General features: G+C 38.2%; 15 protein-coding genes and 1 long non-coding RNA gene across 31 annotated transcripts; 11 read left to right on the forward strand and 5 right to left on the reverse strand.

Annotated features, from left to right (window-relative positions):
- The first annotated feature begins 3,276 nt into the window (after positions 1–3,276).
- On the forward strand, positions 3,277–7,020 carry LOC131332051 (pentatricopeptide repeat-containing protein At2g37310-like). 2 transcript variants are annotated; one of them, XR_009201578.1, is made up of 3 exons: positions 3,277–3,756; positions 4,481–6,403; positions 6,985–7,020. XR_009201578.1 is itself a non-coding variant. In XM_058366088.1 (2 exons), the coding sequence occupies exons 1-2, from the start codon at positions 3,440–3,442 to the stop codon at positions 6,156–6,158; spliced, it is 1,995 nt and encodes a 664-aa protein (XP_058222071.1). In that variant the 5' UTR covers positions 3,277–3,439; the 3' UTR covers positions 6,159–6,569. The 2 variants fall into 2 exon arrangements, 1 of the variants encoding a protein (XP_058222071.1); XM_058366088.1 differs by lacking the exon at positions 6,985–7,020 and having other exon boundaries at positions 4,481–6,569.
- A 1,365-nt stretch (positions 7,021–8,385) lies between these two features.
- LOC131332054 (protein MODIFIER OF SNC1 11-like) lies at positions 8,386–13,372 on the reverse strand. 4 transcript variants are annotated; one of them, XR_009201586.1, is made up of 7 exons: positions 12,845–13,372; positions 10,206–10,298; positions 9,954–10,079; positions 9,747–9,810; positions 9,586–9,647; positions 9,447–9,489; positions 8,386–9,357 (listed from the first exon to the last, which is right to left on the reverse strand). XR_009201586.1 is itself a non-coding variant. In XM_058366091.1 (7 exons), exons 2-6 carry the CDS (start codon positions 13,156–13,158, stop codon positions 9,609–9,611), a joined length of 636 nt encoding a protein of 211 aa, XP_058222074.1. In that variant the 5' UTR covers positions 13,159–13,167; positions 13,236–13,345; the 3' UTR covers positions 8,386–9,357; positions 9,586–9,608. The 4 variants fall into 4 exon arrangements, 2 of the variants coding, with proteins under 2 accessions (XP_058222074.1, XP_058222072.1); XR_009201585.1 differs by having other exon boundaries at positions 9,442–9,489; XM_058366091.1 differs by lacking the exon at positions 9,447–9,489 and having other exon boundaries at positions 12,845–13,167; positions 13,236–13,345.
- A 2,127-nt stretch (positions 13,373–15,499) lies between these two features.
- Positions 15,500–60,204, forward strand: LOC131332044 (uncharacterized). Of its 10 annotated transcripts, none has more exons than XM_058366068.1 (22): positions 15,500–15,807; positions 19,781–20,136; positions 23,373–23,465; positions 25,854–26,203; positions 26,324–26,408; positions 26,523–26,600; positions 26,685–26,744; positions 26,857–26,961; positions 27,541–27,648; positions 28,931–28,972; positions 29,136–29,246; positions 29,396–29,505; positions 34,579–34,868; positions 34,936–35,078; positions 35,721–35,763; positions 35,880–35,971; positions 38,968–39,016; positions 42,712–42,782; positions 42,908–43,027; positions 53,925–54,031; positions 58,316–58,361; positions 59,984–60,204. In XM_058366068.1, the coding sequence occupies exons 2-22, from the start codon at positions 19,939–19,941 to the stop codon at positions 60,038–60,040; spliced, it is 2,358 nt and encodes a 785-aa protein (XP_058222051.1). In that variant the 5' UTR covers positions 15,500–15,807; positions 19,781–19,938; the 3' UTR covers positions 60,041–60,204. The 10 variants fall into 10 exon arrangements, with proteins under 10 accessions (XP_058222051.1, XP_058222055.1, XP_058222057.1 ...); XM_058366072.1 differs by having other exon boundaries at positions 23,373–23,435; XM_058366074.1 differs by having other exon boundaries at positions 23,373–23,435; positions 25,857–26,203.
- Positions 60,205–64,398: 4,194 nt separating this feature from the next.
- On the forward strand, positions 64,399–65,726 carry LOC131333434 (probable carbohydrate esterase At4g34215). Its single transcript, XM_058367954.1, has 2 exons — positions 64,399–65,013; positions 65,410–65,726. Exons 1-2 carry the CDS (start codon positions 64,441–64,443, stop codon positions 65,617–65,619), a joined length of 783 nt encoding a protein of 260 aa, XP_058223937.1. The 5' UTR covers positions 64,399–64,440; the 3' UTR covers positions 65,620–65,726.
- A 5,091-nt stretch (positions 65,727–70,817) lies between these two features.
- Positions 70,818–73,104, forward strand: LOC131333590 (probable carbohydrate esterase At4g34215). Of its 2 annotated transcripts, none has more exons than XM_058368189.1 (2): positions 70,818–71,512; positions 72,768–73,104. In XM_058368189.1, exons 1-2 carry the CDS (start codon positions 70,943–70,945, stop codon positions 73,020–73,022), a joined length of 825 nt encoding a protein of 274 aa, XP_058224172.1. In that variant the 5' UTR covers positions 70,818–70,942; the 3' UTR covers positions 73,023–73,104. The 2 variants fall into 2 exon arrangements, with proteins under 2 accessions (XP_058224172.1, XP_058224173.1); XM_058368190.1 differs by having other exon boundaries at positions 70,845–71,512; positions 72,755–73,000.
- Positions 73,105–73,131: 27 nt separating this feature from the next.
- Positions 73,132–76,345, forward strand: LOC131333589 (probable carbohydrate esterase At4g34215). Its single transcript, XM_058368188.1, has 2 exons — positions 73,132–74,392; positions 75,978–76,345. Exons 1-2 carry the CDS (start codon positions 73,814–73,816, stop codon positions 76,230–76,232), a joined length of 834 nt encoding a protein of 277 aa, XP_058224171.1. The 5' UTR covers positions 73,132–73,813; the 3' UTR covers positions 76,233–76,345.
- Positions 76,346–78,610: 2,265 nt separating this feature from the next.
- Positions 78,611–80,592, forward strand: LOC131334896 (probable carbohydrate esterase At4g34215). Its single transcript, XM_058370204.1, has 2 exons — positions 78,611–79,400; positions 80,240–80,592. Exons 1-2 carry the CDS (start codon positions 78,813–78,815, stop codon positions 80,435–80,437), a joined length of 786 nt encoding a protein of 261 aa, XP_058226187.1. The 5' UTR covers positions 78,611–78,812; the 3' UTR covers positions 80,438–80,592.
- Positions 80,593–83,358: 2,766 nt separating this feature from the next.
- On the forward strand, positions 83,359–85,327 carry LOC131334897 (probable carbohydrate esterase At4g34215). The gene is made up of 2 exons (XM_058370205.1): positions 83,359–84,066; positions 84,914–85,327. The coding sequence occupies exons 1-2, from the start codon at positions 83,479–83,481 to the stop codon at positions 85,109–85,111; spliced, it is 786 nt and encodes a 261-aa protein (XP_058226188.1). The 5' UTR covers positions 83,359–83,478; the 3' UTR covers positions 85,112–85,327.
- A 952-nt stretch (positions 85,328–86,279) lies between these two features.
- Positions 86,280–87,879, forward strand: LOC131334898 (probable carbohydrate esterase At4g34215). Its single transcript, XM_058370206.1, has 2 exons — positions 86,280–87,069; positions 87,502–87,879. Exons 1-2 carry the CDS (start codon positions 86,491–86,493, stop codon positions 87,688–87,690), a joined length of 768 nt encoding a protein of 255 aa, XP_058226189.1. The 5' UTR covers positions 86,280–86,490; the 3' UTR covers positions 87,691–87,879.
- Positions 87,880–91,253: 3,374 nt separating this feature from the next.
- LOC131334899 (uncharacterized) lies at positions 91,254–92,704 on the forward strand. Its single transcript, XM_058370207.1, has 2 exons — positions 91,254–91,443; positions 92,238–92,704. Exons 1-2 carry the CDS (start codon positions 91,429–91,431, stop codon positions 92,565–92,567), a joined length of 345 nt encoding a protein of 114 aa, XP_058226190.1. The 5' UTR covers positions 91,254–91,428; the 3' UTR covers positions 92,568–92,704.
- Positions 92,627–94,769, reverse strand: LOC131334900 (uncharacterized). The gene is made up of 2 exons (XR_009202312.1): positions 93,784–94,769; positions 92,627–93,540 (listed from the first exon to the last, which is right to left on the reverse strand). It is a non-coding gene; the product is annotated as an uncharacterized LOC131334900 (long non-coding RNA).
- A 35-nt stretch (positions 94,770–94,804) lies between these two features.
- Positions 94,805–96,891, reverse strand: LOC131332997 (uncharacterized). The gene is made up of 3 exons (XM_058367297.1): positions 96,763–96,891; positions 95,988–96,352; positions 94,805–94,987 (listed from the first exon to the last, which is right to left on the reverse strand). Exons 1-3 carry the CDS (start codon positions 96,889–96,891, stop codon positions 94,828–94,830), a joined length of 654 nt encoding a protein of 217 aa, XP_058223280.1. The 3' UTR covers positions 94,805–94,827.
- On the forward strand, positions 96,803–99,847 carry LOC131332535 (protein WHAT'S THIS FACTOR 9, mitochondrial). Of its 2 annotated transcripts, none has more exons than XM_058366841.1 (2): positions 96,803–96,920; positions 97,933–99,847. In XM_058366841.1, exon 2 carries the CDS (start codon positions 98,123–98,125, stop codon positions 99,383–99,385), a length of 1,263 nt encoding a protein of 420 aa, XP_058222824.1. In that variant the 5' UTR covers positions 96,803–96,920; positions 97,933–98,122; the 3' UTR covers positions 99,386–99,847. The 2 variants fall into 2 exon arrangements, with proteins under 2 accessions (XP_058222824.1, XP_058222825.1); XM_058366842.1 differs by lacking the exon at positions 96,803–96,920 and adding an exon at positions 97,666–97,807.
- A 1,839-nt stretch (positions 99,848–101,686) lies between these two features.
- Positions 101,687–103,964, reverse strand: LOC131332536 (two-pore potassium channel 3-like). Its single transcript, XM_058366843.1, has 2 exons — positions 102,786–103,964; positions 101,687–102,194 (listed from the first exon to the last, which is right to left on the reverse strand). The coding sequence occupies exons 1-2, from the start codon at positions 103,841–103,843 to the stop codon at positions 102,044–102,046; spliced, it is 1,209 nt and encodes a 402-aa protein (XP_058222826.1). The 5' UTR covers positions 103,844–103,964; the 3' UTR covers positions 101,687–102,043.
- Positions 103,965–117,292: 13,328 nt separating this feature from the next.
- On the forward strand, positions 117,293–123,017 carry LOC131333988 (transcription factor MYC1-like). Its single transcript, XM_058368852.1, has 2 exons — positions 117,293–118,596; positions 120,963–123,017. The coding sequence occupies exons 1-2, from the start codon at positions 117,471–117,473 to the stop codon at positions 121,406–121,408; spliced, it is 1,572 nt and encodes a 523-aa protein (XP_058224835.1). The 5' UTR covers positions 117,293–117,470; the 3' UTR covers positions 121,409–123,017.
- On the reverse strand, positions 119,090–123,075 carry LOC131333989 (uncharacterized). The gene is made up of 2 exons (XM_058368853.1): positions 122,808–123,075; positions 119,090–119,364 (listed from the first exon to the last, which is right to left on the reverse strand). The coding sequence occupies exons 1-2, from the start codon at positions 123,073–123,075 to the stop codon at positions 119,183–119,185; spliced, it is 450 nt and encodes a 149-aa protein (XP_058224836.1). The 3' UTR covers positions 119,090–119,182.
- Between the last annotated feature and the right edge of the window lie 4,788 nt (positions 123,076–127,863).

Raw genomic sequence — 127,863 nt, forward strand, 5'->3', positions numbered from 1 at the left:
TCCGTCTCATGAGCATTATGTTCAAACTCATGTTAGATAAAAAGAAGATTTGCAAACCCAATATCTATTCAAAAAAATCATATTAACATAAACATTCATCTAATACTTCAAACAAAAAATTGGGTTTCCATCTTCTAATCCTATCATGTTCATTAAACAAGATTAATTAAACCCACTTTTGTGAAAGTAGTTGATAAAAAAAAAAAAATTTCCCTCCACCACATTTCGTTTGGATCCCTTCATATTAGAAGTGTTTGCTTAAATGAAAAAGTATTATTAGTTCATCTTGCTAAGAGGAATTGAAAATTTTAAAATTATGATTGGAACTCAAAAATTTTTGAAAAAACACAAAATAAAGCAAAGAAAACAGTTTAACAAACACGAAAGATTCGCAAATAGGAAATTGATAATGCCAAAATAATTATAGACAAGCAAAACAAAGTATTTTCTCCCAAACTAAAAAAGATAAGTAGGGAGTGATTTTCTCCCGAGCCGTTCTACTAGCATTAAAATCAATTTTCTCTATCACACACACTTCGGGTAGGTTTGAATTAAAAAGTAGGGAGTGATTTTTTTTCACCTTTATTCAATTTTTTTTGCATTTGTTAGTTTTGCGTCAAATTTTTGTGATTTATTGGTTCATCTTGATGAGAGTAACAAAAAAATTATAATTTTTTTATCAGAACCCAATTTTTTTTGAAAAAGAGAAAAAAATAAGTCAAAGAGATGTCTTTTTGACTTATTTTTGTCTTTTAAAAAAAAATATGAGTTTCGATCAAATTTTTTTATTTTTTCAGTTCCTCTCATGGAGATGAACCAGTAAGTCAAAAAAGTGTGACGCAAAACTACCAAATGCAAAAAAAAATATTGAATTAAGATGAAAAAAAATCACTCCCTACTTTTTAATTCAAACCTACCCGAAGTGTGTGTGTGATAGAGAGAATTGATTTTAATGCTAGTAGAACGGCTTGGGTGTGAGATGATTTGTGTTTTCACGAAAATGGAGAGAGACAATTTCTGGTTTAGCTAGGTTTTGTTTTTGGAGGAGTCACTGAAGGTGAGTGGACGGGTTTGGGCAGGTTCAAAAATATGGGTTGGGATTACCACCTCTAGTTATAATTAAAGATAAGAAGGTAAGAAAAAAAAATCTGAAGAAGTGGTTATAAATGAAGATAAGAAAATGAGAAGAAAATCTGAATGAGGGGTTATAATTGAAAATAAAAAAGAAAAATTATTCTTATAAACGTAAAAGATAAAATAATTTATAAATTAAATAAATAAAATATTAGTTTAAAGGGAGGGGGTTGACGGGGGTAACAGGGGGACGGGAGGGGGGACCGAGGGTAATAAGGGAAATTGGGCTTTGGGGTGTGAGGGGGAATAGCAATTTGCCCGTTTTAATAAGGTTCTTCTTTTTTAAATTATTTATTTTTCGTTTTATGAGATCGGTCATTGTCTCAAATACATCACAAAATAAGTACTTATTTGAATTTAGTTAGGAGAAAAAGAACCGTTTCAATTATAAGTTTTAATTACAAGGAATAACGAAATCTAGCTCTTAAGGTGTATTCAACATTTACATAGACTTAAGGCTCCCTTCTTCCTTCTTCTTTTTTTTTTGTCAATTTTTTTTTCCGGTATTCTTTTAGTTTTTCCAACTTTTTTATTAGTTTTCATCATAATTTTAAGGTTAATCATTCTTCTCGACAAGTGTCAAAATGTGGACCGATATTAAAAGAAGTTCATATAAGACAACATTTTAAAAAAACAGACAGTTGTTTGGTATTTTTTTTATGCCTTTCGTAAACTTTTTCTTGCTTTTGGTCATAGATTCTTAATTTTTAGACTTTTCTCGTCGCGAATCTAACAAAAATTTAGAAAAGACGAACAAAGTACACATAACCAAAAAGACTAAAAACTTACAAAGAATGAAGCCTTAAATAACTAATGAGCGTCCATTTTAATTAATTGCCATCGTGTCAAGCATTGACTCATATTTTTCTTTCATAAAATCGCATGTTCAAATTCCATGGGAGGCAAACATGTTCGAATTCTACTAGAAGGTTTACTCGATTGTTAACTTGAGAACCCTCGAATCAATCAAAGTGTACGTAAACTAAGTACTAACTCAAACATCCACAACCTTACAAGGGTGGCACTAGGAATTTTAGCGAGGCATTAAGAAATTTGGAATTTATTATTTGCAGTGATTCTGCTCTAGTTTCTAGATTTTAAATTTTATTGCTATATAGATTCTGCTGTGGCGAACGGATTAATGGATTTATGATTAAGATGTAGTAAAAGCTGATCGTTTTTACGGCAAAAGTTGAAAATTAGCTTCCAAAATACTTTGAATTTAAAATCTGATCTGAAATCACCTCAACCGAGCTTCTCTAGATTCATATTTTATGTCTATTGGGACTTCATAGAGACTTCATAGATGCTCAAAACCTATTGAATCACCTTTGTTGGTTGTCAGTTTTGAGATTAAAAAAAATAAATCTATAAGTTTGTGTATTTTTTTTGTTTAAGTCATTTCGTTAGCCATTGATAATGTCATTTCCTAAATTTATAATGTCACCCTCAAGAGAGTGGCAAATTCAATTCCATATCGGGATTGAATAAGATTGATAATGTCACCCTCCAATTTGGGATTGGCACTACAAATTCCCCTTTTTAAATATTTTAACAACTTCTTTTACTTTTTAAATAGAAGTACACTATATATATTCAAAAGAGATTAAATTCTTTACACCGCCGGTGCAAAAATATTTGTTTCATCCAAATCAATTACATTGGGCCAAATCACAATGTTCTATTCATTGGGACCATTGTTTTGATGACATGGCGCAATGCAATTGATTTGGAGAAAATAAATGTTTACACCGCCGGTGTGTATAATTTATTCTCTATTCAAAAAGTAAAAAGAAAAGAAAAGAATTTGATAAAAAAATCATTACAGACGAACAAACACGAATGGCGAAATTGTCAAATATTTTGAAGAGTATTTACGAGAGAAAAAACCAAACAAAATTCACAAGGGCAACTTTTTAAAAACTAAAATCTCAAAATCTCTCTGTTCCTTTTTAATATTTTAATAATTTCTTTTACTTTTTAAATTAAATAGAAGTACACTATATATATTTAAAAAAAGAATTTGATAAAAAAATCATTAAAAACGAACAAACACGAATGGCAAAATTGTCAAATATCTTGAAGAGAACGGCGAAATTGTCAAATATTTTGAAGAGAATATTTATGAGAGAAAAAAAAATCAAACAAAATTTACAAGAACAACTTTTTAAAAACTAAAATCTCAAAATCTCCCTGAACCTACTTTATTAGCCAAGCAAATCCGATCGGTCTCACAAGGGAAGTTCAAAGGCCAAAGCTTGCACATAGAATGGTGGGAGCACATTGTTCGTACTTGCGCAAATGAATGAAGTTAGCGAAGTCCCTTCTGTGCCAAACACCAACCATCACCAACGGCTACATTCGCCAAACCCTCCAGGGAGCCAATGGACTCAACTACGCCGCCTACGGCCGCCTCATCCAACGCTGCACCGACCGCCGCCTCCTCCGCCAAGGCAAGCAGCTCCACGCTCGCCTCCTGCTCTCCTCCGTCGTCCTCGACAACTTCCTCGCTTCGAAGCTCATCACGTTCTACTCCAAGTCAGGTCACCTACCCGAAGCCCACAGGGTGTTCGACGAAATTCCCCACAGGAACACGTTCTCTTGGAACGCATTGCTCGCTGGGTATTGTTTGTTACGTCTTTTATTTGTGGAGTTTTAAACCCTTTTGGGTTAGTAACGAATTGGAATTCGTTTTTATCAATCAACCATGTTCATGTTCTTTAATTTATGTGATGTTGATCACTTAGGCTTCGTTTTGGATATCTTAAAAACTACACCATTTTTGCTGAACCAATAAGTCAAGCCAAAAAAACTAAATTGGTCTGAAATCAATTTTTTTGGGCGTTTGCCTTTTTTTTTGATAACTCAGGTGTCCGGACTAGCTTACGCACATCTCAACTAATCTTGGAGACCAATCCCACCGTTCACTTGTGGGGTCCTGATTAAAGTCAGAGCAAAGCTCTATATTGACTGGCCCCAAAGGAGTTGATAGTTTGGCTATATTTATTGAATCTATTTACTGTTTTCTAAGAAGCACGCGTATGGATACTAGTTCAGATGATATAGGTATGTCGGTATAGCGAAACTTAAAAGAACTAGGGTGTGGCTACAGCTGGGGTACGGCTATAAGCCTATAACAAAATGTGTTTATATTTAGGGCAATGTATAATCAATCGTTTGGGATTCTGAAATCAAGTTCTTTGGCTTTGGGGCTGTATTTGTCGTAATGGTTTTTCTGTTTTATAGAAATTTTATTTGGATGTCCTAATTCTGTTGTGTGATGCATCTATGGGATAATGACTTGGAAGCTGGAAGTATGAATACTTACAATCTATATGTCTAACAGGTATTCCTTCAACGACATGCATGTCGAAACACTTAAGTTGTTTTCCAACAGGTTATCTTCTCCTTCAGGATTCACAAAACCAGATAATTTTACAATAACGTCAGTGTTAAAGGCGTTGTCGTCATTGTTTCCGGACTTAAAACTGGCTAAAATGTTCCATGCTTTTGTCGTGCAAAATGGGTTTGATTCGGATGTCTTCACTATGAATCCTTTGGTTACGTACTACTCGAGGTGTGATGATGTTGCTTCAGCAAGGAAATTGTTTGATGCAATGCCAGAGAAAGATATTGTGACATGGAATTCGATGATTGCTGCATATTCACAAGAAGGGTATTATGAAGATTGCAAGAGATTGTACAGAGAAATATTGGATTTGGAAGGTTTAAGGCCAAATGGGGTTACAGTGCTCAGTGTTTTGCAGGCTTGCGGGCAGTCAAATGATCTTTTGTTTGGAATGGATGTTCATCAATTCATCGTCGCTAATGACATTGAAATGGACCTTTCAATTTGCAATTCGCTTATTGCATTGTATGCCAAATGTGGTAGCTTGGATTATGCAAGAGAACTTCTTGAAAACATGAGTGAGAAGAATGAAGTTACGTATGGTGCCATTATCTCTGGGTACATGGTTCATGGATTTGTAGAGCAAGCTTTGGATCTTTTCCAAGAAATGAAAAGCCCAGCATTGAGTGTGTGGAATGCTGTTATTTCTGGTCTGGTACAGAACAATCGACCTGAGGGAGCTCTAGAATTATTTCGAGAGATGCCATCCTCCGAACTAAGGCCAAACTCGGTTACACTTTCAAGCATTCTTCTTTCTGTATCCCATTTTTCTAATCTGAAAGGTGGGAAAGAAATACATGCATATGCCATTAGAAACAGCTTTTACAGGAATGTTTACGTCACCACTGCAATTATCGATACCTATGCAAAATTGGGGTTCCTTTACGGGGCACAAAGAGTGTTTGATCAATCAAAAGATAGGAGTGTGATTGTTTGGACAGCTATAATCTCAGCACATGCAGCACACGGTGATGCGAATGCGGCATTGGATCTGCATGAAAAGATGCTGAATAATGGGACTCAACCAGATCCCGTCACATTTACAGCAGTATTGACAGCTTGTTCCCATTCTGGGGTGGTTGATGAAGCTTGGAAGAACTTTGATGCAATGCTTGTGAAATACAGGATTCAGCCCACAGTGGAGCACTATGCTTGTATGGTAGGAGTTTTAAGTAGAGCTGGAAAGCTCTCTGAGGCGGTGGAATTCATTTCTAAAATGCCAATTGAGCCAAGTGCTAAGGTTTGGGGTGCTTTGCTTAATGGGGCTTCGGTTTTTGGTGATGTTGAACTTGGGATGTTTGTTTGTGACCGTTTGTTTGAGATCGAGCCAGAAAATACAGGGAATTACATTATTATGGCTAATTTATTTTCGAGAGCTGGAAGATGGGAAGAGGCTGAAAAGGTAAGGGAAAAGATGAAAAATCTTGGGTTGAAGAAGATACCTGGTAGTAGTTGGATTGAAACAAGTGGTGGGTTACAGACCTTTATTGCCAAAGATGTTACAAATGAAAGAACTGAAGAAATTTATGCAATGTTAGACAGATTGCTTTATTTTATGAGAGACCAAGGATATGTTTTGATGGATGAATTTGATGAGGAAGCTCTTTGTAATTGAGCTCCAAGAACCTACTTTGGTGAATGGCTAGCTCGATATTGCCAATCCCTTTGTTGATTGATTTGGTGGATCCTGTCAATTGAGAATGATAAGTTAATGAACAGTTCTTGAGCCTCCATCCAGTAGCTAGAATACAACATCCATATCTTGGGTCATTTGGGAAGAGGAAGAAGGAAAATATATCAGCTCTTTTATTCCAATGGGCAAGGGGAGCCTTTCGATTGCCAGTGGTGAGAAGTTTTCCAGTATACATTGACTCTGGTCTTCTGCATGTTAAGATTTTCCAGTATTTAGGTGAAAAGACAATGTCAAACTTATCTCAATTTGTGTTTGTTGCACTACATTTTGGTTAGAAAGCAAATGCACGAGAGTAGCTATTCAAATTTATTTTACCGTTACTGATTGGTAAAAGGAATTAGGATTTGAAACTCCCTCCATACCATAATGATTATCCAGTCCCCGAGAACTTACAAATAATGTTCCTTTATCAGTAAATTCCAAAATTTCTTGCATAAATTGAAATAACTCATTGATATCTAGTAACTTGTGAATTTTTAAAAAAAAAATTCTTGATAAAAATGTATTTTTTTAAGTTCTCGTTTTGCGGACTAAACGATGTTTTTGGAACGGAGGTAGTATTAATCAAAATTTAACCATGAGCACTGGCATGCTCATTGGCATGTTTAGCTTGTAACATCGCTTTGAAACAAAATATAAAGTTCCAAGCCCTACTTTTCTTCTTTATTCTATTCCAAAAGATCTTTACATAGATTTAAGGCTTCCTCTAAGTGAGTGAGGATTCCCATGTCTCCTTTTGTTCTTGTAGGTCTATGCCATTGAATCTTGGATCAACACAAGAAGAATTAGTTGGCAGATGACTCCTTTCATTGCTGCAAGACTGTAAACTATGAATCGACCTCCATCTCATATTCGTCTGTGCATTATCCACATGAATTTTAGCAACAGAGCACAAATAGAGGAAACTGTAAGTGCTCGTACGAGGATTCTATAATTTCTATGCACTTACAAGGATTCTATAATTTCTATTCTTGTGTGGAGTTCAGGCTCATTACATCCCAGTCGTCTAGTTTTTCTTGGAATCACCACTATGCCAAGAGATGCAAGAATAGACCGGAAACCCTTTATTATCTTCTGCTTGTCCTGATCTCCTTCTTGTTGAAACAGATACGATGGAAAGAAAAAGAAGTGCCAGATCATGGGTTCGAACCTAGCCTCTCCCTCCCTTTCCCACCTTGTAATAGGTTCTTACGAATGTTAAAATAACTTTGAAACCCTATAAACCCTAGGGTGCTACTCCTTGTTTATACTTCCTAGCAATTCTACTTCCACTTAAAAAGGCTTTTAGTCATTTTGTAAAGATGACAGAGGCGAGGGTGGCAAATCGCTTGTAGACTCCCCAAAAGCTTCTAAGCCTGGTAGCTCAAATCTTACAACTGGTTTGCTTTTTTTGAATGCTTCTGATAGAATGAATTGAATAAAAAACAATATGTTATAGATCATTCTACTTACACGGGGTGAAAATAAATTAAACGAGATGCTATTTTTTTTTAATAAGTAAATAATTATATATATAAAGGGATTGCCACCCAAATACAAAAAGAGGCCACAAGACAAAAAGGCCCTATACACTCTCCAAAGAGTGGAAAAGCTCAAACCAGTCTAAAAATTGATCAAGCGATGGATTACAATCTCTCTTGTCCCAACTATACAAAACCGAGATGCTGTTGATGCCATTTCTTTCTTTTTTTTCTTTTTTTTCAAGAGAGTCAGTGAAGATGCTATTGATACCATGAGCCATGACTCTTCTTCAACTTATTGGTTACTCTTTTCAAGCAAAGGAGCGATGAAACTTCCAAAAGTGAGGGAACAAGAACTAGGAACGTTTGACAAAATAGGAACATCAGAGAAACATAACAGACAAGACTAGGAAATTCAGAAATTTATACCACATAAGAAACCGAAAAACAAACAATGACTAGGAAATTCAGAAATCAGGGACCTTTCTATTTTTCTAAAAGTTCCAAAATTGAACTTGCGAAATTCTTCAATTCATTGTTACAAATCCGATTGAATAGCCAGGCAATTCAACAATTGAGATCAAGGTTAACCAACAAACACCTCCTAAGCATCAATTCAATTCCATTGACAAAGAAAGAATACCATAAGTTCTGAAATTATAGCTGTGGGAAATTTTTGTGAGAGCCAAGGACAAGAATGAGTTCAAATTCTATCCTCTGACAACTTTACCCTCAAACTTTCCCCAAATCCCCCTCATATCTGCGTGCTCAAGTATGAAAACAGCAGTAAAATAATTTTGACCCAATTGAAAAATGCAAGGTTACTATCATCTGATCCACGAATCCAAAAGTCAACATGTTCACACCATGTGCCACAAAATGTGACACACGAAGTGAACTTGTAAGCACACAAGCTCAGCACATAAAAACAAATAATGCATTACATAAACTCGACCTAAGCATCAATAACACTGGCAATATGCATGGTTCCAAAAATCAACGGCACCTTCCTAAAAGCTGTCAATCTAGAGTTAGAAAGCAAAACAAAACCAGTTGCTTTATGTTTTGCTCCAAAAACTGTTACATATTTCTGGCTATCTATAGCCTTGAATCTTACAAATCCAAAAGATTGCAGTTCTCTAAAAATAGAGACGGAAAGAAAAAAAGGAAAAAAGAAAAGACCACAGTTGTATGCTTTGTGATTTCTGGTAATAGGATTGTTCTACAAGTATGGAACTGACTATGCAGCAAATTTGACGCTCAAATTCTTGGATCAGATGATGTTAGACTCACAAAGTTAAATGTTATTGCAGATACCAAGCGAACCCACGGTATATGACATCACTACGCGTAGATATGAGGGGTTGCTCACGTGCTAATAATAGAGGAAGAAAATAAGGATAGTTGTACAGAACCAAAATTAGGAGTCAGTGCTTTCTGAAGAGTCTCAGTTCTATATCTGAAACTGAGAGCAGAAATTTTTCCCACGCCTATAATTTCAGAATTTTGATACTTTTTGTCAGTCATTAAAATAGGTTAACACTAAGGAGAAGTAGGTGTTGAGTATCCTGGCCTCACCAGGTGAACAGATACATCTGAGAAAAAAAAAAAGCTCCGTCATGCTGCCATACACCTTGAGAGGGTGTCTGATAATGGAAGATCTGCATCCAAGAATTCATAGTCAGAAAGTAGACATAACCATAGATAAGCCATGGGGAGTCAACATGCCAAAACACAAAACTCGCCATGCCATATGAGACGGCAAATTAATTAAGACAGCTCACCAAAGAAACCTATTCATTCCATGGAGAAAGCATGACAATTTAACGAAGCATGACAATAATTGATAATTCTGATCACTAAAGATAACCTCTTCACACAGATCTTACCATGAACAGAAAAACAAAGGCATTTAGGTCTCCCCGCCAGCCTTGCCCGTGATAGCTGTTTTCTGAAGTTCAAAAGCAGAAAATTACTACTCGAGGCAACAAACTAATAGGGGTACATTGGCATCAAGAGCTCTTTAAACTAGCAATTCACAAGGACTTAAAGTTTCAATATCATATGCTTTGCCATTTACTTGTGATGGACAGCCAGACGGAGCTTGTGAAAACCTGGAAACCAATGTTTAACGCATCATTAAATGTATACCAGAAATAACAACCATCAAAATTGCATCACATAGACTTATAGAAACACCGTAACAAACCCCTAACATAGTATGTGGGGAAGCCAATATTGTTGCATTGATGCTGACCTTAATGCCCTTGCTTTCTTTTTTTCCTCTTCCAAAGGATCTATCGGGGCAGCTGCTGTAAACCTGGAAAGCCTGGCTTTCTTCTTCGCCTCCTCATCAGCAGAAACAGACTGCACGGACCCAAACCTAAAATGAAAATATGACCGATCAAAAACTATTTGAACAAACAAAGAGAAAAGTGATTAGAGGTTGTAACAAATTCAATGACAAGGTACTTCTTCATCAAATAATTAAGGATGCAGATAATCAAACCTCTCCCCTCTAGCCTTTCTCTTTTGTTCTTCTGATTTCATCAATGCATCTGATCCATGCACACCGGACTCAGACCCAGACCCAGTCCCAAACCTGCAACGAGTCAGACCCGCATTTTAACAAGCTCAACTGTACACAGAAGTAGAATTGGAACTGATTCTTAAAAGGCAGAATTATAATACAGAAAATTCCTTTAGCAGTGGATAGCAGCTGCCAAATAAAAATGACAATGGCTTGGACTAGAAGAAAATCACTGCCATAGGTGCATTTCACAACACTGAAACTTGTCATCAAATTACCAATGACAAGCAAAACTTGAGGCATTTAGTCAACCAACCAATGTCTAAACTTTAACATACAATTAAAACCCTTCAGCATCTACCTTCTTGATTTCTATACGATCAAAATCCTTAAGCTTTAATTGATACCGTACAGGCGTACACGCATCTAAAACTAGCACCAAAATCAGTTAACTATACTGTACACACATCACACTTCTTCAATACCGTAAATACCATACACAATCCATACCCTACACACCTCATTATCATCTTCTTCTGCAAAACTAGCCATGTCTGGATGCATTTGGGCGAATCCCTTGTGTATCCGAGACCCGTACCCATGTCGCGTTGTGTCGACACCCATACTTCCCACAAAATCAGGGATCTATGTAACAAAGGTTTGAACATGGACAAAACAAAACATTGCCAATTGACATTCTAATGATGATGTCATAACTATCAGTGAACATCCCTGCCACCACAAATATTTTAAGTAACTTGAATATATATGGGAAACGTCAAGACGAGTGATTTCACTACTAAGAGCATCTACAACTAAGGATGTCAAAGTGGACATGGCATGCCAAGTGGATGAATTGGCATTTGAGCCAACTCCAACCAAGATGTCAATTGTCAAGGTATCGTTTGATATCTCCTCTCTCATGACAAATTTGACATCTGATGTCAAATGTTTCTTGGATTATTTTACTCCCCAAAACTTAAAATTAATGTGAAAACTTGCCTGAATAAGAAATCTGGCATAGTGATTGGAGTGGGTATTTTAGAGATGCCCAATTCAAAAATGTCAAATTGCCACTTGGGCCTTCAAAAAAGTTTGGAATCCCCACATTCGAAGCTAAGGTTGGAGATGCTCTAAGGAAACGTTTTTTGAGATCACTTTAGCATGTTCGATTCATTGGCTTGGAATGAATAAGTACCATGTTTCGAGAGTAACCTTCCGATGCATAAAGTTCTAGGGTATAACAAACAATGAGATAAGTCGGTTACGTTGGCTGTATGTGTATCTTTTGAACTTCCCCCAGAGTTTAAGAACCATAAAAAGCCTATGGAAAGACAAGACATTCATTATATGAGAAGATTAGATAAATGAGCTATAGAAGCTGTAAATTGTCTATCAAGATAAACACCATGACTAATGAAAGTAAAAATTTAGTGACAGAATGGGGTAATACACAGGGTCTACACTGAGGGCATCCTAGCCCTTATTCAAATCTCCACAAACTCCAAATTGGGTGAAAAAAAACTCCTCAAAACTGCATCCTCCTTGACTCAAACCCACATCAAATTGAGTTTTACAAAAATCAAGGGAGCCAATCCTTACTCAAACTTTTCAAGGTCATTGTGCCTTCGATATTCGCAAGTATCCCATAAGCCATAATGATGCTTTTTCTGAAAAGACTGAAATTCATGAATACATTTGAGTTTTCACATTGGGGTGGTTCACATCAAATAAAGTTTTTACTCAACTTTTTACTTCATTCAAATAAAGTTTGAGTCAAGGAAAGAATATGTGGTCTTATTAGTAACAGTTACTCAAAATGTGCTGATATTAAAAGAAACTGGATAGATGTACTAAAACAAGAAAAACTCATAAGCTAGACTTTCATCTTGGATGTAATCTCTGCCTTGGGGAAAATAAATCCCACTCCCATCTTTTCTTGTCCTAGAGTGAAATGGGATTACCAATGATCCAGTGGATCTGTCTGGGATTTTGAGTTGGGCAAGGCAATTCAGAGGTGGTAACTCGATGGCTCACATTGTCCTTGGAGCAACAATTTACTGGCTTTGGAAGGAAAGAAACGGGAGGGTTTTTCAGCACCAGATTATGGACTGTCTTCTTTGCAGTGCCTTCTCAAGGAGGACATTTGGGTATGCATGATTCTCGGAGAGGGAATAAAGCCTCTTCCCGCAATCTATCCATTTCTGCAGCCGGGAGAATTCATAGGAACCTCTTTCTCTTTTCCTAGATGTTGTGGGGTTAGTAGCTGTTTTTGGTGTTAATTTCTCCACGAAGTGCTCTGGTTTGTGAGACTGCGCAAGGACTAGTTCCTTTTGTTCGTGGATTAAGCCCAAACCCAAACCCTAATCCTATCAATTGAAACAGAATAACAGAACACAAACCCAATCCCATAACCGTACCTTAAGATAATTACGGGGGGTTTCTGCTAAACTTAATGGACTAAAACCAATGTTTTTACAGATTTCTGGGCAGGTCATTCTCCTCGCATAATCAACTAAAATACCATTTAGCAGAAACAACTTAAACTATTGTCATTAGCCAGCAGCCCAATAATATAGCGGAACTGCACCTCCAACAAAGGGAGAAAATTATTATACCTTTCTGCTCGAGTATTCCGCTTCTCTTCCTCCGAGATCTGCACAGGCACTCCGAACCGCTCCGCTCTTCGCATCTTCTTCTGGGTATAGGAAACTGTAACGTCGTCGTTGTTGGCGCCGTTGTTTTTCACGGCCATTGGATCAGCCGCCGCGTCTCCGGTCGTTGGAGAGTCTCCGAGGCTCTTCGGTTCGTCGATTTCCTCGGGAGACGAGTCCGTGGCAGCAGTGAGAGGTGGTGGTAGTTGAGGAGCCGGTGAAGCGTCGTTGGTGGTGGTGGTGGAGTTTTCCTCTTTCGGCGCGGTCGATGTAGCCATTGATGGAGCAGAGAGAGAGAGAGAGAGAGAGAGAGAGAGAGTTGATGTGCTGCTGTGTATCCCAGAGAGAGAGAGAGAGAGAGAGAGAGAGAGTTGATGTGCTGCTGTGTATCCCTAGTTCTAGTTGGACAACCAGAGCGAGAAGCGTGATAATGGAATTGCAGATGGAGAGTTCACGCCCTGTTTGGTACCTATGCAATGGAAAGGAAAGGAAAGGAAAGTTAAGTATAGGAAAGGTTGAGGAAAATCTAGGAGGAAAATATTTGTTCATAAGTACTTCATTTGTTTGATTTTTTCTTCTCTTTTTCTTCTTTTTTTCCTCAAATCAAACAAAGGAAGAGGACATTAAATTATTTTTCCTTTTCTTTTACTAGTATTTCTTTTTTATAGGTACCAAACAAACCCAGTTTTTCTCGTAATCACAAACTAGGCCTAATCGGACTAGGGTTTATTTTTAGAAAATAAAATAAACCACGGGTCACTAGTTACAGATCTTAGAAAATTATAATCATTCTAAATTATTAATTTTGTGAACGTCTAATAAAATGTTAATTTGCAAATACGTGAAGATTAGGTATAAATTTGTGAAATTTTTTGACATATAATCAAAATTTTTATATTATGATGTTGTATTTTTTTTTAAAATCATATTGCTCGTTTCTAGAAGGTAATTTACAATGTGTGCACTATGTACAGTGTATATATGGCTGGAAAAATATCATACTCCCTCCGTTTTTAAATGAAAGTTCAATACGAAAAGACATGTAATATTTGAATAAAGAATTAAGTATTTTAGTGCTTAAATTCTTTTATTTCTTGACGCTAAACTAAATATCTCAATAATTTTGAAAACTTACTATGTAATTAGCTATGGTGTAATTAAACTTATCCACGCATCTCACACATCATTCTCTCTAATATATTTTCTCTCTTTATTATATTTTTTAATTGTATTTTTTGACTCTATACAAAAAATAATAATGTAGATTTATTGAACTGTTAAAAAAACTGTTCAAATCAAACCCTTTCTGGTCATTTTTTTGTTGATTTCTCGTGGGTAATCTTAATATCACGTTTTGATCATATTGAGCGATTCAGATCATCAAAATTCGATCGGAAAATAAGAGAAATGAGGAGGTCCGCACTTAAGATTCTCACAAAAAAAATTTCTGTATGTAAGGATATGATATGTCTTAAACTTTTAAATACAATAAGAACATAAAAAGGTATAAATTAGTCTAACCTCTTCTTCTTTCTAAAGATTAAACAAAATGACTTTCAAATTGCGTTATCAAAATTTAAATATACCATTGTGAACCTTTATGTAAATAAATAAATAAAGATAGTCTCTTTTTTGTCCATCCTATGCGGATGAATGCTTGTACTATTGAAATTAGAAACTTCAAAATTAGAAACTTCAAATATGTTCTTTTTTCAAGAGAATTCAGGTACTTTGCTTCTCTAAAGTTCACAATTTTGAACTTTTACGTATATCGCAAATTTTGCCCAATTTTTGGTGTCTAGCTAAGTGGTTCAAATTGCTCGAACTTGTAAGATTTTCTTAAAAAATTGTTCATATGAAAGGAATCTTAAAATATGGGCTACCTCAATTTTTGCGACAATTCAGTAAAAACAAACTAAGAAAAACGTCAAAATACAAAGTACGTGAACTACATTTATATAAGTGTGGCCCACATTGCAACACAATACGATCTACATAATATATTTGATTTTTTTTATATTAGTTTTATAGGTACTCCATATTTTTTAGAATTTGATATCCAAATAATAAGAGTAACACTACAGGTACAGAAATTTTGGGACCGAATCCGGACCGACGGCCGCCGGCGAGCCATCTCCGGCCACCGGACGGCCGATCCGAGCCGTCCAAAAATTCTAAAAAAAAAAACCGAGGGGCCCCACGCGGGAATCAACGTCATCCGAGGTGTGTAGGGTGCTTGATCGGAGCACCCCTTTTCGTATGTGTATATGTTTGGACGGCTCGGATCGGCCGTCCGGTGGCCGGAGATGGCTCGCCGGCGGCCGTCGGTCCGGATTCGGTCCCAAAATTTCTGTACCTGTATCATTTTTGAAATAATAATTACTGCATTGTTACATGATTACCTTTAATTGTTGCTTTTTTTTATGTTGCTTTTTTTTATATTAGTTTTATAGGTACTCCATATTTTTTAGAATTTGATATCCAAATAATAATTACTGCATTGTTACATGATTACCTTTAATTGTTACTTTATACTGTTGTCCTCATGAATTGACTAAACCTTAAGCAAGGTCAAAACGGTCAACAATCTTAAAACTTCCAGCGACGGTATTTTTGGGTTGTTTTGTTGACTTGGACGATTTTGATAGGAGTATTTCCCACTTCAAAGTTTCTTTGAACAACCCTACCGCCGGGCAACGAAGTAAAATTCCTAGCGGCACTCGATTCACAGACACGATGGGGAACGTTGATTCGTAGGGGGCGGAGAGAGAGAGAGAGAGAGAGAGAGAGAGAGAGAGATCTGCGAAGAAGACAGGTGATTATTCGTCTCTCGATCATCGAACTTTCAAGCCTCGATTCAGCATCTCCATCGTCAATCTAATCACCATTTTTCCAGACCCATCCTCGACCTAGTACCATCGATTCAGGTAAACACATGAACAGAACCTTGATTCGGCCGTACCCATGGTTTTCCGACACCGTTCCTTAATACTCCATCGTACCCGGCACGTCTTTTGCTGTACGGATGCGATGGTTTCACTTGTAGTTTTCTGTGTATTTATCTCCGTGGATAAATTGTTTCTTCATTGCTGAAAATAAGTACACTATTAGCATGACCTATTTTATTTTATGATGTTCTATTATCTATGCTTTTTATCATCCATGTCGTGCTGTTTTTACTTAATTAGCTCTTTTTTCTTTAACCAAAATACATTTTATCTACGGGATAAATAGTTACTTCATTACTAAAAATCAGTGTTCTAAAAATTGTTAGGTGCTAGTCGGGCGGAAGAGGGGCGCCTAACGCCTAGCAGCTGACAAATCGCACGCGCCTAGGTTGATTTTAATCTATGCATTGGACCCCCACCTAGACCAACTTTTAGAACACTGCTAAAACTTACTAGCACACTATTAGCATGACCCATTTTATGATGTTCTATTACCTATGCTTTTATCATCTATGTCATGCTGTTTTTACTTAATTATCTCTTTATTCTTTAACCAAAATACTTGTTATCTACGGGATGACGGGGAACATAGCATCTACCTTGATTTGGGAGAACTTGATTCCGAGATAAAGGTTAACCGTTAGGACATCTCCAATCTGTAGCGGGTGCTTTCTTTGGTTAACTAGATTCGTTCTCTTTCCTTAATCAGCGATCGTTAACTGCCATCACGCTTCAATTCCTAGGGCAGTTTGTAAATTGCCAAGGTACTAGGGTCAAAGCTAATTTAGTATTGTCTGAAGGTGACAATGTTTGAAGATTTTTGACGGGGTAGTGACTCTAAAGCGTTGATCGGAACCAGGTTGTAGGGCATGGGGGAAGTTTGGTTCATGTTGGTTGCATCTTTAGTGATGATTAGGTGTGGAGAGCTGGTGGTACCAGAAGAGATATCACCGGCCAGAAGAGATAGGTAGATTGTTAGGATTGAATGCTATGGAACATACTTCAGTTTGTACACTTGTGACTTTTCGCTTAAAGTAGTTATCGAAATTTTCGGATTCCTTGTGAGGAGTTTGAAGAGGAGGCATCGATGCTGGAATGGTAATTGGAGCAAAAAAAGAGGCCGAAGAGAGGTGTTATGCAGGTTATGTGGGAGAAGCAAAGATTGATTGCGAGTGAGTTAAAAAGTGGTTAGTGAAAAAAATGTTGGATAAGAGGGGTAAGTGGAGGGGATTTATGTTGGCTGCCCTTGGGGTTGATTAGAGTATTGGATTGGCTAGCATTTTTTTTGTTTCTTTATTGGTATTTTGGCCTTTATGATGTTTGAGATGTTGTAGAGATTCACTTCTCTCTTTGTACTATTTTATGCTGCTTTTGTCCTTGGCTGTTGCCCCCTTACACCTCTCTTACTGTTATCTCTAGTAGTACCCAATCATATTGTTTTAAAGTCATGCCCTGTTCGTTTGCCCACGCTCCCCTATAAGAAGAAAATAAAGAGAAAAATTATATGATGGTGTAATTTTAATGATGTATGAAATGCTCCTTCGTTTTCATCCTTTCCTACTTATGTCAGGTCAACATATGCACCTTTGTCTTTTCCCAAGCTTAATTGCAATCTATGCTGCATACACGTACTTTGCCGCCTCTAGCCAAACGTCCCTTAAAACCTGCAGGAGGTGAAGGTCATTGGCTTGACCGTGAACTGTGGTATCTGGTGGGACTATGGCCTCCCTCCCACTATGGCTTGTTCTACCTTCCTTTATCTATAGGCTTAAGAGTGCATCCCATATCATTGCTGTCAAGGAAGCTTGATGGAGTTGCATATGAGGATATTGCATTCTATTAGCATGACCCATTTTTTGATGTTCCATTACCTATGCTTTTATCATCCATGTCGTACTATTTTCACTTAATTATCTCTTTATTCTTTAACCAAAATACTTATTATCTAGGGGATGACAGGGAACATAGTATCTACCTTGACTTAGGAGAACTTGTTTCCAAGATAACGGTTAACCGTTAGGACGTCTCCAATCTGTAGCGGGTGTTTTCTTTCGTTAACTAGAATTGATTTATTTGCTCAATCGGCGATCGTTAACTGCCATCACGCTTCAATATTCCTAGGATAGTTTGTAAATTGCCTGGGTACTAGGGTCAAAGCTAATTTAGTATTGTCTGAAGGTGACAATGTTTGGAGAATTTTGACTGGGCAATGACTCTAAAACTTTGATAGGAACCAGGTTGTAGGGCATGGGGGAAGTTTGGTTCATGTCGGTTTCATCTTTAGTGATGATTTGGTGTGGAGAGCTGGTGGTACCAGAAGACAAATCACCAGCTAGAGGAGATAGTTAGATTGGTAGGGTTGAATCTTATAGAACATACTTCAGTTTGTACACTTGTGACCTTAGAAGCACGGACACGGCACGACATGGACACGCAGATACATAATTTCTCTGAAAATTAGGACACGGATGGGTTGGGATATGTAGAATAAAATACTCATAGATAATTTTAATATATTTTATATAAATAAATATATGTTATACAAAATTTTAATTTTTTATATCTTTTTCTTTCAACAGTTAGTTCTTTTTTGTTTTGACATAGAAAGCCTTAATAAAAGAAGTTCTGATCCAATTTAACTAATAAAGATGGCCAAAGTCTAAACCATATAATAAAAGAATAGAGCCCATAAGAGATAGAAGGAGAGTGGCCCAACCCAAGAATAGATGCCCCAACCTATCAGCCCTAGACCTGATACTAAAACAAACAGTAGCATCAGCAGAGCAGTGATCGCTGCTGGACAGATTCTCATCGTCGGCGCATCAGCTTTCTCTCTCTCTCTCTCTCTCTATCTCTCTCTCTCTCTCTCTCTCTCTCTCGATCTTGCTCTCTCTCTCTGTCTCCGTCTCCGTCTCCCCTCTCCTCTCTCCCTCCTCCCTCCTCCTTTGTGTCAGAGAATTCTCACCGGCGTGTCCCTCACGTGTCCTGAAAAAAAGTTAAAATAATGGGACACGGTCAACGACACACCATTTGTCACCAGACACAGTCAAAGGCGTTCGGGACACATGTCTGGGATGTGTCCGGACATATCTATGTCCCCGACGTCCTGGATACTGGTACCTGAGGCTGATATGCGTGTTGCTCCTTAGCTTGTGACTTGAGTGATGGAACTAAGGCGTACTGGTGTAATTGTTTAATTTAGTTACCGAAATTTTCGGATTCCTTGTGAGGAGTTTGAGAAGGAGGCATTGAAGCTGTAATGGTAATTGAGCAAAAAAATAGGCCAAAGAGAGGTGTTATGCAGGCTATGTGGAAGAAGCAAAGATCGATTGTGAGTGAGTTAGAAAGTGGTTAGTGAAAAAAAGGGTTGGATAAGAGTGGGGTAAGCGGAGGGGATTTATGTTGGCTGCCCTTGGGGTTGATTAGAGTATTGGATTGGCAAGCATTTTTTTTTTGTTTATTTATTGGTATTTTAGCCTTTATGAGGGTTGAGATGTTGTAGAGATTCACTTCTCTTTTTGTACTATTTTATGCTGCTTTTGTCCTTGGCTGGTGCCCACTGGCACCTCTGTTACTATTATCTCTAGGATGTGGAATGCTCCTTCATTTTCATCCTTTCCTACTTATGTCAGTCTCCATATGCACCTTTGGTTTTTCCCAAGCATAATTGCCATCTATGCTGCATACACGTAATTCGCCACCTCTAGCCAAATGCCCCTTAAAAGTTGCACGAACTTATAATTTGGGTTAAGTATTTGTCATACTTCAAATCATTATGTATTCTTCCGTTAATTTTTACAACTTTTAATGGTGTATAGTCACAATGTTCATTTTCACTATTGTTGTATACGTAGGAGAAGTACATTTTCATCTTAATTCGTATCTCTCTGTAGGTTTTGTAGGTGTTCTACAGCAAATCCCAACATTTATGTGTATGTCTTCGATTCTGCAGATGGTAGCTTGGGGAAAAGAGTTGATCGATAATCGTCACCCCCATCTTTTTCATTTCATTTCTGGCTACACGGGAGGACTGTGACTCACCATCGATTATCATCTCGTCATTGACGTAGTGGTTCAGGATCAAAATCCCTGGAAACCTGGACAGCAAAGATGGATGGCAATGGTGGCATGGACGGAGGAGCTAATTTGGCACATAAATTTGGTGGTTTAGCTTTGAGTAGTTGTAACAACGGTCCTCCCAACTCCAACTTAACCTACAGCAATGACAACGGCAACAACAACAACAATGATGGCTTGTTTCAGGTCATTAAAGCTGTCGAAGCTGCTGAGGTCACTATCAAACAACAGGTCGTACATCATTTTCTTACCTTTTTCTGTTATATTTGACAAATAATCTGAATATACGCGCACTGCTTGTTCTCAAGTTAGTTTCCAGTGGGTGGTCGTTCTTAACACACTGGAATATCTACCGTGTATTATTGGTGGGGTTTAACTTCTAAATTTCTTCTCAATTTCCCATATATTGTGTTTAAGGATGGTGGCTTGAAACTATTTGAAATCTAGGTTTGGAATTGGTTAAATATTTCCCCCGGTGTATTGGATGATATTGTAGTGATGTTCATAGAACTCTTTTGCCTGCTTGGATTGAATACGGTTATTGGTAGGTATAATGGGTTGATATTTTTGTCAAGAGTTTCAATTTTCTGGCTGGACTTTAGCCAAGAAAAAGTATTGAACAACTTTCTTAGATCCAATCCTTGCACTTGTGATGAGAGGAAAGCATAGAATATCCGGTATATGTGATCATATACCTCCTCCATGTTCACATTCCTTGAAATGCTAACTATTGGCCCCTTTTTGCCTCGAGTCAGTATTATCTCCTGTAATAATTGCTCATCCTGGATTTTAATTGTTGCGGATTCTGAGTTTTCCACTACGTTGGTATGCATTTTGAAGAGTAACCATTGTCCGAACTGATGAACCAAGTTATCTGTTAAGAGAGCTTTGCAGAAAATTGCTGTTACTCTTTTATTTTTTGATAGATTAGTTAAGGAACACCCGCAACCCCCCCCCCCCCCCCCCGGCAGGTAAATTTTTGTATAAAACAATATATATCTATTACCTCAAAATATCCGGGAGAAAAGCATTAAATTTTATTTTCGAAGATCATCAGTGTTCAACAATTTTTTGGGCCTCGCTTAGTTTTGGTCCTATAGATACTCATGCAAAGTTCTTTGAGGTAGGATTGGTTAGAAACTTGGCTCTATCTTCAATGCACTTGGGTGCGGGTGTTGTGTTGGTACATATCTAAGTGTTGGATTCACATACATAGACACGACAGAAGATGCATATTTCATGATTTTATTTTATTTAAATGGTAGGTGTTCACAGTTGTGTCATTGTTAGTTTCACGCCATCATCTCCTTATCCATTCAAATTTCAATGGCACCTCCAGAAAATCAACTTGTATTCGGTCAACCTCATAAGAAATCCTTAACAAAGATGAACGTGATATAGTAATATTATGGTTTGGACAACAAATGGCAAAGACATAAATGTTTATAATTATGTTTGGCGAGTTATTGAATTTTTAATTGTGGTGCACGTATGCCACTTTCAATTTCGTAACATGACAATTATTTCATTGATCTCCCATTTAGTGCCGCATTGGTTGCAAAAAGGGGAAAGAACCTTGTTGCCTTCTATTTAATTAATAAGAGTATAGGCATTCAAGCAGGATGAATTGGCAAGTGTATTACCTAATTAGAGAATAATACAAAGGGTTCCAAGATAATTGTTTGTGGGTACAATGGATTGAGCTGAAGTTAATTTGGTATTTGGAGTAACGAAGTGGTTTCAGATATTAATTTATCATTTGAGTTCCAGTATTGAAGTATTAGATTGCTCATTGTTTTTCAGGTTAGTCAATATATATGTATGACCACAAATATGAAACTGCTATATCATGTTTTCCTAGTGTTACTTTCCAGTTGAGGATGTTCAAGTGAACACTTCCATCATATGTCCATGGGGAGTTTTAGAACTTCTTTGTTGGAGAGGGACTACGGTTTGGAGGAGAAGGAGAAGAATTTGGGCTATGATTCCTTTGATTGATGTGGCTTATTTGGCGCAAAAGGAGTCTGCGCCATTGGATGGCTTGGAGGTCCTTTGATAGACTTTTAAAGTTTGCCTATTATTTGTTTGCTTATGGATATCATTCCGTTAATACCTCTTTCTTCAATATATTTCAAGATTAAAAAACTAATGGAACATGTTTGGATGCTTGCTAGACATTGATCGATATTGATTGTACACCTTCTTAGAAGTGTCTGTGCTTCTTAGTGTGATGCAGATACCCGAATTTTACTTGTTTTTGATAAGTGATCAATCTTTTATCTTATGTGGATTCTGTTATAGCATATAGTGATGTAGCAATATAAACACCATGGAAATCAGCTTTTACACCCCAAGTTTGACTTGCTGGTTGCTGTAGTCCGATTCCTAAGTGCTGCTTGTTTGCGGTTAAGTGCCCTGTTTGTGGGTAGGTTTATATGTTTAGGGGCTGTTTACTGGCATTTAGTGTATAAATAAGTCATGTAAGCACAGTTTAATTCCTTCTAGTTGAAAGACCATAGAATATTGCTTAGAGCAAAGTGGTTTTCTTTGTCCTCCTGTTCTCTTAACCTTAATGAAGAAAAAAAGCATTTGCAATTGAGTCCAAGACATGTTTTGTTGTGTGATCAACAAAAGAAGTGCTCTGATCCTATCTTTCATTGAGAGGAATTTAGGTGCGCGGACCACTTGAAGTGGAACAATTTGTTAGCTGAATAAGGCTAAAAACTACTCCCGCCATCCCACTTTAAATGTCCCCTACAGGAATCCGTGCATTTTCAAACCCCCCCCAAAAATATTTCTACGAATTATTATTTTTTATTTTCTTACACCAAATTAAGGTACTCAATGAGTACTTTAATTTGGTATTGAGTACCTTAATTTGGTGTAAGAAAATAAGAAATAATAATATGTAAAAATAAATTGCACGGATTTCCGTAAGGGACATTTAAAGTGGGACGGGGGGAGTAAATAGTAAACCGTGAGTACGTGAAGCTTTTATTACATGATACTTTTTGAGGGCAGCAATATTATTTCCTGGTTGAAGTCAGAAACTACATATGTTAACTGTCTTTTCTTCTTCCTCTGATGCATGCACTTGACATTCCCATCATGCTTCCATGGCTGAATTTAGTGTTTGTGTATGCGTCTTCCCCTGAATGGTTCTTCTCCACGAGTTTCACTCTGTTAGAAAACATTTATTTAGTTAAATTAACTGCTGTTGATTAGACCATTCCTCGCACATCTCGTCTAGATTTACCTCTCTCTGACTTGGGAGTATGGTAGAGAGATGTCCAAGTTAACTGACTGCTACATTATATGCATGTTAATGGGCCAACTATGTTTCTATTTGTTGTTTATCTGTAATGATATATGGTATTGTCAGTGGCTTGAATATGTATGCGTCAATATGATTAAAAATACCATGTGTTAAGACAGAGTGCTCATTTTGTCTCGTGTGGCTTTTCCAGGCGGAGGAGAATGCTATTTTAAGGACTGAACATCAGATATTGCGTCAGGAACTTGAGAAATATGTATGTTGTAACATCCTTTCCAGAAAAGATGTATGCCTTGTTTCAGTTCCATGAACTTCAAAAGCAAACTCTATGTCATCATTAATTTTGTTTTGCGAACTAGAGTGTACATTTCTGTACATGCACATATTTACCGGTATGCATATTGATGGGTCTTCTAGTAGTGTACGTAGAATTGCTTTCATTGAGATTGATCCAATCAATACTTCCTTAGAATATGACAACCTTGGTGGCAGCTTATGCAACAATATGTGGAACACTCTGATTCAGAAGACATAGGTTTTCTCTCATGGCTTTAAGAGTTTGTCATGATTTGTTTAGTTGTTCCCATCAAATAGCTGAAATGTTTTCCATTTCGTAGGAGACATATGAAACACTAGTATTTTTCTTTCATACCAAAATTTCCATCAAGACAGACCACAACATAGCGAGTGCGCCAAAACTCGCGTTACCACGTATTTTGAAATAATACATAGAATGATTTGCCTCAGGTTGGGCTGCCTGATATAGCTTATTAGTTTGCTAGATGGGGGCCAAGCAAGATAAATAGCTAAACAATAACATATAGTACTATGCGTGTTGGTCTTATCTGAATTGACCTCTTCGAGATTTTTTGATTTAGTGTTCCCAAAATCCTCCAGCTGGGTTTTACTTTGAAGGCTCTCCATGCACCCCCATCAGTAGAACCTGAATAACACAATGATGTAAGACTTGACACCTTAATTGTTTGTCATATGATCAAAATTTCAGTTCTTGTCCTTGTCTATCCTAAAGGCTTTGTTTGATCTTATCAGTTAGGAATTACATAACCCAGAGTGCCTTTGCACTCTTGTTGAATATAAATTGAAATATCAGGAGTTTCAAAGGAAGTTAAACATAACTCAGAATCCACCGCCTCCGTAGGACGTCAAAGCATTTCCTGTCTGAATTCTTCAAGTGAGCAATCAACTTAATCATAAACCTTTTGGAAGTCCCATCTGGAGATGGTACATTCATTCCAACTGTTACTAACAATTGTTGATTAGCAAGAATTGGAACACCCTGAATCTCTCCTCTTTGGGAGGGGGCGCACTGCAAGTCTTCTAACATATGGTGAGGGAACTGTGGCAAATTTTCTCTTTGTTACTAGAGACGAGTAGTCAAACTAGCAGGTCTCATGAGCTTCATTTTTTATCTTCTCAATGGGAAGTCAGCAACATAGGGAAGGTTTTCAGTGTAACTCCCAATAACTTCCATAACTTGTCCGTCCTTGCGTGTCCTAAGAATCTTGACACAAGGCCATTCATAAACCTTGGGTCCGCAGACCTTATACCTAACCAAGCTGGAAGTGACGTTTAGTATTTGCTGTCTCCTTCGCTTTAAAGCCATATCCGTTTTCTGTAGTCATTGCAAATCAATCTGCACCTGTTACAAATTATTGCAAGCATAGTCACTTGCATAGAGTCTGGATTGCATCATCAATTTCCCTATACAAAGCCTGCAGCTGTGGTGCGATCTCAGAGCTTGGATATGATAACATTATTGTCGTTCAAACCTCGGAGTTTTGTGGCTTTACAAGGCTTAACTTGATTTGGGTATTAATTTATAGGAATATAATCGAACAGCAAACCTTGTATGCTAGGGGATGTCCAAGGCCAAGTTACAAGGTGTCACTTAATGAGAGTTATGTCAGAAATCTGCCGAGGAAAAGATGACAGTAACTTTGACCCACTAATTTTTGCATTGAAGACATCTTCTACTTCCCTTCGTACTTGGCACATTGAGATCACCAGGCCTAACTCCTTGCTGCACCGTACTTATTATATTAGTCACTTTGCTTAATTTAGGGCAAATTAAGGTTTCCTATTGCATGTTGTAAATTTCTAAATTTGAAATGTCAATTCTGCTCATTCCGGTAATTTTACACTTTGTTTGGAACTTGTGGAAAAGAGGGGAAAAGAAGAGAGAAGAAAAAAATCTCTTCCATTGTTTGGTTTGAGGAGAAAGAGAGGAGAAAATCACAAGATGCAGTTTTGGGCACGCATAGATTTTTGCCAATGTTTGACGATTCCCTTTATAATTATTTTTCTTTCTCTTGTTAAATTCTCACTTCAAGTCAATCCCTACAATTCTTTCGGTCTTATTATTTTAAAGCCCAACTACATTGCATGTTCGCGACTTCTGTAAACCAGCCATCGTAGTGTCCTACCTAATGTTTGGAAAGTTTCTTACGGTGAAGCCGAGCAAAAGAAAAAGTTTCTTACAGTGAATATGGTGTCAGAAGTGGGCTTTGTGTTCCCAATGTAGTAAAGGATTAATGCTGTACAATAATGCCAATGTTGGTTCTTGTCTCTGTTTGACATGTACCTTTGAAAATTAGGCCTTTGCATATGCAACTAACCATTTGTTACTCAATATCTGAAAATCTGAACTTTCTAGCAGAAAGCTGATAACTCAACAGGCCGAAGACCTAGTCTAATTGATCATTTGGATGGGCATTTTCAAGGGCCACACAGGGGTCATCTAGTAGACTCTGCTGTGGTAAATGAAGGAGGTGGGGTTGGAGGCACTGGCGACACTTTTCTAAATGATCATTCTGAGGCCTCGGTTCAACAACATATAAGGCAAAATAATGAGAATCGGTCCATACAAGCTCGTTCTGAAAGCCACTTAAATAGTAGAAACATCGATGGGACTGTGAAAGTGCTGTCTGGTGGTCAGAGAACGGTAGATAGTGCTGGATTATCTCAATTTTCTTCACCATCTACGACACCCTTTTCCCCCAGCACGTATGTAGCATCTTATGTAGAAAACATACTCAAATAAAATGGACTGTGAGTTGAATTTTCGGTGATTATTGCAGCGGGTAGTGTATGAAACTGCAAATGACATTGTAGTTATGTTTTTAGGCATCAGCTGAATCCACAGTTAAATTTATCTGGACATGGGCTGATGCCCATGGCTGAAGTTGACAATTCTAGCCTTTGGAAGCAGGTACTCTCTGGGAATTTTTTAATTTGTCATACTGATTGAGGTTTATTTTAGTGAACGTAATTCTATCTTTATGAACTTCATGCCTCTTTTTGATGAATATAAATATGCTTCTAGGATCTTTTTGATAAGATACGGGAACATGAAGAAGAGATTTTGCAGTTGCGAAGACATCTTGGCGACTATTCAATCAAGGTGAAAGGCTCTGATCTTCACACGTTGTCAACTTCGTTCCTTGTCTGTTCTTACTTCCACTTCTAAAATGACAACTGTTTACAGGAGGCACAAATAAGGAACGAGAAATATATTCTCGAAAAGCGCATTGCTTATATGCGTATGGTATGCAGTATTATCGGCATGCTCCTTTCTATAATACATTTTACAACTTCCTCCTTTCCTCTCTCTACATGCCTTTTCGTACAACTAATGGAAATCTTAAATGAACCATTAGGCATTTGATCAGCAGCAGCAAGACCTTGTTGATGCGGCATCTAAAGCCATCTCCTACAGACAAGACATAATTGAGGAGAATATCCGTCTGACATATGCCTTGCAGGTATCTTTTGCCAGATCTAGTTTATGTTTCCCTGCTCATGTAATTTTGCCTCTTCTTTGAAACCGAAAGTGGTCGATTTTCATCTGACATGTTGACAGAACTGTTTCAGGTTTTAAACTTCCTTGAGTTCACTAGTGTTGAGTTAGTCATGCAAAATGATATGTGAGGGTATTGGTAATTTGATGTAGCTATCTTTGGATTATGCTATCAAGTTGTCAAGATATGAGAGATGATGCACCTATATTTTCAATTCATCCTTCCCCTTATGCTCCTTCAGTTCTTTTATGAATTATTTCGGCTCGTCAATGTTAAGCACATATACATTGTCCTTATAACCATCTCATCAATTTCATCAATGCCATTTCCATGAACACCCCACCTCAAAATGAAAAGGACTATTAAAAGAGGAGAATTCCTAGAATATGTTATGGGCTAAGCTAAACTTGCATTATTCCAAATAGAAACATTGTAGTGGCATGGTGTGAAGTGTGAACGGTGTTAAGAGAACAAATTAGACTTGTGCTTTTCATTTTCTTATATTGCTGAATGATGTTTGAGGATGGCCTTCGCTTCTTTTAGGCTGCAGAAGAAGAAAGATCAGTTTTTGTGTCATCTGTGCTGCCTCTTCTCGCAGAGTATAATCTGCCACCAGTTGCGGATACCAAATCTATTGTTGGTAGTCTCAAGGTCTGTAAGAGCTGTTTTAAGTTACAAAATAACTGAACTTTTTTAATCTTCTGTAGTTATTAGCGTTTCGCTCCGAGAACTTTTGTTGAAGCATTCAGCTTGATCCCATGTTTACGGTTGGCTGTTGCAATCATCGTCAGGGCTGCGTATAAGAGATTTGTTCCCTGTTAAATGTTACCTAATAGCACGTGTACATTTCCGAGCCATCAAGGTTGGAAAACAATTGTAGCAGGATTTGAAGCTAGTTTTTCTGCATTTTGGTAGACTATCAATGGGAGAACTATATGACATTAAGTTTGCTTGCCTAGGATAGCTCGGTTTACATGTTGGCGTTGGTTTCTATTAGATCTTGTTCCACATTGGTTAATTATAACCTCCAAAACTAGTATATGAGCCTGGGTGGCCACTCTACTTATAGCCAATTGGTTTTGAGTTGGATGCTTTAACATGGTATTAGAGCCGGGCTTTCAGAGGCTTTTGGGACTTTTTTAATTGATTGTCCTGTTGTTTGTGCCTTAAGTGCACTCGTTGTTCGTTGTGATCCCTCTGTTATGGACCCATTGTCTATCTCTACACGTGCGAGTCAGGGGTCGCACGTGTGGGGGAGTGTTAGAACTTGTTCCACCTGGGTTAGTTATAATCTCCAAAACCAGTATATGAGCCTGGGTGCCACTCCTTATAGCCAATTGGTTTTGAGTTGGATGCTTTAACAGTTTTCTTGTACACTTCCTGTATGCAAACTTACACACCCTTGAAGGCGCCTTTCAGCATGAAATTTAGTTCTCAAAAATTTAATCTTCTGCGGGGATTAGATTATCATCTATCATCTCAGGATGTTTTTAGTTTAAAACCTCTCGAGGATATGCTCTCTTTCACTGAGGAGCTGTTTAAGACATGGTGAGAGAGGTTTATGGTTTTGTAGTGACCTCAACTTGAAGAGTGTCCATTTGAAAATGCATAGTATGGGGAGGGCATTGAGAGCTTGTAAGTATATTGTATACAACTGGTGTATTAAGGATTTAATTAGGTGTGCTGTATTTTTATCGTTTACTAGATTCTTATTATATATCTGCAAGTAGCTGAAAATGAAAGAAGCCTTAGCTAGTTACCTTTTACTACAATTTTCTGTGACTTCAAAGAAAAGCCGCGAATATATGATGTGTGAATCACCCCCCTTAAGTTTTGACTTTTGAGTATTGTGTTTAAAGTCTTAAACCGAACTTTGTTTCCACTTAGTAGACTTGTATTATGACTCTGACTACAAGGAACTTTGTTCTTGCAGGTCCTCTTTAAACATTTGCAGGAGAAACTTATTATTACAGAGGTATACCACATAGATGTGATAGAAATATGAACTTGTGGCATCTCTTCATCCGTTATTCCCAGCAAAATATTGTTATCAAATTTGGACGTACACATGTCATATCTTATTTCATCTTCAACCCATTATATTTCCTGACTTGGAACCATGGCATTCTGATTGTCAGTCAAAGCTGAAGGAATCTCATTATCAATTGACACCTTGGCGTACTGATGTGAACACCTCAAATTTTCCTCTACAATCACCTTCTCATCCTAGTGGTTTAGAATTGACCATGGTATGCGTATATATATGCTTAAAGCTCTTCTGGGAAATTCATGTTGAGTCTCTGGAAAATTTATGTTCACAGAATGAAAATGGGTTCGAACTGGTGCCTCAGCCAGCTTTTTCTAAGAAAACACTCTTATTAGTACTTTTGACCAACAGACAACTGCAGATTGGAACACACGGGGACAACAGAACAGTGGTTTAGGTGATGGGCTTGCACAAAGTCTGGAGCCTGATGATATGGTGAGGTATTCACCTCTTGCGAGCAGGTGAGCCTGGTCAATGACCAAATGGAGACTGCTATTGAGAACTGATTGTACCACTACAACACATCAGCTTTTGTTGGTGCGTTTTGTTGTTATTCCATTTTCCTGTTGGTGTATCATGTGGGTCTGAAATGCTCTGCAAAAATGTGTGGGCATGTATAGATCAATGGTCAAAAATGACAAATAACCAGTTTTTTCTGACCAGGTTATCTGAAATTTCACCTGAATTACTCTTTTTTACTTATTCTAAACTTCAATGCTTGAAATCGGATGACTAATTAAGCTATTTGAGTTAATTGTGGTGTGTCTTTTTATTTGAAAATATGCGCTTTTAGCTATGGTCTATGCATTTTTGTTACCAATGGGTGCTACTTCCCTCCTGGAAGTTGATGCATTGACATTTACTCCAATTTGCATCTAGGTGGATTTAACGTAGCTTCTTTCTTCTTTAATTCTACTAGCTGCAAATGCTCCACATGTTCCTCCATTGTGAAGCTAATATCACATAATCATGAAGGTACACAACCAGTGTTCTAAATGGCGGCCGCCCAGGCCGCCTAGGCCCCGCCTGGGCGCTTGGAGGTGCCCTGCCGCCACGCCAATAGCCCTTGGCGTTTGATTTGGTGCCCAGGGAGGTTTGGCGGTGTTTGGCGGCTGCCTAGGCAGCCTTGGCGGGCTTGGCGGCCACCTTGGCTGTCTTGGCGGGCTTGGCGGCCACCTTGGCTGTCTTGGCAGCCTTGGCGGCGGCGGCGGCGTCTTTGGAGGCCTTTAGCGGCCTTAAAAAAAAATATAAAAAAAATAATACGAGGGAGGTGAGCGAAGCCCTGCTACTTATTGTCTTATTCAACTTATTTGCTAGTTGCTACTACTTAATTTCATTTGGGTTTGTACTTTGAAGTTTGAACTTGCATTATGGATACATGAAATATAGTTTGATTGGATAATGGTTTGTTAAAAAAAAAAAAAAAATCCACCGAATTGCTTGGCGCCGCCTTGGCGCTTGGAGGTGGGTCTCCGCCCGACTACCGCCAAGCGCTATTTAGAACATTGTACACAACCAATGGGGTGCAAAACATTGAATTGGTAAGGCCTAATGCCATGACAAGTTAATTGAATGATCCAATTAAAAGTTGTAATGTCTTCTTCAAGTTACTCCTCTCCATGATTTGAACTTGGTGGTTGGCACTAACTCGACCTTAAGTCAAACTTTGTAAAGTACCTCAACTTTCCTGACTGGCCTGTTAAGTTAGTGCTGTGGGGAATTGGATACTCGTTCTCGATGGTAATCTTGTTGAGAGTCCTCTTAGACTCCCAATTTCATGCTTGAAAGGGCAGAAATGCCCCATATGATGCTTCATAAGGCCTGATAAACCCTGCATCAATCAACTTTGTAATCTCTTCAACTCTTGCACCTCTGGAAGGATCTTGTATTGAGGACCCATTGGTGGCTTAGTGCTCTGCACTTAACTGAATCACATGGTCCCTGACTATCGTGGACGGGTGATGCTTAGGGAGCTCCTTAAGCATCATACCATTGAACTCCTTAAAGACCTTTTTTTGGGGTAAGTAACTCCTTAAAGACCTTCTTGATTGGCTTTTTGGTTAGCCTGACTTAGTCACTATCTTCTATGAGTGCCATTGCTTCACCTCCTCCACGTTGCTGGTTACCCTATACCGGATTCACGCTTACATTCCTAGAGGGCTTGATGACTACCTCACTGGCCAATCATTTGCCTACTACATTGACTTTTATGATGTGTGGCGTAGAATCTTGAAGTTGTTAGAATCTTGTACAAAAAATGGGTTATTAAACAATAATGTTTAGAATGATGGGTAATGTTTGAATAAAAGATTGGTAAGACTTGGGTGCTGTTAAAGTATCCAACTCAAAACCCTTTGTCAATGAGCGGAGAGGCCGCCCTGGCTCATATACTATTTTTAGAGGTTTTAATCAACCAATGTGGGACAAGCTCTAACACTCCCCGCATGTGCGACCCCTGACCCGCATGTGGAGAGGTAAGGCGGTGTTCCACTTTCTCAAAATAAGTACTTATTTGGGAATAAGTACTTATTTTGAGAATTAAAGGTGATGTGTTGTGAGAGAATGACCTGTCTCATAAAGCGGAATAAGTACTTATTTTTTAAGAAGCGAATCTGGAACGGGGTAAGGATGTGATGCAGATTAGATTTTGGAAAAAAATAAAAGTTTATTAGTTTTTATTTTTCTATTTTAGTTTTAGTATTTTGTTGAGAATCTTATAATTTCGGATTACTAACATAGAGTTATTTAGTTTCTTAATTTAGATTGAGTCAATTTCCTATTCTATATTTTCTTGTTTTACAAGATTTAGGATTGTTTCCGAATATTTTTGTTTCCTTTTAAGCTCTAGGATTTCTACTACTATATAATAAGTTTGTAAGCCTTAGGGCTATGGAGTTTTTGATGATTAATGAAATTATAAAGAGTGTTATCTTTTATGCCAAATTCTTTGGTATTCTACGGAATCAACAAAGTGTTTGATGCCTTTATTCCTGGGTATTCTTTGACTAAACAGGTTTAGAGAAGGATTTCGATTTCTGGGTATTCGTTACGAATCAACGGATTCGGACTCAATTTAGTAGTTCTGTGTTTCAATTGGCCCGATCTCCTTTTTCAACACGCCTCCCTGCATCAGTTGGTATCAGAGCCTGCGCTCGATTCCGGATCATGGTGCGACAAGAAGTTCGTGATGGTCTTTATGCTGTTGCCAAAGATGTGAACGAAGGTGATGAGGCTGCACGGGGTGCACAACTAGGGGTATGGTTTCAACGGATTAAGGATACGCATGATGCTTTGGTCAAGAGGGCCGCCTTGATCATTGATAATCAACCTCACTACCACCCATTGAATTTGTGCTCCTTCATGGAGGAGGCTCCAGTTCGGTGGCCTTTTACATCTAAAGTTATTCTTGATCCAGTTGTGGATTGGAATAAACCACCACTTTTCGACGAAGAAATTGAAATCCTTCAAGTAAAAGAAGCATTTAAGCCTTGTGTTTCCAACATTAGTCAGCCTAGCGAAGAGCTCGGGGTAAGAATTGATTTTGGCAGTTCTAAAATTCTCACAAAGGAATCAGAGTGGGATGGATTCTTAGTCATTAATGATGCATACAAGGGAACCCCCAATCGTGTGTGGTTCGTTGGATGCAAAAATGGAGATATGGCAACATTGGTTGAAGGCAACATTGTTAATATGCCTGGAAAGGAAGTTGTTCCCTTAATTTTTGAAGACTCATCTTTAACGTTCAGGTTCAAAAAAATTAATTTGAAGTACAAAATTGATGCGGACAAGTTTCGCCAAATTCAACTATACAAACTCGAGGACGAGTTTCTTCAAGCCGGAGAGAATGATGCAGATTAGATTTTGGAAAAAAATCGAAGTTTATTAGTTTTTATTTTACTATTTTAGTTTTAGTATTTTGTTGAGAATCTTATAATTTCGGATTACTAACATAGAGTTATTTAGTTTCTTAATTTAGATTGAGTCAATTTCCTATTCTATATTTTCTTGTTTTACAAGATTTAGGATTGTTTCCGAATATTTTTGTTTCCTTTTAAGCTCTAGGATTCCTACTAATATATAATAAGTTTGTAAGCCTTAGGGCTATGGAGTTTTTGATGATTAATGAAATTATAAAGAGTGTTCTCTTTTATGCCATTCTACGGAATCAACAAAGTGTTTGATGCCTTTATTCCTGGGTATTCTTTGACTAAACAGGTTTAGAGAAGGATTTCGATTTCCGGGTATTCGTTACGAATCAAAGGATTCGGACTCAATTTAGTAGTTCTGTGTTTCAATTGGCCCGATCTCCTTTTTCAACACGCCTCCCTGCATCAGGATGCATATCATAGAGATCATAACGAAAAAGCCAAAAGGTGCATTTATGGCACAAGCAACAGGGCTTTCAATCAAGAGTCTTGTCCAAAAGCCTCCTAAAGCTAGCTTGGTTACCATGTTAAAGCGTCCAACTCAAAACCAATTGGCAATGAGTGGAGAGGCCGCCCAAGCTCATGCACTTGTGTTGGAGGTTATAATTGATCGACAATCTTTAACAGGTGCAATAGGTAAAAGTTAGATACGGTTATGCTTGAAAATAAAGTGAACAACATCTGTTGGGTTGCTATAAATCAACTTGAATTTTGAGAATGATGTGTGATGCTAGCAGAGAAGTAGGATAAGAAATGTACTAGTGTAAAAGTTAAGAAATGGTGCTGCACGTGTACTTGAAGTTGAAGTGTTGAACGATTAACATTGGTTTGAGATGTGATAAACCAACTTAAACGCTTACAAGGAAAATGAATATGATGCAAGTTGAGGATCTGTCTATGGGGATAAGGAAATGGAGCTGGGCAAAGGTGTGATGCTTTGTGGAGTAAGATAGAACATGGTTAAATTATCCTCGATTTAGGGTTTTAATATAGCAAGCTAGGGGAACCTAGGGAAATACACTTGTACCTGATTTCTTTATAATTGGGACAAAGGGGAGTTATGGTTGTGAAGTTCTTGTTCTATCAAATAAAAGTAGTGAGGCAACATTGACATTATAATATATTATAGAGCTTTCTTGTCTAGATACGACCTTTCTTTTTGTAACGAAGGAATCAATAGAAAGGACTCGGCTTATTTTTGTCAGTGAAGAAATAGATATAACAGCCTATCAAATCCTGCCGTGTCTAGCTGCAGCTAGCTGACATGTTTGCAATTAGTTAGAATTTGGAGTCTACACCAAAACGGTCAACATGGTTGAAGTTTCCTGGTACAACAAATATGCATGGTTTGCATTGATATGGTGGTAAATGAACAGCAATCTTATACAGGGATGTGGTACTTGCAGTGAAAGTATGCTTTGCTCCTTCTCTCCCCCTTCCTTTTATGTGTTTGTGTATAAAAGGACTTGCAAAGTTTTCTTCTGTCACAGAACCTCTCTCCTTCCATCCATTTGTTGGAATGTAAATTTCATTTTTGTGTTGATAGTTTGAAGATTTTTATTTTTAGTAGCACATATAACTTGTACACTTGCTGGTCCTGTGCTTTAGGAATACTGCATCCCAAGATGTACATGCACCGCTTTCTGTTAGCCAGCGTGATTTGCGTTCTGCGCGTTACACCGAAGAAACAACCGCTAAACAGGTGACATTTAGCGACCCATTCGGTCGTACTGAAGTGGATGATCTTCAAGTGGAGGGGCAGCAAAATGAGAGTGAGCCTAATGCTAATTGGGTTTCCAAAAACTCTCCTTATTCAACGTCAGTTGTTGATCCCACCTCTTCGTATTCTCCTTATTTACCACCAGTACTCGAAGAACCTTCTTCGTCTTACTCTGAAGGTGATAATATCTTCTTATTTAACGTTTTTGTTCATTAGTTTAGGCATTCATATTGTTTGTCACACAGTAAACTCACTGCCATATCCAGCTGGAGAAGATGATCCACTACCTGGTATAGAGGACCTCCAAATTACAGGTGATGCTTTTCCTGGAAAGGAACTCCAAGCATGCGGAATCTCTATTAATGGAACAACCAGTTGTAACTTTGAGGTGCTTCTAAAATTCAGGCTTGCGCTTCTTTCTTGTGACTAAAGCTCCATTTGTTTCGAATACGTCATACATTATTTATGAGGAAACATGAAAATTTAACTTGATTTCCCCCAAAGTTTTTGGCATCAGCTTGTACACCAAAATGCTGATAAAAGAATCTCTGAATTTTGATGCTACCAAACCAAATGAGGATGTGTTGGTCCTTCATTGCAAGCCCAACGACTCAGTTTTGATAATTCATAGAGGAGATTTTGTTTTTCGTTGTTAATTTTTGGAGAAATTGGAGTGGCTATGTAGTTTTCACTTTCACAGCTAACGAGACTCGAGTCAGGCTTACTTCCCTCACGTCTAGAAATTTGTGTAGTTCCCAGTCATGACAGGTAGCCAGCACGGGACTGGAGTCATGTGGGTTGTTAATTAACGTACAGGAAGTCAATGTGTTAGTTTTTTTCTGCTCCCTCGTGTAAAACATTTTACTCCAATTTCATTCTTGTATTTGTGGGTAAATATTTTATGTAGAAAAAAACAGAGCCTAAAAATCTTGTTTATGGTTTTTAATCTTTCTTTGATGTGCCTCAGATTGCCTATTTACATGCAATGGCTTCGATTGCTAATTTTTGCTTTCTCTTCTGCTCTCTGCAGTGGGTACGCCATCTGGAAGATGGATCCATGAACTATATAGAGGGTATTTTCCCTGTCTTTGATATTTTGTTTAAGTGGTTCCTGCCTTATTTTGAATAGTTTGATGATGTCGGAGGGGAAAAAAGGAATAGATAGATTATGAGAAGGTTTTTTTGACAGGGGCAACGCAACCTAAGTATCTTGTTACTGCTGATGATATTGACAAAGTCCTCGCTATTGAAGTCCAGCCTCTGGATGACAGGAAACGCAAGGTATTCTCCTTTATGTAGACTAATAGAATAACCAATCATGCTTTTATATATATATATATATATTAGAATATATCCAATGAGGGATCCAGCATGGCCTTACCGCGCGGGACTCTCCTTTTCCGATCGAATTGCGACGATCTGAGCCGTTCAATATGTTGAGAACGTAATTTTAGGGGTACCAGCGAGAAATTAGCAAAAAAAATGATTGGGAAGGGCTTAATCCGAGCAGTTTTTTACTGAACCGTTAAATAAAAAACTATTCGGATCAAGCCCTTTCCGATCATTTTTTTGCTGATTTCTTGCAGGCACCCTTAAAATCACGTTCTGATCCCTTTGAGCGGCTCGGATCGTCCCAATTCGATCAGGAAAGGGGAGTCCCGCCCGGTAAGGCCGTGCGAGATCCCTTAGGAGATCTGGACTCTCTCTCTCTCTATATATATATATATATGTGCTATGCCACCACTTATGGCTGTGTCACATGTTTTGTTCTTCGCGCCTTTTGTCTTTGTTTTTGGGTTCACATATACTAGCATAAGGTGTGCTGGGGCATTAAATGCTTAAGTGGCTCTATTATAGGTCAGCATGTATTCACTGTTGTAATGAAAACACACGGTCAGATGAGAACGAGGTTCAAAACTACAAGAAGTTTAAATAGCACGTCCGTTTGATTGGTAATGTCATGCGTTGGAATGCACAAGGGAAGAGGCAAAACTCAATTTTTTCTGGTTGAAGCATTCCCACATGCTAGGGATGCGTTTCAATGAGCACGGGTTTCCAAAACTCATTCCAAAAGTGTTTGCATGTGAGGTTTTTGGAAGTTTTAAAAATAATGTTGTATGATTTTAAAATGCTTGAACAAAACCAAGTAACCAAAAGTTAATAGGCTTAGAAACAATACCTATGACTAGCTTATAGTCCAAACTCCAAACAACTAAATCATCTTTAGGCCAAACCAAACCGAGCCTTACGTCCCAATCACTTGGGGTCGGCTACATGAATCCGTTTCCTCCATTGAGCTCTGTCAAGGGCCACTTGTTCACACAGACCCATTATACTCGTATTTTTGCGCATTACAACATCTAATGTCAATTTAGGTCTACCCCTCCCCGTAACATTGCTACCTAGAGCTATCCTATCCACTCTCTTAACTATTGTATCTTCTGGTCTACGATAGATATGCCCAAATCACCTTAGCCTATTTTCCCTCAACTTCTCCTCTATAAGTGCTACACCTACCATCTCACGAACTGTTTCATATCTAATCTTGTCTCGTCTAGTCTTACCACACATCCACCTCAACATTCTTATTTCTGCTACACTCATCTTGCTCGCATGTTGTTTCTTAATAGGCCAACATTTTGTCCCATAAAGCATTGCTGGTCTTATGACAGTTCCATAGCACTTCTCCACTTGAGCCACCCCACTTGGATTTTATGGGTCACATCATCAGCAATCTCTCCATCTCTACTAGTAATTGAGCCTAAATACCTAAAATGATCACTCTTTGGTATCTCCTGGTCTTGGATCATTACTCTTTCTTCATGTGCACTACTGGTACCACTAAACTTGCACACCATATACTCAGTTTTACTCCTACTTATCTGAAAACCATTTGACTCTGATGCTTCCCTCCAAATTTCTAATTTCGTATTAACACCTCTAGCGGTTTCATCTACGAGGACAATGTCATCTGCAAACATCATACACCATGGAATATCCTCTTGAAATTGTCTAGTCAATTCATCCATAACTAAGGCAAAGAGGTACGGGCTCAGGGCTGACCCTCGATGAAATCCTACGGTGATTGGAAATTCACTTGTTTCCCCTACTAGTGATCTAATGGTAGTGACGACACCTTCATACATGTCTCTAATCACCTTGATATACCCTTTGGTCACTCCTTTTCTCCAGAACCCACCATATGATGTCCTTAGGCACCCTATCATAAGCCTTTTCTAAGTCTATGAAAACCATATGGAGTTCCTTCTTTTTTGCTCTGTGTTTTTCTACCAATCTCCTTAATAGGTAGATAGCACTCGTAATCATATTTGGATTCATGCTATAATGCACATTTTTTACCTTTATCAAGAAGTGAAATAACCGTTGTTGAAGCTTTAAGACAGTCTTCATGTTGAAACCCCTCGTGGAACTCTAATTATCACCTAAACTACAAGCAAATTATACACTCTTTAGGAATGAATTTTTACAAATGTACGATGACTACCCAAGCCCCAAGGTACTGAAGGCAGGAGATCTAATAAAGTTTACTACTCCCTCCGTCTCCAAATTTTGGTTCCTTTTAGCACTTTTTATTGTCCCAAAAAAATTGTCTTTGTTCAAAAGTAGTGGGAAGAAGTATGAGTTTACTCTTTTACCCCTTACTTTTCACCTTAATTGCTTCTAGTAATAAGAAAAAGCAATGATTATGTTTTTAAAAAATTTAGAGGGTAAAAAGAGAGTAAAAATATGACAAATGCAATAATTGTGTCTCCTAAATAAGTTGGAATCCCCAATATGGACCATTAAATGGGGACAGTGGGAGTTACAGAGTACCCGGTGGATACCAGAGAGCATATGGTTGGAATGAGCAGGAGTTGCTCTACTAGGGGAGTCCTTTGTGGTGGAAACGATCAGAGGAAAGAATGATTTCATGCTTACATGAGGCTCTCACACCACGGAGTCTGGAAATGGTCTGCTGTTTGCAGCTTCCCCTGCATTTTGAGAAGCTGTTTTTCGTGTTCCAAACCTATGATGCTCAGGTCACAATGGGACAACCTTACCGTTGAGCCATGGCCCACCCTAAAGAATTTATTTAGGCTGTTGGTCTGAATAGGTGATAAGGTTCTCTATGTCTATGGAGAAACTCTTTTTTTATGCCTGGATAACGAAACACATATCGCTTGCATATTTAATCTTAGTTATGGTCGAATATTGTTTGGTGTGCTTCTAAAACTAGTCAAATACAGTTATGATGTTGATTGTTTCCTTTTCTCCAGGGTGAAATTGTAAGAGTCTTCGCCAATGGGCATGGAAAGATCACCTGTGGTAAGTGTAGTTGGGACATGTACAAGTTTTTTGAGAAGTTTCAAACTACACACATAATTATGTTGCGCAGCTAGTTGTAACAATACGTCGTGAGTCGGAAATGACTTGCCCATTTGTTACTGGCCTTGTTACAATATTGTGGTTAGTTAAAGCTTTTCATCCACATAAAAAATACCTGTTCATTAATGTTTGCTTTGTGGATAGAAAAAGGGGAAAAAAAAATCCTCTTCATGTATGGCAAGCTCTTCCCGCTCCCTCTGACTCTATACTTCATTGCATCTGTCCCCGCTCTGATTCCCTGATAATTTTACTGTTAGTTACCATCTTCCCCTTATGAAGAGGGGTTTTCCATGTCCCCTTACGTCCATCGCTCCATGTAATATGTCGTTGATCGGTGATTTGTCCGCGATCAATGGTTCTTTCTTGCTTTTGCTCTACTAATTCTTCCCTGCATTTGTTTTTGTTCACTCAACGCAAATTATTATTATTATTATTTTTTTTTTTTTGGCAAGAAGACTCTGGTTGTGAATATGTGCCCTTGCACATAAAGTGACCTATTGTTCATGAAGGTTGAACGAGTTGCTCGAGTGAATTCAGTCAAAATTCATGCCATAGATGCAGATCTGCAGCATTTGAAACAACTGAACAGAATAAAAAATTCCCAAATAGTCAATGTAACTATACCATAGCTTTACAATATGCATAATTCTGAGAAAATGTATGTTAGAGAAAACATAGAGAAGAGCTCACTGGAGTCAAGACGAGGGAGAGACTCACTAGAATCAAACAAGAGCCTTCTATGTATGATTAGAAGGCGTTTCGTATCTTCACAAGTTAGATGACTGCCCTAACATACCTCAGAAGCAGAAGAAGAGGGGAGGTGTGTGTGTGTGTGTTTGGGGGGGTGGATTTGAGAAGAGTCAGACTGTCGCATGAGAGTGGGAGTCCAGTAGAGGAAGCAAATGATATATTTCTATTGTAATTGGCCCAGGGAACCTTACTGTCTCCCCCTGTCAGAATGACCAGTAAGAAGAAAAGTTTGCCGTCACCATCTTAAAATGGAAAGAGATGGTGGGAAATCGACCCTACGAGCTCGGGTGGGAAGGGTCACTTTTGGGTTGGGGCCAGATAGCCTTTCCTATTTTTGGTTGATGTGCATCCCATTTTATGTGATGACTTGAGCTTAGTTGCATGAAGTATGAGCAGGGGAGCGGATGATCATAGAAGCGTTTAGGAAAAATTATAGATATTTTAATGTTTTTTATATAGTTAAATGTCAAAAAGAAAATATTATTCTTGAAGATGGTTAGAAGGTACAATTAAAAAACTTCATAGAGAAACTCAAATTCGACACATAAAATGAAATGAATTTTATTAATACCATGGAAGCAATTGACTTTTACACTTCCCCATAAATCTACTGTATTAAATTACCCTCCTCTTCCAAGAAAGTGTTTTGTACTTTTGTATAACACGTCTTCAACGAAATCTAGCAGAAGGCATCTACCAATGCAAGCTTGAATCGTAAGTCTCTCAATCGCTTTTCGGTTGTAAGTTCCCGTATAAGTTAGGAACAAGTTCCCATCGTCATTGAAACGAGTTTCCGTCTCTGAAACGTTGGCTAGGATCAAGTTTCCTGCAACTAAGGACTTGAGTATGATGAGTTGTTATTGTTGGATTGGTATTATGGCTGTTACTCGAAACCAGAAAATCGATCGAAACCAGAAAAACCGGACCGGACCGGATTTTTTAAACTGGTTGAATAATTTCGATCCAGTTCCGGTTTATAAAATTTTATAAACCGGAAAAATAATTTCGATCCGGTTTATGTGTTTTAAAAACCGGTTGAAACCGGAGCCGGTTATATATATGTATAATATATACATATATATATATATATATGTATATAAAAACATAGGGGAGGAGTTGAATTATGGGTTTTTGGTTGATATTTTGTGGTGTATATTGGTCTAATAAATATATTTATTAGATAAAAACTATTTTTATGGGCTTAATTATGTTTTTATGGATTTTTTTTTTATGTATTGGGCTCAAATTTGATCCTTTTTTGTTGGGCCCAAAAAAAGGGGTTGAATTATAGATTTTTAGTTGATATTTTATGAGTTGAATTGTGAATTTTTTGATGTGTTGAGCAAAAAATATGGCCCATGAATGAAAACCGGATAAACCGGACCGAAACCGGTTGAGCCGGTCGAAACCGGACCGGTTTTATCTCAACCGGTTCCGGTTTCTAAAAATCCCAAACCGGATATCCGGTTTCGACCGAAAAATACACTCAAACCGGTCGAAACCGGACCGGTATCACCCCTAATTGGTATAGTTTAAAACTCGAAGTATAATTAACTGGTTCCACCCTGTAGATCTATAAAAAACCTATTATATCCAAAATCCCCTATTGAAGCAATCTGGCGGCATGAGGAAATGTCACAGCCTTCAAAGAACGTTAGCGAAATTCAGTGCGCTTTTTCTTGTCCACACCACACTAGTTTGTGGATAATGTGTGGAAAAGGTTTGATGTTTGTAATCTTTTTAAAGGATTTTTAAACTAGTATTACAAATATCATACTGCCTATTTTTTGTTTAGCATGTACTCCCTTCATCCCAAAAAGATTTATTTTGTTAGTGCGATATATCAATCTTTGGATGTAGGCAGTATTTCGCATGTCAGAGATTGTCCCACATTGATTAATTGTTACTTCTCAAACTAGTATATAAGTCTGAGCGCCCTTTTCACTCATTTTCAATTGGTTTTGAGTATGATGATTTAACATGGTATCAAAGTTAGGCTTTTGGAGACTTTTGGACAAGACTCGCTTGATTGATTGCCTCGTTGTTTGTGTCTTATGTGTGTATCTTGGTTCCTTGCGATCCATATATTGTGGATCCTTTGTCTACCTCTCCACGTGTGAGTATGCCACATAGGAATGTTAGAGCTTGTCCCACATTGATTACTTATCGAGTGAACTAGTATATGAACTTGTGCAGCCTTTCTACTTATTGTCAATTGGATTGAGTTGGATGCTTTAACATAGGAAGTATATTAAAAATACCTTGTCAGGTTGCAAATAACAATTATGGAGTATTTTTTTGTATGAAAACAAAAAGGACCACTTTTAGAGGACTGGTTGAAATGACGTTAATGGAGTCATGACTCGTGATTTTGTGCAGCCGGCGAAATGCACATCCAGGGCTTATCAAGGGTTGTACTGTTGTTTGGTAATATAAGTGGGACATTATAGTTTTAATGTGGGCACCAAAAAACTTACAGGGCTTGGGACATAGTCATTATGTGTGCACTATATTGCTTGACGAGTCCGTCATTTTCTGGTGCTAGGATGCATAAAGTTGGTTGCCAGACATAAAGTGCACAAATAGTCTGCAGAACAATTGAAACTTCTTTCTGATGAAAGGAAAAGAGATAAAAAGGAACAAATTGACCTTCCATTCTGTTGTATTCTTATCCATATTATAAAGAACCATCTTTTCTTGTTTTTCCATTTAAAAATTCTTGGATTGTAATAATTTGTTGGTCCCAGAACATTGGAAAGTACTCTATGACATTAAAACATAATTAGTTTCGTCTTTCTTTCTTATTTCAACATTCACTTCTCGCATGGATCTCGCATATAGATAATGCTTTACAAGCTCAATTTTGCTTCTTAATTTGCCTACAGATCCGAAAATGCAGAACTCCATAGTAAAGACACTTCACAATGGCCATGCTTCTTTCAGGGTATCCTCGTGGGTATGACTCATTCACTGTTTTGTGCCATTCCTATTCATCTATGTTTCCATAAGACATTGTAGAACTTGATTGCTTGTAGTTGGCAGAATCAGTGATTGAGTTTTCTGTTCGTGTTAATTGTACAGACTAGGTATCTTGATATTTGGGAGCCCGCTACCTTGGCAATCAAGAGTGAAGGTTACAATATCAAGGGTTCTGGACATAATGGTGTTCTAGTCACTGAGAAGTTTTTGCCAACCACAAGGGTATGGTTCCTTATATGCTTGCTCCTTTAATGTGTTAATGCTTTTATTACATCTACATTGTTTTAAGTGGTATAAGTAGTTAATTTCTAATTTGGATTCCTAGTTCCAGTGATATGAAGATATATTAGCATTTTACAATCAATATATCTGTTCAAGGGTCAATGCTTCCGAAATTTTTAAGACACATTGTTGGTGCATGCATAACCAGCATAGCCTCTTTGTACGGGGTCTCTAAGTGGGATTCCTAGTTGGTTTGTTTTTCTTATTTTCTACCACTGGGGAATAAAAGTTGCTGTGGATTTTCAATTTGAAGTGGATGTTCAACTGTGCTTGTGTGTAACCTCTGTTATGGTTTCTAACCCGATGCTATAAATCGATAATAAATCTCTCTTTTAATCGACCTTACAATTGGACCATTGATACATCTTAGACGCCATAAATATGAGAATGCATCAGCCTCGCACCTTGAAATCCTAGCCAATTCTAATCTCTTTTCATCTACAAACTCTATACACTTTTCTCTTCCTTAGAAACCGTAAACCTAAAACTTTTAGGTAAACCTACCATGGGAACTAATGTATGCAACATTATGCTTAGTACATAGTGTTATTTGCTTTACTATTAGCAATTTGTAGTTTAGTCTACCTTGATATTTGACACTGACAAAATTGCATGGGGAGATGGTCAGATGAGTTATGAGTCTACCAAAGACTGTTCATGTGATTTTAGGCCACTTCTTGGTACTATACCAATGCATAGATTCAAGAATAGAGATGCTATATAGATATGTTCATTGGTTGAATAGAAGTTGTTGGACCATGTATATGGAAGAAAAAGAAGGCAATTTGTAGGAACGGAATGGAAAAGAGAGGAGAGGTTTTTGGGGACCACTGTTGGTTCAGTGGTAAAAACCTCGGCTTACCAACCTCTAGATTGGTGTTAGGGGGTGAGGACATCCACTTTATGCATTTAGCGCCACGGGAGAATAATTTTGTTCACTCTCCTTTAAAGAGGGTGAACATTACCCTCCCTGTGATTGGTGGAAATTGTGTAAGGTCCACAGAAACAATACACTTTTTTCTAATAATGAGTTAGTTTGTGGCAGGACCCACACAATTTTCACCAATCAGAAGGAAAGTAATGTTCACCCTTTTGAAGGAGGGTGAACAAAATTATTCTCCGCCACGGGTTAGATTCATACCAATAGACCTCTCCCACGCCCACATTAATGGGCCCCAACTGGTGGCACTATTTGACCATGAAGAGTATGATGAGCTATGTACTAGAGAGAAAATGTACCATAATTCTACTCAAGTGAATTGAATACTAGATATGGTCATATATTTATAAAAACAGAGTTTTAGATAAAGACAAAGTTGAAGATCTCTTATTCGAAGACGTAAGATGATGCACTTTTTTACTCTAGTATTTTGGGTTTATTGTAACTTATCACCGGCCCAATTAGCATCCGCATAAGCCCGAAGGGGAAGAGACAAATAAACACTAGAACATGGTCCGACGACATACCAGTAAGACATGAAGCAATGCATTTACCCAATGCGTAGACAACATGCACATCGTAGGCAATATCCGGTTGAGTGACAGTGAGATAAACGAGACAACCAAAAAGCTCGCTATAAGCAGGAGGATCATCAAGAGGAACCCCATCTGAAATAGAGAACTTAGCATGTAGCTCAATAGGAGTATCAACAATTTTGTCATCTGTGAGTTGAGCACAATGAAGAATGTCTGTCACATACTTAGTCTTCGACATGAGATAACCTTTAAGGGAGGAGGCAACCTCAATGCCAATTAAATACTGAAGGGCCCCAATTCTTCCATTTCAAATGCATCAAAATGATGACATTTCACCTCATTATTAGCAGCAGAGTCGGAACCTTAGTTGTACGAAGCGAAAGCGGTAGCGGGGGCGGGGGAACGAATGATCATAGAAGTGTGGGAGCGCCTTCGGGAACGATTAGGAAAAATTATCTATTTTTATGTATTTTAATGCAGTTAGATGTCAAAAAGAAAATATTATTAATCTTTAAAGGGCAGCGCAAAACCTTACACTTAGCGGCAGGCAGACATGAGGAGCTTCGCAATGCTACAGCACCGACGGGTGAAGGCGGTTAGGCCTCCCAATACACTTGCCCCGCGCCAACATGGGGCGTCTCGAGTACGGGGTGGATGTTGGCCCCCATAAAGCCAACAATCTCCCCCCTAGCACCTGGGACTTGAACTCGTGACCTCGCTCTGATACCACTTGTAGGATCAAGCGCTTACCATCTTACCAAAACTCGCAGGTAATGGTAAAGGCACAACTTTATTTCTTTATACCAAAGCATAGCAGGCTCCAAGCGCCACAGTTCGACCCGCGTGGACAAGATGCTGGCCCGCGACCAACAATCCCCCCAGCACCAGCCCACAAGTAGCATGCCATCAAGGGGAGTCGAACCCGCGACCTTGGCTCTGTTACCACTTGTTGGATCAGGTGTTAACCAACTCACCTAAAAGCAATTGTTGTTAGGGGAAGGCGCAACTTAAACTTTAAAGGGTAGCGCAAAACCCTACACTTAGCGGCAGGCAGACATGAGGAGCTTCGCAATGCTGCCCATACAGCACCGACGGGTGAAGGCGGTTAGTCCTCTCAATACGTTTGCCCTGCTCCAGCAGGGGGCGTCTCGAGTACGGGGTGGATGCTGGCCCCATAAAGCCAACAATTCTTTACAAGATCTACAAACCCAAGAAAACTTCCAATGCATAGGCTTGCCAATTCTTCTGATATCATCTAATTGTTGACATGTTTTGCACACCTAGAAATTTGTTTTGTTGTTTTTAAATTTCGAATCCCCGTGGAGATCTCCGTTTCCCATTTGGGGCGGGGATGGAGGACAAAAACAAATTCCCGTTGGGGATCGGGGCGAGGATGGGTATGGGTATGGGGTTTGGGGATCGGATACGGGGATGCATCACTCGTGGGCTACTACTAGTACTTTGAGCTTAACCATTTTGGGCCATTTGGTGTGGCTTGTGGACCAAAATTAAGGTATTGGGCCAATGGTCTAAATGAGGCGTTACAAGTGGTATCATAGCAATCCGTGTACACGACCATGTGGGCCCTAGATTTTGGACTTGGTTTGGTGATTCTAGTTCTAAAGCGTGAGGCTATAAAGGTGGGGAAATTGTATCATCTTGGGTATCTAACAAACCATGTGGGCTACTAGTAGTACCTTGGGCTTAAGCATTTTTTGGCCATGTGGTGTGGCTCGTGATCAAAATCAAGGTACTGGGCAATTGGTCTACATGGGGCGTTACAAGTAATGTACTCCTCTATAGGGCACATTATAAGGAAATGGATCAAAATAAACCAAGTCGTCCTTAGCTATAGCTGCAGTTTTGGAAGGAATAAGGAAATAGGGCAGACACTCGAGAAAAGTAACATGCCTCGACATATACAACTTTGTTGTCATAGGATCATAACACATATAGCCCTTCTGATTAACGCCATACTCCAAGAAGACACAACGAGCTCTAAGCTTAGTGTGATATTTCTTTGGGAGAAGGACAATACAACTAGAACCAAACACATGAAGGAGAGAGTAATTAGGAACCTATCCATAGAGCCACAAATGCCAGAGAGAAGAGGAGTGGTCATTCGATTTAGAAGATAAGGTGCAGTGAGTACAGCCTCTTCCTAGAATATAGAAGGATTTAGGTCGACAACATTAGAGACCTAGCAGTATTAATATTAAGAAGGTGACAATGCTTCTTTGGGCACTGCATTTTTGGACATGTGTGTCAGAACAAGAAGATTGATGAATATCTCATGTGTATCTAAGAATGCAACAAACTCTAAAAGAAAATATTCCCTACCCAAATGAGAACGAAAACCTTGATAGATGTCGAAGATTAGGTTTGAACCATTACATGAACAGTACGATTAATTTAAAATCAGATTTGTGCATCATCATGTAAACCCACGAATACCTACTATAATCATCAACAAAAGATACATAATAAACAAAACCATTTTTAGTGGCAGCCGGGGATGGACCCCATATATCAGTATGAACAACCTGAAAAGGAGAAGTAGAAACTGAGGTACTTTTATTGAAGGGTAAAAGGGACATTTTGCGAACCTACAACCACTACGCCGAGAAATTTCACTGACCAAAATTTGTCCCAAAAGACCTTACTTATCCCAAAAGTGTTAGACTCTCACTAAACAAACGTCCTAACCTAGAATGCCAAAGAGAAAAGGGGGAGGGATTAGAATTTAAGGGAAAAGACGACATGGTGATGGACGTAGATTCTTTAGGAATGTGCAAGGTCTCCTGAATGTAGAGATCACCAACTCTACGCCCGATCATGGAGATAACCAACTCTACGCCTAGTCTCAATCTGTTTCTCAGATATCCCGTATAGGAGTTCCATCCGGACAGACGGCTAACTCGAAACTTGTTAGCTACTATAGTAAGGAACCTCCCCTAAATCGCCCCTGCACAACAGGTTGAATTTGGATGTGCCATGTTCATTTGTTTAGCTAGCTTAATGAATGCGAAAGATTACGATAGAATTGGGGAACCCAGAAAAATTAGGGTTGATTTCTCATTACGTTAAAGTTATACAAGAGTAAAAGGGTATTTACACTACGACCCTTATACTAATCTATTTACACAAGGGATCAATTATAAACTAATTACACATCACACCCATAACTTAGCTCTCCCCCTCAAGTTGGTGCGAAGGTATCAATCAAGTCCAACTTGAATACAATGGGGTGAAAACTCTTTCGACCAAGTCCTTTTGTGAATATGTTAGCTAATTGATCTTCGGATATCACAAAAGACATACATATCAAACCCTTGCTCAGCTTCTCCTTGATGAAGTGCCTGTCAATCTCTATATGCTTGTTCTGTCATGTTGAACAAGATTATGAACGATGTTTATGTAGGGCCGGCCCAATGTATTTGGATGCCCTAGGCCAAATGGTGAAATATGGCCCTATATATATTTCATAATTTAAAAATAATAAACAGAAATACTTATCTATATATCATTTTCGTTTATACTATTCAACATGGTAAATATTTCAGCCTTAATGGCTTGTGCGATTGGTATAATATTTAGTGGACTCAGGTTTGAATCACAGTAGCCCCAATTTGTGTGACTAGAGAATTTTTTTTTGGCAAACAGACACTTCAAAAAAGAATCCTACCAAGAATCGAACTCAGGCATCTTATGTGGAAGAGCACACACTTTACTGCTGAACGACCCAAGGAATTTGTATTACAGTTGCACCCATAAAATATATATACTTATCGAGGAGGGGGTGCTCCATTTTTTGCCCAAAATGTGGAGGCCCAAGGCGGCGACCTCTTGGGCCTTGCCCTTGGGCTGGCTCTGTGTTTATGGCAGCTTTGTTGTCACAGTAGAGTTTCATAGGACCATTATCAGAAAGTCCCAAATCATGTAACACTGTTTGGTGCCATAAAAGCTCACAAACTCCCTGTGCCATAGCTCTATACTCAGCTTCTGCACTAGACCTGGCAACCACCGATTGCTTCTTACTTCGCCAAGTAATCAAATTTCCCCCAAGTACAGTAGCCAGAAGTAGAGCGTCTATCATCCATAGAATCAGCCCAATCAGCATCAGTAAATGCCTCCAACCGCAGGTGACCATGGTTAGAAAACAGAATTTCTTTCCCTGGAGCAGATTTGAGATACCTCAAGATACGATAAACTGCATCCAGATGTGAGGATCATGCATAAATTGACTAACCACGCCTACTGCATAAGTAACATTCGGTAGGGTATGCGCTAAGTATATTAGTCGACCCACAAGTCGTTGATACCTCTCCTTATCAGTGCGCTCCCCTACATCTCCACTAAGATGATGATTCGTCTCAATAGAAGAATCTGCAGGTCTACAGTCCAATATACTTGTTTCCTCCAAAAGATCAAGTATATACTTCTGTTGGGAGATAAAAATACCTCTATCAGACTTTGCCACTTCCATTCCAAGAAAATATCTTAGTGGTCCCAAATCCTTAATTTCAAATTCTTGAGCCAGACTGGACTTAAGATTGAAAATCTCATCCACATCATTGTCTGTCAATATCATATCATCAACATAAACAATAAGGACAACAATCTTACCAACACCTCATTTGATGAACGTAGTATGATCTGCATGGCTCTGTTTGTGACCAAACCTTAACATAGCCTTTGAAAATCTGCCAAACCAAGCTCGAGGTGATTGCTTCAATCCATAAAGAGCCTTCTTCAATCTACACACCTTTCCCTCAGTGAGGAAGAAAAACCTGGTGGTATATCCATATACACCTTCTCCTCTAACTCACCATGAAGGAATGCATTTTTCACATCAAACTGGTGAAGAGGCCAATTTAGATTGACAGCACACAAAATCAGAGCCTGCATAGTGTTCATCTTCGCTACTGGAGCAAACGTCTCCTCGTAGTCAATGCCCATAGGTTTGAGTAAAATCCTTGGCTACAAGTCTTATCTTGTATCTCTCAACTGTACCATCAACATTCTACTTAACAGTGACAACTAAAAACCCACTTGCATCCCACTGCTCTCTTTCCTCCTGGAAGTGATACCAGCTCCCAAGTGCCATTCTTTTTCAAAACTGTCATCTCCTCTACCATAGCTCATTTCCACTTAGGTACCATGAGTGCATCCTGACAATTATGTGGAATAGATATAAAAAAAAAAAGAGACGAAACAAAGGCATAGTACAAAGGAGATAAACGATCATATGAGACAAACTGGGAGATGAGATGTTGAGTACATGCCCTAACACCTTTTCGAAGGGTAATAGGAAGATTATCAAAATCAATAATAGAAGGTTCAATAGGAAAAGATTCATTACCAGATGAGTCAGTTGAGGAGTTCGGAGCAGGTGATTGTGATTGACAAGGTGGCATAACACAGGAGGACTTTCCATTTTTCTGTCTAGTTCTAGTGTAGACCTTCAAGTTAGACCCTTGCAGATGTTGTGGAACTACCTCAATATCACCACCAATGTCATGTGTTGCTCCTTCGGCAGATATTGGTTCCCCTCCAGATTCTCCCTTCTCCCCTTCACCATGATTATAAAAGGTAAACATTTCTTCCTCTTTTATCTCGTCCTGCCTATGCTCCCCCTGACGGGATGGAGTGGAGGGAGAGTAAAAAGACTCAGTTTCCCAAAAAATGACATCCATAGAGACAAAATGTTTTCTAGAGTGAGGGTCATAACATTTATAGCATTTCTAGGTAGGAGAGTACCCAATAAAAACACACTTATGAGCTTTATGACCGAGCTTGCCACCAGAAGGGTGAGGGGCATGAACAAAGCAGACACAACCAAAAACTCTCAAGGGAAGAGTTGTAGCACGAGAACTGTCAGGAAGACACTCAATAGGAGTTTTAAATTGAAGGACACCGGAGGGCATACGGTTAATAAGATAAGCTATAGTCAAAATCGCTTCCCCTCAAAAGGTTTTGGGAACATTCATGGTGAACAAAAGAGAGCGAGCGACCTCAGCAAGATGACGATTTTTGTGTTCAGCAACTCCATTTTGCTGTAGAGTGTCAACACAAGTCGTCTGAAAAAGAATACCATTTTCATCTAGAAAAACCCTAAAATTCCTATCTATATACTCAGTGCCATTGTCACTTTGGAGAATTTTGATGTTCATATTAAATTGAGTGCGCACCATCGCATGAAAAGATTTAAAACAAGAAAAAACTTCATTTTTGGACTTAAGTAAATACACCCAAGTAACACGAGAATAGCAATCAATGAATGTGACAAACCACTGAAAACCTGTAAGAGAGGTAACCGGGGAAGGACTCCAAATATCAGAATGGATAACTATAAAAGGAGACATTCCTTTTATTAATAGGTGCATAAAAAGAACGTTTATGTTTCCCAAGCTCAGGCTTAAAAAAAAAAAAAACTGACTCCGAGGACAATGTTTAATTAAATTAGGAAAAAATTTCTCTAAAATCACAAAAGAGGGATGACCCAATCTACGATTTCACTGGTGTAACATAGAAAGAGCCGAACTCGTATCTGCTTGCAGAGCTAGACCACATGCCATGGATGAATGAGATGGACGAGGTGCAGACTCCAAAAAATAGAGGCCACCATGTGCTTTACCACTGCCAATCACCTTCCCCTTATCCAGTTCCTGAAAAACATAATGAGTAGGAAAAAAAGTCGCTGAACAATTTGCAGAACGAGTAAGACTACTAACAAATAGAAGGTTAGTGGCGAAATTTGGAATATGTAGGATTGAAGATAGGGAGATAGAGGGAGAATAGCGAATAGAACCTTTCCCTGAAACAGCAGAGAATGACCGATCCGCTATTCTAACCTTATCCTTACCAGAACAAGTAGAGTAAGAATCAAATATAGAGGAACAACCTGTCGTATGATCTGAAGAATCTATAATCCAAGGAATAGTAGAAGAGGCAGTAAATGCACTAGCTGGAATACCTGTGTGAGCAAAATAAGACGAAGTAGGACCTGCTGTGGAAATGGGAGCTATAGTAGATGGAGAATTAGCCCGAGCCATTAGGCGCCTGAGAACTTGCATCTCCCCCAGAGAAAGACCACCAACATAATCAGATGATGCCTCAACCTCAATACTGAACCCAGAATTAGGCAAGATGGCAACTGTAGACTCCGAAACATGAGCCTGGGCCTGAAAACGCACGGGACCACGACTATGACCACCGTTTCCACCCCCTCGCCCACGAGAGGGACGACCATGTAACTTTCAACAGAAATCCCTGGTATGGCTGGTGTTGTTGCAGTAATCACACCGAAGTGACTCACGATCAATAGGCTCACTGCTAGTACCAGACTATGGCTTACCATTTTGCGGAGGAGGAACAAGCCCATTACGAAAACCAGATGACCCTATGGAATGGCAGCCAAGGCAGACTGCTCAAGAGTAGGAGTGTGCAACATAGCACCCCTCATACTCTCCTCCTACTGAACAATGACATAGGCCTCTCCCAACGATGAAAACGGAATACGACCCAACACCTGCACTCTAATCGGATCATATTCTATAGTAGGGTTATGATATAAAGCTTCATCATTCTTGTAATCTTATGTTTCAAATAATACAATCATTCTCTCTTCGTTATAACAACATTATCTTCAACATCCCATCCAGATTTGAATAGTCGGAGGGAGACTCTCCGGTGTATAGCAATGTGAAACACAAACAATGACAGGGTTGTGCGTTAAACACACATGGAGAAGAGTTGCAGCCTTGCAGGACAACAATCCGGCATTGCGTCATCCTTTTCCCATGGATGACCTGTCTGCCTAAGTCTTCACCATAGAATAGTGGGATAATCCACTTCACAGATATTTGTTTTAGTTCATCTTACCTATCCATACACAGAAGGCAACTTCAAAGTCTTAAAAGTAATCTCTTTAGTAAATAAAAGGGCTACATAGTTACTAATAGGTTTCTAGTGTTATCCCATTCTTACAAGTAAGGAGTTTGATAAGAAAAAAAGTGAGGATACTAGTAAACTTCTACTAACTACTATAGTCTAGACTTACTAAAACATACAACAAACCAAATATATAGCTTGACCCAAATTACAACTCTTGAGTGATTATTATGGTCTACTCCATCAAATTACATAATAATCAATAATCCCTTTGACGACTAAAACCTAGTTAGAAACATACATACAAGTAGCCTGGACCCCTGGTACATTGTAAAAACATGGAGTATGAGTTCAATTAACCCAAGCACGATTACATAAAAGTCATAAGTTTACTCCATTTGAAATAACGGGTTTTCCTATTTCTTCTTTCCGTGCTCTCATCCATTTGTTTTGGGTTTCTTTTCTGTAGATCTACAATCATTAGGATCTTTTACGATTTCGTTAGTAACTCCATGTAAGTGATTTAGGTATTGATGCCTTAATCGAAGGCCAATGAGGGGGAATGGGGCTATGGTTGATTTTGGCACGATTTGATGGCACTTTTTTGGCTGAAAAGAAGTGTATCATCCTTGAAAGAGCTCAGAAGTTTCTTTCTCATAACTCAACTCCCTTTCTGTGTGCTGCCAGGGTTCACCTGTTCCTACAAGGACTCTGGCCCAAGAGAACCAGAAACTAGTAAACTTCTTACTAGTTACTACATCAATCCTATAATGGCCAAATTGGGTATACCCGATTCCTTACATGGCTCATCGCACTTGCTATATGGTGACCATCAGTCATGTGGTTGCCACATAAGCTGGTACTCAAATATGTGCGCAGATGTGGCCACCATTAATTTTACTCTATTGTAGACTTACAAAGACAAGATATCTGAATAACCATCATAATTGACCAAAATTAGGACTCACAAGCAACTTGTACTGCACATTCCAGAAAATTGCAAAATTACAAACAACCCTACGTCTAAATCCAAATAAAAACGTGAAGACTATAATACTCGTAGCCTGTTTAAAAATATAGAGTGAAGCCAGATTAAGGGTGAATACTACTACGTAATGCCCTGAGTTTACTTACTCGTTGTGAAGCTTCAGATTTCCTTCTTCTTCTTCACTACAAAATGCACATGGTCAATGTTATATGACTAATCCGCATTGAGCTGATAAAAAAATGTGAATTCCTTTGGAACCTTTGTCGAGTCTCCTTAATCTCCTACATTCTGTACAAGGTTTTGGGGTCTGCATTTGGAAACCCTTTTAGTTGTTCCCCAAAAAAGTTTAGTTTTACATTTTCATGTACATGGTTTTAATTGAATATATGTCCACAATATATTTTACCAAATGGTTCTTTATATTTATAACTTGTTCTTTCTTGTTGTGTGATAATTTTCTAATTAGCTTTCTTTTTGTAGGTGACTATTTTGTTCGGAAATGCAACAGAATTTTCTATAATAAGTTCAGATGGTGTTGAGCGTAGGTTACGAGAAGAAAATAATGCTGAAGATGAAGATGTTAGCTGGTAAGTTAAACGCTTACCAATGCATCTCTCATAGCCTGTTCGGGAAGACTAATTATAATTGAACATAGTAGGACACTGATGTGTGAGCGTCATTCTAGGGAGAACTTTAGGAACAGCCAAACCAAACAAAATCGAATTGAGCATTAAGTCCTAATCAATTGGGGCCAGCTACATGAATCTATTATCTCCATTATGTCGAGGGCATCGTGTTTTGTATATTAAAAATTGAAGTCTTTTCGAACTACTGCCTCTAAAGTCAATTTTGGTCTACCCGTCCCCTTTGTGCTACCATATACATTAACCAAGGTTTTCAAATTTTGATCGAATCATATTTCGAAAACTGCTCAGATCAAGCCCTTTTCGGTCTTTTTTTTTGCTGATTTCTCGCGGGTACCCTTAAAATCACGTTCTGATCACATTGAGAGGCTCGGATCATCAAAATTTGATTGGTAACTATGAGATGTTTTTTTAGATGTTTTTATAGATGTTCCCGGAACCGCTATATATGCATATAGATATCAAGGATTCATTATGAAATCAAAATTTGGCCTTAATACTATAGAAGTATGTTTTTGACAATGATTATGTAGCCTAGCAGGTACGAAACTTGCTTATATGGAAACATATGTAGGCTGAGGCTCTAAGTTGTGCCGCAATCTATGATTTAGAGGATACAAGAATTAAAGAGATCAATTTGTCCCATTTTGCATTGATGTAGGATGTTATAATCTTTAATATCCGCACCTACTAGTACAATAATAGCCCATCAAATTTAAATAATAACCTTTTAAAGACATTGAGCCCATCCATCGACTCATATGATAATAAACTATGCAAATTTCATCAAACTAATACTCCCTCAGTCCCTAAATAAATGTCCTGCCCACAAACCTAGGTCTTTAAAAACATTTCATTTTTTCGTTAAAAAATTCAAACTTTTTTTCATAACTTGAAAGAACTCATTGATATCTATTGATTTGTGGTAAAAAAAATTAATTTTTTAACCAAAAAGATGCATATTTTTAGAGGCCTAGATTTATGGGTCGGACATTTATTTAGGGACAGAGGGAGTATAGATAATTTATGAGAAAAGGTATCTTAGACTTAAGAATATCTAGAATGTTTACTTTTTGTGAAAAAAAGCAAGAAGAGGTTAATAGCATGCTCCTTATAAGAAAACAAAATTCCTATTAACAAATTTCTTACGGGAATAAAGTTTTTTCGAACTTCCCACTCTGAAGTTGTATTCTAGCTTTTTTTACAAAAAAAAATGAAGGTGAAAGTGGTTACATACATAAAGTTTTTTCGAACTTCCCACTCTAAAGTTGTATTTTAGCTTCTTCTTTTTTTTAAAAATGAAGGTGAAAGTGGTTACATATTGGCAAATTCAATAGTTGCTATATTTGCATGAATCAAATCGTGGTTCATCCCGATTTTATTTAAACCTCGCTTCGTGGTAATTCTTGATTTTCAAAATGGAAAGATGAACTTTGATTATCAGAGACGTAATATCTTTGTATAGAGAGAAGACATGGACGATTTAACTCCCACTCAGGCCCACCTCTACCATTTCACAGCCACACTGGTACCAGTGTACCACTGCCGACCACCACTACCACCTTTGGCCATGATGTCAATCTTCATTGCAAACAAATTAAACTCGCAGGTATACAAGTCATGTGTAGCAATAGTACATGCTACAAGATTGATCCCATGAAGATTGGCTTAAAGTAACCAAATTTCATCATTTTAATTTCCTAATCCAACAAAGATGAACTGATCTTAAAGGGGTCAAAATTTTAAGATTTTTAGCAAAGACAAAAATGCAGTTGAGATTATTAGATTAATACCAAGGTGTAGAGTGAACCTCTAATCATCACATTTTGAAATTTGAGTGCTAGTTCACAACTATTGTATTCTATGGGTTTTCAACACATCTATGTCCAGCCTTAAAACAAAAAAAGACATGTATGTCCTTGATAAGAAACAAGATGTTTTCACAAATTCAATTCAGGGACAATCTACCTTTGTTTATTCAGAAGTAGAAAATAAACATCTTGATTCGCATTCTCAAAGCCTTGATTTCGAAGTACCTGATTATGATCAAACCGATGCACTTCATTCATCCCAATGATTGAAGTCAGATCTATGTTCAAGCATTCAGATTCAAAGACATCGAAACATTCATTAATTTTGGAGAAAAAGGAATTCTAAAATGAGTTCTGAATATTAATGATTTGAAACAACTGGAAGCATCTTAGAAGTACTTGGATTAGGGCTTCTTGAAATCCCTGGCAAAGAGATTAGAACCCCATTTCTTGATTGATTCACAAAGCCTGCCATCTTCTTTATGCTTGGGTCTTCTCTAGGTTTTGTGATCACCAAAAAACCGCTGCATCTGTGTTCGTTTTTTCTTTCTGTAAAAATGCTGATATAAACCTTGAAGAGTTCTGAGTAGTGGGGGAACATGGAAGCAGAGTTTCCGGATTTTAGGGCTCTTGTTGACAGCCAGTTTCGACCTTCTCAATGTTGGAATTGGATTTTTTTGTGAACTACACATATTTAGCCTACAAACCAGCTTTAAAACCCAATTTCAATCATCTAAATTTGGAATTTCGAGCTCAGAGCTATGGCCAAAATACTCGGACTGGTGCAGACCTGATTCCAGGCCAAATTGGAGATACAAACACGACATTATCTTTGAGCTCTTTTGGACTTTAAGATGGCATAGGATTCTTGATCAGGGTTCTGACAAGCACATCAAGTGTGGCTTCTCTTTTTGGTGGCTAAAATGGATCCAATTATCGTCTTGTAGACAATCACCATTTTCCTGCAAGAAGTTTAAAATGCTACAGCAACAGCAGCAGCGAATAAAGCACAACTACCAGCTAGGAAACATAATTTTGGGGATTAAGGCATATCAATTTTCCGTGAACAACTGGCCACCACCACTTCACATTCCTCTATCTTCATTCTTTGTTGCAGTCCTTTATCTGTTTGTCCGTCGTTGCCATCCACCCCAACCGCACATAACATCCTAGAAGCTTCCATGTAAAATAATCACCACCCACCTCCATGGCCGCCACTGCTGTTTACTTCCTCGCGTTTCCTGGCAATCCCATCCTCTCACTCTCTTCCCCTGATGTAGGTTGGTTTTACGAAACTTTCGGTCTCGCTGATTACAAAAGGAATCATGCTGGGTTTTATGTAGGAAACAAGAATTGTACTTGAGTTGTGTTCACAAATAAGAACAGGAAGAAGAAGAAGGAAAGTGAGAAAGAGTGCTTCACGGTCGCAAGGGTTCCGTACAAGGACTGCATCCTCAATCACGATGACCACAACCTTGTTAGCTCAAATTTAATACCGCAACCTTGTTAACTAAAATTTAGTAATCAACTCTATTACATTGAAGATTTTCATATTTATAGACCATGCAAAGGCTATTCTAATTCCTGGACATCTGTATAGACTATAGCATGAACCTAAATGTGTTCCAATGAACCTAATACTACCTCCATCCTATTTTGGTTGTTTATTGACTTTTGAATGTCCCAAATTGTGTCCATTTTAGAAAATCGAAGTACAATTAATATGATTTTACTCTTTACCCTTTTTGACTTTTTAATGTCTCAAGTTGTGTCCATTTTAGGAAATCAAAGTACCATGTTACATGATTTTACTCCTTTACCCTTGTATCAAATTAACATGTGTTTAATGTATCTAAATGCATATTCATGCAAGTATAGATTCATGATGACCCTTGGAGGAACACTGTTGCCGAGGATCAAATCTTTTGAAATTTCTAAAATACCCTCGTCTATATTTTATGCCCCGACTCAGGCTTTGAAAATTTCAATTCCATGAGCATGATTACAGAATGTGTTTCTGCATATAATGCATATCTGTTGGTGTTGGTGAAATTGGGTGGTTAGAATTTGAAACATATTGATTATGATGAAACCTAAGGGACTGTTGCTTGTGATTATTTTAATAAGTTTGGACTGCCATGCATGGGAAGGAAGGTTCAGATATCAGGGCAGCCAGTTTGTGCAAGTCATTGAGAGTATAGAGTCTACTCCCCTAGCATCATCAATTACTTTTAACCAGCCTGGGGATGGCCTTTTCCAGTCAAAAGTAAAAACTGGGTATATTTGCGGGAGGAATCCTCTGCCTTATTTATGAATAATTACGCGTATCCAAAGCATTGTAACAACCATCTAGCATTTTATGTTGTTTTGGTTTTGCATACATGTGTTGGATTGTACCTTTTCTTTAATTTTGCAGTTCAAGAGATGCAATTGTTCTCACCTTGAGATTATTCATTATGAAGGTATGACCTCTTAATCTCGAGTTATTATTTTCTCATCTTAATTCGTTGAGTTGTTTTTCAAATATTTAATCTACACCTTACATTAAATCCTATTTAGCTTTCAAAAATCCTTTTTTCAACATTTGCGATCATTGAAGGTTTGGGATTCTTATTTAAATGTTTAAATTAGACAAACATAGTCGTCTCCCTGAGGATTGTTATCACTGCTGTGTTTCTGTTCACTGAAAAGTAGTTCCATTAACAATAACAATTGCCCAGCTACCACTTTGGTAATTCCCCAGAGTTACCCTCTCTACCTTAACATCCATTTGGTGTATCTCAAGATTTTGTAATGCTGCAATTGCAATTATCATCTTAATGGATGTTATCTTGGAATCAGGAGAATACGTATCAAAGTAGTCTAGGCCTTTCTTTGTCTATAACCTTTGATTACAAGTCTTGCCTTGTACTTATCACTTGACCTATCTGCCTTGCTCTTCCTATTGAAAACCAATTGTAGCCCAAAGGCTTAGACCTGGAGGAAGATCCCAGTTCCCAAGTGTGAGTCTGCAACATGGAATCAATTTCACTTTTAATGGCTTCTTTCCACAAAGGACCCTCAGGGGAGCTTATAGCTTCCTTGAAGCTTTGAGGTTCACTTTCTGACCGATACGTCAGAAAGTGCGGACCAAAGGGAGTTGATGTTTTAGCCCTTTTGTTACGTCTAGGCTCATGTCAATTTCCTCTCTTTGGTCTTGAGACTCTTGATCGTTTTTACTAATAGTACCCAAACTTAGCTTAACCGAACTTGACTCCTTTTCCAATCTAAACATCACTTTTCTAGATTCCATGATTGTGTTCTTGTGAAAATTTGATGTCTCAGATTTGTGCACAAAGAAAATGATATGCACTACTATTGTTGGCTTAGCCGATGACTATGCAGTCCACGGTCTTTGGACCTATTCTCACTCATTTAGAATAGGCACTTCCACTTTTCCAAGGCAACCCCTCATTGACAAAAGAGTGTGGTTGCTTTGTTATTGTAGTTAGTAGTATGGCTATTTTTATAAATTTGGACTATAGGGTTTTAAAAGGTACAGTATGACTCAAGTGTGTCAGTGAGGGAAAAGATGTGAGAAATCCTAGCGTTTGTTTGTGGGCTGCAGCTCCATGTTTTCCTTTCCCTTCTCTTCTTCTCCTTGTGCGATTCAAGGCCCCTGGATATCCTATGATGTTCCCCCTCTTTTCTTTCTCCTCAGTTCTCCTTGTGAATTCATGGCTCCTTGAGTAACTAGCTTTTCTTGCCTTTCTAAACCCCTTTTATCCTTCAATCATTTATCTATTTTGAGATTGAGTTGATGAAATATTTTGAGACTGTTTTGATGAAATATGAGAGCTGCCGTTCCTTTAGTATGGTCAAGACTTGAGAAACCCAAAGGTTTTGTTTGCGGGTGGCAGCTCCATGTTTCCCTTCCCCTTGCCCCCCGTTTCTCTTTTTCTCCTTATGTGATTCACGGCCTCTAGATGTCCTAGGATTTTCCTTGGTATGGTTTGAGTTTCTGGGTTTCGTCAATTAGCAACTTGCCTCTTCTAACATTAAAGTTACAATTTGGAAGGTCATTTATGAATTCACTTATTTGCAGGCTGCTGAGAGAAAAAAAGGGAGGAGAAGGAATTTGAATTTGTTCTTTAAGCACTAAGGTGACCATTTACCGCCCATTCGTTTGTCGTGAAAGGTGATGTAATTATTGAATGAGGAGTCGGTGAATTACTTCAATTTTTTCTGTTGCTTGTGTACGATGTATGTACCTTTCACAGCGGGCTCAAATTGACTCGACTATGAAATGAGTTGCAGTTCTCTCTCTCTCTCTCTCTCTCTCTAAAGGAAAAACAAAGCAGAACTTCCATATTTTTTGTGGGTTCTTATGAACGCAGTGCAGTAAAGTTTGTCTTCCTCTTTCGATGGATGGAGAATCTGATATATGTATGTCCCTCTCTCTGAGGAGCCATAATCGAAAATGTATTTTGTTCTGCAAGTCACATCTGGCTGTTATTGCCAGTGTTCCGGTATTGTGTAGGTAGGGCGCGGGATAAATAAACCAAGTTATTTGAGTTTGAGCTCGTGTTCGTTCGATAAAATATCGTTTAAGATTGGTATCTTACATAAACAAATCAAGCTTTAATATTTTTTTGATGCTAATCACGCTTTCAAACTAATCTTGAACAAGTTAATCAGCTCGTCCAACTTGTGGCGTCTAAAAAATTCAAGCTACTCCACATGGTTCGGTTCGTTCCTACCCCACTATCCAGCCACCACGACTACCAGTGTTCCCTCTGCCACATCATTACCAACACCACGGATTTGCTGAACATATGAATCATCTAACAAAAAGTTTCTGCTGGCTAACAAAGTACTCTCTCATGAAGATGGAGTTTTGGTGGTTAGTTACGTTTGCCTGACAATCAAGATGACGATTCATGGTTTTTCGTCAAATGTTAGAACTTAGAACAGTCTAAACTACCCTAATTTCAATCCAATCCACCTCCAGAGGAATTGAATCTACAATTTCAGTGCACCTAAGTGTTGTAGCTATACAACCGTTGGCTCCTTGCGGAAAATCTCATTTTCGTATGGGTGGAGATTTAAGACCAGATTTCCCAAAATTGTTTCCTTTGCAAGGCCTAGAAAATGATTGAGAGATAGCAAAACGCAAGAGATTATTACTGGTGCACAAGAGTACCTCTTACTCGATGGTAGCAACATACGAATCGGCTTCTGGCAATAATACCCTACCATCTACATGCACAACTATATATACTAGCGGGTTCAGTTTAATAAGTTTTTGGACCTTCACCGAGCTCAAATCAATGATTGGAGATGTTCAATTTTAAGAACTCATCGCGAACGTCAATTACGCAAAAAAAATGACGTTGATCAAACATCGTTTGCTATGATTTTGAAGCACATTTTATCTTGAACAATAAAGAATTGAAACACTTGAATTGGACATTTGTCCAATTCATCTCAAGATAAATGTGCTCTAAAATTATATCAACCCATATCAGATCAAGGTGATTTACGACGTAACTAATGCTTTTGATGAGTGCTAAAAACAGAACGAGTTTAATCACTGAAGCGACCCCAGATAAAACCCAAAAAACTGATTGAACTTGACCCTCTATTCTATTTACTAGACCGGAGAGAATCGAGATCCCATACATACGTAAACGTGGCATGACTTGCCTCTCAAGTGCCATAAAATCCCATATTCTCATGTCTCAGTAATCCCCTCATCCATAAGATGTTAGCAGCATCTCAAGCACACGAATTTTGAGTCGCAATCGTGAGAAAGATAATGAACTTTGGCCCAGCCACCTATATCTGTTTTGTAGTTCAAAATGATTCAACAGTGGTCTCTTTCTGTTATCGCTCTAAGACATGTAGGTCGAGTACCGAAAGGTTGACATATTGTTTGACCGGATTAACAGTGAAGGAAAATATATAAACTTACTAGACGACGTGTAAATATGTAGTTAGTTTGATGAAAATTAAATTAACAGTGATGGGATTAGTAAAACCACACCAACCATCATATGATATATATGTCACGTGTTTTATGATTATATAATCGGTAGATGGTTTAATCCGATCCGTAAGAATGTTACCAAACAATTTAATACGAATCATGGCTTTAATCATTCTTATTATCCCCGAAAATGAAATGCCCGATCTGGAGGGGCCACCATCGCAGTGCGTGTGAGAAGTGTAGTCAGGTCCTTTTTCTAGATGCGTCGTCTGACGCTTTTTGCCATTGCAATTTAATACGAATCATGGCTTGCCCTTCGAAGTTGAAGCCTGTGAATCCGGTTCACATGCTGCTGGATTTGGGTTTTTGATGTGCACGCCGTGGTGGGGTTTTCCCTCGTGTGTATGTCGTGATAAAGGCCGCCGGATCATCTGAAGTTCTTTCGACATGCTTGCGCACGTTGCCTTATTTTGCTCTCCTAGGGTTTCCGGCGAGCAAAATAAACCGTGGGGTTTCTACGGTTTCCGCCTTATCCGGACACAATGCAGACTCGATTGATAATGCTATAAATAAATAGGAAATTGATTTTAGCACTCCAAAATTTGATGGAGGGGCTCTAAAACGACGTCGTTTTGTGTATCAACACAGTTTAGTTTTAAAGCTCCTCCATCAATTTTTGGAGTGCCAACATCACAATCTAATAAATATTATCTATATGGAAATGATTATGCCGATTGATCATGTGAGTGCCCACAAGAGCATTTAAGCTGGTAATTGGTGAGAATCTGGATCCAATATAGCTGTAAATCCAAAAGAATAATATTTTCTTTTTCCAAAGCGTGTTTAGGGAAAAAAAATTGTAGAAATAAGTATGCGTACGTCATCATAAGCAATTGATTTTATTTACCCATGTGTGAACATTTCTAAAATTGTGCATTCCGGTTTTTATTTTATTTTTTGGTGACCAAGAACCACTCCACAGGAGCGCCACTAATTGGACCCACCAGTACAGTGCAAACCTCCAGACAACTCAAAGCAACCACCACCCCGACCCACCAGGTAAATCGCGGTACCAGCCCTGGAGAGGAGTTGAACCCTGCCCACTTTTAGGCAAGGCTCTTCTCCTCCCGCTTGGGCAAGCCCAGGGGTGATGTACATTCTGATTTTCTTAATTTTGTTTTGTATTATATAAGGGTTTTTTATTTATTTATTTATATAAGGGCTGTTGATTTTATAAGCTCAAACACATGTACAATCTGTAAGGAGCATCCCTGCAAAAACAGGGCACCTGAGACAGAACCTCAGGATACCACAAATTAAGGCCAAAGAAAACAACGAATCAAAACAGAAAGAAAGAAAACACTGTACTGTATGTCCATTTACACTACCAGCTTGAACCAAAGATTCTACTCCGTACTTGACAGACCCCAGGTCCCCAGCTAGCTATTAGAAAATAAAATATGAAAAAAAGATTGATCGAGACAGAAAGCTCGGTTTCACGTTGATTTGGTTGATTATTTTTTTTTCGAAACACGTATTTGGTTTGGTTTGGTTTGACTTGATCCGTACATGATCGGTACCCATAGTATTACGCAGAGAAAAATGTCAATAAATATTGCTGGTTTTTTCTGCCAATTACTACTAATTTCGTTTCCATGATTTACAACAGCCAATTGATGAATAAGGTTAGTTAAATGGTCAGAGCTTGTCTGCACAAATTTTTATATATATATTGAATTACAGCCTACATTTGGTGGAATGGGAAGGCGGACCATCTGAATTCTTTATGGTTTAATCTCGTACTAGGATTAGCTGTACAAACCATCCATGCATTCACAGTAATCGGGCACGTTTGATTATCGGATTATTTATAGAAAAGAGTAAATAAGATGGGATTAAGGATGGAGATAGAGCGGACAAATGGGGCTTACGGGATAACAGATAGGATTATATGAATACTGGGATAAACATAGAATGAAGATGTTGGGGGATTATCTTTTGACCGTCGGATGAGGAGGGAGATAATCTTGAGAAGAGAAACTAGCTAACACCACCCTCTCCCCAGTGATTAATCCCCCACATGTATACTAAATGAACCAACAATCCCATCTTGTCCAGTCCAGTTCTTAATCCCGGATGTACACAAACACGGGACTAAAGAATAATAGGAAATATGTGGGCTGTTGCGTTTTCCCTTAATACTAATGACACCCTTCCTAATCCTCCAATCAAACATGCTAGCTTCAGTTTTTTTCAAAAATCGGGTTTCTGGGCCAGTTTACGCGTATCTCAACTAATTATGGGGCCCAATTTTACTATTCAGTTGCCGGAGATTAATCAAAGCTAGTGCAAAAGTTCCGTATGGACTAACCTTAAAGGACTAGATAAAATCAGGACGTTCGAACTTGAGACCTTAGGAGAAAAACAAACAGAATAAATATAATCTATTATTCATGCATTGCACACGACGTATGCTTGTTTAAATAGAAAAGGCAAGCAATCATCTTCCTTGCTAACAAATACTCCGTATAAGCTTGCATTCAGTGCCACTAAGCCACAAACCGATCGAAGCAATGTTCACTGTACTTTGGTGGTTAAATCTTCTGGCACACGCCGTAACTGCTGCCTCATCACAAGACAAGAACGTATTCCTGTTGGCCGGACAAAGCAACATGTCCGGTCAGGGAGGCGTAATCAACGGGACTTGGGATGGCGTCATCCCACCCGAATGCGCACCCAACCCGTCCATCCTCCGCCTGGCCGCAAACCTCACGTGGGTTCCTGCAGCCGAGCCACTCCACAAGGACATCGACGTGAACGTTACGGTTGGGGTGGGGCCCGGAATGTCGTTTGCGAATTCGGTATTGGCCGATGACTCAAGCATCGACGTGGTGGGATTGGTGCCTTGTGCAGTCGGGGGGACCAAAATTAGCCAGTGGGCTCGGGGGACTTTTTTATATGACCAATTGGTGAGCAGGGCTAGAGCCGCCGTGCAAGGCGGGGGGACGATCCAAGCGATGCTGTGGTATCAAGGGGAGAGTGATACGACGTTACTAGAGAACGCGGAGTTTTACATGGGGCGATTGGAGAAGTTTTTTCTCGATCTTAGATCTGATCTGCAGTCTCCTTCACTACTAATCATTCAGGTACGCTACCAAAACATTTGCACGGTTACTTTTACAATTTTGATAAGCAATGGCGAATTCAAAAATGTGAAACGGAGGGGTACTAATTCATCGTAATTAAGAATTTGTTCACACAATCAAACAAAAATGAATAATGCTAAACTTCCCTATTACCAAATTAATGCAAGACTCTGTTTTGGTAGGTCCGGACCCACCTCATGTGAGTGAGTGAGTGAGTGCAAGTATTTTTGTGTGTATGGTTTTAAAACTTTGATGCACGACTTCCATCTCGATCCATTTTAGACTGACATTCGGTCCCTAGTTTATAGTGTTCGGACCAACTTAGAAGTTGATCTTTTTTTTCTTTTTTTTTTGAACAGCAAAAACTGATCCTTTTTTTGTGGTTGTTTTTGGTAGGTGGCATTAGCACAAGCAGGACCTTTTCTTGAGATAGTGAGAGAAGCCCAGTTGGGATTAGACCTTGCAAATGTCAAATGTGTTGATGCCCAGGGATTGGAGTTGGAACCAGACCACTTGCATCTAACCACTGCAGCACAGGTTCAACTTGGGGAGATGTTGGCCGGTTCATTTCTCCAGAACCGGCCCGCCCCCCTCACAAATAATTAATACGCCCAAGAGATTTCGTAATTAAGTTGGTGACCTTCCCCACGAGCCCTTGGTTTCGTTCTTTGATTCTTCTAATCGAAAATTGCAATTTAAACTATATATATTTGAGGGAGTACTTAATAATTCCGGGTTGGAGGGAACAAAATTGGTGAAGGGCGTGAAATGTGAAGAGTTTGTACAACAAAGTGATGGAGAATAATATCGTCCTTCTCTTTAAATTTCAAAATTATAGTCCTTTCTCTCTAGTTCATAATTAAAAGTCGGGTCTCTTTTTGAAGCGAAAAATAGAGTAGTAATTCTATCTACAATTCTACAACAAAAAATTCACAGAAAATCAAAGATACCATCTAGTTATCAGCAAAAAGAAAAAGAAAAACTATTAGTTCTTTAAATTGGTTTGAAATTTTTTTAAATCTATGCATAGAAGTACTTCATTTGTGATTGCTCGCGGATTGGAAGGACAAAATAGATAAAGCTTGTCAAATCAGAAGATTTTGTCCAGTAAATTATGTCAAGAACTGACAACCACGGTTTAGTGCAGTTAGTCAGTTATTGCCTCCCCTTTGTGGAAGGTCTTGGGTTCCAGCCCCACAGAGGGCAGGCCCTTTAGGGGACCAGGGCTATGGATAGCGTCTGGTCTCCCCGTGCTAACTCTAATACCCCCACTAATCCCCACTGATGTATATCGCCGTGGCAAAAAAAAAAAAAAAATTATGTCAAGAACTCACGGTGGACAATGTCATCTTTCACTTAAATTCCAAATTGCATTTGTTTCTCTACACTGCCGGCGGGAGAAAGACCCAAGGTGTTTGGCCAAGTGTGTATGGGGAATCTTTTTCACTTAAATTCCAAATTGCATTTGTTTCTCTACACTGCCGGCGGGAGAAAGACCCAAGGTGTTTGGCCAAGTGTGTATGGGGAATCTTTGAAGTGTTTGTACTCACGGAGATAGCATGTTCAAACAATTTTAAATACCCTCTTTGTCAATATAGATAAGGAGGGTAAAATTGTCATCTTTTGATGTACTAGTAATTTTGCAGTTAAACTAATTTGGTTAGAAAGTAGGTTAGACAATCTTCCCAACGGTTCAAACCTCGTGCAAGTCGGACTTCAGGAGCACCCGTGGCAAGCAAAATTGCAAAGTTTGATCCGTTTTGAGATTTTGAGGATGAGCCCGAGGCACGATGACATGCACCTAGGGCGCTTGGAATTGCACCTGAGGCGCATTAAAACTCCACAAAAGCAATTTGGTGGGTTTATTGTGGATACTCCTGAACTTAGATTTTCATAAGGTAGGAAACGTTAAAAAACTTGTTGGGTCTACTTTCTAACTCAAGTAATTTTAATATAGAATTATTTGTACATCAAAAGATATCATCAATCTACACTCAGATGGTCGAAAAGTTTGATAAAAAGCTCACATCTCTCTCATTTTAAATTGGATAAAGACCATTATATATTGATAAAAACAATTTTCAAAGTACTAAAATATGGTGGAGTTCAATCATAAAAATAATAATGTTTAGTTTATAAAAAGTGGGTAGTAATCATACTATTACAAAGATTATCAGATCACCACTACTCTTCCACCACCAACATTTTCATCGTAACACGATCCCTCCACCACCATCCCTTCACCACCTAAGCAAACATCACTTCACCACCACTACCACCGCACTTCCAGTCTTCCACTATACTATCACCATTGCACCGCACCTCAACCTTACCACCTCTGCATTCATTTAACCACTTCCAAAAACACCACTTCTTCACCGCCACAACTATTACACCTCCCCGTCCAGCTCCACCACAACTAATTCATCGTCACTTACACTTTTTTTCCCCACAATTGAACATAAGTGAATAATCAAAGGAGCGGAAGGACATGAAAACGTGTTTTAACCTTAGTGGCTCCGACTATTTTTGAGCTTGTCTAATTTCGACAAACCTTTTATAAACCAAAATCTAATATTTTATGATTCATTCTCACCATTTTTTAATATTTTGAATTCCCCTCTTTATTGATATAAAATAGGTTTCCATCCGGTCTAAAGTTAGTGCGAATCAAGAATTTTCCAAAAATAATTTGTTTTTCGACCTATTGAGGGTAAAATTGTCATATTTTTTTAATGTATATGTAATTTTGGAGTCAAAATAATTTAGTTCGAAAGTAGGCAAGACAAGCTCTCTAACTGTTCAAACTACGTGCAAATCAGAGTTCGAAATAGCCCGTGGCAAGACCGTAAAGTTTGATGGGTTTTGAGATTTCAAGCATGTGCCCGGGGCGCAATGTTAGGCGCCTGGGGCGCAGGGAGTTGCTCCTGGGCACATTAAAATTCTACAATTGCTCAAACTTTGCGGGTTTATTTCGAACACTTCCGAACTCTATTTTTTGCAAGGTTGGAATCGTTAAAAAGCTTGTTAAGTCTACTTTCTAACTCAAGTAATTAGAATTATTTGTATATCAAAAGATATCACCAATTTACACTCAGAGGGTCGAAAAGTAAATCATTTCAGTAAAAAACTTTTTAAATTGGATAAAAACCTGTTATATATCGATAAAAACAATTTTCAAAGTACTAAAATATGATGGGATTTAAATTTAGTTTATGAAAAGTGGGCAGTAAACTTACTACTTCAAAGAGTATCGAAGCACCACTTCCCTTTCACCACCAACATTTTCACCATAACATGACCCCTCCACCACCATCCATTCACCACCAACACAAACATCACTTCACCATGCCACTACCACCGCACTTCCACTTTGCTATCACCATTGGCACCGCAGCTCAACCTTCGCATTCATTTAACCACCAGCACAAACATGCACCATGCACCACTTCACCCCCACAACTATCACACCTTCACGTCCAACTCCACCACGACAAGTAGTTCATTGTCACTTGGACTTTTTTCCCACTATCGAACATAAGTGAATAATACTAAAGTCATACTTTGCTATTTGCAAACGCAAGACTCTATTTTGGTGGGACTCTACCCATCTAATGTGAGTGAGTGTAAATATTTATGTGTGTATGATTTTAAAACTTTCAATTTAAGATCGGTCCACATATGGCAGTGTTCTCATATGAATGCAAGAACTATGGCTCCGTTTGTTTGAGCGTAAAATATTTTTTCGTAAAATATTTTATCCATTTTCGATGTTACAATGACTTGCGGCGGAAATATCCGTGAGTCATTTTACGTTGTTCACTGAAAACTCTAAAGCTCTCTGTACTTTTTGTTTCTCGGGCAGACCACAGGTCAACAGGAGATAAAAGTCTCTGATTCCTTTGTAATCCCACAATTGAAATTACAAATTTTTCCTTTGCCATCCCAAGAATACCAAGACAACCCATGTCTAGAAAAATATTTTGTTGCCAAGAATTATTTTCAATTACCAACCAAACACCGTAAAATAAAAACAAAAATTTTCTTTTTCACTGATATCATTTTACCTACATGTCACATATCCCACTGCTTTTAAAAAAAAAGTTGCATATCCCACGTTATTAACGTTTGGTGCGTAGTATTTGATTCTGTTCTTTCGTAGTTTAAAGTGTTAGAATCAAGCACTTACCATCTTACCCAAACCCGCAAGTAGTGGTAAAGACGCAACTTTATTTCATTGTACTAAAGCGTAGCAGACCCCAAGTGCCATGGTTCGACCCGCGTAGGCAAGATGCTAGCCCGCGACCAACATAAAGTGTTCGGACCAACTTACTCAGAAACTGATCCTTTTTTTACGGTTGTTATTGGTAGGTGGCATTAGCACAAGCAGGACGTTTTCTTGAGATAGTGAGAGAAGTTCAGTTGGGCTTGACCATCAAAATGTGAAATGTGTTGATGCCAAGGGATTGGAGCCGGAACCAGACAACTTGCATCTAACCACTCCAGCACAGCTTCAACTCGGGGAGATGTTGGCCGGTTCATTCCCTCAGAACTGATCCGGCTCCCTCGAAAGCAATTTAATGCCCCCAAACAATTTCGGCTCTGTTTGGAACTCAGGGAAAAGAAAGGAAAATTAAAGAATTTTCCCTCCTATTGTTTGGTTGTAAAGAAAGAAAGAAGAAAATAAAGATTTTGAGTGTAGTGAATAGTAAATTTTTCTCCCATTTTTCTTCTCTTTTATTTTCCTTTCCTTTCTTTTCCTTTCCCTAAGTTCCAAACAGAGCCTTCGTAATTGCATTCGTGACCTTCTCCACCAGCTCCTGTTTGATTTTAATTAGCGCCGCGACTCTTGGCACTGCCCTGTTTATTCTCTGGAAAATAACTCCAAGATAGAGACGCTTAGGAAAAAAAACAGAGTCCACCAAAAACATGAAATTATTCTTTAATACTGTTCACTAAAGTGGGGACAATGGAAATTGACGACTACCTCAGTGCTCCATTTGAGGATTTTAGGAGCTGCTTGATGGGATCAGCTGTCATCTCTACCTCTGTCATTTTTATTTTCTTTTTTTGACAATTATGCTTCGTTTGGATGAATATTGATACGATATCTACTTCCTTTTTTATACGGATTTTAAACATATCTAATTTTATAAAATTTCACAGCTTAGATCGTCAAATAAATCCCTTAATTACGAGTCTCATTTTGCACCACACTAGGGGTCGCATCATTTTATTTTTTTGGAAGGGAATCCGTGAACAAAACCGGATCGAACCGTGAGATTTTTTATTAGGATTGGATTGCATTTTCTAAAAACCGTAAGATACGGATTAAGATTGGATTCATACGAATCCGATCCAATCCGGACCGTGGACAGCCCTAGCCACATAAGAAGACTCTGATCACGTAGATGGCCTGTCATGAGGGTGCTCCACATTTAGAGGAGGTTATTCGGTGCTCTTGGAGGCTTGGAGCATTGTTCGCACCATTCATAGTGTCCAATGTCATTTCGTCCCTTAAATTAACAACACAAAGTACATGGTCCTAACAAGATACACCAATCACATAACATTTGGCTCCAGATTAGTCCACGACCATTCAATAATTTTTCCCCACATTGGGCCAACATGCGCGAGAAAATTTTTAACGCAACGGTTATTCGTAACGCTCTCTCACATTTTTTAACGCAACGGTTATTCGTAACGCTCTCTCACATTTGCATCGAAGATTTTTTCTGACTGTGTGACGAAGTAAAATTTCCATTCATATAGAATCTTTCTCCTTTCCTTTTCCATTCATATAGAATCTATCTCCTTTCCTTTTAAATATAAGTATGCGTGTATTAAAAGATACGACATCACTCAACTACTCGTTCCATTCAACTATCCTTGCATTGAGAGGAAGAAAAAAAAATCAAAGAACAAAGCCATGTTCACATTTCTGTCGTTAATCCTTCTGGCTCACGCCATATCCCCTGCCTCCTCGCAAGGAAAAAACATATTCCTGTTGGCCGGGCAAAGCAACATGTCCGGCCGCGGAGGCGTGACCAACGGCACCTGGGACGGCTTCGTCCCGCCCGAATGTGGCCCCAATCCGTCGGTACTCCGCCTAGCCGCAAACCTCACGTGGGTTCCCGCGGCCGAGCCGCTCCACAAGGACATCGACGTGAACGTAACGGCCGGGGTGGGGCCGGGAATGTCGTTTGCCAATGCGCTGCTGGCCTACGACCCCAGCCTCGGCGTGGTGGGATTGGTGCCTTGCGCAATCGGCGGGACCAAGATCAGGCAGTGGGTACGGGGGAGTTTTTTGTACGACCAGCTGGTGAGGAGGGCTGACGCCGCCGCGCGAGGCGGAGGGAAGATCCAGGCGATGCTGTGGTATCAAGGGGAGAGTGATACGGTGGATGAAGATGATGCGGAGTCGTATAAGGGGAGATTGGAGAAGTTTTTTGAGGATCTTAGATCTGATTTGCTGTCTCCTTCATTACCAATAATTCAGGTACACTGCCACTATTTCGGCTACTCGCCTTTTTTAGTGCTTCCCAAAATAATTTCGGCTATTTTTTTTTTCCCCGACGGTTAAGGATATTCGAGCCAGCTTACGCACACTTTGAATATTACCCTTCCCGATCTGGTTAAAGGCATAAATCATTCACGACAGAACTAAGAAAATTCACAAGAGATTTATCTCTTGCGACCTAGCCCTCAAGTGATTGTTATGTTTTAAACTCAGAATGTCTTAATTTAAACCTCATATGTATTGCCAGCTACCTCTTGGGTTATTTCGGCTACTTTACACTCTTGATTACTCGTGATGTTTTCATAGTTGAATCTTTTTAGTTCCCTTTTTAAATGGAAAATAATTATTTTCTGGTATATGTGGGGCACTTAAAACATAGACACATGGGGTAGGTATGGGAAAAATTATTTGTTAGTGTTAAACTATCAATCAGTGGCGTTATTGAAAATTATTTGAAATTTTTCCATAAACAACCTACATTCAAAAAATTATATGTAGGCATTTGCCAGGTTTGTTTTTGTTTTTGTTTTTGTTTTTTTGAATATTTAAAACTCGCTTGGAAGAGTTACCCAAGAACATGTGTAGAAGTTTGAAATTTAAGGACATTTTTTTAACAGACAAACTCTTGCATGCGGAGGTTTATCAAGTAATCGGGTGTGTGCAAGACTGCAAACAAACCGAGCCGCAGGCGACCACCACGAGGCCTGGCTTGTTAATGGCATGAGTCAGTTTGACCCGTTAAATAATCAAGCCGAGCTCAAGCTCGAATTTTAATTAAGCTCGTGTAGTAAACAATCCAAGCTTCAAAAAACTCGGCTCCTTGTTAGAGGCTCGACTCGTCTACAAAGAAGTTAACAAGCCTATCTCAAGCTCGAGTTTTAGGCTTGTATGCACCCCTCGATAACTGTCACTTTACGTATACGTCATCTAATGCCGAGGTATGGACGGAACTATGCATTAGCAAGTGAGGTCATTTAAAAAAACTTGCTAGAGGTGCTATAATTTTAGTGTTATTTTCACGTTTTTGAAATTCTAATTTTTTGCCTTGTGTCATAACGAAGTGTACATGGCTCTAAGTAATTGACAATGATGACCACACCACCGACAAATTCTGACTCTGTCCCTGTCTAAGGAATGAGTCGACCTGCGAGCTTAGGAAAAAAAAAAAAACACTGTTGTTTGTATCAGGTTATTCAAATTGACCATGGTATAGACTTATAGTTGTTTTTGGTAGGTGGCAATAGCATCAGCTCAAGGCCCTTTTATGGAGAAAGTGAGAGAAGCTCAATTGAGATTAGATCTTGCAAATGTCAAATGTGTTGATGCCAAGGGATTAGAGCTTGGACTGGACCATTTGCACCTGACCACTTCAGCAGAGGTTAAACTCGGGAAGATGTTGGCCGATTCATTCCTCCGGACCCGGCCCAGACCCCTCAAGAATAATGCCCCCTCCAGATTTCCTAATTACGTTGGAGGCCTTCTCCACTAGCCGGCCCCCATCCCCAGTTTAGTTCTTTGATTGTTATTTTTTTTAAATAGTAAAAATTCATCAATAATAATAAGGTTACAACGCACTCTGAGCAGCTATTATAACAACAAGAGTGAATTAAGGCCTTGTGCAAATCGACTACACGGTAATAACAAAAGGAAACATGACGAAAAACAAAGGATACTCTGTGTCGAATGTTCGAATGTAAAATCTAGATAAACAGTTGTAATAGTGGTTCCACTAACGACGAGCTTTTCAACAAAAATCAACCGATAACCATTTGATTATTATGTAGTTAAAAAACATACAAGCTTCCAAGCCCAACTTGGCTTTCAATCCAACTAGTCAGCCTTGGTCACCACTAAAATCTTAGCACTAAAATCTTTCACGCTTGTAACATGGCATGTGGAAATTTAGGAAATCCTTATCACATCCAAGCCATCATTATTGGCTTATCCAAACGTGAACCAAAGAGAATATATTTTCGGAAGATACCGAGTAAATAGGTTTACGGAGCTCAATCGTGTGAGTTCAAAGTGTTTTTGAACGGTCTGAATTGAAAATTAATTTTAACCGTTAAAAAAATAACTTTTATCGGTCAAAATTGAAAAGCAATCTCAACTAGTAATTGCAAAAATGGACAAATGTGATTCCACAAATCTGCAAAAAACTTGTTCACGGCTCCATGTGAATAAGTTTATCTCGTGAACCAAATAACAGCATGAGTTAACTGCTCACCCCCATTCAGCTACTCATTGAGGGGAGGAAAAAGCAAAGAAAGAACGAAAGCAATGTTCACTTTTCTGTCGTTAATCCTTCTGGCTCAGGCCATATCCCCTGCCTCCTCGCATGGAAAAAACATATTCCTACTGGCCGGACAAAGCAACATGTCCGGCCGTGGAGGCGTGACCAACGGCACCTGGGACGGCGTCGTCCCGCCCGAATGTGGCCCCAACCCGTCGATACTCCGCCTAGCCGCAAACCTCACGTGGGTCCCCGCAACCGAGCCGCTCCACAAGGACATCGACGTGAACGTAACCGTTGGGGTCGGGCCCGGAATGTCGTTTGCCAATTCGGTGTTGGCCAACGACTCCAGCCTCGGCGTGGTAGGACTGGTGCCTTGTGCCGTCGGTGGGACTCGTGGGACCAAGATCAGCCAGTGGGTTCGGGGGAGTATGTTGTATGAGCAACTGGTGAGGAGGGCTGGCGCCGCCGTGCGAGGCGGAGGGAAGATTCAGGCGATGCTGTGGTATCAAGGGGAGAGTAATACGGTGGACAAAGAGGATGCGGAGTTGTACAAGGGGAGATTGGAGAAGTTTTTTGTGGATCTTAGATCTGATTTGCAGTCTCCTTCGTTACCAATAATTCAGGTACCCTACCAGTATTTCCGCTACTTATAATTTTTTCTGTTGCTTCCAAAAATAATTTCGGCTACTTTTTTTTCCCGATGGTTAATGGTGTCCAAACTAGCTTACTTGCTCCCTGACTATTACTCTTTCCGGTTTGATCAAAGACAAGTCATCCACACCGGAATTAGAGGATTCACAAGAGAGTTGTCTCTTGCGACTTGGCCCAAGTAGTTGCTAAGTTTTAAACTCATGTCTTTGTTTAAACCTCATCTATGATGACACTTAGGCTCTGTTCTTTTGGACGTAACTTAAATCTGAAATTTTATTTTTATTTAAATTTTTTTTTGCATTTTTTAGTTTTGCGTCAAATTTTTTTGGGTTATTGATTTTTCTCGACAAGAGGAATCAGAAAAGTAAAAATTTTACACTTTTATCCAAGTATTTTGAGAAATAACCACTTTTTAGCGCAAAAATGTCAAAAGTGGTTATTTCTCAAAATACTTGGGTAAAAGTGCCAAAATTTTACTTTTCCGATTCCTCTCGTCGAAACAAATCAATAACCAAAAAAAATTTGACGCAAAATTAAGAAATACGAAAAAAAATTCAAATAAAAACAATTTTTAGATTGAAGTTAAGTTTAAGTTATGTCCAAAAGAACGGAGCTTTAAAGCTACCTCTTGGCCCCTGGGGGTTATTTCGGCTACTTTACACTGTTGATTGCTCGAGATGTTTTTATTGTTCAATCTTTTTAGTTCCCTTTTTCGATGGAAAAAATATATATTTCTGGTACATGTGGGGTATAAAACATGGACGCGTGGGGTAAGAATGGAAAATTTTACTTTGTTAATTAGTGTTCAGTGGTTTTATTGAAAATCTGTAACTAGGGGTGGGGCACCCCATACATGAGAGAATATGCAGGCATTCGCCAGGTTTTTCTTCGTTTATTTAAAGTCGCCTGGAAGAGATTACCAAGAAAATGTGTAGAAGTTGAAATTTAAGGACATACTTTTTTTTTTTTTACTGAAAAACTCTTGCGGAGGTTTATCACGTAATCATGTGTGTGCACCGCTTCAAACAAACCGAGCCGCAAGCGAGCAGCTCAGGGCGTGTCTTGTTAATCGCATGGCTCAAGCTCGAGTTTTAGGCTTGTGTAATAAACAAGCCAAACTTAAAAAAACTCGGCTCGTTTGTATAGGCTCAACTCGTTTACAAATGAGCCGAATTCAAACTCAAGTTTTAGGCTATTTTGCACCCATAGGTAACTGTGTCACTTTATGTATATGTACCCTGTCTAATGCCGAAGTATGGACGGAGCTATGCATTAGCAAGTGAGGTCACTTCACCATAGAGATTTTAAAAATTTGCTAGAGGTGCTATAATCACGTTCTATCCCATAAATATTGCTCAATATCCTCGAAGAACATTTTGAAATTCTAATTTTTGCCTCGTGTCACAACAAAGTGTGCATGGCTCTAAGTAATTGAGAGTATAGACCCAATTCTGGCTTTGTCCCTATCTAAGGAATGAGTCCCTGAGAGCTTAAAAAAATAAACTTTTGTTTGTGTTACGTTATTCAAATTGACCATGTTATTGTTGTTTTTGGTAGGTGGCAATAGCATCGGCTCAAGGCCCATTTATTGAGAAAGTAAGAGAAGCACAACTGAGATTAGACCTTGCAAATGTCAAATGTGTTGACGCCAAGGGACTAGAGCTTGGACCAGACCATTTGCACCTGACCACTTCAGCACAGGTTCAACTCGGGGAGATGTTGGCCGGTTCATTCCTCCGGCCCCGGCCCAGACCCCTCAAGAATAATGCCCCCTCCAGGTTTCCTAATTACGTTGGAGGCCTTCTCCACTAGCCCCCACCCCAAATTTAGTTCTTTAATTGTTATTTTTTAATTTATTTTGAACATTAACAAATTCATTATTAATAACAAGGTCACGTACAATCCACTATAAGCAGTTATTACAATGACAAGAGTAAAAGCCTTGTGCACCCCGACTACATCGTAATATAAAAAACAAATGACGTGGAAAACAAAGGATACACCGTGTCAGATATGCGGACGCAAAACTTAGATAAGCGCAGTTGGAATAGTGGTTACACCAACGATGAGCTTTCCAACAAAAACCGATCGATAACCATTTGATTGTTATAGGTAAAAATTGAAATTCTTACACCATTTGACGAATTTTGATTAATCACGTTTGGAGTGGGGGCAAAAAGATATTGCGTGTCAAATGAGAAGATTTTTTGGTCCAATAAATCATGGCTAATCTCTCTCTTAAATCTCACATTGACTTTGGTTCCGAAAATTTGCTTACTTGTTTCACACTTCTTTGAGCAGGTTGTCAAAAGGTCTTACAAGTTTAATTAATTTCCCAGTTAAGCTTCCCTTCATACCCTAATCCTATATAGTATTTTTTAAACTCTTAACCTCTAAAATTTGGCTATCATTTTGGGTCCACAATGATACTCTAATTCGTTCACCAAAAACAAGATCTCGATCTGTAACATATAATGATCTTATTTCATTTTACGAAGTGGATAGTGAAAATAATTCTCAACTTATATCGTGTATTTAAAAGGTTAGTTCATTGTTGTTAATGTGCGATCAGAGCCAGTCCTAACTTTTTGGGAGCTTAAAGCGAAAATTAAAAATATGGCCTCTTTTGTTGGACTATAATATAAGGGATTAAAAAGTATGAGGGATCCTTACAATTCAGAGCCGGCCCCGGGATAAAAAAAGTAGGAGGGGCCCTTACAATTCAAAGCCGGCCCTGAGTGGACACTAAAGGACCATGTTCAAGGTCGAAACACTTGCTTTAGCTCAGGACCGGCTCTGTGTGCGATCAAGTTCGATCAATTTTTAGCTCAAGGCAACACGTGTGAGTACTCATCCTAGGGAAAAAGTTCAAGAGTGTCTTCCACACTTTTCATCTAACAAGGGAAACTTAAAAGAACACTTGTTTTACCTCAGAGCTAATTATGTGTGCGATCAAGTTCAATCAATTTTTTAATAGACTTTTCTTTGCGGGAACTCCAAGATAAATTATTTGTATCATTCCTCAGAACGTTAGACACCGCTCATTTGTCAAGAAATTAATTCAGAAAATAATTGTGGCAAAAAATTGAGTGTAGTGAAGGAAAGAAAAAGAGCTGTACTTTTCTTTGTGCGTTCATTTGATAAAAGGAATTTTTGATAAAGCTTAATAATAATAGTTCAGTTGTAAAAACAAGAATCCTGCAAAATCTAGTCTATTTTTTGCGGGACAAAACATGTGTGAGTATTGATCCTAGGGAAAATGTTCAAGAGTGTGTCCTCCACAGTTTTCTTGTTAACTACTAAACATGTTATAAAATAGGGAAAAAATAAATTCTATCCACCGTTGGTTACTATAATAAAATAAATAAATATGAACGACAGTGACAAAACAGTTGTCACTGAGCTATCACTAAAAGTGCGTAAGTGACAGTTTTTCTCCTATAGTGAAAACCTCATTTTTCAACCACCGCCTATTGTGGACCCCATCAAGCGTTTATTGTTACGATCTGAACCGTTCAGATCGTAAGATCCGCAAGAGTAGTTTAATTTTGTTGTGCGGGGCTTACAAGATGAACAGCTTGATCAGACATCGATAAGGATATCAAAATTTAAATTTTGGTTTATAAAATGGACAGTCTGAATCTGTCAATACTTATAAAAATAAATTGTCCATTTTATAAAAACAAAATTGAATTTCTGATATACTTATCGATACCCGATCAAGTTTTTTTTTTTGGCCTAGATACATAGTATGTGGGGATTACAAGACGAACAGTTCAAATCAACAATAATAGGACCCCAAAAAGCGATGGTAGAAACGTGAAGTTTTCCACCGACGGTGAAAAGAATTTAATCTCGAGATAAGCTAAACGGGCGTTAGTGTTATGGGCTTTCTGCCGAATCGCCATCCCCAACCACATAATCATTTGGCCAATCATTTTTATCTACCTTGTATTCAGAACATGAAAAGCTTATCCAAAAGTGAAAAAGAGTGAATATTAGTTCGGAGTTCTACCCCTTTTTGGCAAACTCTGCTTTTCTCCCATTCAAACCAAATCTTCGTTTTAAAAAGAACAAATTAACAATGCCACCTGCACAGATTTGAACAAAGTCGACGTGCTAAAAGTCGTTTGATGCTCGTGAGCCCATCTAAACAATGACGGACCCACCACCCACGTGAATCGAACTTTGCTTCAGACATATTTGTGTCCAAATCTATAAAGATAAGTTCGCACGTATAAATCCATCTAGTTAGTTTCGTGTTAGTAGTATATTACTTACAAATGCTTCCAACCCACCAAACGTTTATGGATATTGTTATTCAAATCACTTGCATAGGAGAGCACATATAACTATTTATAAACCAATGTAAATTTCACATTTTCACTATCAATGCTAGCAATGCTCACTCTTCTTTTCTTGACGCTTCTGGCTCACGCCCAGCTAGTGCTCCCTACCTCTCTACAGCCCAGCAGCATCTTCCTCCTCGCCGGACAGAGCAACATGTCCGGCCGAGGAGGCATAACAATGAACAACACCTGGGACGGCATCGTCCCGCCCGAATGTAGGCCCAACCGAAACATCCTCCGACTCACGGCAGCCCTCGCGTGGGTTCCCGCGACCGAGCCACTCCACAAGGACATCAACGTGTACGCAACCGCCGGGGTGGGGCCCGGGATGTCGTTTGCCAATTCGGTGCTGGCGCGCGACTCAAGGCTCGGCGTGGTGGGATTGGTTCCCTGTGCGGTCGGCGGGACCGCGATTGGCCAGTGGGGTCGGGGCAGTTTTTTATACGGCCAGTTGGTGAGGAGGGCTAGCGCCGCCGTGCGAGGCGGAGGGAAGATCAAGGGGATGTTGTGGTATCAGGGGGAGAGTGATACGGTGAGTTTAGAGGCTGCTGAGTCGTATAATGGGAGATTGGAGAAGTTTTTTGTGGATGTGCGGTCCGATTTGAAGCTTCCATTGCTTCCAATTATTCAGGTAAATTCTTGAAAAGCCATTGATGTTTTCTTAAGAGCCATGACAGGTGCACAAATGTACGCGTTCATATCCGCATATAAATGTGTTTGAAATTGTTCGATGCGATGTCATTTCCCTTGCACTTACCATAAAAAAAGGTCATTCCCTTGCCCTTCTTTCCCCGTTTGGTTGGTTATAATACTCAACTTTCCAAAAATAATAATAATACTAATAAAATTTAGTCGCGAACGTAATTTTTTACTTTTTCGATTCTCCTCGTCAAGATGAACCAATAATTTATAAAAAAAATTGACTCAAAAATAACAAATAAACAATTTGAAGAAAATAATAATAATATAATAATAATAATAATCTATACGGATTATTAAGGCAACTTAACTAGGCCTGAAACTGGATTCAAAGAGCATTAATGGTTTTAACCCATTAAATTCAGCAAAAAAGTATCCAATTTGTATCAGTACTTGGGAGTATGTATATATGTTGTGTTGCCGTTCCTTCCTTTTTTTTCTTTTTTGTTTAGTATTGTACGTGTTGTGTTGACTGTTGTTCAATCATTGCGTGCTTTTTTACACTTACGTTGTGTAAAACACGTTTGAATGACTCGGATGGATTGCTGGTACCACATGGATTATACCCAATTTGCACCCAAAATTTCTCGAAGAAGCGAATTCACGTCACATCAATTGGGCACGATACAAAAATTAAATGAATTAGGACCCACTTTAAATCTTAAGCCCGTAAGTGATGATCTGTCTAACAACGTATAAAGGTAACCCATTAGTAATTATGTTTATCCGATACGGGACTTAACATTCACACATGTTTTGATGGTTACGCAGGTGGCATTAGCATCAGGACTAGGACCTTTCATTGAGAAAGTGAGAGAAGCTCAGTTGGGATTGAACCTAACAAATGTGGAATGTGTTGATGCAAAGGGGCTGCAGCTGGAACCAGATTATGTGCATCTAACCACTCAAGCTGAGGTTCAACTTGGAAAGATGTTGGCCAATTCATTCCTCCATACTGAACCCGTTTAAGTACTTGAAATTATTAGTGGATAGTTGAAAGAATATAGGACTTTATGAGAGTGAATAAATTAATTTACTGGTTATTAGGAAATTAAAAACATTGGCTAATATTGGGTGTCGTATGAGAATATTTTAATTACCATCGCTTAATATTGACGGCAAAATGTTGCCCCTCGTGTTAATCTAACTTATACTAATTATATACTAGTAACATCCTATCCTCTGGGAAAAAAAAATTTGGGTCATGAATATATTGTGAGAAATTTATTGTATTCTTTGAGATAGTTACGGAAGCAAATTCAAACACTTTTAAAACCATTTTTTTTATTGGAAAAAAATTACTTTATTACTCAACAAGGGTACATCGAGGGAAAAAAAATAAAAGGAAGAGGAAAAAAATCTGCCTTATCATGTTGCTACATAACCCTTTTAAAACCCAGTTATTATTCAGATAATTAAAATTTTACTGTAAAAGATTTTATGTATGTACGAATGAGTTAGTCAGGACTTTAAGGATTCTTAAGGTGGAAAAACTCGGGATGAGAGTGCCCTTAGTCAAAACTTTGAGGAATCCTAAGGTGGAAAAATCCGGGTTGAGAGAGCCCATGAGTACTAGTGATGAAGAGGCAAGGTGAGTGATGATATAAAGAAAGTTGTGATAGAAACAGTTGAAACGAGGCAACGAAAGCGAGGAGTTTGACTTATATGAGTGATTGGCGGATACTAGTGAAGCTTAGGCTACCTGTCAAGAGCGAGTATCCCACAAGGCCTAGATCTTAATTATGATTCTGATACCATGTAAAAAGAGATAATTGACCTGAATTTGACAAGAAGCTCGTTTTCATGATGTGTTTAAACCATAATCCTAGAATGCTTTTATATAGACTACAAGACTTAGTGACCTAGAAATCTAACCATATAAGGAAAACATTCATGAAAACATGAATAATAACTTAGACTAAACAAGAAACCTAATAATAAAATCCAAATTAAATTTATGTCCAAGTCTGTAAACATAGGTTTGGACACCTAAAATGTCCATTCTAATTAATTTCGTGTAAGTTACAGATGCCTCCCACCTTCCAAACAACGTTCATGCATGATTTTTGTTATTTAAATTAGGGCTGCTCAAAAAATCCGGTGAACCGTGAAACCGGTCCGGACCGAACCGATCCGTACCTTTTGGATTTTGTCCGTGGATTAATGGTTCAGACACGGATTGAAAAATTAGAAAACCGTGACTCGCAGTTCGGTCTACGGATTTTCATTACGAAACCGTGGATTAATCGAACCGGACCGTGAGATATTTATTTTATATAAATAATATATATGTGTGCATTAATATAATAAATTGTTAGTAGTGTTAACACTTTTTTCCACCAATTTTAGTATTTTATCTTAATAATGGGATATAGTGTAGATGTACATAAAATATAGGGAGTTAATTGTAGTTTTTTCATATAAATTACGGTTAACCCTAGTTGAGTTTCAATAATTCGTTTCTTTTCCGGTTCTTTTATGTTATGTAATGTAATGTACTACAATGATACAATCCTATTAGTGTTTTAGATTCTTTTGAATTTGATTTCTGAAGTAAGCCTTTGGTAATTTATGTAACAAGTACTTTATGGTGGTGTTAAACTTAATTCTGAATGTAACCTTCTTCCTTTTTATTATGGGATATATGCTTGAACTTTATTTTTGCTAAAATCCGTGGACAAAACCGTAACCGATCCGCGAATCACGGATCGGATTGGAACCGGACCGTTGGACTTTTGGTCCGAACACGGATTTCATTTTGTAAAAATCATGACTAGCAGTTCGGTCTTCGGATTCTTAGAAATCCGAACCAAACCGGACCGCGAGCAGCCCTAATTTGAATCACTGACACAAGACAAGAGTATATCTATTAAAAAGGTCGGTCCCCTCATACAAAAGTTGACATAAATTTTGATACGAAATTAATTAGAGTACTACACAAATGATCGGAGTCGTTCAATTCGTTTAAAAATAAAATTTTAAAAGTTCTTTTAGAAAAATCAACTCATTCCGATATTAGTAAGAGTTTGATCAATTCATTATAAAAACCAATATACAGTTCACATTTGCACTATCCATCCCCATAATTGATGCTCTAATCTAAGCCACAAAAAAAGTAATGCTCTAATCTGAACCGTTCAAATCGTAAGATCCACAATAGTAGTTTTGTCATGTGGGACTTACAAGATGAATAGCTTGATTGGAGATTGATAAGGATATCAAAATTTAAATTCTGGTTTATAAAATGGACAATCTGAATTTGTCAATACTTATAAAAATAAACTGTCCATTTTATAAAACAAATTTGAATTTCTGATATACTTATCGATACCCGATCAAGTTTTTTTTTGCTTAGATACATAGTATGTGAGGCTTACAAGACGAGCAGTTCAAATCAACAATAAACACATAATAGGGCCCCATAAAGCGATGGTAGAAACGTGGAATTTTTCACAAACGGTGAAAAGAATTTAATCTCGAGAAAAGCTAAACGGGCGTTAGTGTTATGGGCTTTCTGCCAAATTCCCATCCCCAACCGCATAATCATTTGGCCAATCATTTATATTTACCTTGTATTCAGAACATGATAAGCTTATCCAAGAGTGACAAAGAGTGAATATAGTTCGGAGTTCAACCCCTTTTTGGCAAACTCTGCTTTTCTCCTATTCAAAACAAATCTTCGTTTTAAAAAGAACAAATTAACAATGCTACCTGCACAGATTTGAACAAAGTCGACGTGTTAAAAGTCGTTTTGATGCTCGTGAGCCCATCAAAACAATGACGGATCCGTCACCCACGTGAATCGAACTTTGTTTAAGACATATTTGTGTCCAAATCTATAAAGATAAGTTCCGACATATAAATCCATCTAGTTAGTTTCGTGTAGTAGTATATTACTTACAAATGCTTCCAACCCACCAAACGTTTATGGATATTGTTATTCAAATCACTGGCATAGGAGCACATATATCTATTTATAAACCAATGTAAATTTCACATTTTCACTATCAATGCTAGCAATGCTCACTCTTCTTTTCTTGACGCTTCTGGCTCACGCCCAGCTAGTACTCCCTACCTCTCTACAGCCCAGCAGCATCTTCCTCCTCGCCGGACAGAGCAACATGTCCGGCCGAGGAGGCGTAGCGATGAACAACACCTGGGACGGCTTCGTCCCGCCCGAATGCAGGCCCAACCGAAACATCCTCCGACTCACCTCAGCCCTCGCGTGGGTTCCCGCGACCGAGCCGCTCCACAAGGACATCGACGTGTACGCAACGGTCGGGGTGGGGCCCGGGATGTCGTTTGCCAATTCGGTGCTGGCGCGCGACTCGGGGCTCGGCGTGGTGGGATTGGTTCCCTGTGCGGTTGGCGGGACCGCGATTGGCCAGTGGGGTCGGGGCAGTTTTTTATACGGCCAGTTGGTGAGGAGGGCTAGCGCCGCAGTGCAAGGCGGAGGGAAGATCAAGGGGATGTTGTGGTATCAGGGGGAGAGCGACACGGGGAGTTTAGAGGCAGCTGAGCTGTATAAAGGGAGATTGGAGAAGTTTTTCGTGGATGTGCGGTCCGATTTGAAGCTTCCATTGCTTCCAATTATTCAGGTAAATTCTTGAAAAGCCATTGTAAGAGCCATATATGATAGGTGCACAAATGTATGCGTTCATATCCGGACGTATATGTTTTTGAAATTGTATGATTTGAGGTCATTTCTCTTGCACTTACCAAAAAAAAAAAGGTCATTCCCTTGCCCTTCTTTCCCCTCGTTTGGTTGGTTATAATAATCAACTTTCCAAAAAAAATAAATAAATAAAATTTAGTCATGAAGGTATTTTTTTACTGAAAAGATGAGATGAACTAATAATTTACACAAAAAATTGACTCAAAAATTTTAAAAAAAAATTGAAGAAAATAATAATAATAATAATCTACACGGATTGTTAAGGCAACTTAACTAGGCCTGAAACTGGATTCAAAGAGCAATGGTATTTTAACCCATTAAATTCTCCAAAAAAGTATCTCATTAAAGTATCAGTACGTGGGAGTATGTATGTTGTTGGTTTTTTTTTTTTTTTTTTTTTTTGGGGGGGGGGGGGGGGGGGGGGGGGGGGGGGGTTGTGTGTTTGGAAGTATTGTGTTGTGTTGACTGTTGATCAATCATTGTGTGTTTAACACTTACGTTGTGTAAAACACGTTTTGACAGCTCGGATGGGCTACTGAGTACCACGTGGATTATACCCAATTTGCACCCAAAATTTCTCAAAGAAACGAATTCACATCACATCAATTGGGCACGATACAAAAATTAAATGAATTAGGTCCCATGCACTTTAAATCTTAAGCTCGTAATTAAGTGATGATCTGTCTGACAACATATAAAGTTAACCCATTAGTGATTATGTTTATTTGACACAGGACTTAACATTCACACATGTTTTGATGGGTATGCAGGTGGCATTAGCATCAGCACTAGGACCTTCCATTGAGAAAGTGAGAGAAGCTCAGTTGGGATTGAACCTAACAAATGTGGAATGTGTTGATGCAAAGGGGCTGCAGCTGGAACCAGATCATGTGCATCTAACCACTCAAGCTGAGGTTCAACTTGGAAAGATGTTGGCCGATTCGTTTCTCCATACTGAACCCGTTTAAGTACTTGAAATTATTAATGGATAGTTGAAAGAATATAGGGACTTTATGAGAGCGAATAAATTAATTTACTGGTTATTAGGAAATTAAAAACATTGGCTAAAGGGTGTCGTATGATAATATTTTAATTACCATCGCTTAATATTGACGGCAAAATGTTCTCCCTCGTGTTAATCTAAATTTTACTAATTACATACTAGTAACATCCTATCGTCTAGGGGGGGAAAATTGGGTCATGAATATATTGTGAGAAATTTATTGTATTCTTTGAGACAGTTACGGGAGCAAATACGCTTTTAAAACCATGTTTTTTTTATCGGAAAAAAATTACTTTATTACTCAACAAGGATACATCAAGGGAAAAAAAAAAAAGGAAGAGGAAAAAAATCTGCCTCATCATGTTGCTACATAACCCTTTTAAAACCAGGTTATTATTCAAATAATTAAAATTTTAAAAGATTTCATGTACGTACGAAACAAGTTAGTCAGGAGTACTTTAAGGAATCTTAAGGTGGAAAAACTCGGAATGAGAGAGCCCTTAGTCAAAACTTTGAGGAATCTTAAGGTGGAAAAACCCGGGTTGATAGAGCCCACGAGTACTAGGGGTAAAGAGGCATGGTGAGTGACGATATAAAGAAAGTTGTGATAGAAACATTTGAAACGAGGCAACGAAAGCGAGAAGGAGTTTGACGAAGTATACTATGATCAGTGATCGGCGGATATCAGTGAAGCTTAGGCTGCCCGTCAAGAACGAGTATCCCTCAAGGCCTAGATCTTACCATGTAAAAAGAGATAATTGACAAGAAGCTCGTTTTCATTGATGTGTTTAAATCATAACCCTAGAATGCTTTTATATAGGCTATAAGACTTAGTGACCTAGAAATCTAAACATATGAGGAAAACTTTCATGAAAACATGAATAATAACTTAGACTAAACAAGAAACCCAATAATAAAATCCAAATTAAATTTATGTCCAAGTCTGTAAACATAGGTTAATTTGGACGCCTAAAATGTCCATTCTAATTAATGTCGTGTAAGTTGCAGATGCCTCCTCCCACCTTCCAAGCAACGTTCATGCATGATTTTTGTCACTCCATTTAAATCACTGACACAAGACTAGAGTATATCTATTAAAAAAGGCCGGTTCTCCTCACACAAAAGTTGACATAAATTTTGATACTAAATTAATCGGAGTTCCACACAAATAATCGGAGTCGTTCAATTCGTTTAAAATGAAATTTTAAAAATTCTTTTAAAAAAATCAACTCATTCCGATATTAGTAAGGGTTTGATTAGTTGATTTTAAAAACCAATATACAGTTCACATTTGCACTATCCATCCCGATAATTGATGCTCTAATCTAAGCCACAAAGAAAGCAATGCTCACTCTTCTTTTCTTGACGCTTCTGGCTCACGCCCAACTAGCACTCCCTGCCTCATCACAACCCAACAGCATCTTCATCCTCGCCGGACAGAGCAACATGTCCGGCCGGGGAGGCGCAACGAGAAACAACACCTGGGACGGCTTCGTCCCACCCGAGTGTAGGCCCAACCCAAAAATCCTCCGGCTCACGGCAACCCTCGCGTGGGTTCCAGCAGCCGAGCCGCTCCACAAGGACATCGACGTGTACGCAACCGTCGGGGTGGGGCCCGGGATGGCGTTCGCCAACTCGGTGCTGGCACGCGACCCGGGCCTCGGAGTGGTGGGATTGGTTCCCTGCGCGGTCGGTGCGACCACGATCGGCCAGTGGAGCCGGGGCGGTTTTTTGTATAGCAAGTTGGTGAGGAGGGCAATCACCGCCGCGCAAGGCGGAGGGAAGATCAAGGGGATGTTGTGGTATCAGGGGGAGAGCGATACGTTGAGTTTACAGGATGCTGAGTTGTATAAAGCGAGATTGGAGAAGTTTTTCTTGAATGTGCGGTCCGATTTGAAGTCTCCATTGCTTACAATTATTCAGGTAAATACAATCTTGAAATGCCATGTCTATTTTCTTTTCTTTTTTAATTCTAACAGAAAAGAAAATCTCATTATCATAAAATTAAAATAATGAGATGTCATTACCGTAAGGTGGCATGGCCATCTAGACATAAAACATTTTTGAAATCGTTCGGTGCATGTGGTCAAGACATTAATTCCTCATTAATTTGCGTAGTCCACATGTATTGGATTGTTTCGTACACATCTGCGTGACATAAATTGTGCATGTCTGGCTACTCGTTATTTTATGACTTTCATTACGGGTATCTTTCATACACATCTGTGTGACATGAATCTTCAGCCTGTAGCTGATGATCAATCTGATACCATACGTATTATGTTAAAATTATTTATTCATTATGTTTATTCGACGTGAGATTTCACATTTAAGCATGTTTTGATGGGTACGTAGGTGGCATTAGCATCAGGACAAGGACGTTTTATTGGGAAAGTGAGAGAAGGTCAGTTGGGATTGAACCTAAGAAATGTGAAATGTGTTGATGCCAAGGGGCTGCAGCTGGAACCAGATTATGTGCATCTAACCACTCAAGCTGAGGTTCAACTTGGAAAGATGTTGGCCGATTCGTTCCTCCATACATGACCCTGTTTAAGTGTTTGTTCAAATTAATGGATAGTTGAAAGAATATGTGACTTTATGAGTGAATTAATTAATTCACTGGTTATTAGGAGAAAAATATTGGCTAATTAAGGTGTCTGTATGAGAAGATTTTATCCAGCTCACATAATATCAATTCCTATGAACAATAGGATGGCTCTCGCAGTAATCTAATTTATACTGGTAACATTGTATCATTAGGCAGAACAAAACATTGGCTCCTGAATTATGAGAAAATTATTGTTCTATATGGGAGGGAGAGAATCCAAAACATTCTTAAAATCATATTATTATTCAGATAAAAAAAAAAAACCTAGTAAAAGATTTCGTGTATGAATTTCTAAATGGTTTTGCACCAATTCAAAGAAACTAATCGAGATCTTTAATATAGTACGAGAACAAGAAAGTCACACTGAAAATTATTTTAATTTTTTACCAAAAAGTGACATTTCACAAGAATTAATATTGGGATTTTTACCGGAAAAGAAAGAGAGTAGCGGGGGCTAACCCGTTGCCTTGAGAGAAATGGCAACATTTGGCAAAGTTCAAACTTCTTGTCAAATTACATCAAAAATGAAATGGTTGGCTTGAATTGGAGGATCAGCATTTTGTCAACAAAAAGCTATAACTCATTTTCCTTGTTTTGGATGGAGGAGAAAGTATCGGAACACCGCCACATATTGCCCGAACATTCATTTTTACCATATATTTTTCTGAAATTCATACAATTAGGCTCCGTTTGTTTGGACGTAAAATACTTTCATTTATTTTTCGGTGTTTGGTTGTGTAAAAAATGAGAAAAATATTTTACATGTAAAACATTTTCCATCAATTGGATGAAAATAACTTACCCTTAAATCTTCCGTAAGTTATTTTCCGAAATGAACCCGCTGCCTTCTAGTACTGCAATTCTCACTGCTCAATTTCCTCAATTGTCAGTCTTGATCTACGTTCAATTCGAATAATCTCATATCTCTCCACCGTAAACTCCCCATCTCCTTCTCTACACTATTTTGTTGATTTCCGAAAATATTTTCAAGTGTCAACCAAACACCGGAAAATAAAAGTTTGAAATTTATTTTCTGAAAAGGCATTTTACATAGAAAACATTTTACATCGTAAAACATTTTACATCAAAACAAACGAAGCCTTAATACTGTACAAAAACGTATGATCGAAAATAATGTTTGGGCACCATGTGATGGTGACTAAATACCACCGACTAATTTTTACTCTCCGCACCCTCCTTTCATCCTAAAATCAAGGGAACTGTCTCGCATATTCTTCTTCTTCTCCTCCTTCACTCTTTATCTCATGGGACCCGCTATATTCACAATCAATTTGATTCAAGAGTGTATATGAACAATTACAATTTATTGGTGGTTTTGATGGTTTATGCACATGGTGGGTTTGAAGAAGACCGCTTGATTGGTTCTAACGGGTGGTACGTGTTGATGGGGCATGAGGAGAAGATAATTGCCAAACACGGTTTTTGTGCGTACGTGCCATGTGCAATGGTTCCAGTCCAAACATGCATTATGGGCGGAGTGAAAAAGATGGTTTGGAGCGGATCAAAAAAAAAAAAGATGGTTTGGAGTGTGGTGATGAAGAAGAGGCTTTTGGGGGTTTAAGTGTCATATGATTGTCGTGAGTTGTGGTGATGAAGAAGAGGCTTTTGGGGGTTTAAGTGTCATATGATTGTCGTGAGTGTAGCATGCGAACCTCGTTGTGATGTCATCTTGCTTTTGTTCCTATTCTTTCTTTCTTTTTTTGGCAAGGACAGGATTGGAATAAAGGTACTGCAATTCGCAGCGATAAGACTCGAACACAAACATTTTACTTGGTAGGAGAGGGCCACAACCATTAGGTACTCCTTGGTCTTGCTTTTGTCCCTATTCATCGATGTATTTTCTACATTTGATTAATAAAATCTTTTTTGGTGGTTAGGAAAAAAGAGAGAGAAGAGGCTTCGCGGGGATCATGATGGTGATATGCATGAAAAATTCACTATCCTTACACCCACCCTTAATGTGAGTGAGTTTGTGTATTTATTTGTAGATGTGTGTAGTTGTAGCGCCACTTGTTATGGATTGCCCAAAATCGTGTGCAACCTGCATCTTGATATCCGCATTGTGAGATGAACCTGTGATCTCTCTTAAAAAAATAAAAGAGATGAATTATGCATGTGTGTAGTTATAGCACTGCTTACTATGGATTGCCTCAAAATTGTGTGCACCCCAATTGATATCCGCATTGTGAGATAAACCTGTGATCGATCCCCTTTAAAAAACACGAAAGAGATGAATGCAATCCCATTCAAACCTTTCATAAAAAAAGTTCATGAACACAATTCTAACCGTAACTCATGTGTGGAACCATCGCGAACGCCTATGTGCTGGAGGAAAGATTCAGAGAGCCCATGCCTTACATGTGAACCCATGTGCATAAGACGGTTCCATTCATAATTGTGTCCGAAATTGTGTTTTTAAAGTTATGTGCGTAGCTCGAAACCAATTCTAGCGAACGCGGGGAGCTGTTGTGAGCAAAACACAGCAGCGTGCAACAGTGTGGGATCTCACCATTACTTTTGGACGGTCTGAATTTTAGAAGAACTCTTTCAAAAAAGAGTCAGACCATTGATTGTTGAGACAGACGATGAGATAAGGCCGAGCTGCACTCTGCTTTGTTTGCTCACAGCAGCCCCGTTTCCAATTCTAGTTATGTCTCATCCATATTCCATACCCCTTTCGGCCCTACCTGAAATTGTGGGGGCCAGGTTGGCCCAATAGGAATTACATCCATACAATATAGCGTCCGTTTCTGGCCATATAATAACGTCGGTGAGATATTTAAACATTCATGAATCATAGTAGCCTCGTCATAAATCTGGAACATAGGATACAAACACTTTAACCAGGGCAACAAAAAAGTCATCACATCATAATATATACATATATAAGGAGAAATTTTTCAGTGCCGGGTGGGCATTGACCACGTGGTGCCGAGCACGCATCTCGGCGGTTCAAACGTGTTTTGAACAGCCTAGATTTGTTTGGGCTTAAGGGGGTGTTTTGATAATTTTACACTTAAAAATTACCCAAATAGATCTAAGCCGTCCAAAACATGTTTGGACGGCCGAGATTCGTGCTCAGCACCACGTGGCCCATGCCCACTTGGCACTGAAAAACTTCACAAAATTACCAAAACACCCCCTTAACCCCAAACAGATCTGGGCCATCCAATACACGTTTGGACAGCTGAGATGCATGTTTGGCACCACGTGACCCGTGCCCACCTGCACTGAAAAACTTCTCATATATAAGTATATTAAATTAAATTATATAAAAATGTGTATTACGATAATCTGAAATGGTGCAGAGATACAAATCAGGACCGATATGTACCATCCTAGAAGAGAAAACAGTACACTAGCCGATACGTAATTGATAACTTTGACAGTGAAGTTCAACATAGGTGAAGAATAATACTACTAGGACAGGATAGAGACTTTCAATATAGTATGCAAAAACGTGTCAACACCTCATAGAGTCTGAGATCAAATCCAATCACAGCCGTCCACGACACACCCAACGTGTCCATACGCAGGCTATCTCAACTAGTAAACAATAATATGCTCAACCCATAAGCAATTTATATAGTGCCAAAGACCCCAACAAGCAGAGGGAAACAAGATCAAGAAAACCAGTTTCAAAAGAACCAGAGATGAGCACCACAAAGGTACAGTCCCTTCTCCCAGTATTATTAGCCTTTGTTGTTTCTTTTATATACCAAGTGTCCGGGTTAATTTATCTGAGAACTAATTTTATCATCCACTAGCGAGAGACGAGAGTCTGTTTAAAACCATAAAGATTGGCCGAGGTCCGGGTACTTTGTCTTGTATGGACTAGCCTCCCAAGAACGAGGACTCATTATAAAGCCGGTGATTTGTCCTGTATCCGGGTACTTTGTCTCATTTGTACAAGGTGATAAACGAGTAGTTGATCAAGCTTGGTTTATAACTTGACGGGTTTCAAAATATGTTTGAGTTTTGCTTGTTCACAAGACGAGCCGATTTCAAACGAGCTTTAATTAAGTCAAACACGAGTCAATCTCAAGTAGTTTAAATTTTTAATACATTTTAAGCTGAACAAATCGAGTAGTAGCTTATTTAAGCTGAGCTTGAAATCTTGACGAACTTTAAAAAATGTTCATAAACAAAACCATACTTCAACAAGCTTTTCAAGAATGAACACGAGCTCAGACTCGTGTGTGTTTAGCGGGGCATATTTGAAACGGTGTTTTATCCCGCATAGACTGGCCTAGGCCCCTAGTAGATGCCAAGAATTGTCGAATTGATAGCAACCTAGGAAACCGTTCACTAGCGGGGCCTTATAGTCCTGTTTGGACTGGTTAGGCTCCCGAACACCTAAGAAATTTCGCACTGAGATCTACGAGAACGAACCCTATTTGTGATTGCTTCAATTTATTTTCCAAAGGGATTTAGTTTTCTTATATTTTGCATGTAAATTCAGGGGACTGGAGAAGTGAATGAACATGGTGGAGTGGAGAAAAAGGTGGAGACCGTGGATTACCAGAAATCGGCGGGGCACAACGACGAGCCGCCGAAAAAAGAAACCGTCGAAGTGAATGAACATGGTGGAGTGGAGAAAAAGGTGGAGACGGTGGATTACCGGAAATCGGCAGGACACGACGCCGAGCCGCCGAAGAAAGAAGACGTCGAAGTGATTCACTGTACAGAGGCTAAGGATCCGGGGGTTTTGGATAAAGCTGGTGAGGCAGTGAAAGAGAAAATCCAATCTGTGAAGGAGGCCGCGTCTAACATTGGCAAGAAGGAAAAATAACTCCAGAATATTACTAGTAGAATTTAACAAATGATTGTCTTATAAAAAAAAAAAGGCTGTTTTAAGTTTTTCCTTTCTGTGTTTTTTTCGTCTTTGTTTTTTATGCATCAATAAAAGTACTGAATTTTGTCTGTTCATATATTGTGAAGTCTCCAACACAAATTTTCTTTTGCACTAATTCTATGTACCCACTCCGAAAAGGGGAATCAATGGTCCAAATCAAAGGATCAGAGTTCCTAGAACTAAAGCAATTCGATTCGAAACTCTTATATGTTCCAAGGTCCCATTTTCTTGCTTCTTGTTAGCTTGTGTTGCTTGTTGAACAACAAAAGTCGTTTCGGTTAGTCCGCGACTCCATACGGCTATAGTCCACTGGTTATTGATGGACACAAGAAGAATTCATTCAATTTTGCATTTATTTTCTGGCAGTTTCTATTACCAGGAACGTGTCCAGCAGAGCAAGGGGATAGCCTTAAGCAAATACAACCAAGAAAACTGCAAACGACAAGCAGGGCCAGAACAGCCCTACAAAACCAGTAAAAATACCACCTAAAAGATTTCCTAGCTGCTAAAATTAGGCATGCTGACACGCGCACAGGGATTTCCCAATTGGAACAGAGCTCTAATTTCCTTGTGGATCTGGGCAGGTTCCTCCAAGAACAAGCACAAGCTCTCACTTCTTCCCAAACTTTCTTAGTGACTGCATTTGTATCCATGCCCTCATGCTGGAAAATTCAGAAGTTTCTCTCCCTCCAAAGATGATAGATAGCAGCAGCAAGGCAAAGCATGTAGATAGCAGACCTCATAGATTGATCCACACACTTGCGAATACCCCACTGAAGCTCAGGTTCAAGAGTCCTGGAAGTATGCCCAAAACCACAATACCACTTTACCGCAATATAAAGACATACTTTGACAATATTATTCCCAGCAGTCAAACAGTAAGGGGTGGTTTACATTTCCACCTAGTTCTCTGCAGTAGCAAAGTACGAGTAGTTTAGATATTTTCTGTTTCTTATCCTTTCCTTTTGGGGGAGTTAAGCAAAATTGTCTCCCCTTTAGGAGCAGAATGCATAGAACTTCATATGGGGGATGATCCTTAACCAAGTCAAAAACTTTATACGGTACAGTCATGGATGATCATGATCCTTCAACAGCTAAATCTCTATATGTACATGGCCAATGAACTCAAAACCTATTGCACAGTCCACAATACCTGGAGAAGAGTAAAAAACTCCTTGCATGGTAAATTTTTCCCCATTGGGAGGAAAAGAAAATTATCCTGGTTCACATCACAGCAGAATCAGCAAAACTCAGCCTGTTATTCATCTGACTCGTATTCAGAAAGAAAATGGCTCTCTGACTGTCCTTCAGATTTGTAACCATAGTCACTAAGATCATCAGTACAAATACTTTTTAATCCGACCTCTAAACCTGCACTTACACTTCTCTTGTATAGGCCCCTACTACTATCAAGGAACCCTTATTGCATCATATTTGACTACCTTGCTCTGATATCGACAAGGGGGTGTTTTTGGATGAGTTGCTGATGGTCATAGGCTTCCCTGAGAACAACTGTCTGAGTGTCGCTCTACTTAGAAATGTAGAAGATGCCAGGGTGGCGCTCAAAGACCTTTGTAAATTTTTGGGGCAAATCTAGTGGTTTATGGAGGTTGCTCACATTCTTCCGCCCAGTTTTCTTTTGTATAGTAAGGTGGAGAAACTCATGAAATACTCCAACAATCCTCTTCTCGGATATATCTGTACGGGGATCCAAATGGGAGGCATCCAAGTAAGGAGAAGTATAAGGGAGCCTCTGCCACTCTTCTAACCATTGCATGCATTTTCTCTTCAAACCCGAAACCCCTTGTGAATCGTACTGGAAAGGCTAAGCGAGGCAAAGCATGTAAATAGCAGACCTCGTAGATTGATCAACACACTTGCGAATACCCCACTGAAGCTCAGGTTCAAGAGTCTTGGAAGTATGCCCAAAACCACAATACCTCTTTACTGCCATCCATACCATATTAGCAAACAAACAATCAAAAAATAGATAGTCATGGTCCTCAACACCCCCAAGGCACAGAAAACAACCAGCATCCATCAGAATCCCCCAAGCCCTAAGCCTGCCTTAGTAGATAACCTCCCCAAGATGGCCGCCCAAAGGATGAAGGACCACGTTGGCACTTGCTTCTTATGCCAAACCAACTTGCTTCTTATGCCAAACCAAAGAAGACCAATCCACCATTGGGCTACAAGATCATATAGCCATCCACGAAGATTTGGCACTATAAATCCCAGAAGGGGTCTGAGTCCAAATACCCTTGTCCTCTCTGTCAGGGTGAGGAACAAGATCCCTTGCAGTACCACTCACGATCTCATGGATGGTAGCATTTCTCCCCCTATGCCATCTGCACCTCCTATTTAGTATATTTATGTGTTACTTAGGATTTATATTTATTAATTACATTAAGATTTATCATTTTTGCAAGGATTTATATATCTATCTTCATCCTTGCTTTTTGTTCTCTAAGAGCCTATGCTACAAAAAATGGATGGAAGGTATTAAGTTCCTTTAATAATGGTGTGGATGCCTTTAATTACATTAGGCGTGGATTTCTAGGATGCCTTATTACTACGGTTGTTCTTTCGGATTGTCCATTTGATGACTTCAGATTGCAAACGCAATACTTCCTCCCAAGTTCTTAAATCAAGAACATTGTGCATATAGCAGGAGAAACTAAGGGCATTACTATTTTAACCTCGTGTCTTTCTGAACTCTTTCTTGATAGCATGCTTCATGTTACTCAACTATTGCCCGTTGTAGCTTCTAATACTCGATCTATTCCTCACCTTATCGCGATGAAGCCGCAAACATTCTTAGTAATTTGGTTTGAGTCGTTTGACTTGAAACTTTGATTGTAGTATTGATTAAAATTTCAGAGCACAAGTGCCTTTAAGGATCCGTTGAACCACATTTCAATTTCGTATTGTTTGTTTTCCCTCTCAAAGCTTTTGGCATGCCAAAGTTTTACCTTTTATTACAGGCTTGGTAAAAGCATGGTTGGATAACCAAAACTTTCTTGTTCATCCGTGAAGTTCCAAGTCATATGAACCTCAATTGCTTAGAAAACTTCAGATGAAAAAATGGGTCAAAGCTATGGATCCCCATTGCGCTGCTCATTTTCAAATCAATTTCAAAAACAAAAAAAAAAAAAACAATAAACAAAAAAATCAACAATAAAAAACAATAGGCCGAAAAACTGCTTCTTTCAGAAGCCCATTGTCAAACAGGTAAGAGGCATATACCTTGCATCAATGTCTAATACCGTAAGCCATATAAAATCAAAACCCGAAAAGCTATTAGAATGTGTGCGCCAACAGAAAATTTGAATTAGATGCAACAACCACCCATTGTACCTGAGATTGTTCCTCGCATTCAGATGTAGTTCTGTTTCTGAGAATTCTGAGGCACAAATAGCAAACACCGGTTGTTGTAAAATAGCAAACACCGGTTGTTGTAGAGAGAGATCGAGAACGGTGAGAGACATGGGATTGGCCGCGTGGATGAGTTCACCAGCTCCGATCGTCCTAGTCGCGAACACACCTCTGCCGGCTGACTCAGTGATCGGAACTCGGATCGGTTGCGCCGCGGTGAAGTTCGACTTGAATAGTTGTATCTGCGACGGTCGAAACGGACTACGACTAAATGGAGGAAAAGAAGTCTTCCGAGTTGTAATCAAGTGTGAACAGTTCACTTTTTGTACATTTTTTTTGAGATATATCTTCTTCGATTAAATACCAATAGGCATCTGATCACCTTGATCTTGTACAGAATTACTCTTATTGATAATTTCTATAATGTGGACGAATCAGATCCTTAAATTGATTCCGAACAGAGGTCGAGAATTGCAAAAAATCAGAGGAGAAGCACTTCCCTAAGGCGAGTTTATAATCAAGTGCGTCGAACAAACTTTTTTCCATTCTTTTTCAAAATGTATCTTCTTCGATTAAGTACCTTTTGGTACTCGATTGACTTGATATTTTACGAAATCATTTTTATTAACAGTTCCTATAATGTGGACGAATCGGATCATCAAATTAATTCGAAAATAAGTTCAAAAATTGCCAAAAACAGTAGAGAAGCCTTCTCATATGGACTTCGCAGGTTGAAGGTGAGAAGTATATTCAGTACCAAACTCGCGTTCTGTACGCCCGCGTTACCCTTTTTGGTTCTTGCAAAAGGCGTTTTTAGGCCAAAACAATCGGATTGTCGAATGTCATGGGAAACAACGAAGTCATATTTTCCGATGACACTCTGCATTTTCCGGCATCAGGACTTCGGCTACCACGGTACGCCTGTGTTCCCACTCCACAAAGTCATAATTTCCGTCGTCTCTGTGGTCTGTACCTTGAACGATCCGTTGAAATACTAGACTGTAATCGCTCTTTATTTGCTACTCCACTACTAGTTTGTTAGACTTCACTACCTCTACGTCTGTTACAAAAATCATGCTTCACAAGAATTTGGGTTTGTAATCTTTTGCTCAGTAAGGGGAAAAATTGGGGCATATGATCTACATGTAGCATGAGTTGATTCAGTGAACTGCCATTCTTCCTCTGTCGCCCGCTAAGTGTTCGACAAAATTTTTGAATGATGAAAAACCATTGTGTTTGTGTATTATCTTTCCACATCTTGGAATTTGTTTTCCACCATCATCCCTACCCTAAGTCTACATGCACAACTCTCGACCACAACTCTGGACACAACTGCGTCCGGAGCCGTTCGATGGGTGTGAACAACATGTGCATCGAACTGCTCCGGATGTAGTTGTGTCCAGAGATGTGGTCGAGAGTTGTGTACGTATCATTCCTAATTGTCCCTGATATATGTGCTAGGTACATAGACATCCGGACACTGTCTGTCCGATGCACCTGGGGACTTTGTCCAAATCCACATCCCGATGTCTTTGTCCCAAGCATTTTTGGTCTGTTAATGTTTTGAACCACAGCTCTGCAGTTTTGGTAGCAATGGGGGGGGGGGGGGGGGGGGGGTGGGGTGGGCGGGAAATCGGCTTCATTTTGTTTTTGGACAACCTGTAAACTGGAGGCTTTGTGTCCAATTCCCCCCATGGCAACACTTTGGCTTGTGGGTGGTTTTAGAGAGATATGGAGGTTTGCCCTACAAGGGTTGGTCCAAAGTGGCCCTGCCTTGGAATGGTTCCTCATTACCAAAATGGGTAAATAAAGAGTTTGTTTGTGTCTTTAGTTGTTACTCTTAGGATTTAAGTTCTCGTATTTTCAAATGTTTATTTGCTTTGCATGAAATATGAACTTATACAACTAAAACCCTTGGCTTTTGCAGGAGTTCTGGTTGGGATTCTGCTTAATACTACTGGACAGTACTATTAAATCGCTGACTCGCTGCTAATACCATATAACCTTCTTGGATTTCTGTATTAGCAAATGGAGATTGGTACTTCAGATTCAACTTCTGTCTTGTGATGTAACTGGAGTAAATATATCGTTAACTGATCATCAACATCACTAGGTGGATGTTTCGGTGGTTATCGGGAAGTGCAGAAGCATATGGTTTTCTCAATGGAAATCCGAGAGGATTTAACTATCAGCAAAAACTGAATCTTGTCAATGTAAAGTTAAAATGGGTGAAAGATAAGGTATTGGATGCTGTCGTCGCTGGTGAGAGGGATCTCAGGGCAGTCTGCACCCTCGTTTCTATCATATCCTCTAATCCTCAATGTTCGGTACCTGTATATCACCTCTCTCACTGTCGAGGACAACTTGGTCTTCCACAGGATCTCAAGATTTCCACATTCGTCAGGAGGTATCCCACTATTTTTTATGAATTTCATGTCCCTGACAGTGGTGGCACTCTTGTCCCTTGTTTTCGCTTGTCCCCTGAAGCCCTCAATCTCCACCAAGAAGAACTCAACGTCCTTCAACATCATCGGAAGGACCTTGTTGATAGACTTTGTAAGCTTCTCATGCTCACCAAGGAAAGGACTCTTCCTTTGCAAACAATTGACCAGCTAAAATGGGACATGGGCTTGCCATATGGCTACGAGCAGTCCATGATTCCACACCACCCAGAATTATTTTCGTTGTTTCGCCTTCCTGATGATCGTGTTGGCTTAAGACTTTTATTCTGGGATGATTGTCTTGCAGTCTCAGAGTTGCAAAAAAATCCTGGTTTGCAGGAAAAGGAAAATATTAAAAATGGCTGCTTAGCCTTTCCAGTACGATTCACAAGGGGTTTTGGGCTGAAGAGAAAATGCATGCAATGGTTAGAAGAGTGGCAGAGGCTCCCTTATACTCCTCCTTACTTGGATGCCTCTCATTTGGACCCCCGTACAGATATATCCGAGAAGAGGATTGTGGGAGTCTTTCATGAGTTACTTCACCTTACCATACAAAAGAAAACTGAGCGGAAGAATGTGAGCAACCTCCGTAAACCACTAGATTTGCCCCAAAAATTTACTAAGGTCTTTGAGCGCCACCCTGGCATCTTCTACATTTCTAGGAAGAGTGACACCCAGACTGTTGTTCTCAGGGAAGCCTATGACCGACAGCAACTCATCCAAAAACACCCCCTTGTTGATATCAGAGCAAGGTATTCAAATATGATGCAACAAGGGTTCCTTGATAGGAGTAGGGGCTTGTACAAGAGAAGCGTAAGTGCTGGTTCAGAGGAGCACAGATTAAAGAGTATTTGCACCGATGAGTTTAGTGACTATGATTACAAATCTGAAGGAGAATCAGAGAGCCATTTTCTTTCTGAATACGAGTCAGATGAATAACAAGCTGAAGTTCGCTGATTCTCCTGTGATGTGAACCAGGATAATTTTCTTTTCCTCACAATGGGGGCAAATTATCCATACATGGAGTTTTTTTATTCTTCTCCAGGAATTGGGGACCGTGCCATAGGTTTTGAGTTTGGTGGCCATTTACATATAAAGATTCAGCAGTTGAAGTATCTTGATCATCAATGACTGTACGATACAAAGTTTTTAACTGGTTCAGGTTCATCCCCCATATGCTCCTTAAGGTGAACCAAGTTTGCTTACCCCCAAAAAAGGAAAGGATAAGAAAGAAAACATATCTAAACTATTTGTTCTTTGCTGCTGCAGAGAGCTAGCTGGAAATGCAAACCACCCCTTTCTGTTTCGATTGCTGTGAATAATATTGTCTCGTATGTCTTTAGATTTGGTGCTTTTTGTGTGATGATTTTAAGTGCTTTAATGGATTATATTTTATTTGGATTGGATTGTGTTAATTATATCTGGTCTTGTTGCTCTTTTCATTTAATTGTTGTAGAAAATACGCTGAAAAATCTAGAACAAACTGGATAAAAGGGGGGAAAAAAAGGGTGGAACTTATATGTGATCTTGGGAAAGTGCAGACACAAGGGGGAATCCGTTGGTCAAGTTAGTTTTACGTCAATTCTGTACAGGTAGGGAGGAAAGTAGAAAACCTATCCTAACGTCTAATAATTGCCCAAAGTAGGGTCTATCTTTGATACTTGCATAACAGCTATTAACTTTAAGATATTTGAAAAGTTATGCTAATGGAAACTGGAAAATTGATTAAGATGGGAAAAGTAGATTGCAATAGTTGCAAGTTGCAGCTGCAACTTGTTTGGAGAAGAGGGGAGAAAAGGACTACAATATTGAGCGGTTGTGCTTAAAATCCCGAAAGTTTGTTTTAATCTTAGTCTGATGTCTTTGCTAAAGAAAGAGACTTGAAAATTATAGAGGTTACAGGTTTTGAGCCCACTTAAATTCTTACAGTGCTTTCATTAGTCCATTATCCACCACTAAGTTGCTCATTACTCGCCTGCTTTACTGCGATTTAATTGTTTCCAATTGTCTTTGTGGAAGGAAGTCAGCGTGTCCTTTAAGCTTCAAGTGGTTGCTAAATCAGGTTTGCCAACTATGATGGTGGTTGGTTCTTGATTCCAAAAATGGTTGAAACCAATGGTGGTTCCAAGCTTATAAGCTAAACAGGTGGTTCCAATCTTATAAGCTAACACCAGTTTTTCACTGTATGGTGGTTATACTCACACATCCCTGTTAGTTACGCCAATGATTGGTTTCAATTCTCAACCAGTACGTTCATCGCTTTGTCGTGCATTTGGATTAAATCTCACTTGTAAGGTAGCTGATTTTATTCTGGTCCATACCTTGTGTCTCATGATAACTTTGCTTCTATTATGGGCTTGTTGGGAATATGTTTGAAGGATTGAGTCCCACATTGGATAAATAGAAAAATGTTGGACCTTAATATACAATTGGGTGGCTCACCACTTACAAGGCTTAGCCTTTTAAGTAAGTGGATATGGGTCATTCTATGTATATTGGGTCGATGAGATGTGGTGTGGACTCCGTGGATACTCCCCAATGGATTGGGCCTACACACACATGGGAAGACCTCAGGTGGATCAGACTTCCAAAAGGGCTTCGGGGGTTTCAACAGTCTGTAGTGTGATGAACCAAGGCTACTTCTAGTTGTTCCTTTTCATTGCTATTTTTTGTTTCCTGCAAGTCGCAGGCGAAGGCTGAAACCTCTTAGGCGTCTTTATTTACTTCGTAGGCGAGACGGTGCACCTAGTCGCAACACTAAACCTATTTTCATAATCGTTTTATTGAATGGTGGAATCAAAAGCTATCTGGAGGATGGGACGAGAAGATTTACTTCTTGTGCTCATTAAACAGACAAAAAAAGGTAAATGTGCTTGGACTTCCTCAAGAGAAGCTTTGACTAACCTGAAAGACTTTGTATTAGCGAAGATGGGGAAGGAACATGTTTTTACCGTGCACCGATATGAAGCCCTTTGAAACATAATTTAGCAGCAATGTTTTCCCCTTGGATCAGATGTTTGTTGCTAAAGCATTGTGATGAAAATGTTTTCCTGAGGTTGATCTAACAGAGACTTTAGTACTCTGAAGTCTTAAGTTTCTTGTCCAAATCAATGATGATATGAAAGGCAATTTATGAGATCAACTGCTGTTCTTCCACTATAAGATCAGTGTAATAACGAACATCTGATGTACATTCTCCATTACCAGATGGATGGAGGCAAGTAATAGACCAAAACAAGATTACTGGAAATCCTTTCTTGATCGGTCTTCTGCTAATCTGTAAAGAAGTTAAATAAAATGTAATAATGAACATCTGATGTACATTCTCCATTACCAGATGGATGGAGGCAAGTAGTAGACTGAAACAAGATTACTGGGAATCCTTTCTTGATCGGTCTTCTGCTAATCAGTAAAGAAGTTATAAAAGGTACAGTCCTAACATCACCATTTCGTTAATGTACATTTAATGAATGCTAGGTCTTCTCATGCTGTTTTTCTTCTGGTGTGCTCAAATGTGGAGGCTCCAGGAAAATTAGCTCCAACCAAAAACGTCTGCATGACGTTGTGGTTTTCCCTTGGAAGAAGACTACCTTCAGATCAATCAGTGTCACTTTCCATGAGATCAGCAATGGTAAGTCTGCCGCAGTTAGTGTTGTCTAACATGTCAAACTGGTTGGATATTTGCATGAGGTCTTTCTCTGCTATTTTCCCCATTTCCTTGAGCTTGTAGATTATATACTCAGACTTGCTGCATCCCATCAGCATATCAGTAAGATGAAAACATGGTCTCAAATTATAACAGAACGGATAGAGATGACACAAAGATGAATGGTGAGGAATATGATATATCTCCTTTGGGATTTTATGCTGGCGAGGTCCTATTCTAGCAGGGAAATGGTTCCTTTTTGGATTAGAGCGAGGTTTCCTAGTGATTCTGACATGTCAAGTCCCTAATAATTTCTTCTTCTTCTTTTTTTAACGAATTTGTTGGAGAGTTCTGGCCTTTCTCTATCAGGCTTAGTTGTAAACTCATCATAGTCATCTCAATTTTGTACACGGATTTATCTTCGCTTTCTTCTTCTCCTCTTTCTTCCATCAAAATATGCAATGCTTAGCAGTCATAGGAATCAATAACAAGCATTTGGGTAAATGTATTTTGCTGTGTTTTTTCTTAAATGAACATTCTCGAATTTCTTCTATGTTAAAAGGTTTCTCAGCCCTCAATCTTTTCGATAAACATGTGACAATTTAATATGCATAAAAAAAAAAAGAAAAATCTGAGGAAGGGTACTAGAATTGAACAGCAGATCTACATACTGAGGAAACTGTTCTTATATACCTGATGGATCCATCATGGTCGAGATCTGCAGCCACTAAATCCCCAAGAGTCATCTTCTTTTGAAGAACCCACTTCGCAATTTTCCGATTCCTCTTGTCAATCCTGAGCTCGGTCAGATACAAAAATGCCCTGGCAACAGCCAATGTACTCACTAATAGCCAAATTATAGCAAAACCCCTCCCTGTAGCCGTGGTGAACGCATAATCCCCGTAACCCACAGTCGTTACAGACGTTACCGATAGATAAAAGCTATCAACCCAAGTCATTCCTTCCAAATAACGTGCCGTAACCGTCCCTATAGCAATACAACCTACAACTACTGCCAAAGCCAAACCCACTTTTATTCGTATCCTCATTCTCCCCTTTGCAGTGTCAATCATGTATGTCCTAACCATCGAGTTGAGTCGATTTGCGTCCATTGTGCTCAGCAAAACCGCCTCTTGCCTATCAAGAACATACGTAACCAAACCACTGAGCAATATATCGATAAACCCGAAACCGACTAGGATGAAAGCACAAGTAAATAGCTTAGTGAACGTCGTGTCGGGTACGATATCACCGTACCCAATGGTGCAGAGAGTGACAACGGTGAAGTACAAGGCATCCACCGGCTTAACCGTGGCATTCCCCTTAAAACTTTCGCTCTTCAATAGGTATACCGAGATGCCGATTATCGAGTATATAACCACTCCAATGAATGCTTGCCTTACAATTAAAGGTGTTTTTCTCACAGGGCTTGGGTCCAAGTCGTCGTGGAAATCTTCTTTGGCATCGGTAATGACGCACGGAGCGGAATTCGACCGCCGGGTGAGTCTTCTTCTCTTTCTGTTCAAGTTGGCTAGAAGGTTTATAAAAGAAACTGAATTTGATGATGTTGTGGGGGTGCGAATTACTGCGTCGTTGTTGATTGTGTAGTTATTCGATTGTTGCTGCTGCTGCGGCTGCCAAGCCGGGATGATGTCGAGGGTGATTGCAGAAGCTAGTTTTTTTAGAGGTGATTTGTTTGATGATGTTGCTGCTTCTCCAGTTTTTCTGGGAAGAAGGGGATCTTCATCCATGTTGTGAATTTTTCATTTTGAAGGAGATTTTAAAGAAATACTATTGTGGTACCGCAACAAGAAGTCAAATGCAATTTTGAAAGAATGGTAGTTTTGGTGAAGATGGTTTTTGTTTATCTAAGAGTCAAATGGGGTTGCAATGCAAATTGATGTTTAGCAGTTTCTAAACAGTCAGTCAGATATTGGTTTCTGAATTTGGCAAGTGGTTGTTGTTGCAACATTATCAGCAAAAATAAAACACGGATTTCCATGATTAGTCCCTTATTATGGGCCTGCTTATTTGACAACTTTTTTATTTTTTTCCTCAAGTGTCTATCGTCTCTTTCTTGGTACCACCTTTTTTCTTTGATTTATAGTAGGACTTTTGAGACTTTCCCTAAATATTGGTAACAACGTTGGACTTTTTCGATTTTCTAAAACCATTACGACAATCCTAACCGTTGGTTGACTTGACAATTTAGAAACATTATAAATCTTACTTATCTCCTAACCGTTTAAAATTTGTACTAATTTGGAATACAACCATATGCTACGTACACAATCAACCGACCACAGCCCTTTACATTCATGTGGGGTCTACACTTTGTATTCCAAATTTGGTGTGGGCTCCAAATGTATTTGAAAGGTTGTGATTGGTTGTGTATGTAGCAAAGTGTGGGCCCCAGGTGTATTTGACAAAGGTTGTGATTGATTGGTTGTGTATGTAGTATTGTTGTATTCCAAATTCGTTTTGTATATTAGCGGGGGCTTGCTCAATTTGGACGAGACTCCTGCATTTTATTAAGTAGTCACGAGTTTAAATCTCTCCACTTGTTATGGGTGTTATTCTCCTTGAATTTGTTAGAATTATTCCTTCCCTCGATATTGACTGTTTGTTGGATTGGACATTTGGACTCATAGTACTTGTGAATAGGGCTGCAAACGAGCCGAGCCGAGCCGAGTTTCAACATGTTCGGGCTCAGCTCGCCTTAATTTACTTTGGCTCGAGCTCGGCTCGAGCTCGTGACGAGCTACAGAACTCGAGCTCGAGCTCGGCTCGATAAGTATTTATAGAGCTCGAACTCGGCTCGTTCAGCTCGTTTATGAAACAAATATATATAAATATATATATAAATAAATATAAATATGTAAAAAAAAAAATATATATATATATATATATATATATAATATAATTGAGCTCGCGAGCTAATTCGAGCCGAGTTTCGATTAGCTCGAGCTCGGCTCGTTTACGAAACGAGCCCAGGACTCGAGCTCGAGCTCGTTCGTTTGCGTCTCGAACCGAGCCGAGTCAAGCCGTTGTCGAGCCGAGCTCCGAGCCGCTCGCGAGCGGCTCGGATCGTTTGCAGCCCTACTTGTGAACTTGTTTCGGCTTCACGTAATATTGACGCTTGTATTCTCTGACCATTAATAATAATAAAAAATTCTTTTTGTATTCTTTAATATTGGAGCAAATTTCACTGACCTCCTCTGAGATTTCTGACACCGACAGATACCTCCCCTAAGGTATCTGAAATTTCACTGCCCTCCCTTACTTTTGAAAATATTCTACAGATTCCCCCATATAGCTAACTTGACTTAAACGGTGTCAACTTTATGAAGCAAAAGACTTCAATGCCCTCTCCTATATTCTCCTCTTCCTTTCCCTTAATCTTTTTCGTTTCCTTTAACCCTTTTTTTTTATTTGGTCAAAAGTGGAAGGAAGCTAAGCATATACTTTTGCAAGAGAAAGAAAATTAACATAAAATTTAAAAGTATAGGACAATTTAGAAACATTAATAAAATCTTACAATTTGTAGTTTGGAAAACAACCACGCTACATACACAACCAGCCAATCACAATCCAATAACCCCTCACATACATGTGAGGTCTACACCTTTGTGTTAGTGGGGGCTTGCCCAATTGGGCAGTCCTGCATGTAGTCACGAGTTCAAATCTCTTCACCTGCGCATGGGTATTATTCTCCTTGCATTTGTTAGGATTAATTCTTCCTTTGATATGACTATTTGTTTGATAGGACAATTGGACTCATAATAATTGTAGACTTGTTTTTGCTTCATGTAATGTTGATACTTGTATTCTCTCTCCGTTAGTAATAAAAAAAATATCTTTTTGGTATTTGTTAATATTATTGAGATTTGAATTTTGACATCCGCTCCACGATAGCTCCTACTTTATTACTTGGACGATAGAAGGGAGAGGAAAAGTGTTATCTATTGTAAAATTTGAATAATATTAGTTATGCTTAACTCTGTCTTTTACTAATTTTTTTAGGATTTATTGGCTCCATTAAGTTGTCGGGAATGTTGCGTGAGAAATGAATTTTTTTTTTTTCTGTTTGTGTTATCTTGACATGGAATCTTGCGAGAAAATTAAAATTCATTGCTTTTGGAAAAATTTACTTAGGCAAAAAGTGCTTCCCAATAGAAAAATAGAAATTGTAGATCCCTCAATTTTTTTGATAACTAAACATAAAAAATTGTTGGAAAGTTTATTTTTCAATCATTTCACATCCTCTCTGTGCAAGTGAACAAGGCCTAGAGAGAATTGTCATTTCTTAGATTCCCAAAATGGATTGTACTCCATGGTGCGAAGATGGATGAGATTGAATGACTCAGATGTTATTTCAAGGTAAATAAAAAGGGAAAATGATGGCTCATGACGTGTTTTGATAATTAATATCAGCCAAGGACATGCTAAGAACATTTGTTAATACTGAAAATGTCCTTGGCAGGTATTAATTATCAAAACACGTCATTGCCCGTCATTTTCCAAAAAAAAAAAACTAACTTCTGGGCCAACAGTTGGGGGTGCAAATTTGGCCCGCCCCATTAATGTTCGGGCTCGGGCTAGTTGGCCCAAGCCCATCGAGCTCCCACAAAAAATGGGCTGGGGCGAGTCGGTCTTTGCTCACTTTGTATTAGGCCAATGTCAACAGGTTTTGAAATTGGACTGGCCCAATAAAATACGAAAAAGACGAGTAAGAGTAATACTCAGATCTGAGTACAACTACAAACCTAGGCTGAGTACTTGGGTCCACCAGTTAAGGATTGTTTGGGCCCAATTTTTAATGGTTTGGATTTGGCTTTCAAAAGTTAAATAGTACTCCTTTATTTTGTCTTTATTTATTAAAAAAAATTGCATTTGTTAATTTTGCGTCAAACTTTTGTAACTTATTTATTTGTCTCGGCAAAAGGAATCGAAAAAGTATAAAATTTTGATTGAAACTAATAATTTTTTTTAAAAAGACAAAAATAAGTTAAAAAAAGTTGTCTTATTGACTTATATTAAAAAAATTGCATTTATTAATTTTGCGTCAAACTTTTGTAACTTATTTATTCCTCTCGGCGAAAGGAATCGGAAAAGTATAAAATTTTGATTGAAACTCATAATTTTTTTTAAAAAGACAAAAATAAGTTAAAAAAAGTTGTCTTATTAACTTATTTTTGTCTTTATTTAAAAAAATTACAGCATAAGATTAGATCAAAAAAAATTTCTTTTCAAATTCCTCTCATCAAGGCGAATAAATATGTCACAATAGTTTGACACAAAATAAAACTTCAAACAAAGATTAAAAAAAAATACTCCTAAATTACTTACTTTTCAATCCAAACTCAAACGATACCGAAAGAATTTGAATTTTTTCCCCGGAAAACAAATGCCTTGTTCTCTTCTATTTTCAAAAAGAATTTTTCAAAAAATACCCTTTAGATTCTCCATACTTCCAACATTTCTCTCTCTATCTCTCTCCACTTATTACTCCTACTATTTTTTTAAAAAAAATTCAAAACACAAGCATTAAAAGAATTTGAATTGTACTTTGAACCCTAAAACCCCATAGCTGAGATTGTGACACCTCATAGCTGCCCCCACGCCCAACTCACCTAGGTCAACTAACGCAACAGGCTTTTCGCTCATTAAAAATTCGTTCGAACGCGTACAATAATGGAGAAATGGTTTTCCATTCCTTGGTTACTCTTAATGGAGGTTCTAAATTTGAGAAAATTATAGTTTATGACGTATTTTGATAATTAGTATTTATTAAAAATAACATAAAAATATTTATTAATATTGAAAATGTCTTTTACGGATATTAAAGTCTAAAAGGACAAGAACGCATGTATTGTTTCCATCTATATGTTGTAAGGAGAAATCTTGTGGGTTGACTATAAGTGGGTCCTTAGGCCATCCACAGTGGCATAATCAAAAATGGATAACCAAAAGTTGACACATCAACTTTTGATTATCCATTTAAGAAGTTTCTAAGCATAACAATGTTGAGGTTCACAATAGTCACTTCTAGTCCATAACTAAAATAAGGGATATATTACAATTTCACTCTCTCTCCCCTTGTGTTTTCCACCATTGATCACTTCCCTCCATTACACTTTTTTTTGACAAAAATATATCGATTTTCTCCTTTAATTTAGGGAAAAAATTGGTGACTTCCTTCCCTAATATTATGAATTTGGAAAAAAAATCATGTACTCAAAAAAAAAAAGTGTTTTTGAATTTGTAAAAAAATATAAAGTTATTTATGTACTCAACCACACAGAGAGGAACGAAAAAAGAATAAAATAAAAACGGAAAAAAAAAGTGTAATACTTTAATGCGACGACAAATGTTTTCCACCATTGATCACTTCCCTCCATTACGTTTTTTTTTTTGGGCAAAAATATATCGATTTTCTCCCTTAATTTTGGAGAAAAAATTGGTGACTTCCTTCCCTCATATTATGAATTTGGAAAAAAAATCATGTACTCAAAAAAAAAAAAACAGATGTGTTCTTGAATTTGTAAATGAATGCAAGGTTCTTCATGTACTCAACCACAAGGAGATGAACAAAAAAGAATTAAAAAAAAAAAAAAAAAAAAAGTGAAATACCTTAATCCGGCGACAATGAGTTGAATTATAAATGATTGAAAGATATGAACTTCACTTTTGGAGGGAAAGAAAAAGAAAGAGTTTGTGGCTAAAGAAAATGAGATATAGAGCAGGTGAAGAAAATACCATTTGAAACACGTGTGTATATAAATTTTAGAACAAGTTAACTTATGTGGTATGAGATTCACAAATTTTGATTATTGAAAAAGGTTGCTAGTTTTGGTTATCCAAAACCCAAAATTTGATTATTTCTAAGAATGTTGTTAAGTTTAATTATACCATTGTGAGCCATATTTTACCCAATATTGTTAACTTTAAAAATAATTTGCTTTTGATTATGCCACTGTGGATGACCTTACCTTTTTACTTTTCTACGTTTCTGAAAGCATTTTGACCGGTAAATGGCAGGTAATGGTCTCCTCTTTAAATGACGGAAACAACCTTCCTTTGAGTCCTTTCCCTTCCCTCATTTTCATCGGAAGTTGCTGGGGTTTATATTTCGGGGGTGTTTTCACTAATAAAAAACGCTATAAATTTAACACATTTTATTATCTTTTTTTAACTAACAAAAAAATTTCAACATTTTATCATTTAATTTCAACATTTTTTTTACTACCGGAAGTACTTTATAAACACTAAAATTTCGGCTCGAATATGTGTGTTACCCACCTACCAACTTATCAACCACAAATAAAAATTCAGTACAAATTTTTTATTACTTGAAACACCCCTATTTTGTTTTTGAAGGATCTGAGTTCAATTTGAAAGACTTTTGCACAAAATGATGGCAGGAACATGGCTAGCTGGGATTAACTTTATTTTGTTTTCAAAGATCACAACTCAATTAAGTTGCAGATTTTTGCACAAATAGTAATAATATGGGTAGCTGAGAAGTAATTTTGTAAAGGAATTAAGGTAAACTGTTTATGCATATTGATGGTTATTTTAGATACCCAATTGTAAGTTGAATTTGATTATATTTTGCTTTTTATATTTATATGTGTCTTGCTGCTGATGTTAGAAACATGAGATTTTTGTATGGATTTAAAACCTTCGATTAGTATAAGATTTGGTGGTTGTTCATATTTAATGCATTTTGTGATTTAGTTTTGAAAGAATCACTCTTAAGGGCAAAAAGAAGTCGATAGATACAAAGAAAAAAAAAGGATAAAAGTTATCCCCGAGGGGTTGGCATAATGGATAGAGTCTAAGACTTAAGGTTTGTTCCCTCCAAAGGTCTCAAATTTGAACACTTACAAGTGCTATTAATTTTTCTGGGGTGGTGAGATTAGGCTCTTAGAATTAGTCGAGGTGCGCGTAAGGTGATGTAGACACCTAAGTTATTAAAAAAAAGGGGCAAAAAGTAGCCATGAATATTTTAAAAAAAAGAAGTAGCCGTGAACATACAAAAAGTAGAGGTGAACAACAAAGGGCAAATTAGGCATTTAAGAAAAATAGAGAGTACATCTGACATGTAAAAAACACAAAAGTTTGGTAAAGGAATAAGAAAGTTTTGGTAAAGCAATAAAAATGTGACATGTGGATTTATATTATAAAGTAATAGACATTGGTATTTTCTATTGTCAACCCAATGGGTTGATTACAGAGGGACTGACGTTATAAAGCATGAGTTGGGTTTTAATGTTCATCAACGGACCAAAAATTTGCATTGTCTATTTTGACCTTTGGTTTGGTTTGTTTATTGCCACATAGCTGATTTGTCATTCAATTCCCTGCTTTCATTCAATTGATAAGCAAAGGATATGCATATCACAACACTTTTTTCTTCATCTACCCTATAGAGAAAAATCAACACAAGCATTCTCTATTCATCTATCTATCTATACTTCCTTATTATAAAAGAGTATGGAGTTTGTCGGGTTTTGGTGTTAGCAGAGATAAAGTGGATATGCATAGTTAAAGAAAGGAAATTGATTTTGGCTCTTCAGTTTCAGCCACAGGCATTTTATTTTTGTGTCTTGATTGTGTGAAATTGCAAAACAAAAAATAGAGTGCATAGAGTGTTAAAATCACATCCCTTAAAAAAACAAAAAGTCTGTGAACAAATACGCCTCTCCTAGGATTTGAACTTGGCCAGCAGCTGGGGTAAGTGCCCAAAATTAGGGCTGTCCACAGTCCGGATCGGATCGGATTCGTATGAATCCAATCCTAATCCATATCTCACGGTTTTTAGAAAATACAATCCAATCCTTATCCAAAAGTCTCACGGTTCGGTTCCGATTTTATCCACGGATTTCGTTCCAAAAAAATAAAATGATGCTACTACCATGATCATATTCCAAATAAAAATGCAAACACTAATTTTCATAAACATTGTCCAAATTGTAAAGGCATTAAAGCAATAATCATGGTAAATGCAACAAGGCAGCAACCAAATAAAACTATGCATTGTCCAAAATACACAAATTCTGGTCAAGCGTGATCTACTTATTACATCCCATAAAAATCAAACAAAAAATAGCAAATTAGTTTCTCAAAACAAACAAGCAAATTAGTAAAATTATAATTATTTATATATATTACACACACATATCTATATTTTTATTTTTTAAATATCTCACGGTCTGGTTCGGTTAATCCACAGTTTTGAAATGAAAATCAAATCCTAATCCGTATCTCACGGTTTTTTAATTTCAAATCCGTGTCCGGTCCATTAATCCACGAACAAAATCCAAAAAGCACGGATTGGATCGATCCGGACCGATTTCACAGTTCTGTATTTTTCTTGGATAGCCCTACCCAAAATCACTATAGCACATTTTTTTAGGAGCCAATTTTGCTACTGTGCCGTTTTTCTTTTGTTTCCAATCTGTATCCAAAACAAGTGAAAACTGAAGTAATTTTTTCCATTTCTTGAAATTTTGGAAATTCCAGCAATTGTTTGTGTCTTTTGTAAACGAAAATAGCAACACAAACACATTTATGGTACCAGTTTCAAAAGAATTTGAAAACAAAAGCAGAAAACTGGAAACGAAAACTTTACCAAACGAGCCTATGTAAAATAATTTTTTTGACACCGTTCAAAAGATTTCATCGATATTTATTAAACAAGATTCGTATTATACAAAAAATTATTTTGATAAGTATATTATTTTTAAGCTTAAAAATTACACGTAGGATCCAATTTTATGGTACGAAAGTACTACTCTCTCCGTCCCAATTTAATTGTCTTTTTTAGAGTTTGTGTCACTTTTCAATTGACTATATCTCGCAATTTATAACGTTTTATGTGATTTCGAAAATTTTGTATTGTAAAACTAATCGAGATCTATCAAACAAGATTTATATTGGATATAAATTCATTACCAATTTGAAGATATAATTAATATTTTATCCAGTTCGAATAGAACTGAAATTAATTAAATTGGGACGGAGGGACTAGGGAGTAGAAGAGAGAAACTACGGAGTACATAGAAAGAAGACAGAGGTCCGGTACAGCCCATGAACGAGATCCATGAAACTGTCCGGTCCGGTAAAGTGAATCTGGACTGTCAAGACAGTTTCATGGGCAATTTTTATGGATCCAGTTTCATGGATCTTGTAACGCCCTGATTTCTCAAGGGATTTCGGAAACATTAACCCTAAAATACACTGAATTTTACAAACTAATAGGCCCCTATTTATCCTTATACAAAAATTACAATTTCAAAATAATACAAAAATCTATGTACATTTGTTTAATAAAAACAACTCCAGAGCGACTCTAGTTTTGACACGAATTCCAAGCAACGTTGGCCCAAACTCCGTTCCAAGGGTCCCACTTGTATCAACTGCTCCACTGTGGAATCCTGCACACTCTGGCAAATTGAACGCCGAAGCAAACGATTTGCCAGGATACAAACGTATCCTGAGCGATAATTCACTAAGTAGAAATCCTAAAACCCAATACCACAATATGCAGATCAACAATATAATAATTCATAATACACCGAAGGTACAAAATAATAACACATCGTCTTTTTCTTTACTATCCATCATCTTACATGTAATCTAAGGATTCTCTCCGCGATATCCTTTCCTCCCACATCCACTAACTACAATCGTCTCATGGGTCCACTCTTCCTCTTGCTTGTCTTGCACCAGGGTCCTAGGTACGCACACCTAAGTTATATACCGAGTATGTTCTCACTTAAGACCATAACAGGAGGATCGAGTCATCCCATGACGTATCGTACATTAGGGTCGGACATCCACTACCCCACGCTAACTATAACCGTCTCATGGAACCCATTCTCTTCCTCAAAGAGAAACTTCCCACGACGTATCATACGTTAGTGTCACAACACCGGAGCCCTCAGGTAACCCATTTCAACATAGGGCCCCATAGGTTACCCTTGCTATCGCCATGGCTCAATTCACAATCCACACAGTACTCACACTTTCAACACTTTATCATTTTCTATTTACTTATCATCGTCTACATGATTCACTACGCGTAACCACCCCGGGAACCTATTTGTCCAATCTACAACCACAACAAAATACCACACGGTTCAACATTTCAATTAAAAGTACTAACATGTCAACAACACATAACCATGCGATAAAATTAATCATGTCATAGAATTAATCATGCGAGTAACAAAATAATATTCAGTCAAACAATTAATTACTACATTTAAAATTAAGTCTATTTCTCTTATTTAAAAATTTTATAAAACATTTCTACTATTTAAACATTTTCTTTAACTCTCATATTATTCATAGATTTTACAAACTAATTTTTATTGAAAAATACTTATTGCTAAATTTAGTATTTACTAACTATATTAAATATTAATATGAGATTTTTATAATAACAAAATTATGAGAGGTTATTCTAGTTAATATTTATTAGAGTTAAAGATTAACTAATATATAATCTAAAATATTTTTTATTTACAATCTAAATAAATTTTTACTAATAAAATATTCTTGTTAATATTTCATAAATATTTATCTACCCCAATAATTTATTAAACACGTAAACGTCCACTCAAATACAAATCAACAATGCATCATCAATAGTAATTTCGCAATCAAACACTTGTTAAACGATAATAAATTTTCACAGGGTATAACACTAATCATTCCAGCATAACCGGACTGAATTTTAATATAAACAGGACTAAAAATAAATTAACAATTTAACAGCAGATCATCATCTTCAATAAACTTTAAATCTAAGTAACTCCATTAAAAGGCAGATAAAGGTTTCGGGTTTTCGAAAAACTACCTCAAACGCGATTCTAAGTCCGAATAAGTGTTATACGATGTCCGTAGATCGCTATGGTGGTTTTGAAAATCTCGAGGCAGCGTCCGGCGGCACTCCAACAGGGCCCGCACGGCAGTGTACCCACGAAACTCACGGTGTGCACACACCTACGGCCACAACTCTCTCTCTCCCTCTCTCTCTCTCTCTCTCTTTTAGACTCAATAATAGAATAGGAAGTGAAATAATATGCTGGTGTTCAATTTTCGAATTTATGTTGGTATGTATAATGAGAGAGAATAAGGTAGCAAGAAGGTGAGAGAATAAGTGTAAAAGTGGTGGAATGAGGAAGGAGAGTGATACTGATAATGATAATGATAAAAAGATAGGAGACAAGTGCTACATTTGGGGGGGTTTTCAATTCTAATGTATGCGAACGCATGTATGTACATGATGAGAATGTATCTGGACACATGTATGTACATAGTGAGAATGTATCTGGACGCATGTACGTATAAGATGAGAGATAGAGAAGTGGAGAGTTAGTTTGAATAGAGTTCTACTTAGGGTTTAGATAGGAAAGATAACAGATGAATACGAATCACTGATTCCCTGTATATCTAAAGTTTAAATACATATCTTATACAATAATGCAAATAATATTAATTGTACACATAATAATATATTTTAATTATTCAATCTAATTAATTATTAAATTATGAATTTAACAATATAAATTTGTATTAAAAAAATTGGGTCAAAAATCCGGGTCGTTACAGATCTGATTTTTTTTTAGTGCTGGGTGGGTACCATTGTGTTTTTTGACAGCTTCATGGATCTGACAGTTTCATGGGTGGGTACCATTGTCTGCTTGGTTCATCCGAGCCGTCCATTGTGTTTTTTGACAGCTCAAATTTGGAGAGAGAAAAAAGAGAGAGTGAAAGTGTCGAGTGAGAGGAAAGAGAGAGTTACAATTCGAGTCGTCCAAAAACATATTGGACGGTCCGAATGTGCCGAACGGATACCATATGGGATATACTAACTCGCACGGAAAAATTTCTCCATGAATCCTACTCCCTCCATCCCGATTTGTTTATTTATTTTCACTATTTGGGACCTCTTATAAAATTGTCTATGTATTTCAATTTATAATATTTTTTATATGAAATGTGGATCTTATTTGATAGATCTTAATTAGATCTAAAATATGATATTTTCGAAATTATATAAAATATTATTGATTGTGAGATATAAATAATTTTTTAAAAGACGCATATGTCGAAATTAGACAAGCAAACTGGGACCAAGGGAATATCATTTCTGGAAACAAAAGCTGGTTCTTGGGAAGGTGGGACATGTGTGCCGACAGAAATTGCGTCAATGATTTCATCATGCACTTATATTTTCACTGTTCACAGGGTTCAGCTGAACCTCTAGGGTTAATTATTGACTTGATAATGAAACGACAGAAATTGCGTCAAAGATTTGTGGCTGAACCTCTAGGGTTATTGTTGACTTGTCAACAATGTTTCATCGTATCAGAGCGAGACTCCGTTCCGCGACTTTAAATAAGTTCTTATTTTTTAAAAAAATAATTTTAAATTTAAAAATAATATATTTACGTAAATAATTTTTCTACTAATATGGATCTTATTTGATAGATCCCATTAAAATTTTTTATACGGTGCAAAAAAAATTTAAAAATTATTTTTTATTTACGTTATTTTTAAGTTTAAAAATATAAAATAAACTGTTTATTTTTTAAAAAGGTTTCTGAAACGGGCCTGATTATATTCACACTTGAGAGAGTTCAGCTGAACCTCTCCAAAAGCGCCGCCCCTATAATATACAGGAGGTGATATTCATGTCAAAAAATTGGTGTAAATAAAATAATAATGTCAAAATTATTTTTGTTTGTACTAAAATTGTAATGCATATAGGACAAGACTTCTATTCACTGCAATTTTGGTTTTTTTTTTTTGGCATTAGTGATACCGGGACAAATGGGATTTTCGGCAATCTTGTTTATAATTTCTCTCAAATAATTAGGGGGTGTTTCCAATAATGAATAAATTTTGAGAAAGAATTTGTTGCAATCAAGTTGTTAGCTATTTTCGGTAATTAATAAGTTATTGAGAAATTTTAAGTTATTTTTATTGGAAAATTTTGAAATTTTTGTGAATGATAATTGAGACATTTAGAGGATCTCCTGAGGCAACTGAAAGGCCTCCCATTGATTCATTGAATCTGGACGAAGCTCTACAAATTTCCAGCAGTTTCCGCTGGTTATTACCCCCATGAGTTAATGGCAGAATTTGCATCCATAATTCATTATGCCAGTTTTGTATATTGCTTTTTCCCTATTCATGGTTGCGTTTCTTGGTATTACATAAGGTCACCTGATGTGTATATATTGGAGTATCTCGTTTTGCACTTGGTACCAGTTCACAAAATACACTATGTCCATTATGAAATATTGTTCTTGTGTGAGAGGGAGACAGACGTAACATTCAGTTTGCCAATGTGGCTTTCTGGTGGTGTTTCGATAATCGTGGTTTAGCCGTTCTATCTTAGGAGACAGACGCCGGTCAACCTCCAATATCCAATGTGAGGCGGTGAATTTGTTTGAAGGATACTGATTCAGGGTTCGATTCGATTTATGTATTTCAGTTTATTTCACATTTTGTTCATGTAATCTGTATTGTGTATTTGTTTATCAATTGTAATGGAATTTGTACTCTGAAATTATCCGATCATATCGCAATTTTTTCGTAACAGTTTTCGATAGTGAATAAATTGTAGATGAGTATATGAGTAAGAAAATTATTGACAAAAAAGTTGTTGATAAGCTGTTAGTGTGAACAACATGTTAAAATGTTAAAACTTGTAAATTAATGTAGACAAAATAGTAAAATGACCTACGTTTTTTTATCGAAAACTTTGTGGAAACACCCCCTAAGGTGTCATTCACGGAAATTTTTTGAATACCAGGTGGATACCACGTGGCCGAGCCCATGTGTTACCCTAGCAATCCGTCCAAATCATCCAAAAGTGTATTGAACGGTTTAAATTGAAACTCTTTCTGTCCTCTCATCCCATCACTCTCTTCCCTTTTTCTCCCTCCAGATCCAAACCGCCCAATCCCAAAATAAATGACTTGAATGTGCCGGGTGGCACCATGTAATACCTACCCGACAATGAAAAACTTAGCGTCTTTCACAGCCAAGGCAGCTGATTCATCGCGAGCCTTCCTGGAAGTGGAGGCCGCCTTTCTACGCGTACTCGCTCTCTCTCTTCAAGACCACTCACCGACTTTAAATTGTCCACCCACCCCCCCCTCCCCCCCGGCCCACCACAAATCTTTGCCGACTCCCAACTCTCTCTCCCATTTCAACGAACCCCTTACCAACGCCCCCAACAGCCTTCTTCTTCTTCTCTCTCCTGACCCATCAGAACATATAACCCAATCCCCCCTTTTTTTTGAAACAGCAACACATAACCCATTACTATTCAGCTCTATCACGGATTTGTGGATGGACGAAAACACTGAATCCCAAACTGGACCTGTGCCCTTCGACGTTGACACTATCCAACCGCGGCTCCAAGCCCTAATCGAAGGATCCGGAGAGAACTGGACCTACGCTATCTTCTGGCAATCCAAAAGCGACTCTTCTCTGGGTTGGGGCGATGGGTACTACCACGGGGAAGAAGAAAAAAAATTGCGGAAGAAGGCGGCGTCGCCGAACTCGAGGGAAGAACAAGCCCACCGGATAAAAGTTATCCGCGAGCTGTACGCTCTGATTGCCGGCTCCGATGAGGACGACGGCGCCGCCGCGGTCGAGGAAGTCACCGATACCGAGTGGTTCTTCCTCGTATCGATGACTCAGTCGTTTCGTTTCGGGTCCGGGCTCCCTGGTCAAGCCCTTTTAAGTTCTCGCCCGATTTGGGTCGCCGGAGCCCAGCTCGCGGCTTATCCCTGCGAGAGAGCTCGACAGAGTCAAGTATTCGGGATACGGACCATAGTTACGATACCCACCGCGTACGGCGTCGTTGAACTTGGTTCTACCCAATTTTCAACCAGTTCGAAATTTGCGTTGTTGGAGCGCGTTAAGCAGCTAATGTCCGGGATCGATGGGCTAAATGTGAGTTCCCCGTCTAATTCACTCTTCACGATGGACGAAATTCAGGAATTTCTTAGAACTCCGTCACCTCCGCCTATTAATCAGACCAACGAGCTCAACGTGGGAGTGTGGCAGGGAGACGGTGGCGAATGTGTGGCCGAGGACGCAGCCTTAGCTCATGATCGAGCCTTATTCATGTTGAGGGGAGACAAGGCTCCCCTCAATTTCCCACAACTCTTGGAACATATAAAAACAGCAGAGCCCACGATGGCTCAACAAGAGAAACCAGATGAGAATTCTGGATTGGGGAATGATGAAGTGGAGACTTTTGGAACGGGGGCCGAGGGAACAGGGGAAGGCGAAATGGTAGAGGGTCAGTCGAACTCTGGGTGTTTGGGAAATGGGAAAAGGAAGGGAAAGACCCCAAGAGGAGAGAGAGGAAACAATACAACCACTGGAGTTAAAATTGTGATTCCTTGGGAAGCTATCTTACAACGTAAAGGAATGAGACTTATAGATGCTGCAAAGAAACTAAATGGTACGCACACATATACTCCTACAAGAAATGATAATCTCAATTTTGTTCTTTGGTCTTTCTTCAACTAGACAGGCTATGCGCTAAGGGTTTTTTTTGAAATTTTTGGAATTTTTCTTATTTTATTTTTATTTTAAAAAAATTTCGCGTTAATTAGTTTTGCATCGATTTTTTTAGGATCTATCTTGGATATTTTTTAAAAATGTCTGCTTAAAAGTCATAATTTTTTATTTTTTCGATTCGTCTTGACGAGACGAATCAATAATCTACAAAAGTTAGGCGCAAAACTGAAATGCAAAAAAAATTTAAATAAGAATATTAGAAGAAAAAATTCAAAAATCTTAGCGAAACTTAACCAGACTAGGGCATACCCAGCTCCTGCGTTTCTCCCTGAATATGTTGGGTCCAGGGAAGGGCTCTTAATCTTCTCAAGCTAATAGACTGTTTCTGAGAATCGAACCTGTAACGGTAATGCCACAGTTGTTAATAAAAAGGATTTCGTAAACGAGCGGAATAAATTTAGACATTGCAAATTGGAGTAGATACCAAGTTTAGTACAAAATTAAAATACTACAACCCGAATACAGGGTTACAAAATTACAAAAGCGTCCTCGGCCACACATTCGCTGCCGTCTCCCTCCCACACTCCCACGTTGAGCTTGTCGGTCTGATTAATAGGCGGAGGTGACAGAGTTCTAAGAAATTCCTGAATTTCGTCCATTGTTAGACCGCAGTCTCCCTGCCACATTCCCACGTTGAGCTTGTCGATCTCTGTGAAATTGTTACAAAGACTAAAGGAATAAGAACTTGAACGGCATCGTATCCCTAAACAAAGTAAGAACAATTCTGTGCCTAAAAATCCGAGACCCAAATCCGGGATTGACAAGAATTCAACCAATGAAACACCCATTGAAACAAGCCCACACTAGAGGGCCAATTCCAGAACACCTATTGGGCCAAGGTTATGTTGTGTAGGGGCCAACATAGCAGTTGATTTAGGTTCAAACTAGGGGTAAATTTTCGTTATAGGAAAGAGAGGATGAAGTAAAGGTGGTGTAAGTATGTATACGAGTGTGTATGTAAGAGAAAATGGAGGTGGAGTGTTCGGGTGTGAAAGTGGGTTGTGGTGGTGATGATATATACTATTAGATGCCAATGTTGGATTGATGTAGGAGTCAAGGAAAAATCTCATATACGCATCATATTTTTTTGGTATATTATACGCACTTTACGAATTGTTGTGGCCTGATATATGAGGTTTGTGGTAATTTTTTTTTTTTTTTTGTAAATTTGTGTGGCTCCTTTTATGAATATTTGTGGTTCCGAGGGTTCTTTGGTCAAATACAAATGATCTTTTATGAATTTTTGTGGTTACTTTTACGAACTTTGAGGCTTACTTTTAAGAATTTAGAGACTTACTTTTTCGAATTTTGTGGTAAAAAAGACGGCTAAAGGTTAAAAAAAAAAAAAAAGAAGAGAGAAAAAGAAAGAAAGATGGCTCTAGGTTTACGAATTTTGTGGCTCACTTTTGCAAATTTTGTGGTGTTATTTATGATTTTTTGTGGTTCAAAATATAAATTTTATGGCTTACTTTTGTAAAATTTTGTGGTCATTTATAAGATTTTGTGGCTTAAAATACGAAGGGCACACAGTGCACCCTTTCTTGCGAGTGTAGTAGGATTTTTGGCTCGGGTCCAGGGAGTCCAGGACCGGTTGCGACCTTCGGTGGGGTTTCGGCTGAAAACGCTACACAATGGAATTTGATCTAGCTAACTAAATTGACATAAATGATTGGAAAACATTTTCGTAAAACAAAATATGATTTACTAATTAAATGCACAGAGTCGAATTGTGCGAATTTAATGTTATGCAAAAAAATGCAGTCCTTGCATTTACTGATGCGCTAGATCCATCCTTAAATGTATTTTTCCTTATTTATAATGTGTACTTCATAGATGATGTAAATGATCTCTTCTGTTGATTTTAAGATGGAAAGACTAAATTTTGAGATTTTGGAAGGAAACTTGAATTCCAGAAAGAAATAAACCGCTCATAAAATGGAGATTTGTAAACTACCCAGGGCTAGTTAAAATGGTCAGAATGTGTGTGCTCTTAGATAGGTCTGAATACGAATCCAAAAGGGGTAGACTTTAACTAGCCCTAAAATCAACAGAGGTTAGGCTTGGAATATGTGGGAAAGTCCAGGACACGGTCACTTGCAAGGGGAAAATGGAAAAGATAGTGAGAAATGTGGTTAGTAAAAGTTAATGGGGATGTGCCCCAATTTTTTGTGGGTCTCCAAATTAGAAATGTGGGTTCGAGTTGCTTTGGGGAAAAATATTTAGATTTTGAATTCTTACTTATTGCAGTTAGCCGATCTACACTGAAACGTGTTTGTCGAGAGTATGGTATCGACAGATGGCCGCCTCGCAAGAAACACAAGCTTATCAATCAATCTCAACCCGACGAAATTCCCGGAGTTGTTGATCAAGAGCGAATCTCACAATTGAATTCTGATACGCTGCTGCCTTCTAATCAAATCTCGGCTACTGTTGACAAAAATAGTGTGACTGTGAAGGCAAGATATGGAAAGTTAACAATAAAGTTTCAACTCTCTTGGCCATGGGAAATGATGGAGCTAGAACGACAAGTGAAACAGAGGCTAAAACTCGAGGCTGAAACTTATTACATCAATTACAAAGATGAGGACAATGAGTTGATTTTAATAGCTTGCGATGAGGATTTACAAAATTACATCTCCAGTTCTAGCCTCCTGGTCACCAATTTGATTGAGGTATTTCTTGAGCCAAAGTAATCAGATGAATTTTGTGTTGACGAACGTTATTCCTTTAGCATTTACCCTTCTTATATTTTTCAGTGTGAAATTTGGACGTCCCCACAAGAGAAGTCCATTTAGAGATTGGTATTTGAGTTGCGATTGGTATGGTTAAAAAAATTTAGTGCTTCAAATGGTGTATTTCACATTGTGTTCTCTGAGTTTTGGAATTTTTCAATTTTGTTGAGCTTTGTTTGTGATGAAGAAAGGTAAAGAAGAAAAGGAAAGGGGACAAAGTTAACTTTTCCCAACCCAGGAAGAGTTCATTTTTAATTTGGATCATTGATTGTCGAAATGGACGGTTCGAATTCCATGAGAATCCTCACACGATCCTCACAAGGCCGAATACTTTGTCTTGTAATAGGATTCTCCACTCACATAGTTCGTGAATCCCACCGTAATGCCGGATCCAAAAGTTGTGTGATTATGGAGTCTTTTCGACCTTGTTCAGGGCAATGGTAAAATTGTACTAGTAGGAAATCACATACATGTACTACTTTGACGCTTATTACCATGGCGTATCATTCCGGTGCAAGGAATAGGATCGGTAACATATATGTTACACCACATGATTACTCAAGAATAACATTATTACAATTCCTGGATAGGTCTTAAAATTATGCAACATTAAGGTGTTTGGTAACTTTTTTATTTTCAGTTTTTGATTTTGATTTTCATTTTTTTGAAAACTACGTAGTAAAAGAGAAAACTTGTTTGGTAATATATTTTTACTTTTTTGTTTTTAAGAAACCTTTTTAGAATTTCTGGAAATTGTGAAAACTAGAAAATAGAGTTTGAGAAAAAATTCTTTACACCGTCGGTATAAACATTTGTTTCCTCCAAATTAATTGCATTGCGACACGTGTCAAAACAGTGGTCCCAATTAATAAAATATGATGATGTGGCGCAATACAATTGATTTAAAGGAAATAAATATTTACACCGGCGGTGTAAAAAATTTATTCTCATAGAGTTTTACACAGTTTTCAAAACATAAATTATTTCATCCCGTTCCCATTTTTTTTTGGGAAGCCTCCTGTCCCGATCGTTTCTTCTTCTCCGTACGCTACTCCCTCCCTCTCTCTCTCTCTCTCCTTCCTGGAGCTACGGCGGCTGCGGCGCCGTCTTCTCCCCGGCATCTCAGCGTTACAGCAATCGGAAGAAACGCAAACGACTTGATCGTCTGGGAATGACGATTCGGATACCGACGGCGACTGCAACAAAATTAGTACTGCGAACCAATAGATAAGGGGCAAATCTGCAGTTTAAGTGTCAAATCCTAAAACCTTACAGCTAACCCAGTGAATACCGAGAGAAATTGGTGCTCCCTAAGTATATTAACTCATCAATATATTTAGGGAGGTGAGTTCCGAACTACCTTTCATCCGGCGAAACATGGTTCGGAGAGATTTCAGGACGGGTCGGAGCGCCGGTGGGGCTTGGTGGTGGGAGGTGATTTCGGCCAGAGAGTGTTCCGTGGAGGAGGATGGAGGTGGTGACGCTGATCGGCGGTGGTGCGGACCGGAGGTTGTGCCGGTCCCCCCTCTCTCTCTCTCTCTCTCTCCTCTGCCGTGTGATGCTGGGAAACAGAAAAGAAAATGGGAGAAGGGGATATAAGAGTAGGTTTGCATGGGGTAATGACCCATGGACAATATAGTGTTGTCGCATTGGGAGTGAATCAAGGAGAAATTTGTGGGATTATGGTACTCCCTCCATCTGCGGAAATAAAAAGAAATAGAAACGGGAAAGGTTGGGTTTGGTCCGAACATGTTTCTACCAAAGTACCAAACATGTTTTGTGTTTTCAGTTTTTACTGTTTTCAAAAAATTATTACCAAACATGTTTCTTATTTTTATTTTCATGAAAACATAAATTTGTTTTTACTTTTAGTTTCTTAAAAATAAAAAACTGAAAACCGAAAAGATGTCAACTGGGCAAATGGTCATACGGCTCGGAAGGTTTCTGACTAATAATGGTTTTCTTAGACGTGATCCCCGAATACGACATCCAAATAGCTAGGTATTCGCAGGTTCAGGTTTCTCACATTCTTGGCTAACAGCACGATTGATTAATTCCAGTTATAGACTTGTCTGAAGTTTTTTCCATTGAGTAGTCTTAACTTAATTGGATGCATACACGATCGAAAACCAGGAAAATTCACATTTTAGTTGGACAGTGGAGAAAGGGGAAAATGAGACAAAATTTTCATTAGGGAAAACATAAGGAAATGGATTTATAAAAAAGAAAAAAACAAACAAACTGACGTGTTTGACGCTGATTTGACTCTTTTTTCTCTTTCATTAGGGAAAACATAAGGAAACGGATTTAAAAAAGAAAAAAACAAACAAACTGATGTGTTTGACGTTGATTTGACTCCTTTTTTCTCTTTTTTCTTTCTATAAAAGTGTGTTTTACGTTGTAGTACTAGTTATCAATCCTCCATTAACTGAAATCTTTTGCACAAACATGTTATATAGTGGCGTTTAGTAACTTTTCTACAGTTTTCAGTTTTTTGTTTTTAATAAGCTAGAAGTAGAATTAGATTTATGTTTTTATAAAAACAAAAACAAGAAACATATTTGATAATATAATTTCTGTAAACATTAGAAATTAAAAACAACGTAAAATGCTAGTGTCAATGGTCAAGAGGAGAGAGAGAGATGGTAATATAATTTCTGTAAACATTAGAAATTAAAAACAACGTAAAATGCTAGCATTAATTAGTGTCAATGCTTGTCATTAGAATTTTTTCCCCCCTATAATTCACTTCGATCATGCATATACCCCTGAGCGGGAGATGAGAGAGAGAGAGATGGTCGTATAAGGACAGAGACGAACACTGTGTCAATGGAAAATGAAAAATTTTTCAGTGTCGAGCGGATATATCCCTTATGATGCCTACTCGATATATTCAAACCGTCTAAAAGTATTATGGATGGTTCTAATTTTCAACTTAGTTATTAGTACTTTGGAGTGGTGAAAAAGTTAAACTTTTCCCTGAATTTTTTTTAAAATTCAAATCATCCAAAATACCTTTGGACAGCCCGTATGCGCCGAACCAGCACTGTGAAGTACCCACCCGGCACCATGGAAAAGGGTAGTGAATAGTGATGATAAATAAAAAATGAATAGATAATGGAGAAGGGCTGCAAAAGGTGTTAAGGTTTGTCGGTCTCGGGAGTATTTTTTGTGAAAAACATGGGAAAACATCTTTATGATGTTTCCACAATTTTCAAAAAGCAAAAGTTAAAATCAGCCTATAGGGTTGACTATAAAGGGCTCATGGTGGCTTTCACGCGTTTTTATCGAGAAGTGACAATAGTCCTTTACTATCAATCTCTGCAACTTTCTCTCCCTCTGCTAAAGTGATGGATGCTATAAAGGGAATTGACAAAATTGACCTTACCACTATTTTCCCTATCTAAAGTGGGCCTTCACGCCTTCCCTCCAAAGAATTATTAGTCTTCATTTTTTTTTTGGGAACAAATTAGTGCTCATTAAAAAAAACTAAAAAATATTTTTTGTGTATTTTTTGATGTCTTACGGTTCCTCTAGCTCCCTCACCAAATTCGCCACATTTGTTTTTCTGATGTGTTCTCTTATTATGCTTTCTTAAATGTTTATCAAATTCATGTCGATTTTTTAGAATTAACTATTCATTTAAATATAAAATAGAAAATTATGCATTTAAGAGATGGTTTTTCAATAGTTTTAATGGTTTTAGCATTGTTTTATATGATATTCCTAAATCTTAATCCATGTTTTTATACTTAAATATTTTTTCATCGAGACGTCAAGCCAAACAATTAATCCTATCCAGTTTAACAATTGAAATAAAAATCGATGTACCCTATTATACCCACCGTCTTCAATAACTATTAATTTGATCCAAGAAAGGAATAGAAAAAACTCAGAGCTTGTTCGGTTGGATTTTGAGGGAGGTTTTTGGAGTAATGAGTGAAGAGAGATAAAAAGAAAAAATTTATTAGGACTCTATGCGCCTGACTGTACTGCAAAAAATTAAATATTTGAGTTTTTCTTAGATGTTTTCCAAAAATCTTGAGTAAAATTCATACTTTTTATTCTTTCGATTTGTCTCGTCGAGATGAATCAATAAAACACAAGAGTTTGATGCAAAACTAACAAACAAAAAAAAAATCGAATAAGGACATCAAAAAAGCACAAAAAGCTAAGGAGTACAACACCCAACTATTGAAAAATTGGATCAAGTACTTTCAACTATCCAAATGTAACAGATTTTTTACAAGGCCACTCAGAAAATAATTTAAAATTTATGAACTACTCGGATTATTATTATGGATCCCCGAAGTTACCTTACAAAGCAAGGTGTACATAATCTGGCCTAATTTCCATAAAAAAAAAAAAAAAAAGAAGAAGAAGAAGCCAACTTGCCTTCTTGTTTTGTCCTTATCCAATTTTTTCCCGTATTTGTTAGTTTAAGTTAAGCTTTTGTAGATAATTAATTCGTCTCGATGAGAGAAATCGAAAAAGTAAGAAAAAATATATAACTTTTACCAAATTTAGATCCAAAAGCCCATCTTTCTAAATCTTGAATATTTCTAAAAAAAAATGGATAGAAGTCATATTTTTATTTTTTGATTTTCTTCGTCGAGACAAATCAAATTCACAAAGGTTTAATGTGAAACTGAAAAAAATGAATAACGGGGGCCGTTTCCACCAATTAATAAGTTTTGAGAAAAAAATTGTAGTAATCAAATTATTAGGTGTTTTCAGTAGTGAATAACTTGTAAATGAGTTTGTGAGTAGAGTTATTGTAGCAAAAAAAAAATTTTGTTGACAACTTTTTGTTAGTGTGAATGAGATGGTAAAATTTTGAAACTTGTTTAGCGTGAACGACATGAAAAAAATCCGAACCCTTTTTGCTGGTGGAAACATGGCTGGTACAAAATAGGGGTAGAAGAAAAAATCCCAACAAGTAAGAACAGTAACTAGCGGGGGGGGGGGGGGGGGGGGGGGGCTGTGTAGGGGTGTGTATTCTTAAGTTCAAAAGTCAAAAAGTAGTCATGGATTCTTAAGGGCAAAGCAAACATTCAGTAAAATGAAAACAACCTCCGACATTAGAAACCAATAAGTACAGTCAAGAAAAAAAAAACGTGACACGTGAAATAGGCATCATCCACCCAATGGGCGGATAGTAGAAGGACCGTATCAAGGTGAACCGATCGGAATTTGGGAGGCCCGACAATTTCTCAACTTTACGATGAAGTTGAAGCACCAACTTTAGCAAATCTTGACACCTAGTACTATTCAGGAATGTTGTTCACAAATATGTTCTTCAGTTCTTGGAAGGATTACGCAAATCTGACATTGAGTTTACTATTTCGATATCTGCAGATCCGACATTGAAATTTACTATTTTGATATGAAAAACCAAGTATATAGTTAGAGAAGAGGGCTAAATTTGGTAGATATATTTTTGTCGTAATCAGCTACGACTTATAATAAAGACAAAAAAGTGATTAAAAAGGTTTTGAGATAGTTAGCAGTATTTTTCGACATTTTAAGATATAATATACAAATAAATAAAAAAAGGGAAAATGACGGCCCGGGACGTTTTTTGATAATTAATATCCGCTAAAGACATGCTAAGAATTTTTGTTAATACTGAAAATACCTTTAACGAGTATTAATTATCAAAACACGTCATTGACCGTCATTTTCCCAAAAAAATAATAATAATAGCGTGTGTTAGTCGAGCAGGGCCGTGGACATGGGCTCTGGGCCCATCCCACTTATGGAGCATTCCAGATGGCCCAATACAAGGCCTACATAAAGTGAATTAAGGCCTACATAAATTGGGTTAATAGAAAATTTGGACAACCTAGGCTGAGGAATTTACAAACTATGGTAAATCTAGTTATTTGATAAATTTCCTTCCCATAAAAAAATTTCTCAATATTTTAGTAGACAAGAAATAAATACACGAGTGTTTTAGTTACTCAATATTACAAAGAGTACGGCTATTTTTGGTTCAACTCTTGAATTATTTTCTTTAATAAATAAAAACTAAATCAATGCTTGTTCAGGTTATCTGGTGGATGATTACAGTATACAAGTAATTTTTTTGAAAAAGAAAATTCACAAAATTAGAACTAAACATAATTTGCAAAAAAATATTTTCAAACATAATTGAAACAAGAAAATTTTGAAAAAATATTTAAACTACTTTTTGAAAAGCATATTTTTAATCGGGAGGACTAAGGAAGATGAGAAAACGAAGATGATAGTTGAACGCCTAATTAGCTTGTCCACGGAAGAAGGTGACAGCGAAGGTTGGGTGAGAGGCTAACTTATGGTAGAAATACTAACGAGCAAGCCTATATTTTTCAAAAGAAAATTTCATATGCGTTCGGGTCTACCTCGAATCAAAATTCCTAATCCGCCTTTGTCCA

Source organism: Rhododendron vialii, chromosome 7a (assembly GCF_030253575.1).
Source record: "Rhododendron vialii isolate Sample 1 chromosome 7a, ASM3025357v1".
Lineage (NCBI taxonomy): Eukaryota > Viridiplantae > Streptophyta > Magnoliopsida > Ericales > Ericaceae > Rhododendron > Rhododendron vialii.

Bases quoted from the DNA above. Each gene is read 5' to 3' on its own strand.
- LOC131334896 (XM_058370204.1), top strand. From the start codon at position 78,813: ATGCTAGCAATGCTCACTCTTCTTTTCTTGACGCTTCTGGCTCACGCC. The intron at 79,401-80,239 runs GTAAATTCTTGA...ATGGTTACGCAG, and splicing joins CATTGCTTCCAATTATTCAG to GTGGCATTAGCATCAGGACT.
- LOC131334898 (XM_058370206.1), top strand. From the start codon at position 86,491: ATGCTCACTCTTCTTTTCTTGACGCTTCTGGCTCACGCCCAACTAGCA. The intron at 87,070-87,501 runs GTAAATACAATC...ATGGGTACGTAG, and splicing joins CATTGCTTACAATTATTCAG to GTGGCATTAGCATCAGGACA.
- LOC131333434 (XM_058367954.1), top strand. From the start codon at position 64,441: ATGTTCACTGTACTTTGGTGGTTAAATCTTCTGGCACACGCCGTAACT. The intron at 65,014-65,409 runs GTACGCTACCAA...TGTTTTTGGTAG, and splicing joins CTTCACTACTAATCATTCAG to GTGGCATTAGCACAAGCAGG.
- LOC131332536 (XM_058366843.1), bottom strand. From the start codon at position 103,843: ATGGATGAAGATCCCCTTCTTCCCAGAAAAACTGGAGAAGCAGCAACA. The intron at 102,195-102,785 runs GTATATAAGAAC...GATGGGATGCAG, and splicing joins GACCATGATGGATCCATCAG to CAAGTCTGAGTATATAATCT.
- LOC131332535 (XM_058366841.1), top strand. From the start codon at position 98,123: ATGTTTCGGTGGTTATCGGGAAGTGCAGAAGCATATGGTTTTCTCAAT.
- LOC131332997 (XM_058367297.1), bottom strand. From the start codon at position 96,891: ATGCAGAGTGTCATCGGAAAATATGACTTCGTTGTTTCCCATGACATT. The intron at 96,353-96,762 runs GTACTGAATATA...TAATCGAAGAAG, and splicing joins GCGTACAGAACGCGAGTTTG to ATATATCTCAAAAAAAATGT. The intron at 94,988-95,987 runs GTACAATGGGTG...TATACTAAATAG, and splicing joins AATGCGAGGAACAATCTCAG to GAGGTGCAGATGGCATAGGG.
- LOC131333589 (XM_058368188.1), top strand. From the start codon at position 73,814: ATGTTCACTTTTCTGTCGTTAATCCTTCTGGCTCAGGCCATATCCCCT. The intron at 74,393-75,977 runs GTACCCTACCAG...TGTTTTTGGTAG, and splicing joins CTTCGTTACCAATAATTCAG to GTGGCAATAGCATCGGCTCA.
- LOC131334897 (XM_058370205.1), top strand. From the start codon at position 83,479: ATGCTAGCAATGCTCACTCTTCTTTTCTTGACGCTTCTGGCTCACGCC. The intron at 84,067-84,913 runs GTAAATTCTTGA...ATGGGTATGCAG, and splicing joins CATTGCTTCCAATTATTCAG to GTGGCATTAGCATCAGCACT.
- LOC131332051 (XM_058366088.1), top strand. From the start codon at position 3,440: ATGAAGTTAGCGAAGTCCCTTCTGTGCCAAACACCAACCATCACCAAC. The intron at 3,757-4,480 runs GTATTGTTTGTT...TATGTCTAACAG, and splicing joins TGGAACGCATTGCTCGCTGG to GTATTCCTTCAACGACATGC.
- LOC131333988 (XM_058368852.1), top strand. From the start codon at position 117,471: ATGGACGAAAACACTGAATCCCAAACTGGACCTGTGCCCTTCGACGTT. The intron at 118,597-120,962 runs GTACGCACACAT...TACTTATTGCAG, and splicing joins TGCTGCAAAGAAACTAAATG to TTAGCCGATCTACACTGAAA.
- LOC131332044 (XM_058366068.1), top strand. From the start codon at position 19,939: ATGGATGGCAATGGTGGCATGGACGGAGGAGCTAATTTGGCACATAAA. The intron at 35,764-35,879 runs GTATTTTCCCTG...TTTTTTTGACAG, and splicing joins ATCCATGAACTATATAGAGG to GGGCAACGCAACCTAAGTAT. The intron at 58,362-59,983 runs GTATGACCTCTT...ACTTATTTGCAG, and splicing joins TGAGATTATTCATTATGAAG to GCTGCTGAGAGAAAAAAAGG.
- LOC131332054 (XM_058366089.1), bottom strand. From the start codon at position 13,158: ATGGCTACATCGACCGCGCCGAAAGAGGAAAACTCCACCACCACCACC. The intron at 10,299-12,844 runs GTATAATAATTT...GACTCGTTGCAG, and splicing joins CGGAATACTCGAGCAGAAAG to GTTTGGGACTGGGTCTGGGT. The intron at 10,080-10,205 runs GTTTGATTATCT...TTTTCATTTTAG, and splicing joins AGAAAGGCTAGAGGGGAGAG to GTTTGGGTCCGTGCAGTCTG.
- LOC131333590 (XM_058368189.1), top strand. From the start codon at position 70,943: ATGTTCACATTTCTGTCGTTAATCCTTCTGGCTCACGCCATATCCCCT. The intron at 71,513-72,767 runs GTACACTGCCAC...TGTTTTTGGTAG, and splicing joins CTTCATTACCAATAATTCAG to GTGGCAATAGCATCAGCTCA.
- LOC131333989 (XM_058368853.1), bottom strand. From the start codon at position 123,075: ATGGGTCATTACCCCATGCAAACCTACTCTTATATCCCCTTCTCCCAT. The intron at 119,365-122,807 runs GTAGTTCGGAAC...ACAATTTCACAG, and splicing joins CATGTTTCGCCGGATGAAAG to AGATCGACAAGCTCAACGTG.